The sequence below is a fragment of the Hyalella azteca genome, unplaced genomic scaffold (assembly GCF_000764305.2).
Source record: "Hyalella azteca isolate HAZT.00-mixed unplaced genomic scaffold, Hazt_2.0.2 contig9708, whole genome shotgun sequence".
In the NCBI taxonomy this organism is placed as follows: Eukaryota; Metazoa; Arthropoda; class Malacostraca; order Amphipoda; family Hyalellidae; genus Hyalella; species Hyalella azteca.
The window spans coordinates 60,022-204,200 of record NW_025939770.1 but is presented as its reverse complement, the minus strand read 5'-3'; the positions used below and the strand labels follow the sequence as shown (position 1 = coordinate 204,200).

The 144,179-nt window shown below is 35.8% G+C and overlaps 4 protein-coding genes across 5 annotated transcripts; 2 read left to right on the top strand and 2 right to left on the bottom strand.

The window, feature by feature from the left end:
- Nucleotides 1-42,801: 42,801 nt before the first annotated feature.
- Nucleotides 42,802-44,751, bottom strand: LOC108665609 (neuropeptide Y receptor type 2). Its single transcript, XM_018152385.2, has 2 exons — nt 43,185-44,751; nt 42,802-42,852 (listed from the first exon to the last, which is right to left on the bottom strand). Exons 1-2 carry the CDS (start codon nt 44,594-44,596, stop codon nt 42,843-42,845), a joined length of 1,422 nt encoding a protein of 473 aa, XP_018007874.1. The 5' UTR covers nt 44,597-44,751; the 3' UTR covers nt 42,802-42,842.
- Nucleotides 44,752-57,689: 12,938 nt separating this feature from the next.
- LOC108665603 lies at nt 57,690-65,561 on the top strand. Of its 2 annotated transcripts, none has more exons than XM_018152378.2 (4): nt 57,690-57,985; nt 58,547-58,662; nt 63,304-63,394; nt 63,847-65,561. In XM_018152378.2, exons 1-4 carry the CDS (start codon nt 57,883-57,885, stop codon nt 65,397-65,399), a joined length of 1,863 nt encoding a protein of 620 aa, XP_018007867.1. In that variant the 5' UTR covers nt 57,690-57,882; the 3' UTR covers nt 65,400-65,561. The 2 variants fall into 2 exon arrangements, with proteins under 2 accessions (XP_018007867.1, XP_047738077.1); XM_047882121.1 differs by having other exon boundaries at nt 63,304-63,409.
- Nucleotides 65,562-76,464: 10,903 nt separating this feature from the next.
- On the bottom strand, nt 76,465-104,486 carry LOC108665602 (transient receptor potential cation channel subfamily V member 5-like). The gene is made up of 21 exons (XM_018152377.2): nt 104,399-104,486; nt 102,636-102,814; nt 101,423-101,501; nt 99,748-99,930; nt 99,005-99,194; nt 96,803-96,884; nt 93,771-93,842; nt 92,477-92,627; nt 90,825-90,928; nt 89,859-89,941; nt 88,938-89,142; nt 87,527-87,805; nt 86,560-86,756; nt 85,618-85,748; nt 83,884-84,038; nt 82,648-82,799; nt 81,914-82,023; nt 81,113-81,285; nt 79,984-80,100; nt 77,242-77,367; nt 76,465-76,665 (listed from the first exon to the last, which is right to left on the bottom strand). The coding sequence occupies exons 1-21, from the start codon at nt 104,484-104,486 to the stop codon at nt 76,492-76,494; spliced, it is 3,030 nt and encodes a 1,009-aa protein (XP_018007866.1). The 3' UTR covers nt 76,465-76,491.
- A 17,336-nt stretch (nt 104,487-121,822) lies between these two features.
- LOC108665601 (neuropeptide Y receptor type 5) lies at nt 121,823-124,224 on the top strand. The gene is made up of 2 exons (XM_047882123.1): nt 121,823-122,951; nt 123,814-124,224. The coding sequence occupies exons 1-2, from the start codon at nt 121,824-121,826 to the stop codon at nt 124,189-124,191; spliced, it is 1,506 nt and encodes a 501-aa protein (XP_047738079.1). The 5' UTR covers nt 121,823; the 3' UTR covers nt 124,192-124,224.
- The last annotated feature ends 19,955 nt before the right edge of the window (nt 124,225-144,179 follow it).

Below are 144,179 nucleotides of genomic sequence, written 5' to 3'. Positions count from 1 at the left end.
GATAAACCGGCGCAGTTAATTAAGCTCTAAGAACTGTGGAGTCACATGGATGTAATAGAGCATAGCAAGCATGGCAGTTCTTAGCTCGTCGTAAATTTTACTTTATACTAACCGGATTTTTGCAAGAATACCGCGCGAGAATCGATCTAGCAGAATATTTGTATTGTTTATGTGGAAGTAGATTTTTAAAACTGCTTTCGTTGGACGATAAAATATTTCTTTGGATGCGAGAGGATTCATCAGAAGTGCAATAATCCATACAAATGTTGTTTGATTCATTTATAATTTTTTCATTTTTCAATACCACAAACGAAAAAACGAAAAGAGTAAATGAAGAAGTGTTTATTATTTTACAAATCTGAAACGTAACGAGAACTGCAACAGAAAATTATTTCTTTTCCCAACTCTTTTTCCACTTTCTTATTTTCCTAAAGCCTCGCCGGAAATTAAAAGCAGTTAATAGCTGTGCAAACGATTTGTATATTCAGACACTTGAACAATTTAAAAGTAAGATTCAGCTGGGAATGACAAATAATATCTGCGTAAATTGCTCTCGAAGTGTCCATCGATGTGTTAAGCGCCCAGTCAGCGTTCCCAGCGTTAAATAAATTTTTCTTCGCACTTTGACATCGCTTATCATATCACTAGACTCACGAGAAAAGGATGACGGTAAATTCCATCTAATATTATTCTGCATTCAATACCCATAAAATATATTCACACTCCATAAAGTTTTGTGAATAAATTTTAGTTTAAGGACTAATATCAATTATATTCTGTACTGGGTGAGATTCATGCGTTCTGATCGAAGGTTAATGCTTAGTACAAGTATAATTTTAAGCGCATTCGTGACTTACAAAATTTGGTTCTACCTCGCGGTTCTGAAGTAGGGGCGTGCCAAATGTCAATTGCATATAGATAACATCAGTTCTATCAAATCAATATAATTTTAAAAGTGTAAAGAGATTTAAAAACGTTCGTGGATACCCGATATCTAGCAAAAAGTAATATAAAAACTTGCGAGTCTGTTTTGAGGGGGTTCAAATAATATTTTCCAGTGGGAAGCATTATTTTCTCAGAGCAATATCAGCAAAATTGAATTATTTTAAAGGTAATTTTGTTATGCATTTGGAAAATATCGAATTTAATTTCTTTATGGCTTCTAAATTGCTTGATTGACAGTTTTTTATAGCTTTGAGGACCAATAATATCTGGCAAATGTTTATTCACATCATCACTGAATAATTTCCGATTAATCATCAACTTACCACAAGCTACATCAACTCAACACTTACCATTATCAACTCGGTTATCACTGCTCTCCTACGCATTGCTATTCTATCTCTCGAAATTTCATCGTAATGGCCGAATTTCTGATGAGAGAATTCATACCCGCATGTGCGCAGTTTTAAACTTTAATAACATGGGAAAGTGACACAGATCCCTCCAATTAAATAATGTATTCGACTTGAATGTCTTGAAAATTTTGTCGTACTGATAAAACAGAAGCCACTAGTCAATGACCTGATGAATACCTTATCTAATTCACAGAGCAGCCCATTAAAAGCTTCTACACATTTTTTTATCACTGCGGATATCTCATTAATCCGATCCGCTCTGATATTGCTTCATAATCCGCAATATCAAGCGGAGTAAAGCCTTTTAGATTGCTTAATGTGAGTCTATGAAATCATGTGGTTATTATTAATAGATGTTGGATGGCATTTTTAAATTAGCGTTGTAGCTCTTAATTCGCAATTGGAAAAGTTTAAGGTCATTTGAGATATTGATAGCTCGGCTATAATTACTCCAAGAGTTTGATTGGAGAATGACATGAAAAGTTTTCGCCTAATGTTTTTTTTTTCGATCAGGTAACCTCAATTTTAGTCATAATGTGGATATTTCATGCGGTTCAAGGATCCCTATAGCTGAGATAGTCCTATATTAAGAGGTTGGTAATGTTTTAGACTCGGTTTGTATCTATTCCAAAAATGCGAGATTGATTGAAAAACTCTTTTGGAAATTGTGTCCCTTTAAGAAACTAATTAACTAAGGAAATTGTGTCCTTTTCAGAAAAATTCTCGGTTGTGTTCCTTTTATAAACTCAGGGAAATAATTTGTAAATAATATCTAATATATTCCTTTCATACAGTAATGTATTCAATAGCCTTTTGAAATGCCTAAAGCTTGTTTTTCGTTGCCTATACAAACGTAGACTGATGTTATCGCTTTTCATCGAAAAACATTCACCGAGAACCACTCGCCTGAAATAAATGGCAAGATTTGGACGCAGTAGCGACGATACTCAATCTCTTGCCTCCGGCATAGGAGAGCAATGCGGCAAAGTTCGACTGTCGCATCACGTGCAACTCGATGTCGAAGCTCTCAAGAAAGTTAGCTTAAAAAGTTGCGCACTGCGCAAAATCTAGTGATTTCTTCCACGAGCGGTTAATCCTTTAAAAAAACTTAAATTCGTAAAGATGGTGTAATTGATTTCCCAGGACCGTCTGGATAAAAAATCTTGACCTAATTTTCGTGGCACTCAAGTCCCAGGGTGTGACATTACAGCCGCCATTAAGGAGTCGTCGTGCGAAATTACCTATTGCTTGAGTGCAATAAATCTTTTCTGCGGGCACTCCGCAGTTCTCCGATTGCAGTATTTTTCCTCCCATGACGCATTCCTTGAAAACTGAGACCAGGACGTCGCGTTCCGAGGCTTGAACGTCGGGTATCAACATGACCTTGTACGAGGACGTCCTAAACTTGACATCTGGACGAAGGACAGAAGGACGTGTTGTATTCGAGAGATGTGAGGAGGCACTCGTAGATAAAAAATCTTATCCGTGGATGAAGTTGCGGTAAAATAAAAACAAATTACTTGTTTTGTCAAGTAATCTCGTAAGTTATGTAAAAGCTATGCCATAAAATGTAAGTAAGGGTAAAAGTGGAAGAAAAGAGATTAACTAACTTCATGATTGTGATGCATGTAAACTTCGTTAGGACGAGTCGTTCCAAACAATGAAATGGAATGTGTTCTGAGAACATGCTGTCCCATGAAGGACAGACTCAATTACACTCTAAACATTTTCACAAAAAAATTATTTAAGTTAATAATAAATAGTAACTCAAATAATTTTGCAACAATTTACTGATTGCTTTAAGATTTAACACATTTAAACTTAAAACTAATTAATTAACACTTCCTGAGAAATTATTTCAGAGTCGTTTGTTGTGAAAATTCAGTAGCGTTCCCAATTTAGTTGCAGGAAGCCTTTGATAGCAGTCAGAATTTGGCGGGTGTTTGCCAGAGAGAAAATAACTGCAGACCTGACAGCCTGTTGACAAAGTCATCAGCACCGAGCAGAGGTTTGAGCGTCAAACGCCGAACTCGAGACTCGATCAGATTTGACCCAAATATGACGACACTCGACCTAGGCCTTAACACCAAATACCATCAAAGTGAAGCAAAGCAAGCTTTAGCTATAGAAGATGACATGCATTTTTACACTGTAAATATCCCTTACTCGCGCCCTTGAATGCAATGAGAACATTCCATTCAGAACTTTGCTCACATGATTCTTTGCGGTCATCGGTGATACCGCAATATTTTTCCAACTTCGATCAGAAGAACAATTTTATTTCAGTTCGCCTTTAATACTTTTACCTATTTGTAAAGACTTGAAATTTTTTTCCTCACTATATAGCGTGGGAAATTTTTTTGACTGATCCCGTGTACTTTGTTCATTAAATAATAAATTTTTCAGCATGATGACTGCGGTTAGGTAGTCTAAATATCTGCCACGATAGATATGTCTAACAGTTAAATATAAACTGCTTAATATCACGAGATGCGTTTTTGCTCCTTCACTAAATGCTTGATTGTTTCCACTTAAGCATTTGCAGCTTGATGAAAGCTTGGGCTAATTCGTTCTCATTTTAATCAAGCTTCAATAGAGAACTGCGCGTTAGATCTTCAGAGCAATTGCAGGATAAATGGACTTAATAAATACTTTCTTATTGGACGTTAATTCATTACAGGGCACCATCAATTTGAGCGCTCTTATTTCAAATTTAATTAGAGGAACGCTGAAGCAATGCAGCGCTACCTCATTAGTTTGTTGAGAGCAACAGGTGCAAAATATTTCCAACTGAACCTTAAATTTAACAATTCTCCCTCGGACATTTAGTGCTACAGTAATCATTACAGTAAAATAAATGCATGTTGTGAATCATGAGAGCCTAATTTGACCATTTTTTGGCCTTTGAAAATTAATCGCGGTCGACCGGTTACGAACAATGATAAAATTCCATATTTCGGCTAGACGAGCATTATTCTAAAATTAAAACGTGGGCTAGATACAAATTCCGCTAGATACAATTAAACCTTAATGATAATTATTACGTGGATACGAAGCACGGGCATTCAATCCCCGCCTCGCTTCAATTGCGCAGCGAAATTATGGCAATAATGTCAAAAATTTTCATGATAATGAGTAGGTTTTGCGTTTTTATAATTTGCTTACATATATATCATGTGATTTTTTAGGCTTTCCGTCTTTTTGTATGCATTAATACCTGCATGAATTGAACGCAAAAATAAATTCTGGCCTGTGGCTACAGTGGCTATAGAGTTCCCGCTGACCTTAAACTTCTGTTAAAAAGACACACTTTTAATATCGCTTATAGAAATTATTAGTTTCTTACGGCAGACGAGAAAAATATAACAAACACATGTAAAATGTATACATATAACGAAATTAAAATTGTCTAGCTCAATTTCAAATTACGGAACCTTGTATAGGAATCTCAGTTGCCAAGGCCAGCGGTAATTAATCAACAAACAACACTGCCTTTGTAACACGATCGCTTGCATGTGACACCTTCCTGACCTTCAGTACTTGTATTCAGCAAATTCTCTTGTATTCAGCCAAATTCATTACTCGTATTCAGCCAAATTCATTACTCGTATTCAGCCAAATTCATTACTCGTATTCAGCCAAATTCATTACTCTTATTCAGCAAATTCTCTTGTATTCAGCCAAATTCATTACTCGTATTCAGCAAATTCTCTTGTATTCATCCAAATTCTCTCCAGTCTCTCAGCAAATTCTCTTGTGCCCGTAAATTTAATTTCAATTTTGGATGAACTTCACAACAGTTACATAGAAAATTGGACTCTATCGAGCGTAAATAAACTATGAATGATGGTCAGAATGTTCCTTGAGGAGAGCTCCGTGTATAAGTCGTGGCGAAATCGCGGAATTGCCGATTCTATGGAATCGGTAATTCCGCAATTTCGGTACGACATATACATATCTGAAGAATCTGACGTTTAGGTTGTTGAAAGTAAAAGGGATAGGACGACACCCACTGTGAGATTCAGACCACATCAGAATAGTGCAAATTAACTGAATAACAGAATAAAGAAAAGGTAAAATAAATGGAGGTAAAAGGTTCTTTTAAAAATAAATGAATTAGAAAGCACTAAAAATGCCATGAATGGCGCGAGCGAGCTGAATGAAATGACGTCTGCAACATAATTACTGCAGTATACAGATAACTAATAAAATGAAAAAGATTAAAAATTAATGTATAAAGAATTGTGCTTAATTGTCTGGCGTTGTGCTTATGCTGTTGTCATAATATGGTGACGATATTTCAACGCATAATTTTTTAATTCGAGTAGAAACTCCGTTGCATGAACGGACCAATATCTAACATCGTGAACCTCATTCATTGATCTGTATGAAACTTTGAACTATTTTTGATCAAGAAATACTTAGAACCTGTTGTGTTTTTAAAATGTATTGTATTAATTCCCCTTTCACCGTTTGAAGCCAATTATAGAGTCCGAATTTAGTTTTTCCTCTCGAGTTCTTGAAGTTTCAAAGCAATGCCAGCCAATCTCGGCAGTTGGCAACCTGTCGAGAGACATCAGAACTACTCCAAACTCTAGGCATCGTTGTATCGATGATTCCGATACCTATTGTTTGAACTTGCCGACAACCATAATTATTGACATTTGTTATTCGAGGAACTGAAGTCTCAGTCCGATGAAGTTATTCTGAGCTCTGCAAAATAATCGAAGACGAAACTATACCCACAGCAGTCCACACCAGAGCCTGCCTGTTTCCAAGCACTGAATTAATTATTGTTTTTGAGTTAATTACCAAAAAAACTTGAAACATCAAGGATACATATCGGCATATTTATTTTCCAAGGTTCTATCTGTGCAGGATTTGAAATCATGCATTCGATTAGTGTTAACGATCGTGAAAAAAATTGAAAGTTTTCGTTTTAGTTGTCGACGTTTCTGCTAATCTTCAGAATATTTCTTAAAAGAAGTAGGTAGTAATTTCCAAATCAAGTAGCAATTTCTCATGAATTAATCGAAATTCATACCAATTTTTCAGTCAATTTCTACAATCTCTTTAAAATTAACAGCAACTGTTTTCCCTTAGGATGACCTTATATCTATGTTAACCCTAAAGCTCATTTTTGGAGGTTCTATATAATATTAATACCCCTCCGTGTCCCAGGAGGCGATAGATGAGATGGCGCTAACTCGCTCATTACAGCCTCTGACCACAAGGGGAGCTTGCTTTTTCGTCACCCCAATGTCTGATATTTTCTAGATAAGCTCAATCTTGCTTGGAAAAATCATTTACGCGGTTAAATTTGAGAGGGAATTTAATGGCCTGCCTAGAGGGGAAGGAAAAACATAAATATTTGGTGTGGCTTGAATAATCATGTTGAAAATAATAGAAGTGCCAAACGAGAAAAGTATTATTTTGCAGGTACTGCATTACATTCAATTAATTTTCAATCCACAATCTATCCAAATTAATTAACAATGTTAAATTGGACTAAACGTAAATATTCTGAGAGCATTGTAAATGTAAATATTTGCATTTAGACTAAAGCATTGTAGACTAAATGTAAATATCCTGATGATAAATTCAAATTTAAAAGATGAAATTTCTACATTTGAAAAACACTTTTTATTGAATCTAATTTATCTAAATTCAATATTTTATCGTGGTGAATGTGTCACCATTCTATCAGCCGCCTTAAATTAAAATTTTTAAGGTTAGCTCTCAATTTAGAGCTCAATGGAGGGAAGGTTCTTGCGCACTTTGAATAGGAAGCTCAGAAAGCATTCCATGTGCAGGAATAGTTCCATTGAAAGTGATGTATCCTGTATAAAACATCAGACACTCGAGCAACAGTTTGCTACCTTAGGTAAAAGTCTGGGAGCAGGATTATCTCGCAAGTGCTGCGCCGAGTTTCGTGTTTGATGACGCTCAGAGCTGCAAGTTTTGCACTGAATATTTGCGAGTCGTGATACGCAGATACGCAGGCCAGTGACGGCAGAAACGTGCGCTAGGAAATGACTAAAGCAAGCCAACCATAGCTCACTGAATTTTATTTCCAGGCTTTATACGCAGAAAGCGTTGTTGCCCTATTGCATCTTTAAGAGAGTGCGCTATAATTAAGAGCTTCCTTTCACTGTGATGGTTGAATAATTTGGAAACATGTATGCATAATTTTGCATTCGTTTCTCATGTTGATGTTGTAGCTGAACATGGTTAAATTGTAACATTTGTAAAGGTTTATTCCCTCTGCAGGCATTTGTAACGAAAGTCTTTTCGAAAATGTCTAGATATATACATATATAAACTATTACACAATGAATTAAAATGGCATACAAAGAATTTTCATTGCAGTTTTGGTTAAGATTTAACATTTTTGTTGATTTAATTGTAAACCCACGTTGAATTTTAATAGGCATTAGTTTAACTGAATTATATGAAAGAATTTATTGAATTGCATATATGCAACTTTTGATTAATTATGAATTTCGAGTCAGATTCAAACATCAAACAGCATTTGAATGTTTCAAAGTATAAATTTTAAATCTAATATCATCCCAAGATAGCCTGTGCAGATAGGCGTCATTACGGACTGCAGAAAATTATCAATGCTGGTCACAGTAGTGTGACCCGAGGATACAATGACAATTTTCAGGTTTATTTGGGCCGTAAAAGAGAACAGAAATGAAGCCTTCAGGAGCTGAAGAAATAAAACGGGCACCATGTTTTTTGTGGCCCCCGAGAAATGCTCCAGAGCCCGCTAACTTTTCATGAAGTTTAGACGGAGACTGAAGACAGACTACGCACGCAACTCCCTCATGACTCGTTTTTCCTAATGTCTCATTCAATCTAGCTACATTTCTCGACCAAGTATTTTGAGCTCAGCAACATCTCAATTAATTAAAAAATTTAGCACTCCAATTTACGTCGTAGCTAAACAAAATTTTGACATTGTTTGGTATAACCCTGTCACACTAAATCAAAAACTGTGTGCGAAGCATTTAAAGGTAAACCCGCGTCTCCACGCTAAGTTTTCACTCAACTTCCTTGTCCTAACTTCTTAAAATTCGTCAGGTTTATAGGGCAATTTGATTCCAAATGCAAGGACAAGGACAATTCGGTTTGTGCGACTTCAAGGTTTAAATAAAGTGTAGAGGTGAAGATGGACCGGCAACGTCGTCGCCAGCAATTTGGGCCATGAGCGCTATAGCTGCTGCGATGACTTCTGAATTGAAGCTTTGTGAGTGCTGCTTGATGTCCGTTGAAACTTGCGCCTTGCTACCGAGCTTTCGTTAACAGGCTTGTCCAGTGACACTCTCTTTATGATTATAATGAATTAATCTGAATAAATCCTTCGTAAAAAGCCTCGTTCAACTTGTCAAAAGGTGGATAAAACCAAAGCGATTCATCGTCTATTATTGTTATGAATAATGTTATTGATTGATTGATATTGTTATGAATAATGTTATTGAATAATGTTATTGATTATTGAATGATATTGATATTGAATAATGTTATTGAATGTTGTTGTTATTGATTGTTATTAACTATTGCTTAATTATCAGTATTTTAAGCTTTGTCCATGCCTACACCAACTCGCACAGCAGCGTCAATCGCAATTCAGCCTTGACTTATGCTAATGACTTGGTTTAATGCGAGAAAAGTTACAGCCTTGCGTTCACGCGTTCTTCTCTATGTAAAATCTAGCACAAAGAATAATCTCGTCAGTAAATAAGTTCTGAAACCACGATGTATTTTTCTGCTTTTTAAATTAAAATCAAATCTCTCTGTATGGTGGACTCATTTGATTGGGCGCGGATTCTATCAGTTGGCCTATTTTTTCTTTCTTTTATAATTATATGGTCATAAATCTGCCTTCAATTATGATTTTATTCATTACTTGAACGCCAAGTCTAGTATTGGTAGGCTTGGTAGCCTAATTAAAAACGATAAAAACACTCGACGCTCGACGCAGAAGGCAAAGCCAACCTCGAAGTTAACTATGAGTAATTTAAATGGGAGATTTTTATGGGTAATTTAAACGGGGCCAGGATCGAGGGGGCTGTACTCCGGGCAAGCCAAATAGCTAATGCCCTCGATCCCTTCTATTTATCTGCGCTTAAAAAATACGCAACCCGGGTACCAATTCCCCGCAAGAATTTCGGACTCTTTCTGGATACTCGAATAATGAATAAAATGAATACATAATTAGCACATCCTGCAGGTCTGGAACGTGCCAAATGCCTGGACAAATTAAATATTGAACAAAGTTTAACAATCCATCATATTATATTTATTTTTATACATGAATACTTTTAGTATGAAATTTATCATTCAGTATTAAAATGAGTTAAAAGAGAACGGTAGCCAAAATGATTCGATTTATTTCCATGCATCGGCATGGAAATAAAATCTGCCATAGGAATGGTATTGGACAAAAATATTTGATCTCTCAAACTAGGAGTAACCCTGAGCTGTCGGAAATAAGATATTTTTTAAACAAAAACCAAATTGGTTAGTACTAACCAAAAATTGCTTAGCTCTAAAAAATTTTTGTTTTAGCTGAGACTGAAATTTTAATTGGCACAGAAGGTGATGTTTTTTTTTGTCATTTTATTTGATGCAATCCTAACGAAACGAAAAGTCAGATTTTTCTGACTGAGCATCGCAATTTTAGCACGATGAAACCGTTTTAAAAAAATAACTAAACAAATTTATAAATTTACACGCTATCTCAACTAGTTTTCGAACATTTTAGTACTTTATTATTGCTAACTTACAAATGTTCTAGTATAATTGATCCAGAATCGTGAGTTAAACTGGGAAATCCGCTGTCTAAAAATTAGGAAGCATTGTAAATTAACGTCTACAATTGAGTGCCCTAGGAGATAAACTAAAATTTAATAAATCAGTATTTCATTGAAACACAGAAATTCACAATTTATTCTAATTATGACTTCAATGCCAAAAAAATTGCAGAAGTTATTAGAAACCAATAAATTTTTAATTTATTCTTAACCACTCGTATCTCAACTGGTTCGCTATAAAATGCGTCCTTGAGTTTCTAGAGATTAACATTGCCATTTGCAAAGCACATCGCGGTGAGTAACTCACTCAGATTCCGTACTTCAATCAGCAACAATTTGTTGTCCAAGGGCAGTCGCCGTCCATGATCTTCGCAGCCTGTCAACCTCTGTAATTAACTTTCATGCTTGCAGGGCCAAACTGTACGTTTGGCAACACGATGCACTGGTGTAGTATTGCTGGCATATACGTATAAAGAGGCCTTGAAAAATTAATGAGAAAGATATAATTTAACACAATTTAAATATACAATTTAGTTTTGATGGTCAAAAAAATTTATTGATTCGATCAAGTTGAATGAAAAATCAACGTATAGAATTAATGGAAATGACATAATGACCAGTAAAAAGGCACACTCGTTCCACGCTACTAATTAGATCACAATTCATTGGCGACGCTGAACCCAAAAATTATACTTCTCGTTCTCTTAAAACGCAGAGATATCGTTTTTACAATTTGTGACTGTAGCGCATCATTGAAAACTTCAGGATTATCGCTTGCAATAATCCACAGAATAATTGCGTCGGCGCTTCACTGGCGATGAATTTCTTAACTTGCTCCCATCAAGCCACCGACACTGAGCAACTGACTGCTGTCACACTGAAATTTCTGACTAATGAACTCGTGATGTAACTAACTAATGACTGCAACTAACTCCTGATGTAACTAACTAATGACTGCAACTAACTCCTGATGTAACCAACTAATGACGAATGATTGTAACTTACTCCTGATGTAACTAACTAATGACTGCAGCCAAATCCTGATGTAACTAACTAATGACCAATGACTCTGAAACTAAATCGTGCTGTAACTAACAACCAACATTCAACGCAGTAAAGAGAATTGAAATTTAATTATTCAAAACAGTTTGGACGGAAGAAATATAATTAGTTTTAACATGATTCGTGCAAATTATGAATACTTTAAAACGATTTTATGGTGCTTCTTGAGTTGTATGAAGTGTCTGGAACGGATTAGCCTTGTGAATCATGTTCTTATTAGCAAAATTTGCATTGAATTATTGAATTAGCACACTGATTTCCCTGACCTTGCTCGTAGGCAGGTAGTTGTAATATGTTCGTGTTTTTAAATACCTCTTCGTTAATCGTTTCACTAATGTGTTCGTGAATCGTTCCACAAGGGAAAGGATTAATGTACATAATCATTCAATCAAAATTTGGGTAGTTTTTAAAATGTAATTAAATACACAGATAATTATGTTATCGGTTAATGTATGGTGTTTTTTTGGATTGATTTTGCAGATACCGGGTGATTCACGGGAACTTCGAAAGCTCAATTGAAAAAGAACTAGTAAAGATATCATTACGATATAATTTGAAAAAAAGACATTATCCGAATTTTTGCATCACTTAGTTTTAAAGAAGACATCGGACAAATGATGGCCCCTATTGTCAATGCATTCAGTTGGTCGATTTTTGAAGTTCCGTTCAACTCGCTGAAGTGTATAGACGGGTATGTTGGCGATGGCTTGGCGTATGTGGTGACAAAAGGTGACAAAAGCAGCCCCGGCAACTATCGCCCTGTCAGTCTGACAAGTGTTGTTTGTAAGCTGATGGAATCTGTTGTGAGGGATAGGATTATCGATCACTTGACTGCTCACCATCTCATATCAGATTGTCAACATGGTTTTATGTGAAGTCTAGTAGCTACTTCAAACTATCGCCAGTCATGAAAAGATCCGGGCAAATAACACGATATTAGATCTTCTGTGAACAAGGCACGAAAAGGAAAAGAATCGGCGACAGGCCACATCAGGCCTACACTCCAGCGCCGACATCACTATGTTATGTTATGTTATGTAGTTTTTTCAAATGAGGTAGGGTCCTTGGACATCATTGTAAACAATTGATTTAAAATAGCCCCATGAAAAAATTATGCAGAGCCAAATCGGAGGATCGAGCCGGCCGAAGAAGGTCACTTTTCAAGGAAAAAAGGTGCACTGCAAAATGTCATCTGAGACGGATATAACTTTGCAAAACGGCCATTAGAAATGTACGCCTTGACAAAAAAAATGCACGTTGCTCACTTGTCCAATGCAAATTTGGAACTGATTAAGCGGGAAGCAAAACTTCATGACCTTACTATTCATATAAAATACTCCTAGTCCTTTTCCTACAACATTTGGCTGCTTAGCGCGAAAAATAAAACAGGAAGTTTTCGTGAATAAAACCCTGTATTATACACTTACAACTGTCATTCTAAATATGTCCAATTTGCATATTCATGGTTATTTGATCAAAAGTCTGCAAATAAAAATCTGTATCTGTAAATTGCAGCGAATTTAGGATTAACAGAGGAACAAGTCATGATGATGTCTCAGACATTTTTACAGTTATAGGTACTAAGTTCAAAATGTTTCGTGCACTCACATTCAACCGACTTAGGAAATTGCATTTCAAGAACATGCTATTAAACTTTTTGTCCCGTGTTTATGTCCTGTGAGCAAGGAGCTTATCTTATCCCGAGCTCATCCCCTAATCTCATTCCGCATGATCGCTTGTGTCTATTTCGTTGGCAATATTAATTCTACCATCTTGATGATTTTTATCATGTCAACGACTGCCACATCATAATACGGATCAAACCATGCGTTGCTGAAAGCTTGTCAGTAATAAATGCACGAGTTGTGCCTGGGTCAGCTGAGCATTAGGGTAACGTATACTCTGGAATTGATTGCAAACACGCCCTCAAAAGTGTCGATTTTTTAAATGACGTCCACTCTGGCAAAAGTGACACATTTTTCGAGTGGCACTGCAATAACCCGAGCTGCCGTCCTTGGCAGAAGCGCCGCCATCTAACCTCTTTGAAGTCACCGAGTACATCTCACTGACCGAGTACACATCATTTGGGCGGTGTAACTCAATGCAAACATTGCACGAATAACGCTGCTACACCAACTTGAATCAGAGTCGTAAGCACTGCATCACAAGCAGCATAGCCTGCGTTTCGGCTTAAATTGACTTAGACGGCAGAATACTAAATGCGACGGCCTTTGGTGCGACATGACACGCGCGATTAGTCGAGTGCTTTCATATGTATTTTGTTAGCCAGATCGTGTTACTTAGTTCTGCAGGCATGAAAGCATTGAGCGAAAATCTGTTCCTGGCTGGAGGCAGAATTAATAATAGTTATTCTGTGTGCCTGAACCATATAACTGTAAATATTAGTTCATCATAATTGTTTAAATATTTGATTTAGTTTATTTGAACGGTCGTTGGTATTTTAACTCTTTTAAAGACGATTTTTCAAATCATATTTTGACTTCGATCATGTTTCTTTATTCTCATGTACAAACTTGCCTGGCAGGCAGTGTTTATAGCAATTAATTAAATAATTCAATGGTTTTTACGCCGCAAACAGCCTTTATTCTCAAAAGATTGTTGACTCGTCCGAAAACGCTCTATATAATTATGTTAATGAGTGTTCCGCTCGTCAAGCAAAGCATTCAGCGCCAGCAGGAATGTAAAAAATCCCTGAGCTTCAACTGATGGCAAATGAACCTTGTTACTGCATTAATACGTTAAACAGAATTAAAGATATTCTTCAAAGGATTAATCCGCAAGAACTGCTTACGTGGATCCTGTGAACTGCTCACATGTATTTGCAACAGACGACTGCTATTCCAAAATACTTCGGTTATTGATGAGAAAAAAAATTAAACTAGACTGGAGAATAGTTGAAGTGATATATTGAGGGATTTTGAGACATTGGAAGGGCATTGACGGCCCTAATCTTCTGGTAAGCGCTGGCCAAGCTTCTCGTTACATCAGCTGCCCCCGCAGCTCACATACTCGGCGTGGAGTAAAGCGCCACCAGCTTGCCCCTTATTTATTCACTAAATTGTAATGAATTAAGTCTGAAATATCCACATAATTCTGTCTTAAATCACATAGATTAATAGTTGATGTTGAAATTAAGGATGTTTTCTATGGTATTTTGTACTTTAAAAAATGCTAGTGGTTCAAATATTAGTTCATTCAATCGTTGATTCACAATTTATGTTGCAACAACTGAAAATTACAATTTCATGCAATTGTGATCGATACAATATTCCTACGCATAACATAAACTATTTTAAAAAATCTTACTTGCTTGAGGTTTTCAATGGTTCGGGATTTAGGTTATTTGTATATGTTATGTTTATGTAATGTTTGTAACTATGTTTTTGGTCACGCTCAGTTATTTGGAATAAAATACGACGTATAATGGAATTACTGAATGGAAGTATTGGAACGTTTTGCTCCATAGAAGTATTGGAGCCAAACTAAAAATAGTGCATCGTGGGCGAAGCTTACTTGCCACCCAGCCGAACGATTTAAGTCAGAGACAGGTTGGAAGAGGGCGTGTCAAGTATCAATTAAGCCTAGAGCTAAGCTATAACAAGTTTAAAAGACTTACGCCGTATGTGTATTCGGCCACTGAGCGTTATCTCCTTTTTAATGCCCATTTAATAAAATAAGGCATATGAACAGCCTCTAACTAAATAGGCTTAAGTCAGTCTCCACGTGATCCAAACCGAAGAAAGAGATCGAGCAATCCCCGCATGAAAAGTGTCAAATCTTTTGACTCCAAAAGATATACTAGGAGATATTTCAAATGTATACCTTTTCGAATCATACGAGAAGTCCGGCAATTCTATATCGCCTATATATATGCATTTACAAAGGGTACGGCTAATATACAAGGCCGTTTCCCGTCACTGCTAACGGTCCGTCGCCCCCATTTAACCGTCCAGAATAGCGGCAGACGCTCTGCAATAAATTCTGTATGATCCCTTCGACACCTCACCGATAAATGGATGCCTTCGAGGCCTTGGTAATGATTGAAATTCTGTGAGGATTTGAAAGGCTGTGATTGATGCGAATGCTGCTGTAATAATATTCGCAATTTCCCTGAATTGAAATAAAAGCAGGGGAATATTGCAAGCGGTAATTCGTGCTGGGAGAATTTGAGAACGATTATTTGATGTTATTGATGTCATTGCGTCCGATTCTGTCCATACAGTCCATTCTGAACTCGACAGGACGATTGAAAGTTTATATTAATAAATATGTACTTATTTATCTGTTTAGGTATATGCTATCTCAGCACCTTAAATCAGGTGCTGTAACTATGGGAAAAACTAACCATCGAGTGATTTTTCCAATTAGCAAAACAGTCGAATCTTGGGCCAATATCTTCTCAGTCTATTTTATTGGCGTCTGTTAAATAACGGTAGTATTGGTTGCATTGTATATATTTTAGCATCCCGGCAACTAAGTTTCGTGCCACTAAAATTATTCGTGGAAATGTATATTTGCATCTTCCTTCAGGTATAATTAATGATGCAATAAATAGTAAAGATGTATTAAAGAAATACAGAGAAACTTACTCGTAAGCGACAATAGTGTATTTTAAATTTAATTGATAATCGTCTCTACGGATATTCTTACCTCACAGCTTTTAAGACTAACATTTATTCTTACGTGCAGGTAGGTTGCCTCTGGAGCAGCTCGGCGCCAATGTAAGTACAAGTAAATGCAAGAAAAATTCTTTGTTATCGCGTAAGACAAACATTATACGGAGCGTGGTGATGCGATACTTATAATTTCTATCTAATTCTGTGTTAGTTCCACGAAGTTAATCAGATGTCGAGTTTTTCTGTTCACTGTTAGAGTTTCAAAATCTTAGCTAATAATTTAAGCAATAATTTACTAATAATTATTTATGTGTTCACTTTTCATCGTATTGCATGAGAATGACGTTTTCATTCATCGATTGAACACGCGCATATTCAGTTGAAGCTCAATTTCTGCGAATATCTATACTTAATTTGAGTATCGGTTACCGTAGTCGGATATCCTCTGCTAATATTTTCACTAAGACAGCAAAAATTCTATTCACGTCTTAGCCGAACTACAGTATTTTCGGCAACTCGCTGGAGACTTTTCTGCTAATTTCATTAGGATGCTGTCTGCTGTAATTCATTTCCTGTATTCACGAAGATTTTTTTGGCTATTTCTTTGTAGCGTGCACATTGTTATGGATGCAGGCCAATTCCGCCCTAGTATTTTGAAAATTGTCATTAAATGAATGAGTATTGTTGAACTTGTGATATTTCGATTGGTGCAATTAAGTCATTTGTGGTGCTTAAAAAATTATTTATAATGCAAAATCACAATAATTATTATATAAAGGCCTCGTACTTTATTCAGATGGTTTCTTGTTGTTAATAGACGTAATACGTGGCAACTCATATTAGCAAACTTTTATTAAATCGGTGATCTTGCGATTTAGCCAAATCTCATTTGTACTAATATGGTTTGAATTTTCAAAGTATGTCTTCTTAGTTCCATAATTTTTCTTGGTGAATGTGTTCGATTACTTTAAATATCTCGAGATTTTTAAACATTACGTTATGAAGCAAGTCATAATATCACTCGTTTGCTTGAATCGCAAATTCACTAAAAACTTAATAGCAAAGAAAACTCCACAAAAATTCATAGTATCTTTAAAGAAAACGTTTCGGAGTCCAGCTCCATCGTCAGTTCGAAAATTCTAGAACACAGATAAATCATGAAGCTAAAACTTTGAAGTCACTGTCAGAAACTGGAACATCGCACTGCTCGGCGTGAACCCGCACAGCCGAATGAGGTGGGCGCGACAGTAAGTTACCAGTTCTACAACTCCTGCCCCTATGTTCAAGCAAGTCATTCTCTGGAGATCATCTCAGAATTTTTCTACCTATCAGGTACTCAAATTTTCATTAGCAATCTTTGGTGCACACACGACAGACTCTTTTCTCTCTGTTATTATTTCTTCCTGTCATTCAAAGGTACTTGACAATCAAGAATAATTTTACCGTTATTAATAAATTTAAATTAATGCAAATGAATCCTTTGCAATTTCTTGCGTCTAAAAAAATAAATTTAACAAATGCCAACAGTTTAGATTAGTATTCATTCAAATTCAGCCTTCCATATATTATTTATTTTTTATCTAATTTCAGATATAGGGGTCATAATAATCTAAAATCATTTTAAGTCTATCAAATTCATTTCAATATAAGAATCTTCAAGTATATCTGTACCGTAGCTCGTTGGTTTGAATTCATTACCTGTCAACTTTTTGTCCTTCAAACAACACGTGGCACAACGTCAACAAATCTTCTTCACTGTTTGTATCACTCAAACACACAAACTAATTTCCGGCAACAAACTTCGCTTTGTTCTTTTCTTCTGTCGAATACATGGCATAGAGCGCACTTCTTTCGTCCAGCTCGTAGCTCAGGGGCCGTCGAGTATATTTATTTTCTCTATTTGGTCGTAGATTGCCACACAGGCCACCGGAATGAACAGACTTGGAGCAAAACTTTGATTTGACATTTTACGTGCCCTGCCAACAAGGCCGGTCTAGGTATTTACACAACAACAGGAGCTTCCGTCCAGAAAACTACTGGCCACTTTGATAAAAGTAAGCAGCGGTAGCTGGGACAATCTCGGTTAGAATGTTGTAGTTCAAACGTATATGTCGGCCTATTGGAGGAAAGAGATACCTGTGCACTCATTTAAATCTTGTACAATGGACACAACACCAAGCAACTGTAACCGTTTGCTAACCTGATGTGGGAAGTAGAGAAAAATTTCCAGTCTTCTTCATTTCCGTAAGTAGTCTCTATACTCCACCAAAACTGTTCTCTCTTACGTCCTGTCGAATATCTAGCAGGATGCCCTCCAATTAGGCTGGTGACATATCCATCCATTAGGCTTTATTGAAAATCACTGGGCCAGTAAGAACCCGTCCCTGAAAATATTGGATCGCTCAGCTAACGGAAGAAAATACTGAAGCAAGCTCATGTCTTTTATTACGTTTGGGAGAGGCAGGGCTCGATATGACGATCGCTTGAATAAATTGCAATTCTTATCCTCCAGTTTAAATGCGACCATAAAAGAAGAAACTTTTCCATTCCAGACAAATGCATCGTTTTAATTTATTCATTATTTCATCCTGGGATGTGTATCTTTGCAAACAAATCCTATTCCAACACAATCCATATAAAAATTTAAGCCAGTATCTCATAGTATTTAACATTTTTATCAGTCTTTTGTTTCGCTTTACTTTCCTTGCAAACTAAAAATCAGTATATAATTAATGTGCCTATGTATGTATATACCAGCAGGGCTTTCATCTCAAAAAACGCCGTATTATATTTTTTTCGAAACTTATACAAGAAGCCGTGCCGGCAGATACAGCGCTCAAAGGGATTAATAATACGGCGAGTATGAAAGTACTATTCTCACCTGAAAGACATCTGTTGCGCGGTTTAATGAATGTCCAAGAACAATCACATGAGACTTTTCTAACTAAAACTTAATTGGTTAACGCCGGTCGATGACCCATGCTTCCTGAAGCAAGCCTGAGTATTTTCTGTTAATTTTAAGTGCTCAGAGAAAAACATGAAAATTTTCTGGTTACGCCAGCCATATTACTCGCTAATTAACGGCAGGCTAATTGAAAATATAATTCTGAAAAATTGTCTCCCTCCGTTTGATATCTTGTTATTACTAATTTTGACTGAACTTCGGAATGCAAGTAATGTTCTGTGTAATACTGCTTCAACTGGAATCTTGATATGTATTTAATTCACGGAAATAATATGCAATTAGGCATTGCTGACAGAAGAACGAAAAACACAAACCTTCACGATAAGCCAAACGAATTGTGGCCGCAGAACGAGTTTATTGGAACAAAGCCAACCGGCTATATTATGAAATGACGACCATACAACCAAATTAGCGGGATATATCTGTTTAATTGAATTGCAGACTATAGTTACCTTTACCTCTACAATGCTGATCCTCATCTATACTGCCGATCCCTTTCTTATGGAAATTTTGCAACGAATCTAATTAAGCGATCGGCTAGAGCGGCAAAATGGATTCCGTTTGCGGTGGGAATGGTTTTGAGTTTTTCCATTTCGAACATCGAGTTTTTATTCGCATGATGACAGGTTGGAATTGCAACACTTTTAAAAGAACTTAAAATCCATCGTAGACAGTTTTTGTTCGTTGATACAAAAATAGTTATGCGTCTAATATTATATTAAACGTATTAAATTTGAGTAATACGTTTTACATTTGAGTAATACTCGTATTACATTTGAGTAATACGAGGTTCAAACTATTTACGATTACCTAAAATTTCAGACATCATTCATCTGATCGAACTTAATGACACTCCGATCGATGTCATGTGATCGAACACAATTACAATCCGATCCATATGATCTAATTGAATACAATAACACCACTGGCGATGTTATTCAACGAACATAATGATAATCAGAGCCATGTGATCTAAGCATACACAATAACACCACTGGCGATATCATGTGATGGAACATAATGATAATCAGAGCCATGTGATCTAATTGAACACAATGACACACAGATCAATGTCATGTGATTGAACATAATATCCCTCCAATCGATGCTATTGGGTTTTGGCCGATAACACAACAAACGAAGTCATGTGATTCAACTGAATAACTCCCCTTACGATGACGTGTGACTAAACATAATAACACCCCTTGTCATGTCATGTTATTGTATAAAATAAAATCCTGAACTATGCCATGTGATCGATCACCTGCAGTATCAAACGAACAGAAAAGAGAAATCACAAATAGAGCAAGTTTTTCAGCTCAATTTCACCCCATCAATGAGATTAAAATTTCAGTCCCAATCATGATTAGAACATTCATGACGATAACTGATATAAAAATGCCAGAATGCATCAATCATAATGCCGCTTTAGAAAAATGAACTCTTCATAATGTCAAGTCTATTAGCCACTTTCGATGATATCGGGAACTGAGGCAGAAAATTTCAGCGTACAAGAATTTTTTCTAAATTACTTACCAGCAATGATAACCGAGCAAACATATTCAATAGGAAAACTATCAATACCGATTTAAAAACTGGGATATTCCAGGAGATGGCGGAATATGGGAGAATTTCATTGTCCACTTTATTTATTATAATGTATGCCTTCCACGAGGTATCTTGACACGTGGAAGTCAAGTCGATTGAACCCTGTACGCTTTCATTGCATTGAGCACTTACATGTCCCAGTTCTCGCAGATGTTTTAAAAATTTATAACTTCTCATTATTAGAATCCAGTCGAATTTACCTTCTATTGTTTCATGACGCTGAATACTGCGAGTAAAGTTGCCTACGGCACAAAATATTTTTAGATATAACTTAGGTTTCGTTAAAGAGTAATTAAATGTTAACGGTATTCTAATGAACAATTTATTAGCCCATCGGTCTGAACTCAAAATTCAGTTGACTAAATATTATTATATACCATTAATATAATAAAATTTGAATGGAACGGTATATATGTTCTGTTTCGAGCAGTGTGATTTCGTCCAATAACGCACGTTTCCAGGAGCAGAGAAGTTCTCATAACTCTCGCCTGGTGACAAGGAACAACGCACAGCTATATAGTCGGGACCTACAGCTCAGGCTTCTCAACGTATATAATATACAGGGAATGCCTTGGCACCGCGGCATGCCGTAGTAAAGGCACATAATGAGCTGGCATACACCTTCGTTAATTTATTTAACAGTATTATGAAGCACTCGAATTTGCACACCTATATCAAGTTGAATATTGAAATCACACAAAAATCTAGTGTAACAGGGATTGAAATTTTAGGTGAGAGATTATACCCGAACAAAAGATCTAGGATGTGTGTAAGGTATGATCGCTAAAATCTCAGGCAGGAAAGCATGCGGTTAAATTATTGGAATAAAGTTAGAGGGGAAATGCAGCTGTAAACGTCATCTATAATCAACCTATAACTCGGCAAATTCAAACCAATCTTATCTTCCCTTGTAGAGGTTAACGTCAGACGTGAACTAAGGTGTGTAAAACATCACCGTGTAAATTGGCGACCCACTCGTCAGTTAAATCTTGCCTGGCATGGGTGCAAATAAATATTATTTAAACACTGGAAAAATTATAATTACCCAATTATTATCAGTGGAAATTTTAACAATTAGTCAGCACCATTTGTAGTAATCCAATTATACATTAGCCTATTTTTCGTTTGGCTTTAGAGATTTCTGAACGTTAGGTTGGAAGCAATTCCAATTGTTAGGATTGTCAATGTTTTAAATACGGGCTGTCGAGGATTTCCGATATCACAGTGCAGTTATACATATATTGCTGTGAACTCAGTATAATTTCCATGAACTGAACCTCATGCAGGACATTGCTTAATTGAGTTGCAAGCGAGTGTCAGAGAAACACGCAGCCGGCAGTTGCAGGGATCGTCTCAGCAAGGTTTAGAAGCCTGTAGTCGCAGCAGGTGCAGAGTAAAGGTTCACTTTCGAGTCCTGCAACTTTCAACCCAAGGTTCACATTTCCTTCCATAAACGAAGGTACGGACACCTGCGCATGATACACACACGAGTGCACTAACACATAAATAAACAATTTCATGTCTTGGTGGTGTGTATTGTTACTATAAATATAAATCAGTGGTTCCCAAACTTTTTCAGGCTGGCGCCCCCTTTGGCTCCCCAGTGAATCTCTAGCGCCCCCCCCCCATCGACACATGCAGCTGTGAACCCAGGTTCACAGCTCATGTAGCGAACCAAGATCCCGATCCGTCTTGTCGCGTCCAATACGAGTGCGACGTGTGCTTTTTATTCAGTAGCCTTGTAGGACGGAGATCACCGCATTATATTAACCCTCTACCGCCTGACATGAGTAACCGGAGTAATATTGTCACAAGCATACTTCCCAAAAAGTATACGTTCTAGTGAGCGCAAAATGACTTGCACTGATGGTTGCCGCCACGTACGACAACTTTAAAATGTTTTCTGTTGCGTACAACGGTCCTACGGTTGCTACAAACAATAGTTTCCGTACAATAATATGTCCCCTGAGAATGATATACAGCGGTAGAGGGTTAAAGTTCACGGCGGTCTGCCCACACATTTCAGTATTTGTTCCTGCTGGGAGTAGTGCTGAAGCATAAATATTTTTCTATCATAAATAATTATTAAGTCCTAATTAACTCAACTTAATATATCTGGCTGTTTAGCTGCACTACTCTATAAGCTGATTTGTTATCAGAAGTGTGATATGAATTTTCTTATTCATATATTGTTGTCAAGATAATTGACAGTTTACCAATTATGACAATGCTTTTATATTTTTTTCTAAGCAGAGTAAAATAGGTGCACGATTCCTACATAATAAGCTTCGAATTTAATGGCTAGGGCACCCAGTTCATGTAAGGTTGCCAGTTTTTTTACACGGTGTCCTATTTTTTACTTATTTTGGACTGGATTTCTTGAATATTGTTGAATATTGATGTATATTAAATGTCCGCGTTAATTAGTATTTTTTAAATACGGATGGTTAATGACATGAGAATAAATTGATTTAGATTTTCATTTATTGCAAATCTAAATCAATCTTTATTTATTTCATTTATTTTCATTCATTTCACTGTAATAAAGACTGAAAAGTTCTGTTAATCGAGCAGCTGATGCCAAAAAATTCGCGGGGAGATTTGCAGGAAGTAGCATTTGATCAGAACTAATTCGTTGATTGAACCAATTTCCATAATCTGGTGCATTCCACAGGCAGACAAGGTAACAATTAGCGCACCCAATTACGCCGATTAGGGAATTCCCTGAACGTTTTGGTGGTTCTTCACAACCTCAAAATTCTAAAAAAAAATTTTTTCTCTGCTGATGTATTCATTTGATTCCTATCCGAAGCCTGCCCAAATTGGAAAGCTATTTTCATATGAGGAGAAATCTTCGATGCACGCATAAAAAAGTTTATAGTCATAAGCACAAAAAGTTAGAAACATGAAGGCCTATATCATAAAAATTTTCAAATAGTGACGTATTATTCCAAAAAATCTGAAAAATCTTGAAACTCGGTATCCCACTATTTTTTTTAGGAAGAGCGCAACTCAAAAATGCTTGTTTTTTATTCAATTCATTTAAAATGAAATGTCTAAAGCCTGCCTGTTCCAAGTTTAAACACCTACGGACTAAAGACATCGCAGGATTCTGAGACCATAAACACATCATTTAAAGCTTCTGAAGGTAAACTTTTATAAAGGTTTACTCTCGAGCGCTCTATAGAGCGCTGGAGCCCGGAAAGTTCAGGCCTGAGGTTCATCGACAAGGACAGTTTAAAATAAAGAAAATGGAGACGGATCATTAACAAGGACAGTTGAAAATCAATAAAATCAAGCTTCAAAACTAATAGCAGGGCTTTACAAGTTTAGAATTACAAGGTATTGATGGTTAATTTAAGCTTGTTGGAGTTTTAAATCAGGAAATATCTGTTCAGACTCCACTTATTTATTCAGGTATGTTTTTAGACCATAGAACTACTTGCATCAGCTTCAATCGAATTCAATCATGAACTTTATCATGATAGACTACCTGATGACCTTTAGCAGATTTCGTAATTTCTAATCGAACAGCTTTTCCGTAGCATTAATCCAGTTTAAGCGATTTTCACGCTCAACACATCGTGTTTGATTTACTTTGGCAATTCGGAAGCTATTGCTCAATTTTGATGCAATATTATTATAAACTGTTAGGTATTAGGGGCTCCAAAAGGCGAACTTTCATGCGCCACGGAGCTGTGAAGTTTGGAGCTCATAAGAACAAAGTTTAGCGGATAACTTGCGAAATTGTTTACTTGATTGTGTTGTAGTCGTGTTAAAAAATGATAATTATTCGCTGTAATATTTGGCTCCTTACAGTTTAGTCTGTTGCATACTAATCTAGATTGAACATTTCTTTTGAAACATTGAGGTTAATATTTTACTCTGTCCAACAGCAACAATCAGTACAAATTTCAATTCTATTATTAATTTTTAATCTTACAATTAATCACTTTTTCAAAGAAAAATTTCATTAGACCAAGTAAACTTTTTAATAAGCTGAATTCAACCATCAGAGTACGAAGTATAAGTTAATATTTTACTCAGAAATTTTACAAACTTCAATTCTATTATTAATTTTTAATCTCACAATTAATCACTTTTTCAAAGAAAAATTTCATTGGATCAAGTAAACTTTTTAATAAGCTGAATTCAACCATCAGAGTACGAAGTATAAATTTACGTATCTACTTCCTCATTCTTCTGCCAAAATTGTATTTTTGAGCGGCTGTTGATGTCAGTACATGAGACTGGCCAAACTTTTGAAAAAGAAAACTTGCTCCTTCGTCCCATCGTAATATTTACGCCAGCAACTTCCTGGACATGTTGGGCGAACTCGATGAAGCTACATCAAGATATTTTCGCTTTCTCAGTTCAAACTTTATTTGTCAAACTATGATTATAATATTATTAACACAGAGATGTTGTATTGTGTCCTACGGGCGAGCAACAGGATATCTTAGTTTTGAATAGATCATATTAAGCGCGAAAATTAATTAATGTTTAATAATATTCCAAAATAATAATCATAATGTAAAGGAGTGTTTGAGGAATTATTTTTTCTCGCATAAATATATATTTTTTTGCTGCTGTCATCTTGGCTTATTTCAATTGTTTATTAATATTTAATTAAATGTTTCTCTTCTTGCCAATAATCGTCTTTGTGCATTGGATTCAAGTCAATGAATGTGCTTGAACATTTAAATTGATCATTTTGAATATAATCCAGCTTTCAACGTCGAGTATGAACTGCATTTTTGATGAATATTATTTCAATTATTGTCTACTGCTCAAAAATACTGACCACTCTGAAGCTCTAATGTCAAATCCCAAATTTTTTGCGACAATTTTGCTAATAATAAATAGACTAGCTGACACTAGCTGGCTTTACGTCAGCTAGCCACGAGGATATTTTCCTCACAGTGTAGCGCCAATTAAGGCTCGACAGAACACCATATAATAATATCTTGTATCATATGATATTGATAATATTGCGAATAAGTATGTTTTGTATATTTATTGTTGTCCGCATGTTTTCTTCGCGTGTCGTCTGCACGCGTGTTCTGACTTGACGCGGAGGATTTTCACGATACATCTTTCCGACAACATGCAGATAGAAATTGTGGTCCTATTGATCATTTGGCTATGTTTTTCTTATTTAGTCTTATTAACCCTGTTCGTTATGGTTGTTCAAAATAAAGTGGTGTAATACAATTATTATAATTATTTATAACAATAATAATACAATTGGTAAAGATGTCCGGCCGTGGATGTATGATTGTCCGGATATAAGCATGATGGTCAATTATAGGCATTCCTTAGCTTCTCTAGTGCTAATTTTGTCAAATCTCTTAATGGTCATTGCTATCATCACTGAAGATGCTGACTAAGGTGAGTAGTTTAAAACGTAGAACACGCTATTTATTAAAGGGGTAGACATTTAAAAGAATGTTTTCAGCCAGCATGCATTTCTCGCTTTAAGTCATCCGTGTATCTTTAACCGGCATTCACCGGCTTTAACACGCGAGCTTCTTTTGGAGTCGCTTCTCTAGTTTTTAATTTAATAAATCTATTCTTGAATGTTAGTTTGTTTCGAGACTATTGACGAGTGTCTTGCAGTCGTATGGATAGAAAATAATTCGAATTAAAAGATTTAATTATAACTAAGTGCCCTCGTGTGTGTGAGTGCGCTAAGTAATGATTCGTCGAAATAAGAAGCAATTATGGCGCCACACATTTAATAGCAGACAAATTGCTAGTAAACAAGATCGCTTTTTCTGTCGCTATAACTTCAGTGTTTATTTAAAGTGACTAGTTTTCATGTTATAATTACCCAAATTTTTACATTTGATCAAATAAATGTTATATTGTATTCCACCCCCAACAATTTTTAATCTCAAGTTTAACGACCTGGCAGAAAAAAATTAGCCTGTAAAATATTTGATTCTTTAGTTAAGAAACTACTTTCGCTATGTAAATGGATGGAATCTTGTTTTTACCAGCGCACTCGGCAGTAAAAACACTCAAAGTTGAAATTACTTCGAGTTAAAACTGGGCCTTACATTTGATTACTCTCGTCTGAAAGTTAAGAACCCGGCTTGTTGGATTGAAATCTAAAAGCATAGGATAGTTATATTCAGAACACAGTACATTAGTTGCAGTTTTCAATTTTATTTCTCAGTTGAAAATCAGTATTGGAAATTGTTATTGGCTTCCTATATTTTATTGCGGATGGTACAATTAGTGAATACCAATACTAAATAATTACATGTGTACTGAAAAACGCATAACTCCAAGGGAATGAAAGGCAAGGAATTTGGGCCAATTCACAGCATGATATCAGGGTTGAGTTTTTTTAACCTCTTTTGATACGTTGTTTCACGTCCTATGATGCTGGAATATCTAGTGTGCTTGTCAGTTTCGTGAGAAAGTATCCATATTGCCTTGACGCGTGCAATAAGCACTTGAACACGTGTTGGAGAACATTAAGACAAATGTCGCTCGAGAAACTAACGTTTATCCACACCAAGACTACAGTAGGCGCTCTGAATAGAAGGCACTCCTGCAAATGATGGTCGTGTAGACCGATCCTAAAAACTCTCATCAAGCAAATGAAAGGAGTGAGTAATGGAGCTGAGCTTATAACGCTTCTAAGGTGCGTGCTTAAGGGGGGTTTGTGCATTATACTGGTTGACGCTCATGTTCATTTGTCACTTCGTCATTTGTATTGTGCGTTCTCACTGCAAATTTGACGATGTTGCCCGGCATGCGAGTGCGATGAGAGTCCTGCATTTTTTTAACACTACAAAGTAAACTAACTGGTTCATAGCTAAATGATGAGTTATTATCTCAGAAGTGAGTTAGCATTACATTAAATTGTTAGAAATCTTCAACTATTTTCTATCTCATTAATTTTATCAACGCCATTGCAGTATAGGCTTGTAACCCTAAACTGTTAGAATGAGTAAGTAGCTCATATGTTATTATATTGGCGTTCAGGTACGAAAATTAAACCTTGAAGTGACTGCCTTGTTCTGAAGTTACCATCAAACTTTGCGCACAGTTCCTGTGTGAATCAAACTTGATTCCTGTGTGAATCAAATTGGGCACTGACTTGGCAATTGCTCGACTCCCCGATTCTCCCTAGTGGGAATTCTTTTGTTGCTACTCGTTAGAGATGGAAAATATTCAAGATAGATACTGACAATTTAAAATAAATAAATTTGTTATTCAATAACGAATGTAGTTTGAGACTGTTATGTAATCGTCATGTTACATCCAAATCGTTTGTAAATATTATGCAAACTCTCGTCTTTTCCAAGGAAAATTCTTCACATGTTTTCTTCAAAGCTTTTCAGACTTTAGTTATTGATTTAAATTTAGATGAACACGACAGGAGCAAAAATCTTCTTCAGGCAGGTAGTCCAATGAAATAAAAGTAAGCAGGTTATGTTATGACGACTGGTTTTGTTACCTGAGGTTTATTATTATATATTTTTGCATGTTCTGTTAGAATACCTGAAAAATTATGTAAATTGTTAGTTCACAGTCTCTAAAGATTGAGTTGGGGCTCCAATGCAACACACAAACAAATACTCATCTTTAATTTTCCCCATTTTTGCATGAACTCTTAGTAAAGAAGTCCGCTGTCTTCAAGAATGAAATTCCGTAATCAATGGAATGAGTAACTTGGTATAATTTGATCATATATTGTGTGCAACTAATCAAGTGTGAGACTTGTGATACATAATATGACATACCACAAACTCGTTTATACTACCATAGGCACCATTCATTATCACTAATTAATCCCTAAATTATGATGTAAGAAAAAATATAACTCAGTACTCACTGCAGTGAGTGAAAGAGAGCGCATTTTCTCTTCGACGAAAACGTGAAGTCACGGACGGACAGACAGACGGACGGACGGACAGGCGGACATGACGAGCACAATAGTACATTTTTTCCATAAATGATAAAATGCTCTAAAAAGAACACTCTTCTATGAAACTCATCTTATTAAGACTTACTCTCAATGTTGACAAATGAAATTATTATGAAAATGATAAAAAATTATCCTGATCCTTTACAATTGCTTATGGATAATATCACAATATTATATTTCTCGAGATAAGTTTGAGTGATTGAATAATAAGTTCAGCTGCAGTCTAGTGTTTGACACGCCTGTCAACGTTGCCTATTAGAGCGAGACTGTGTTCGTTTCACGCCTGTGGCTCAAATATAAGCTAAAAATTCTGAACAACAAATCACGAGATTTAGAGAAATAATTTTCAGCATTTCGCATGTTTCATTAAATCCGAATTTTTTTCAAGAAGACCAGCTTTAATTCAACTCACCAATGTCATAAATTTTGAAAAACGCTGTGCTAGGATGTGTCCAAACTTTACCGGCGATATAATTACACTATTTTCCCTTTAGGTTTATGTATGGGAAATAATTCAATTTCTCAACTTCCTAAGATGCGCGAAGATCCGCTTAGTTCTTTTCAGTTTCCGAGCTTTTGTAGGGATGAATGCCGCCTGGAAATAATCATGCCGTGATGTGTCGTCAACAGCGCCAGGATCTCGACACGTGTCATGGGGCAGAGCTAACAAGTAACAAAGTTTCTTACCATAAATATTTGTGTCGTTAAAAGGACTTACCATGATTTTTCTATGATGTAATTCATTTTAATACGTGATAAATGATAACAGATTCAGTTTACTTATTTAAAATGGCTACCATTCTGTAGAATGTGCTTTCTTTGTAATTAATTAACAAACTAAATTGCATTATAAATCTTTACTAATTTTAAAATACGATCTCCACGCTGTCTGTCTCGCCAATTGAGTTTTCAACAAAATTTATTTTATGTTTATTTCAATCGCAAGTCATCGCTACGGACGTCTGGGTCAAACAGACGTCAAAAATACAAATAAAAAATATAAATTTACTTCAGCGGGATCCTATTTTTTACAAATATAGCAACTTTTATTTTGTATTGATTCAATCGTTTTTCAAAGCGTTAATTGCAAATAATTAGGAATTACGATTGAAAATATTTTTCAGACGGATCATTTGTCTGATCAGATTCTACGTTCCCAGCACTGAAAATTTTCTGCAAATCCATGTTTCCATCTCAGTCTGCCATGCTAATTACCACTCTCCTTCATCATTTGTACTTGTTTAATTTCATTTTTATTACCAGTTGTGTTTTTGAAACTTGATAAAAATAGCTCCAATACATCGGATGCACGTCGACAAAAAGCAATTCGGATACAAAATCATCTTAAATTAACATCAAGGTAATCCAATGTATATCTGCAAAAACATGAATTTTGAGTAGATATGCCTTAGTAAGTCAGAATCTACTTGAAGCTTACATGCAAACAAGACCCTGAAAAAATACTATGTCACATTTCTCATAGAAACTGATGAAAATTTTTAATAGCAACTTTCTTTTTTGTGTTTGGCTGACGTTCTTTTGACACTAGAGACACGAATAATTGGTATATTGGTCAGCCAGCTGAACCGAAAAAAAATATAACTCAGCACTTACTGCAGTGAGTGACAGAGAGCGCATTTTCTCGTCGACGAAAACTTGAGGTCACGGACGGAAAGACAGACGGACGGACGGACGGACAGACGGACATGGCGAGCACAATAGTGCATTTTTTCATAAATGAGAAAATGCGCTAACAATTAATTATGTATAACTTGATTATTCACGTTTTTTTCACTCCTTGTGTCACGTGTTCTATCGCCGTTCTCCACGAGCTAAAGAATGCGGAAACAGAATCTTTTGAAACAGATGTTAGCTACCGTATGTTTAAATTTACTATCCGAAAGCTTAAGTTAGAGTTTTCAAATGTATTAAAACATAATATATATAAGAGATAATGGCTTCAATACTTATCATATTCCTTCAAAAGATTTTAAATGTTTCATCAAACAGATCTTCCATGGAAATTAAATTATTTGGTAATTTTAAATTTGATCTATTCAAATGCACTCGTCTGTTATTCTCGTGTAAGCCTTTAAAGTGTTTTTTTAGGTTTCGAGATCAAAGCACTCGAAACTGTGCAGGCGTTGTCATTTTCTTACATTTTTACTCTGAACAGTAATGGAGTTCATTCCTGAGTCAATGAGTCCATAAATATTCACGTATGGCAGAGCTGCACTCCCGGTAATTACGTTACGCTCTCCCTCCTTGAAAGACAAGGCTTTACTATAAAGGCTGGACGAGATTCTCATTTTTAATTTTTAGTTTACTCAAAAAAAATCTGAACGGCCACCCATATGACTTAAGAAAGCCGTTCGATTGGTTCAGTAGGTTACGTTATATCCCGACGCCTATCCTAAATTTCTGTAAGTTCTCTCGCTGTATTAAAGATAAATATTTTGATCTATTGAAGGGGCAGATATTTAACATATGAATTATATTTTTCTAAGCAAGGGCCAACGAACGACTTGGATGATGATGTTATTGTTTTAAACTTTGCACAACTATTGTTCTACCATTAATGGGTGTTGTTTTTTATTATTGTGAACTTTACACTATAAAATTTGTCTGCATCTCGCCAGCACGAGTCACGTCGGATCACTGTTTGCAGAGACTTGTCAAGGGTCACTATTTGCAAGGAGCTCGTCAGTCTTCCTATTTACTGGAAGTTTTAGCGAAGACTCTGGCCTGTCACTTGCATTCTTCCCAACGTAACCTGAGACTAAAGTATCCGCAAGGAGAAATGTCCTCTTTTTACCCTAAGTGTGTGGGTTCATAGAGTTTCGTGTTACTAAAGAAGAGCTATCTGGGGCACTGTAATAATGGAACGATGTACTTCACAGCCTAGAGAGACCGTGCGCGTAAAAAATAATTTCCTGAAAAGATAAAATCGGGAAATGAAACGTAATATTTTGAGGAAAATATCTTAGATACGTTCAACCGCAGGAATTTTCTGAGCGAGCGCGAAGTTTCGTCGCATGGTTTACTAAATTTGGCGTCGTAAAATTTGTGTTAGTTGGACAATAACTGTTGTTAGATTACAAAACCATATAATTTATCATCTGCAAATGTTGAGATTAATAAACAGGTGTCGCTCGGTGAAGTAGAAGTTTTGAATCACATATGGTGCCTGTGTCTTGATGCTGATCGCAATCCGGCGTGTAAACCTGAAAAAATCGATGCCTCAAAAATTTATTGTTTTTCGTTTCACCCATTTTGATTTATTGAATTATATACCTAATTCTGATACGATGTTTTCCTTCTAATACTAACAATAATAATTTAAATGGCCAATTGTTGTATTTCTAGATAGAAATTGGGCTGATAACTGAATGTTTTGAAATAAAATCGTTATCTGGTAGAGGCGAAAGACTCGTATTCATATATGAAAGAAGAGGAAATACTTTATTTATATGTGAAAGATGTCTATGGAGTTGTGGCAAATATGCCGCCATGTGACAATCCGCAAATATCACTCTGAATGAAGCTCGGAGCATCCATCTGCCTGATGCGTCCCGAAACAGAACAAAAAGTCCGGCCGTTGAAAAAATATTGCGCTCCAGAAATACATGATACTGCTTCTATCCAGACTGAAATCTTTGTGAGTGTTAGAGGTTATCGACACCAAGAGAAAGATCCAAAAGCAAGCAATTTTATTGAATTAAATTGAATGCAATTGATCTCAAGAAAAATACTTCTAATATAAGTTAAAACAAATTTAGAATTTTGTTATCCTGGTTGGTTGAAAAAATTATGCATTGTGCTTTATTTCAGGGATATATTTCTCTAAATTTCAAACATGAGTATTTCAACAATTATCAATTACAAATATAAAACCTTTTATTATATAAAGACGAGAATTGTGACTCAATAAATTCAATAAATAAAGTTTGTTGTGCAACACATTTGTATCGCGTGTCGATAAATGTAAAGAAAGTTTTCATGAGCATTTATCACCCTGCTTAGTGTCACCAGCAGTCTACTGCATATTTGGTGTTATGCTGCTTAGTGTCACCAGCAGTCTGCTGCATCTCTGGTGTTATGCTGCTTAGTGTCACCAGCAGTCTGCTGCATCTCTGGTGTTATGCTGCTTAGTGTCACCAGCAGTCTGCTGCATCTCTGGTTTATGCTGCTTAGTGTCACCAGCAGTCTGCTGCAGCTCTGGTGGTGTCGTAAAAAAATAAGTAAAAAAATATGCTCGCATTTGATACGACAGCTAAGAAAAAATATTTCACTCTAATTCCGTATAAAACGTAATTAGTATAATACATCTACAAAATTTCAAAAATTTTTTTTCGCTTTAGGATTTGAGTTGTATTGAAGTTTCTCTAATTCTCTCTAATTTTCTACATGTGACACTCACAATAAGTGAGAAATTCGATTTCAATCACAAACCTGTACTTGCTCGTGAAATATAATTTAATGTATTTGGGTTTGCATAAAAATGTATAAAAATATTATGACTGGTTAAATCTCGTTTTTCCATTGATTTTTTTTTTTTGGTTTGTAATATAATTATTTTTTCGCCGTTGGTCGTTGCGTAGCAGTTTTATTTTTTCCTCCCCATACTAATATCACGGTAGGATTGACGCAGAATATTCATTGATAAGGTGACGAAGTGATTAATATCGACACATGATGGAGAGGTTGACACACACACACTCCTCGCTCAGCCGTATTGTGTGAGATGTGACCTTGAGGATCCTTCATCCTCATCTCTCATCCTCATCTCTCATCCGTATACTTCATCCTCATTCCTCATCCGTATACTTCATCCTGATCCATCATCCGTATCCTTCATCCTCATCTCTCATCCGTATACTTCATCCTCATTCCTCATCCGTATACTTCATCCTGATCCATCATCCGNTCCCTCATCCGTATCCTTCATCCTCATCCCTCATCCGTATCCTTCATCCTCATCCCTCATCCGTATCCTTCATCCTCATCCCTCATCCGTATCCCTCATCCTCGTCACTTATCCGTATCCTTCATCCTCATCCCTCACCCTCATTCTCAAATGCTTCAAGATTGGCTATTAATCAGACGGACTATGGATAAAAGGCTTCTAATTGCACCACGATTACAGTTTAGATTTAATAATGTAAAATCAGTGGAGTAATTTGTCCACTAAGTTGCCGAGGGTATATTTCCGTTAGGGACCTGTATCGTCAGGACCTGCATTTGTAAATATTATCAATAATTGTCTTCAGTTCACGAAATTAAGAATTAATTACTAGATTTTTAGAAGTGATGAGTGCATGAAATTACATTCCAATATCATCGTGCATAACCAACCTGTTGTCGAGAGCAGAATCACAAGACAAAGATTAAAAAGGTAAGGAGAAAACGCAATTTCTTTTGTCACGTAGCGTTGCAAAGTATATAGGAGAATTTATAATTTTATTTGCAAGGTGTTAAAATTATTTATCCAGCTCACAAGATAATCTGTTATATCAGATAATTGTCATTCCCGAAAGTTTTCATTTACCCGAGCATTCAAACCCTTTATAGAATTTTGTAAACCCCCTGAACTATTGATAGAAGTGGAAGTAATTCGTGCTCAAACGCAGATCGCAGCGCCATAATATTCATGAGATTCTGAGACGCTATCAATGCTAGTGCCAGGAGGTTGAAGGGCGCCTGTTCATTTATCGTGATGGTCGATAAATAAAGCAGTATTTAGACTTAACCTTGAAAGCCGGAAGCTAAATATCATTGCTCGTACATAAATTTATTTTAATTTTCTATTTTATCAGTATTAGTTCTAGAATTTTCCCTCAAAATCAATAAAGTTTATTTTATTAATTTTATATTTGAACTTGTCGCTCAAGTTTATAAGAATCTAAGGTACATAGTAGGAAGTAGGACATAGGAAGGATTATGGACGCATCAATGCCATACGACTGGCCAGTGCTGATGACGTTGCTATGACTAAAATAATAAACTATCAACTCGTTTCGAGTTACTTCTATTTGTAGATACAACCCAGATGATCATCTTTTCACTAATAACGCGAGGATTGTAAGTTTTCTCCCTCCCCCAAGACCTTTTTTTCCCCGAAAAGTTGGACAAAGAGAATGCATGAATGCATGGTTGTTTAATCTTGCTAGACTTGGTTGTTTTCAGCGATTAGCTGTTAATGGGTTTTTGACGCATCTAAATTGGATCGAAATATTCGGCTGAATATCCGTAGACTAACGAAAAGCCTCGCGATTAAACTTAAACCACTTTAGGGTGGGATTACATCCAATCAACGTCGTCTTTGAGCCACAAGGAAATTTTTCTAATTATCAATTAATCGTGATTATCAGTCTTTAGTCTTTCTTGAACAAATCTGTAAGTTTTATTATGAACTCAACGTTTGAAATGATCCCTTCCTGAAAGCAAGTGACTGGAGTTCTCCAAGAATTTAAAAAAATTTTTACGAGGAGCCAGTGACGGAAGAAGTGGCGATTTGATGGCAAAATTAATGGATTTTACAATCTCTGGATCTAATTAAATTCATAAGGTTTGATTAGGGGCCATTCGAGCAATTTTCGGCGTAGTGCCAGTTCATGTAAAATGATTTTCTCTCCTTCCGGAAGCTGTGATCTAGTGTGGCTGGTAGAGCAAACAACCTGCACTAAAGTAAAGCAAGGTCAGCAGCATTCCTTAATCACTAAAACCAAATCTCAGAAGAAATTATTCAGAATTTTACGTTTTAGAGAAAAATTTCCTGTCTTTGATGAACGAAAATCATTTATAATTGAACTTCGCAAGAGTTAATTTTGAATTTTTTTTACCTGTGCCTCAGCAAATGATGATGCTGCGTTTAAAAGACTTTATTTTCCCTCGAAGCTTGTTAAATATTTTTGTAATAAATTTTACCACTTCTAATGCAACTCTTGCCGTAACGTGAGCATTCCGTTGCCTTTTACTGACAGATTCGATGTGGAGAAATGTATACAATTTAATTATTAATATTTTACCGCTTTAAACGTTCAAACTTATATGCAATGTTGTCTGATTTCCGCCAGAAAATAATAAACTTCCATTCGGTACTAAAAAATTCATTCCGAGTTCAAAAACATCGTCGAGCGCACAAATATTTATGTTTGCTTTTTAGTAGGATCCTCGAGTCCGTTGTAAATGCATTCATTTGACATTTTTTAATATGATTGCTTTTTGCCTGTATTTTTGATTGGTGCATTTCGAGCTGTCCTTTGCATGACATAAATTGACTAGGATAATAATGATAGGAAAAATATAAAGTGCACATAATAGCCTTACTATTATTTTATACCGTTGATATGTTGTTTTCAATTTAATGTTCAGATTGTAAATATTGCATGGAAACAACAAGGTTCACAGAGGACGCGAAGGCTGCTCTTTGCAGGCTTTGCGCTCTGAGCATTACCGTTTTGCGCTCTGCATGAGCATTACTGTTTTGCGCTCTGAGCATTACCGTGTTGCGCTCTGAGCATTACCGTGTTGCGCTCTGAGCATTAATGTTTTGCGCTCCGAGCATTACCGTGTTGCGCTCTGAGCATTACTGTTTTGCGTTCTGAGCATTACCGTGTTGCGCTCTGAGCATTACTGTTTTGCGCTCTGAGCATTACCGTGTTGCGCTCTGAGCATTACTGTTTTGCGTTCTGAGCATTACTGTTTTGCGCTCTGAGCATTACTGTTTTGCGTTCTGAGCATTACCGTGTTGCGCTCTGAGCATTACTGTTTTGCGCTCTGAGCATTACCGTGTTGCGCTCTGAGCATTACTGTTTTGCGTTCTGAGCATTACTGTTTTGCGCTCTGAGCATTACCGTGTTGCCTGGTGACATTTAATTGCTTGCCGCCATAGAGATGCGCCTAAGCTTACTCATGGTCGTAAAACTTCTGCCTACAACTGCCTGAGATAATTAGCATTCATATACAGAGAATTTAATAAGCAGTTATAGTTTAGTATTGTGAAGTCTGTAATGCTCTCTCCGTACTTGCAATTCGCTAGCTTATGATATTTTTTTAGTTTAAATGGACATTGACTAGGAAGAATTTTTGTATTTTTTTTCATTCTGTATGTTTTATTATTATTTTTTGTGTACTCCCGTGTAAATAACGAACAAATATTCTCCAGAATGATTTGACCAAATATTTTTGTTTGACGTACACCTAAACTCGATGTGGTGTAAGATAATTGTACGCAAACTTCTAAGTTCTTTAGAGTGAGATAAAGACATTGTAAGACAATGCTGGTCAACAAGCCTACCTCAACGAGCCTATTTTAGTATATTGAGTTTGCATTAAATTGTGATCTTGCACCATATAAAAGCATAAAATCTCCCGTAGAAGTTTTATCATAAATCGAGAAAAACATAATTCATTTGATCTGTTCGAGGCAGCAAGAGAAAATTTTATTCAAAGTGGATTGGCTTGAAGATTATTACTTCAATGAAATGAAGGAGTTATTTCTTCACATTCTATATCAAGAGTACTGTTATACAAATAAACCAATTTCTTCAATACGGGTAAACTATTAAGTATATTCCAAACCCGACTCCTTATTAGGCACGGGTGTAGTCTTAACACCTGCAGGGCCTGGGTTAGGATAACTCAGACACCTGTATTAATGTAGTAAATCCAGTAGTAGTTGCGGATGTCGTGAGTCCAGTAGTAGTTGTGAATGGAGTGAATTCTGTCGTATTAGTGAATGTAGTGACCCGTCGTATTAGATTGCTAACAGCTTATCGTGGAGTTGCCCGGAAACCATGATCCCTCAGGTTCTGAATCACATTCTCCTGAATCCAATCCAACATATACAGTACTTGTACAAGTTAGTTTGTGTTTTTCTTTGTGTGCGGGAAGCTTGGCACTACTAATGTACGATTGCTGCTTCAGCGCATATCAAGAATAAACACCGTGTCGGGAGACTACTTGGTAAATCAATAACTAATAATAACTAAAAACCTTGGGCGTAGCTGTCAATTGAAAATTTCCTTTGTGCCTCTTTTGATTTTGGGTGACGTCTGACATAGGTTCAACCTGAATATTTAGCTTAAGACTAACCTCGCCTTTGCTATTTCACTTCACCCTGTTTTCAAAAATTTTCGCCTGTTCGTTTCCGGACAGCTCGTTGCCGGACAGAAAGTGGTTTAATTTTGTTTAAAGTTGTGACACCTCAACTGGGGACCAGGCACTGCATCAGCCACGCAGCGACATTCAGCGAAGGATGTTTTAGTACTTCAGGTGCGTCACTCTAACTTTGTAGCAGCAGAGTAAGCGGCACTGAGGTGCTTAATGCTGTTCCTTTTCACTTACAGCCCGAATACATATAAATACGCCGGTAACAATCAATGCCTCGCTAGTCTTTAAATGATACCTCGAATTTATTTCTAGGGAGATCTTTTTTCAAATAATATGAATTTTATCCCGAGTAAAACGTGTGTTAACTTATATTCACCAGCTTGGTGTATTTTCCGCTATGATGCGAAAATTTCTCAACCTTATTAAAAGGCCATTTACCACCTCGAGCACTTTCTAACTTCCGAGCATTTTTAGTGAATTGTTTAAACCACCGTTTTCAATTCTTCCGTATTTGTGGGTTGGGCAGACGCGGCACCGTTGCCTCTTCACCAGCAGTGGAGTGGAGTCGATACCGCAATTTCAGATGCAGCAAAGAGCAAACTTCAGGGTTGATGGAATCCTTGTCATCTTAAAATTTCCTCTAAATAAGAAAAACTCTAAGCCATGTTTGACTGGTATTTTTTTTAATCCTTGTCATCTTGAATTTTCCATTAAACAATAAAAACTGTAAGCCATGTTTGACTGGTATTTTTTTCAATCCTTGTCATCTTGAAATTTCCTCTAAATAAGAAAAACTCTAAGCCACGTTTGACTGGTATTTTTTTTTTGCTTTCGTATCAATAAATAACATTGTCCTCCTAAGTTTTGTTCATTATGATCTGACAGCAGACCCATCCATTTAGGATGCCATGCTGACAAATCCTTTAATACTGCTAAATCCTTTAATCGGCCGACTAATCTAACCTGGGAATTTAGTCTTAGGAGCAGAAAAATATGACATTGCATTATGGAAGTTCAAAAAGTTTAGATGAAAAATATTAGGGTAAAAAAAGATTAGTAATTAGTTTCATTAGATTAATTAGATTAGTTTAAAGTTTAGATGAAAAATTAACACCTGATTTACAAATCGCTGTACCGTACAGCGATTGATATCTCTGTACCATAAATCGCTGTACCATAAAATCGGCATATGAATTTGTTTTTCATATTTCCAGATTTTCAGTTTTTCATATTTTGATACGAAGTCAAGTTTTCAATGTCAAATGTGGCTTTGAAAAAGTGATTCCTTAATTGATATAAAGTTTTTTCTTTAGGTATTCATGCGGGATTCGTGATAACGGATTTTTGATTAGAGAAAATTTTCTATAATTCAGACCTTTCATCTCATTGGTGATATTCGTCTTGCCTATTGACGCGAGACAGTTATATAGCTAAAGCGCTAGTAAAGTTTAGGCAACTAAACCTACTAGAATTGCATGGAAATTTGGACCGCAAGCAACGCAAGGCTGGCAACGCAATAATTATTGTAATAATGTTACTCGTTTGCTTGAATCGCAAATTCGCTAAAAACTTAAAAGCAAAGAAAACACCACAAAAATTCATACTATCTTTAAAAAACGTTTCGGAATTCAGCTCCATCGTCAGTTTGAAAGTTCTAGAACACAGATAAATCAGTAATTAGTACAGTAAAATTACAAAAGAAACCTAAGTGGTAAAACCTATCTATTTACAATTTCAATCAGGCAAGAGCTAGAAGCTAAATTTATACTTGGCCTCTGTTTAAAAATATATAAAGATTCTAAAATGCGCAAATTAGGTGGTGGTGGTCGCGGGTTGTAGGTGAAAAAGAAGTCGCACGTTGACCGCTTGTAACACCTGGACTCAGCAATAGTTATTTAGTTGAAGTCTTCAGCGTGTTTCTCTTAATTTCATTTTCTTCTTTGCTGGCATGAGCTCTCCTTGTTATCAACAATTCTCTTGTTTAGGGCAAATCGCAGTTTAATCCAGTGCATTTTACCAGCTACATAGTAGATAATCGACCGGTTTGCATGAGGTATGTGGTGGTTGCTCGCATTATGTGGTGCTGAACTCTTCTGGGATAGTTTCCTCCACCAAGGAGCACACGCACAGATGTGAGAGGGACTCCCAGGGCATGCACACTTAATATCATCACCTGTCTCTCATGATCATATAGTGTACATGAAATGAGGAAGTGTTCAATTGACTCTTCAACCCCACAGTGCAGGCACATGGGAGTGTCAGCCATGCCAAATCGATGAAGATAAGAACGAACCACAACGTGGCCAAGACGAAGGCGGGTTAAAACCACTGCTGCACGACGAGAACGGCAAGCAACCCATGGGACAGGAGACATCCCGGACCGAATGGAAGCTAGATTGTGGCCCCTTCCATCAGTAGCCACTGTGGTAACCCAATTCAGTTCCCAAAAACGAAGAAATTGTGACCGAAGACCAGCAAGAGCATCTGAGCAAGGTAAAGGAAACAAGGCAGAATGGTCAAGGTGATGTCCCAGTTTGGCAACTGCATATGCGCAAATCAGAAACACCGGAAGTTGAAGCTAAAACCTTGGAGTCACTATCGGCAGAGACGAGTTCTACAACTCCTGCCTTTATGATTGTAATATGTGAAATAAAGTGATATCTAATCAGAGAAACATTTTCCATTAAATTCCAATCCCCAAGTTTACAGAAAAATCTTTTGTTTTTCTACTTTTATACGCAGTATCAAATCTACGGAATCATAGTAAAGCACAATTTTTCATTTCAGCCCAATTGTCCCATTTTGCTAACACCTCATTGCTCCATAACTAGCAGTAAAATTTCATATGAAGGTAAAACAATATAGGTATTTATTACGGATCTACTCGCGAATAACTCCAATATATTCGTATATTTGCAGCCCCAGAGTCCGAACATCACAAACAAACGTGTGTTAATTCATTCTCTGCTAATGTCGAGGTTTTATAAGTGAGGGCAAATGAGAGTCTTTTCGTTTATGGTACAGATAATATTGACGTATACACTATTTTAATCGCACAGACAATTCTACAATGACAAAGATTAATTAGTGACAACAATATATATGACACATCATTCCGTATAGTATGTACAGCCTTTTTATCACAGTGTAATATGCAGAATGTATTCATTGTAAGATGTCAACTTCATTCCGTCACGTTTACATAAAATACTGTTCGCAAACAATCGAAGTAAAGTTCAAATATTACAGTGTTTTTCTCAACTAAATTTATGCAGTTAATTCTGGTGTAAGTGTGACTGCGGGTTAAGTCAGAATTATTTTATAGTCAGAATAGAAGATAATCACCTCGCCTTGTGCTCATCGTAAAAATTTTTTCAACTGTCGGAATAAACATAAAATCTTCAAAACAATCCCAGCCAAAAGGCACGACTATGTATTTAACATCGATGGTCAATATTATACCCATTCCGAAAACTGGTTGAATGATTATCATCTATTTTGAAGTATAAAAATTCGTTTATTTCAAAAGCAAAATCATGAAGTACGGATAAATTTCATAATATTGTGATTTGGATAAAAAATTAGCTTGAAACATTAAATTAATTTTAACCATTGATTCGTTCAATATTTATAAGATAGCGCGTAACGAAATATGATTGCAAAGTTATGTGTGATAATTCCTCTAATTCGGAGCATAAAATCATTAGTTTATAGAAAGGCTGAGTTATAAATAATAAACATAATCGATGTGGCTATTGCTGCTGAATTGCTATTGACATATTTGGTCCTCCACATCGAGTCAATTTTATTATCCTCTAAACTCTGTTCTGAGTAATATATTTCTTATTGTGAGTTATCAATTCATGGATTTATAGTACGCACTATACAAAGGTGACCCAAATTCTCCTCAAGCCAATCACTGTCAGTATATTTCTCAACGAAATTATTCTACATTTCTTGAAGATTACGCTTATCGGTTGGAAAAGTACACAAGGCAGATCAAATTATAAACGATGAATTGAAATTCCAATGACAACAGATAATCAGTCAAATAATTAGTAGCTAATTAGTCAAGTAATCCGAATGTCAATGGTAAAAAAAGAGACCATCAATAAGAACCAGCGAATGTTATTACGTTACTCTTTACACGGGAAATCAAAATCACACGTTTGTGATTTTGGAATAATTATAAATTTCTGAATTTTATTCAAAATTTTTACAAAAGACCAAAGCTTCATCACTGAAACATAATGTTTTGCATCACTTTGTATATGAATAAATGTTAATGTCGTATCTGTTCTGAAAACCTGTAAACAACTTGTTAGAGCGTATCAAAAATCAACTATTATTCAGCCGCCCGCACAGTCATGATGACGCGGCCACATGTCGTATAGGCAAATGATGTCAGTTTTCCATGATGCAGTCAAAGGAGGGGCTCGTTTCCTTAACTTCAACCTAGAAAACAACCTCTTTGCCTGTCAACAAAATATCGACTTTGAGACAAAAATTGATCTGGGATGTCAGATCAACAGACGATTTTTTATTATAGTTCGCAAAATTCTTCATAAAAATGATTCATTGTTCTGCTTGGGCGCATGTGGCGAAACTCACTAGAGATGCTGAATTCAAATGAAAAATAATTTCTTTGATGAACTGATATTGCGGCTTACAGAGACAAAAAACAACATCATATGCGTGTTTTTTATGTCTCTGAACCTTCCTCTTAAAACTCAACGTGAAATATTCGAGGTACACACTGTTCCATAAAATCAGTTATTAGTAAATTCGTATAAAAACCTTCTGTACAAAAGTACATCATATGACGACGAAACTTTGTGACTTGTAGATGTGAGTTGAATGATTGCCAATAGACGAATTCAGTGATTCAGATTTAAGAAATACAAATATCTTTTTGAATTTAAAAACGTGACATAAAGGCAAGAGGGAAAATTTAAAATGAATTCAGTCATGAAGTATACGAAGGCTATCGAAAGAAAATAAAAAAATTATAACGGGAAGTATAATTCAATTAGCAGTAAGTTATCAGCGTGCCCTGTTTTATGATACAGACGCATACATATTGAACATTTATATTATATTTTCTCCATACATAATAATAAATATATGGTATTATTCATATATAAACGCTGACTATATGTTGTACACTAAATAACGCCTTCGATCTACTGTAACCTTATATACAAGATCCTTTTCGTGAGTCGGAAGCATATGTTATTTACGAATGTGATGTAACCCATCACCGCCTAAACGCTTTTCGATAAGAGATAGTACATCACATGGAGGTAGGAGACTCGGAGGTGCTTGTTGTTCTCAAGCGTCGCTGTCGATGAGAAAAAAACTGTTAGCACGTGATGAAACTATTAAATCCAGCTTACATTTATGAATAATTGAAAAATTAAAAAAAACTCTCATGAACATAGAATATTTTCAAGTAGTTATAAAATGCTTCTTCATTGAAATTATGAGTTTTCGTTATTTTCGTATTATTATGAGTCGTCATTCAAGGCTATGACAAGACCGTTTTTCATGAAACACAGTTTTATGACCGTGTTTTATTCAGAAAACCTCACCATCAATTTGAATCACTTCCAAAAATCATTAATGAAAAATATTCCATTCGAATACATTTTGAATACAGTAGGTAATTCTCACCAGCTTTTAGGCTGGAATCCTTCCAATAGCTGGTCGCTGCGAGGGATGTCTTGGGGAGTCCTGAGGGACACGTCTCTGGAAGCAATGGTGTGTGTGGAAGATTTTCTGGGCGACACTTCTTTTAGGGTCAATAAAACCATCTGTTCTGTGGGGGACGGCGTAGATCTCTTGGAATATTTCCGGCCCAGTGGACTTGTCTGGTTTACTTCTGGGGAAACTGGAGACATCGTTCTAGTCAACACTCGAGGACTGTTTTTGGCATTGAAGACGACGGTTGAATAGGTAACACTTTCGACCGCCCGGGTGGGGGAATCGCCTTGTTCTTGTTTCGTAGTATTCTCGAGTGACCAAGCTCTTCTCAGGCTTAATTTCCTGGCGATCAACGGTAAAAATTCCAGTAATTCTCGTCGTAGATTTGTGTTTAGCCATCCATAAAGAATGGGGTTAGTACAAGCCGTACTCATCGCGAGAAGGTGACATGATCCAAACACCGTGTAAAAAGTTTCGGAATCTTGGAAGCCTGAGTAATTAAAGTCGGCCATGAGATTTACGATCTGCCAGGGAAGCCAGCTCACTCCAAAAGCCACAGCGATGGCCGTCAGAAGCATCGTTGTTTTCCTATTTCTATCTATTTCCTTCTGTGCACGTCTTGAGTCATGTTGATTCACCATGTGGCGGCTCAAGTACCTCCTAATCGAACCATGGATGATGCTTAGCACAATTATCGGTATGACGTACATCATGATCATCAGAATGACGATGTATGCATACTTCACTTGAGCGGATGGCCAAGTAATCACGCATCGCTTGTAGAGAAGAATTTGGTAAAACTTCACTGGAACCACTTCGTACCACGAGAACAGAGGGAGTGACGACACAATAGATATGGTCCAGATCACCGCCAAGGACCATCCGACATACCAGTGACTCCGCTCTGTGAGGCCAACCACAATTGCGGCGTATCGGTCAGCTGCTATGGCGACTATTGTTGAGATGGACACCATAATATTAGTGCCTTGAACCACTTGCATGAGCTTGCAGATGACAGGCCCGAGGTTAAAATCTTTATTTAGTAGTTGGACCAGAGTAAACGGCATGCAATATATGCACATGCTCAAATCTGAACAAGTTAAGTTGATTATGTATAGGTTCCGTGGAGTTCTCATAGTTTTCTTTCTCCATATCACATAACCCACTAGGACGTTCCCAATGACCCCAGCCAGTATAATCAACACATAGCACACTACGAAGGCAGTTTCTGCAGCAGGAGAGATGTATCTTTCTCTTTTAGACGCGTGAATAATTGCATGGAAAGTGTCCGCCGAAAAGTTGAAGCGTGGAGTGAGGCTGCCTTCAAACGAAGGGATCGCTTCGAAATTTTCTATCACAGCGGCTCTGTCCACAACCTCCATGGCGGTGACAATAGGAAGCTGGAGTCTGGCAAGCTTTGTCCACTAGTTTGCCTGCCTTGTTCATGCAGGCTCCTTCTTTATTGGAATGTAATAGATAGTTTAGCTGTCACGGGCTTCATTTGGAAGGTGGTTTGGATAAAGAAATTCCGAAAAGAGTGAACTAAAAAAGTCGAACATTCATCCATCAAGGTAAATATATCATTAAAATTTTTGTTAGTAGATGTGTTTAAATTTATTGTAGAATCTCATTCAAGTTTTATCGACTCCTGTTGAAAAAAACATTTCCAAACTTTCTCATTCAAGTAATACTAAAAATTCGTTACAGATGTTTCATACAAAAATAGATATCAGCGTGTAAACTCACTTGTTGGAACTTTTAGCGAGAATGATTACACTTTTCCATGGAGCCCTGTTTTCTGAAACAATAACATATCATTTGTTATTCACTTAATGGCACTTGGGAAAGTTTGAATCAATTTTCCTTTAAACAATGTTCTATGGAAAAGGTCAGAGTGAAATGTATGATTATTCATATCATAATTAGGTATAACTAGAAAAGGATCCATTCTTATTATAAAATGAATTCTGTTTCAATCAACATGGAATACGTACAAACATGAGAGCCACCGGTATCGACGGTAGGTGATTAATGAGTAGCAAATATGATCCATGATTACGCATTAGATTATGACACCAACGCTTACTGCCGAAAACGAGCACGGAAATGAGGCCCCTCGAGCTCATTTCCTCCCCGAATGAAACATGCGAGTTTCTCTCGAGCATACCATCAAACTTCAAATGCATTTTGAATTCTTCCGTCAAGTCATAGAGCCTCAAATTGGACGTGAGGGGACTAATACTCTCTCATTCATCCTGCTAATGAAAGAAGGAACGAGTAATCTCTAGGCAGACTCAATCCCACGCTCAATTCCGCCCCAAAGAACCTGAAAATCTTTCGTAAGCTTCTTAACCAAAGTCCGATCTCGCTCACGTAGGTTTACCGAGAACAGATTTGGCGAATTCCTTCAGCCTTGATAGCATAACGCTCAGTCCCGGGATTATAATTGTGAATAGGAGTGCTTTTCGTCCTAATTTTTTCGCTCACTACGAATCTTGAATTTTCTCGGCTGGGAAATTTTTCTGCTCCCGCAGCCTTTTCATTAGTCAGAAAATGACCTCTTTACTGATAGTGTTAACTATCGGGCAACGTTCTTGAATTTATTGGGGTTGATGACTAAATATTTTATTAGCAAAAATGCATGATTAGACTTGCGACCACTATCTTTTTTCCTACCTAGTCCTACTAAAATAAGTGAATGATGTGCTTCTTATAGAAACGGTAAAGCAATACGCAAATTAAACTGTCTTTCTTAATGAAGTGGAATTAACATAAAATGTTTTGTCTGTATCCCAAATTTCCTCGTTATCGTGATGTCAAAACTTCATCTGTTTCATATTAGCGCGAGAAACATCATTTTGGTCATGCATAACTTAAGCAATTAATCAACCAGGTATAAGCAAAATATAGCAGAATATTATTAATCTAAATAAAATCATGGAGTCGAAGCACCTATTACCGCCAAAAATGGCGGTAAAAGAAAATGCAAGCGTTCGAGGAACTCAGCCTTCGATTATTTATTCAATAACTTCATTCTTTAGCTCGCTTGTGAATTTCTAATGACCACTTTCATATAAATCAGGCATTTAAGTTTGCACGAATGTAATCCACGAGCATAGCCGAAGCAGATTAATGATTCTAAATGATACTTTTTGTCAAATTTACCAAAAACGATCAATGAAACTTAGTCATAATTGAGCGTCCACGAAAAAATTTTCGTGGTTACCAGTGATCTCACACTTGGGATCACTTAGATCGAATAGCGTGAAATAATTTCGGCGTGAAATTCGCAGAAATGCGTAGATGCTAGACATTTCTTGGCTCCCTCCATTTTATTACATCGAAATATTAATGCGAAACATTATTTATGGTTATTGATAATTATTTATTTACAAATTGGCTTATATTATCATTAATGTATGAATTTTTAAATATTGTGACCAACAATTAATTTTCTAGGAATGTGGTTTCTAAAATATTTTTACTTGAGCATTTATCTTATGGTGGACTTAAAGTTTAGCGCATGAAAACAGAATTATTATTATAACCACATGATTTACGGCCTGGCTTCCCGAAGAGCCAAGAAAGCTTATGGCGTCACTGCAAGTGTTTGTTTTTCATCTTAGCTTTCACTGAGCCAGAAAATGTTTACAGTAAAAAATTCTCCGACGGGAAAACTCGCATAACGAACAACGTATATTCTGGGGCAGCCTCAAAACCCCGGCGCTGAGGTTGGACTTGATCGTTTTAAAGTCACAGGAACATAAGGTTATGGGTAGGTGATTATGACAGCCCGAATAATCATGCATATAAAATTTATATAATGTAATGATATTTATTTAAAAGAAGCTATTTAATTTTTTAAACCCTATGTTCCTCTTTTCACATGACTACAAGTTTGTTGCACTAACATCTTTATTTCCTACCTAATAATTGTATTTGGGCAAAAATACATTTTGAAAGGATACGTAATTCTTCCAACTATTAAATGAGTGATCATGCTGACATGCATCATTATGATTGCAAAAAGAAATATCTTAGCTTCTGAGTTGAGGTCACCGAATATTTCCCGAAGTGCCTTTAAACTTATATTGATGACCAAAATGCGTCATTTAGAATATACCCGCTCAGATCGATCAATTCTTTCAATACGGTTTGTTTACCGTCACTCGCAGATATACACCATTTGCTCTTGCTTCAATAAAGCTATATATGTATATTTAATTACTTAATGATATTATTTAGCCATTATAGCAATCATGGATCAAAGAAAATCACTGTGTTTGGTACGAGTTGGTAAAAATGATTTATTATGTATAATACCAGATGAATAGTTTATTCATAACCCAGCCTGAAATTATTCAGTGCTTGTCAGTGTGTGCCCTCTCCCCCCATATTGAGTAATTGAAACAAGTAAACCGTAAAAGCAAGTCTGTGTGCAAAATCACGTATTTATTCAGTCATGTATTTAGGATATCCTTCATGGAGCACTGACAGCTCTGGTAAAATCTATAGCCATAAGTATTAGTGGCATGATTCGATTCTTTTGAGTTTGCATATAAATTATTGGCATGTGAAATTAAAAATTTCCTTGGGAAATACAGAAAAAGTGCTTCATGCTATTGACTTGTAATTAATTAATTTTTAATAAACTTCTTGTTATCTTCCCCAAAAACTCCCATTTAAATATCATCGATATTTTACACTTCATACTGAGGTAGATCCATCAAGTAATTCCTTGAATATCATAATGACTTAAAATATCCCTTTCTCTCAATGATCTACTCAAGGCGTTTATGAAAGATGCATTCTCAGTATTAATATGTGTGCCCACGCATTCATCTCGTACTTCAGCGTCGTTTCCTTCCTTAGCTTTAAATTTTTATGGATTCCAGTAAACTGCGAACACACTCATCTCCGGCAAATGCACTATTTATCACCGATCACCACCCGCTCACCATCACGGCTTATCTCTTATGTTTGTGAGCTGTCGCTGCCAACACCGTGGTCGCCTCTTATCCAACGCACGTAATTTATGGACTTCTTTCGATATCACAAACACCGGAAATTATGTGCATTATGCCTGAGCCTGACCACACGCCGCCTGCGTCGCTCGATCAGCCATTAATAATGTATACGAATAAATTAGTGTCTGGAGCTGGGGATATTTTGGGGAAAGAATGATGATCACAACTCCAAGGACGTTGATTGATGGAAACGACTAAATGCTGGCATAACTGAGAAATGTTAAAAAATCGTTTGAATACTTTCTGTATCGATTTTTGATTGTTAGATGTAAAATTACGAGACGTATTTGTAAATATGGAATGATAAAGACATATAATTTTATTAGTCCTAATTTTAACTGTTAATATAAATCAAGGGCTATATTAATGTTTTCATGAAAATAAGATAAATTTCCACTGACACGATGGTTTTTCATATATAATTTTTTTTAAATCAATTGCACTTATTCCAGCCAGCACACTATGAGCTTGCTGTTAACTTCCAGCGACACCTCGAATGAGTTGATGTAAACACTATTATCATTTTTAAAATATCAACCAGACCAAGAAATTCTATATTAATTTTTATTTTATATCAATATCTGCAACAATTATCGGTGATATTTAAATAACTACACGAATGCAAAAAGTCAGAATATTTTACATGTTTATTATTCAAAATACTATTTTTAATCTTTCGACGAGATGTGCTTTGGAAACAAAATTTAAAAGAAAGTTAGGTGAAACAAATTTTTTACTCATATCGAATGACTTTAGGTACACCTTTCGATTATTAAATAATACATTTGGACAACGCTTTCTAGCGCTGGTTATTCTAAATGCGCAATTATGCCCCTGAGACTTCAAAAAAAATCAATTCTTACAGAATTTGTAATCAATGCTAGAGGAAAATTTCCGTTGTCTGAAAATAATTTTTTGTGCAATGAAGCAGCATTACTTCAGCTTCCCTAAAAGTTGTAAATAAAATATAGTATAAGCTCCGACAAAAATATGAAAACCGAATTAAAATTTTAAAATAATTCATAGAAATGTTGGAGATTGAAATATTAATTGAGTACTTTGATCAGATTGTTTTCCTTATTCTGGAATAATTAACTGAGATTATTTGCATAGTACTCGCCGACTGAGCAAAAATGCTTGATGCTTGGAATTTTTGGATAGGTATGTTAATAGTATTAACAGTAGTTGTACATTTATAGTAGTAGAAGTATTTAATGGTAATTATAGTGTTATATAATTCATAGCTTGCTCTTAATGTCGAAATTATAAGGTCAGTTACAATGTGGACTGTCAGTTCAGTTCATGTCTGTCTGATATTAACAAAATTTACCTCAAGGAGCGAATTGCTAATTAGAGTTCTTTGATCATTTTTTAAAGCTTGATTAATGCACAGTTGGAACAGTATTAGATTAAAATAAGGAGGACAAGTTCTCAGGAAAGATTGCACTGCCAATAGGAATGACTGGTCTAAGTAGAATAAAATTAAGAAAGCAGAAGTATCACCAAAAAATACGTTTTTTTAATTGGTCAGAATTCATTTAATCCGAATGCGTGATGACACAAAAAAATCCGTTTTTGATAAAAGGGTGAGCATTTAAATATTTTGCGAGATAAATCGTTCGTCCATCACAATTTTTTTAATCAATGGGTTTTGAGGCTTCCTCAAAATTATATTTAACCGACATGAATAACTTCTTCTAAGTATGAACAAAGCCCGAACTACAGACACATCCTAGTCACGGCAACGAGAAGTACTCCCGCCACACCCTAACCTCACGACATCCGACGACCGAATGCGCCGCGGCGGCGCTTGCTCGAGTTTTTCAAGCCACTGTGCAGCGGCCGTTCTTCTGCCATGAACAGCCCGCATCGCAAACGTATATTGTGCAAGCTAATATATATTCTAATTTTACTTTTTTTACCACACAAAAGGATTAATTAATATATGTGCCTGTATTTATGTAAACATAGATTCTGATGTTCCTTCGTGAATTTTTAAGCAATTTTCAGCTGAATGAGTGAACAAATACTCAGCGATATTTACTGAGCAAGGCTTGTGCGTCATCAGTGCGTCATCGTAAATCCCTCCGAAAAATTCTTATTCAATTTGGAACTCGGCTTTGGCGGAGTTAGAACTGAAATCTATGAGTATCTTCGAACTCACTATCCGCACAGGAAAAAATTTGACTGCGTAGCAAGTTCTACACGTTGCGTCTGGGTGAAGTCACGGCTGGCTGCTGCGGTAGCGACACCGACAAGCACACTCGTATTCTACAACGCGCCATCAGAGGTTAAAATGAATTGTAGTCGCAATAGAAATTTAATTAGAAGTAATAAAGCGTATTTTCTGTTGAGAATACTGTAGAATGATCAAGTATTGAAATTATAATTATAAATTTTCGAAATTGGGAAGCTCGCGTAGCAATTTAATTAGCAGTAATGAAGCGTAGTTTTTGTTGAGAATAGAATTATCAAAGTATTGAGATTATTATTATACATTTTCGAAATTGAGATGCTCGCAATGGTGGATTTTTAAAGAAACCGATGTTGGGTTGGAGCTTATTATTTTTCTTTTTCTTAGATTTAATTAGTTGTTCATAGATTAGTGATGGCAAGTTTACAATTTTTGAGATAAAATGCTTTCTTGAAAATTAGGAGTTTGAACTGTCATAAGAGACGCAGGATTTTGAAATTTAAACTTTAGGCTGAGTTTATTAAGAAAAATTTTTTCACAAAATCTAAATATCTGGAATTACCTCTTTTAAGCTATACTGAATACGTTTGGATATTGCGTTCGACGCTATATTACGTAAGAAATTTTCAAGATTCATTCTTAATTTGATCTTCAGAGATTCCCAACTCATGAATATTATCTGTTTTCGAGGATTCTAAAAAATTTTCCACCTACCATTTTTCTTAGGGATAAATTAAATTTTCTAACTAATCGAATTACCGGAGGAAACAATGACGGTGAGCAAAAATTTTCTTTTTCAAATGTGCGGCAGGAAAGAAGTCTCTCACGCAATAACATTAATATGAACATGTGACATTGTGGGGACTGGAATGTTTTATGAAGTCATTTAGTAATTCAATGGAAGTTATCCAACAGATGAAAATAATGATCATTTTATAAGCATGCTTTCAAAAATAATTAAGTTATCATTAGAGGTTCGTTAATTTTAAACGTGGCTCGCAATTTCTTGTGCATCAAAACACCAGCATCTAAGCGTCGTATTTTTTCAGCGCCGCAGGAGTATAATTCTTTTAAGAGTTTATTTGCTCATTTGTAGCGCTTGCAAAATATATTTATTCTCGGCATTTAAAAATGAATCAACTCGGAAATTAATTTTCAAATTAAACTTTTTTCTGCCTTGCGCTTTTCAAGCTCATTAAGGTAACAGGCTCGTTAATTTATGTCTGAGTATTTGTCAAATGATAACAAATTTAACGTATGTGAAGCCACAAAAAATTACTCAGCTACCACAAACTGCGCAGTGCATAACTGATCCACTTAATTGTTTACATTTTTCGTATGGGTTATTTTCTAATATTTGTAAATAAAAATGAGAGATTCAATATAAATCCGTGGCACTGAAACCTTCACGCTATTAATCCGCATATTTTGTTATGTATTTTACAATTATTTTCCAATTCAAGTCTGCTCTAGTGATACCAGCATGCAATTGGCGATTGGCAGGTTAAAGTACCATAATTTTACGCAGAAAGAAAACGAGAACATAGAAAAGCATTTAGCAATAGCTATTGTTGGCTAAAATAATTAGGAGTTTATTCTTAAAATAAGCCCAATGTGTAAAATTGCGAGGTTTACCAGTAGGAAGAAGATGGTTTTTTTTACCTGCCGACCTGTCCCTACTTCATGCCCAAATAAAATGACAATTATAAATGAGCTGCCAGTTTCTTAAAAGAGACAATCAATAATTATTATTCGTCTTCGATTTCTTATGATTAGACCAACGTAAATCAATGACATGTTTATCGTTGATCTCGACTCGTGTTTTCGTTCTAAACTTTCGGAATGGAGTCCAGTGTTTGTGGAAATCAAGTCGGTAATTAGATAAGAGCAGAAGCCTGGTGCTGGTATTTCAGCATTTCCAATTGTGATCTTGAATGCTAAATGATCCTTTATTTCGCATCTATCTTAAACTTGTATTTATTATTTATTTATTTATTATGAACCTGTATTTTAAATTAATTTATTTTAAACCTGTAAGTAAATTACCTTTTACTCTCTTACTGACTTTCGGAAAAACAATTAACGGCTCTTCGAAAATTCATCTCATGAATGAAACACCAATTAAACGGTTACTAGGTAAATTTTCCCTCATTTTCTACCCGTTTTTGGGTGAATTATGACTTTTTTAACTCGTCTAAACTGATACAAGATAATGGAAGCATTTTACCCTCGCAAAGCAGTGAGTGGCGATAAATAACGTTTGAATCAATCATTGTTGGTGAAAAATCGTCTTCAAAGAACTCTGTATTGACCGAGTACCTATGCATTGTTAGTAGCTATGACATAGCCAATTTCATGAGGCCAGCTAAATAGCAAGCAACCTTAGCATTTGACAAGAAAAAAATTCTGCGTATTTTTTCTTTCATTTCTTGTTACGGTAATCTTTTGGAATAATTTTTGATCGTGTTCACTCAACTTTTACATGCAGTAAATAAGAAATAAATGCTAGTAGAAATGTTTAGTGTCTCACACGATTGTGAAAGCCATGTTTCGTAATCGAAATTTTTGTTCTTTTATCACTAGAACTGAGTGATTGAAATTAATGACGATATCTTCCGTTGAATTTTTGGATTATTGAAATATTTGGAGACTACATGTCGATATCTATTAAGAAAGGGTTTCTTCATGAATTCTAGTTAATCTATTTATGGCCGATCCCCTGGGGCCTAACAATGTGCTTTTTTTATATATACTCTTCAATGATTTATACGATTCGAATGATACAGGTTTCATAAAAAAATTATTCATGAACTCTCTTTCCTCTTTTAGAGCAAATTTCTCTACAATTCTCTGTATAATCGTTTCGTTTTATATTACGATTGATCAACATGGAGCACGTGAAAGTTATCTCATGAATTTTATTTCGATCGAAAAAGCCTGGTGAAGAAGCAAGTGATGGAAGAGCAAACTTGGACCTTTGTTGAATATTATGATCGATAGAGGCCCCTATTAAAGTCATATATATTATGCATTTTTTATATAATATTGTGAAAACACAATATTATATCTTCAATACTGTACTTGACTTGATTTAGTTCTAACTCAGTAAAAGTTATTATATTGTTATCGCAAAAGCCTGTCATATTATTCAAGTCATAAGGTCGGATATCTTGAGCCACTTTACTTCAGGGCGTTGTCCGGCCCCGCGGCGAGACGTAGCTGTCAATAAGTGTGACGATGGGCTCACCAAATTAGCAGCGATCAATATCAGTTGGCTTGCTTGGCCATCGCAACCTCTTACAACCTTTACCATTTGATTGACTCTCTGCAGTGCCTGCTGAACTTTTATTGTATGACAACTTCGTCGAATCTTTGGACCGGTTTAATACGTAAACTATTCGATTCTTTAGATAAAGAAAGTAAACGTGTGATGCTTTTCAGATTTCCGTTTCAACCTCAAGTGATTTTGGCAGAAATTAAATAGAGTAGCACGAGATTTGAATTGATCTATAGCTATTCACAAAAATATGTATATTATTTAATCGATGCCTTTAAAGTTAGGTTATTTGACATCGGATGGTTCCTAGCATCGGTAAGATAGTAGTAGCGTCCATTTAAGACACGAAATAAAAATTTTTTTCTTCAAATTTGAAAATCCAGGAGCTGAGCAAGTTTTTCCTTTCCGGTACTCATAAGGATCAGAGAGACAGGGAGGCACAAACACACCTCCACTTGTCGTACGTCTGGCAAACACTGGCATTGATTATATCTGCCGGCAGTGCCGTGCCGAGCTGCACTGTTTGTAGTTAAGTTGCGATGCGTTCTGCCTTTAAGTCTATGGGAGTTTTGTGATGAACTTCATTACCAAGTGATGATAGCATTATCTTTAGTGAGAATGTAGCAGGTATTTAATTTGTGTTCGCAAGGCCCAAAGACTTAAATGGAAAACTAGTAACTCTTTAAATTAAAGGTGGTTGACACCCATGTGTGTTCTGTGTCAGGCGTTCCTTGTGCTTGTGCAGCTTTCACTTGCTTGTCGTCAAGACTAAAAGTGCTTGACAATGGCAAAGAAACTCATTGTAGTTCGTGCATTATGCATCTTATATTATGCATTCAGATTTTTCATCCCTGTCTGTGTAATAATTGGTAGGAATGATTTCGGCTGTTTATCTCAAAATGTTAAAGTTAATTCATAAGGAACTTATGTTAAATGCACATATTTCCTTCGTTCTTCCCATCATTCATTTGTAATGAATTATTGACTTATCCAAATAAATTTTCTTTAATGAAAATGAAAACTTCGTTGATTGTGAATCGTTTTTGTTCCTCATATCTTCCGAACACACATGAAAGTTTCAATTTAAATCAACCGTTACTATAATTTCACTCTGGAATTTACCTCGTAACGAAACATATAAATATTATATTATATTTATATTCTGTTTCAAAGTCACCACATGAAATGCAATAGTGAATTGACTCATTTTGTTCCAAGGTTTTATCTTGCTCTCGGTAGGCATTAGTCAAAATCGATCAAGTGTTCAGTTGCTGAGCAACAACGCTCTATATGCAGTACCAAGAAACAGATATCTCTTATTGACATAATAGACTCAAGGCTGTGATACACCTGTGCCTGAACTTCACCCCAAAATAACCAGTTTACCACTGAAATCGAAAAGAGAGCTTAAACACGGATACCTCGTCTACATAAATTAACCAAGAATCACTATTATAACTGTCAATGCTTGTCTAATGTTATATCTTCAGGAACACACTCAATATCGATAATAATGAGAACTGTACATAGATATAGAACATTGTACATAAAGATAAAGCTGGGATGAGGGCATATCCCTGATGTTCATTTTTTTAATGGAGGTACTTCGCAGTATTTTTAAATTTTTTTCAGGTCAATAATAAATATTCACGTACAATTAAGCTAATACAAGATTTATTGTTGTATCTTAGCATTTTATATGGCCGTATCTCAACGAAGCCATTGATCAGTTTCATTTCAATGCAAACTGCTTGTTCGTCTTAGCCTATACAGTATATTCGCTAATAACTGAATGTAGAATTCGCTTACCACAGAACGAATATCTTAATTAACTTGGACCAAGGGGCTTTTTCTGATCGAATCGACGGCTGACTAAATTAGTTTCGTTTAAAGAGAAGCAGGCAATTTAGGTGCAGATGAGGTTAGTGTTCGACTCAATGGTCAGTTTGACACTTTATCTGACACGGTCCAATCTCTCATTTTGAATTTTTTTATTATATTACCTGAGAAACAATTAGCTCGGTCATCAATTTTCATTACAATTTAATAATTTTTGTTGTTGTTGCGTCACCCACAGGAATCGAAAACGACGGCAAACGCCTGAGTGCTGAAAATTATATCCTACACCAGCGGAGCTATGGCGAGCTGTTATCGTATTCAAATTTCTCGATTAAATAATTACAGTGGTGGTACGAATCTTAACGATCCAGAATCCTATAACCTGACTTAATCGTGTAACCTGGGTGATGAGTATGCGAGGGCATCTTATGATTAAAGCACTACCTGAATTTCAGTTTGAGCAGTTGAATATTTAACTATAAATAAAAAAATATATACGCTAGAGAAAGTCGCAATGCATCGTCAGGATACCGAGCGTCAATCAGACGCGCATTCTATGAAATTGTGAACAATTATTAAGTCTGGCAACAAAAAAAGCGCTTGAAGCGCTCGAAAATACTGCTGGGGTCTTGTATAAAATTGCTAATATTGTATCATAAACTACGAAATATTTAAAATAGTAATCAGAATTTTCTTAAGTTGGTTCTGAAGTTTCGCTACACAGGAAGTATTCACTAACGTAAGATATTTGTGTTTCTATAATAATAACAATACCATTTCTTTTCTAACGTCAGAGAAAGGCGTGCAATTGGTTCACTATAGTTCGCTATTGAAAATAAATTATTCGCAAATAATCGTTCTATTCAGGAGCCTGTGCGTCGGAAAATATTCCTCCATACTTGCCTGAAGATAACCTTGCTTTCGACAAGAAATTGATTTCAGTGTCAAGCACCAGACTCTGCAGTCGATGTTGATCGACGGCTGCCTGCTGCGCGGCGCGTTGAAAACATATTTTATACGACGCATATTTAACGGCGCATATTTTCCAAATAATATGTTGATAATTTAATTCTAGGGATATGCTACCATAGCGCACAATAAATATGAATAAATAACATTTTCTGTTACCGAGCGAGGTGTGCTAATACCAACTGAAAAATAGATGTTGATCTTTGATACCGAAGCATAGTTGGCAGAAATTCGTTTTCATGCAGTTTTTAGCAACATTTTTAGATTGTCGTAACGTTTTTTAACGCATTTTCTCATTTATGAAAAAATGCACTATTTTGCTCGCCATGTCCGTCTGTCTGTCTGTCCGTCCGTGACTTCATGTTTTCGTCGACGAAAAAATGCGCTCCCTGTCACTCACTGCAGTGAGTTGCCGGCGTTCTATTATTTTGGCTTAGAATTCATACTGAATTATATTTTTTCTTCAATATATTCGATTTTAATGCACTTCTTGTTTGACTGCAGGAGGTATCGAGCACCTTGGCTTATAATATGACAGAAATAAGGAGGTAATCTATAGCGAGGTTATACAGAGTTGATTTAAGGCAAAACTAGCAATAATTTTGGTGTTTGTTCTAGTATATGTAATTGATCTAATGTCTTGAACCATTTATTTTATTCAAACCTATTATTGTTTCGACAGGTTTACTATAGTTCCGCGATGGGTCCGTTCCTCACAAGCTATCATTAACTCGTTTTTGCCGAAAACATTTCGATGATTGCGTAAAATAACAATAATTAAATAAAATTTAATTTTTATACTGGTCCTCTTCGACCGTAGTCAGCCATCCGCGCTTTATAAGCACAAATAGAGTTTAAGGGACGCAGCTCTAATATTTTTTCGCACAAAATTTATACTCTTGGACCAAATTTCCTGAGCGCTGCGGGTGATAAACGCGTCAGTGTGCACGTAGAGTGGTCATGCTGTTAGATAACATAGCTTAAAAGTCACACATTTGTCCTGCAATAAAAAGGGCACGATCAAATAGAAACAAAAATTTTCCCCTACAGAGACAAATCAGATATAAATTTGTTACTGACCGGAGTCCGTTTGAACATCATTTCGTCCATGAAGCAATATTCTGCGTTGAAAACTCATCTATGCGTGCCTCAACTGAGTAAATCTAATAAGTAAAGAAATATGAAAATTATATAAATTACATGAACAATTTGAAGTCAACCATGCGCAGCACGATTTCCTGCATATGTTGTGTTGCTGAGAACCTGTAATAAGTTCCTACGGAGTCCTCATCGCACACGGTAAATAAGTAGAATATTATTAATAATACTTCTGGCTCAACTTTTATTGGGGAATATAACTCGATGTTTGCTGCGGACGCGGCGTCCACTCAGCGGCCGGCGACAGCGCTGGCCGTGTGTCACCAGCACGAGTTACGGCCCCGTCCTTACGTGGTTGGCTATTCAGGTGTGTAAAATATTATTGATCTTTTTACGGATTGAATGTCTCGTGATAATAACAGCAATAATAGGAAATAATTTTACAAGGAAAATTAGTATAAATAGAATTAATTGCATATCAATAAAATACGGTGAATAAATCATTGCATTACATTTTAAATAGATACATATTAGACAATTTCTCTGGTAGTATTCTTATTGATTTTATTTAGGAATTTCATGAAGATCGCGTCTTGTATATCTTGCTTTTGTTATGCCTTAAGTTCTCTATTTTCATAAGCTTAGACTCGCAGATCAACGCACCTATTAGCATTTCTCTGTTACTTATTAACCTTCTTCTTCTCCTACAATGCTATTATCTGAAAATTTTAAACATAAAAATCTCAGAACCTTTAAGTAGCTAAATAAATGAATCTTGTATAAAAATATGTATATATCTGCAATGATTTTCTCATATAGGTATATATTTGCTGTGATATATAAATCTTGTATAAATAAAGGTATATATTTGCTGTGATATATGAATCTTGTATAAATATATGTATATATTTGGTGTGATATTGCCCAGGCTACATCCCAGGGCTGATGTTCCAGTACGGCAGGACCTTCGCCAAGGCCGCTGAGGACTGCGTCGTGACCTTCCTGAAGCAGCAGGAGGAGCGCCTTACAACCCGACATGTCGAGGTGACCGATCATTAAAATATATTTTCAATTGTCGCGTTTGTCTTTTTAAACTTTGATCCATTGAATATGGGAACTTTAATCCTAAGAATATTAAGGAGGGACGTCTCACAACCCGACATGTCGAGGTGACCGATCATTAAAATATATTTTCACTTGTCGCGTTTGTCTTTTTAAACTTTGATCCATTGAATATGGGAACTTTAATCCGAAGAATATTAAGGAGGGACGTCTCACAACCCGACATGTCGAGGTAACCGATCATTAAAATATATTTTGTATTGTCGTGTTTATCTTCATATAAACTTTGATCCATTGGATATGGGAACTTTGATCCTAAGAATATTAATTTTTAAACATTCGGAGGTATAACCGCTCTTTAATATCATTCACTTAGGCTAGTCGCTGTATGTTGAACTTAGATACTTTTTGGCCTTAGAATAAATTCCCGCGATATGCCGAGGTAATCACTCATTAAAATATCGTTCGTCTCACCGCTGTAGTTTACGAACTTTGGCCCATCTTTAACCGTAGAGTAAAAATTCCCCGGCATGCGAAGGTATCACCTCATTAACAATATCATTCACTTACCACAGTATAATAAATTTTGAACCACTCGTATTATGAGCAAAACATCAAAATAATTCTAATCTAAGCGGAAGGGTAACATCAGAAGGCGCATATTCAAAGTTGCGGATAAGTTCAAGTATCTGAACTTCATTTGTTTCTCAAATCTTACTCTAGAGGCACCCGTAGTTCAGTAACAATTCAAAATTATCCAACTTCGGCTTCCTTAACGTAACTCTTGAACTGAACTTAATTCGTACATGAATAAAATGTAAAAAGTATTAATTTTGTTTATTATTTTTTAATGGTCGCTGCCGTTTGCTATCGCTTTTATGCAATGATGCTCTTTTTGTTCCTTCTCAATTTAGTACTCAATGAGTTAAGAGCTTGAGTTTAAAGAACGATTTCCTTTAATCAACGCATTCTGAGCTGAATTTCTGTGCATTGTGCACTGAGTTTCTAATTGAATAAGAATAAATATTTTATATACACTGGAAATGCAGATTTATTGTGCGCTGAGTTTCCTATAAATTATGAAGAAAAAATTACCAGCACCTAGACTCGTCACAATAATTATCTCCTTAAGTTAATTTAGTCACTCATTCATTCACTAAACTCATTAGTTTAGCCAATCATTCATTCTCACACTTAATAGATTTTGTTGACAGAACGAGACTTTGCAGGACATAGAGAACACTTGTCTACATCACCTGTCGAATAGACAGTAAAACAATAAAACAATTGAATATTCAGCATAATACTTGACGCTGAAGTAGTGTGATGAAATTAATGTCACTCTACGCATCCTGTTAGCAACAGCAATATTCTCCCACTCCCTGTATTTTATATTTTCCCCATTCTTCTCCATTCCAAACTTTTTACTGTTCACCGGAATGCTTCCTTGTGCACGACCGTATATGCAGTTTTTGTGTGCGTTACAGTTTTTCTCTTCCATGTTGTGAGGGTTGTTATTATTGAATATGACTAACGTATTCCATAAGCTGATATCTAACAAATATTTTCTTGTATTTTTAATAAGAAACTCATGGTGCAATTTTTTACGCATCTTGATGTACTAATAATGAATCAAAAAACTCTGATCCAATTGCATGGCGTTATATAGCCTTTGATTTAATATTTAAAGACACGAAAATATTGATAGTTACAAGAGTTGTTTCGGTAAGATTGCACCAACTAATTGATCGATCGATTATATCAAATCAAACTCAGCTTCAGCGTAAATATCACTCTTCATCTGGCATCCTTTGGCTGACTATTTGTAATGTTGTGTTTACCACTCACGAGTAATTGTACATCTGAATCTGAAGTAGTTCCTAGTACTATCGGAGAAAAATTGTTCGAACACTTTCTTTATGAAGCAAACTACGGAAAGAATGCATGACGATTGAATTAACATAATCATCATCGCTGTATGAAAATGATATTAAACCTTCACATAACCTCCATCAACGGTTTTAAAATATGTCACTCCACTTTATGGGATCGATGAATCTGGGGCTACAATGTACAAATGATGAATCTGGGGGCGAATTTGTCAGACTCTTTAAGAGAAAAAGACTCTTTAGGAGAAAAATAAATGTGGGGCTACCAACTCTTTATTTTAATTTATCGTGGTATTTTGATAAGATAAATGCAAGTATCTATATATTGCTTACATCTTTGGCAAGCAAAAGTCGGATAAAAATGAAAGTTGATCAAACTTAAAGATGTGACGCTCTGCTAGTCTTCACCAGTCCCATCATAATAAATATATTTACAGCCGGAGCCTTACGCTGAAAGTTGGGACGCACTTAATACACGAGTAACCATCATTTATTCATCATCATTATTTAGAGCAGTCCTTATCATTTTGGAAAAAATAATAATCAGTTTATGGAGCATAATCAAATTGGCACCAGCATTTCCGATTTTACTAATTCATAGAAAGTAATTCGAATTATTTTACTCGCAGTTCACACGGCAAGAGCGGATGGTCGAAGCTCAAATTTCCACCTCAGATAAGGTGATATTCTCACTTAAATTGGCGCACCATCACTGTTTTATGTCTGTTCATAATAACTCGAGTAATTTATTACCGTGCTGTCCGTCACAAACACACACATGGATGAAACACGCTTGAATCATTTCTTGGAGCTCTCGTTCACGTGAACGTGGCAATTGGATCTAGTTTGCTGAATTAGAAAAATAATTTGTTTTTTAATACTCATAGTTGCATGCTCTTTCTCCACATAATAAATAAATTTATCAACGCTCAAGATTTTTGCGTAGAATAGCTTTGTATGATTGCATGAACTTTTTCATTGATGGATGTATTGGTTTTCATCAGCATCAATTAGTGTTATGTTTGAAAACTTAGGCAGACTTGGATATTTTGAAACATGGTGCAACGTCCCTGAATCATCAAGCAACTCTACTCTACATGTAGTAAACGATTTACTGCCCAATGCAGATTAATGCTTCTAAAACTCAAAAAATCTACGCGTTTTACTAGAAATATTTCAGTATCTGCGATGCAATTTTCGTGTTCAATCTAATTCTTCAAGAGATGAAACGCAGTAAGATAGCATTCGTGAATATGGGATTAATGGAATTTAAAGTAATTCTCATTTTTATCAGTTGAAGAGTGTCGATGAACTGGTTTTGTTATTTTCAATAAAATACGAATAGTTCTCACCAAAAGTTTTAATTAGCCATAATTCTTAATAAATCATATAGAAATCTTATTCTAGTTTTTCAAAAGCTTTCTAAATAAAATAGAAATTTTACATCAATAGACGATTGCGATATTTTAATCCCAAAATGAAATGTGAAAATATTCTTTGCAAAAATTTAAAACATATAAAATCGCATTCATTTTAAGTCATGTTCAGTTAAACTTTAAATAGGTAAACGATTTAAAGTGCTGTTCTCTGAATTTCTCTTATATTTTTCTTCTGATGCTTTATTTCTCTCTTCAAGCGTAAATTAACTTCATCTTCCACCCAAACTCGTTACTGAAAGTCGCAAATCGCAATGGCAAACGTTCAGAGATTGTTTTCCTTGACAGTCTAATCGTTTGAGCTTTAGTTTAAATAAGGAAATTGAATTCAATTAATGTTTATCTTAAAATATTTTATTGGTGATTGTTCTTTTCTCCGATCGAATTGATCCGTGTAATTGATTATTTTCTAATTTCCATACCGATCAGTATTTCCTATTTTTAAAATTGTTTCTTACTTTTAATTATGCTCCAATTCCCAAACTGGCGGGAGAATCGTATTTTTATATTTCAAAAGATATAAAACAATGGCGATACAAGTTTAACTTGCGAATAAATATTTATTTTATAATACATTATTTCATAAACATGCATACATGATGACTGACAAATTTCGACGCAGCGTCGAAAGCTCGAATATGAGCCAATTCTAAAACTTTCAAGTTTCACTTTAAGATCTTTTAATCTCATTGACCTGGTGCTCATGATATCGTAATTTCTTAAATAATATAGCACCACAAAAACCTATTTGATCGTTTAGCTCGTTATAAGGCGATCACAACGCAGTATGTTTATAAATAAATATACAAGTGATTTTTATTTTTGTTTACTTTTGCTTTTCACATACCATTACGAATAATTATAACTACGATCACCTGGGTTGAAATTAACTTTCATATTATCGATTGTTAGAGATCTATTTTTCGATCGTAATTTCATATAATTATTTATAATTATGGCACCAAATGTCATTTTCTACACGAAGCTCGAGTTTTGTTCATTTGAAACAACATTGATGTGCTGTTGATGGTGTAATAACACTAAATGAATCTCAATGAGATGCTGCTTACAAATATGATGCAGACATTCAACAATAGCCTGTAAACCCTTTCTTAACAATGGTATTCTAGATTTTCCTAACTTTAAACGTTTCACAAGTTCCTTAAGGTCACAACGAATTTTTCCAACCATTCATGATTAGTACAGTAAGCCAAACTGATATTGGGAAACGGAACATTTATTTTTATGGAACAGAAAATAAATGAAACAGAACATGGAATTTTATTCTCTTCGTACAGGCGGAGCGCCGATGCAAGTCACTGCCCCGCATGCGTTCTGTACGCAACGAAGAGGTCGAGAAAACACGCCACACTTTCACTTACGCGCTCGGTGAGCCGATTTATGGTAACTCTCCTTGAACTCTGCGTTCATTTTTACTGAAGTTCTTGTCATTGTAGTTTCCAATTAATATTTAATTGCATAGATCAAAAAGCAGTGTCGGCTGCCAAAGTATAGTACGCGAGGATGATGATGATGGCTGAAAATGGTAATTTAATATAATAATACATAAAATTATTTTGATCAAAAAATAATTGACGCCATGTCTAACTTCTTTACTTTATATTTTTCGTGCGAATAAGTAAATTGTGACCCTTAAAGGCAATATTCATAAAAAAATCTACATAATTATCCTATTGGTTTACTCCCTTATAACCTGGCCCTTAAATACACATAATTAAAGTTTTTGCGTATTGGATTAACTAGAAGCATACTTGCATTCATAAATTATAATTAATATTTGCTCTTTTTTAGAATTGATTTCTGTTTGATTTATCTCACAGAGGAAGACTACCCACCTCTTCCCGGCTACACTGGGCACATACCCAAAGTGTCCAGAACGTCCGTGATTGGTCGGTCCGTGGCGTCTGCCACGCGGCGAGTCAGAGAAAAGTCCACCATGGAACAAAAAGTCAAGGAGATTAACCAAGATAAATCAGTGGAGAGATACCAGGAACAGACTGCGTCGTCTAGAGCAAAACAAGTCCATCTCACCAAAACTCACCACGAGTCCGTGACCACAGTCAGAAGTGCGACGTCGAACGTAAATAAAGTGTCCAACCAGACAGTTCAGAATGAGGTAGATGGCGACACAGCCGATGATCAAGCACTCGTTGCGGATAGCGATTATCCCGAATCCGAAAAGAAAGAAATTAAAATTGAAAATGATGGTGCAAATGCACAAAACATTGAAGATAGTATCAGTTCTAATCGGGAGGAGAGGGCTTCCAAAATTTTTCGACAGGAGATTGTCAAAAAGGACGAGCAAGGCACGAGTATTTCAAGGATTATTCGCCAAGAAATTATCAGAGACAGTGATCCAGGCTCTATTGCGGAGCAGCAGGTGTTAGCAGGACAAATCAAGTGCATTGATTGCAACTTTAATTCTGATAGCGCCCAACATACAGAAACAGGATCTTGGGCCGTTGAAAGCTCCGAGACTGCAAGGACTAGAAACTTGTCTACTGAATCTTTTATAAGAACTACGTCTGCAAGATCATCGTTCCATCAGTCGATGATTATGCGTACGACTCGTCATGAAAGCCACTCTGCCGGGAAGCATAAGGAGGTTCATAAAAGTCTTTCGCCTTCTAAAGATAATAAATCGCAATCTCCTAAGAAGTCTGAACCAAAAGCAGCTGTTCAATTTTCTCCAAAGAAATCTGACTCTCGACCGGCGGCTCAAACATCGCCAAATAAGTCTGATAACAAGACATCTCCTCTGAAAATGCGGAGTCAAACGAAGCCTAAAACTCAGCCTTCACCTCCTAGAAAATCTGTTGCTGTCAAGTCAAAAACATTGCAGGCATCACAAGAAAGAACTGAATCAAAGATTCATACTTCTTCCACAACAACCAAGAGTGCACAACAGCAAAGCTCACAAATTAAATCTCAAGTTTCGTCGAAAAAAATTCAAAATTCGTCTCAAAATATTTCTGATCTCAAGACTCAAAACACAAATAAAGCTAAAAATACACCAGAAAAAACATCTGCATTGCAAAAGAACACCGAAACATCTACGAGCAGAAAATCATCTCAACAAATCCATGAAACTAAGACGCAAGTTTCATCCACAGCTCAGAATATATCTCAACAGATCACTAAAGGATTGCCCAAGGAAACAAAAAGCTCGCAAGGAGCAATGAAGGAAGAGCTTGTCAAGAAAGATGCATTGAAACCTGAATCAGTTGAAAGCCAAGCTCAAGCCGTGAGTTCATCCGAACCCAAAGCTGAGCGCACGGAGACCAAACAAAAGGACCTGAAGGAAAGCTTCGACGCAAAAATAGTGCACAAAAGTTCCGTAGTAGAAAAGGCACTGAATGAACCTGCCAATTAAGGACGACAAGGCCACGTGGTATAACGTTATCCCATTATCAGTAACACGCAAAACGCAACTATGCTTTGGTTGCGAATTTAGGAAAATAAAATATTTAAGTTTCACTTTTGAATTCACAATTCTAGATGTGCAATTACTGCACTTGTATTTCCTCATAAAGTTCTACTTTGCAATATAACCGAAATGATGTAATTAGTTGCGGAGGTCATCATGCTTGAAATGAATTGAGTCAATCTTTCAATTCTTTAATTATTCTTAAGTGTATGAAAAAAAATGAGAAATATGAATATTTTGCTCATATGAATGTATCACAGAGTGGTTCGCGCAGTTGAATTGTTTGATCGTTATTTATCACCAAGAGATCTTTAACGACGCACACACGTTCGTGTCTTGAAAGCCTAGTGGAGCTATTTTTTCACTAACGTTCACAATTTAAAGAAGATTTATATTACTGTAGGCATCGACGTTGCAAGCACTACAATAGTTTTTAACAAACTTCAAGTGAATTACATCACGGTAGAACTGGTGTATCAAAAAAATCAGTCAACCACACGTTTAATCCCTAAGATGAATCGAGTTAGTATAGCATCGCCATATTCTGCCGCTAATTTTATAACACGGAAACCTTGTTCCCACTGAGATCACTGCCATATACATCACGAAATGTTCACAGTGTTGTTGATTGCTGTTCTTAATTTCTAAGAATGTTCACGTTATGTATTGATACAGAATAAATGTAGCGATTTAGTTTGCTTAACAAAGAGGCCTTATGTGTGCTCTTTTTCCGCTAAGACCAATTTAAATAACATGTACGTTATCTGCAGTGTTCTTCGGAAACTATTCAATGATGCACAATGTGTCCATGATTATCTAAACGTAATTTGGATTGTGCTTCTCATTTTTTTAATATGATTTCTATTTAGATTTTGGTTTATTTACATAACTAATTATTGATCAGAATTTTGCAGATTTCGATGCGTTCTACGCCAGAAATCTAATGTGTTTAAGTCAATTGTTAGGCCTTCAACTGATGGATGTTCATTTCTTTAGCAAATGCATATGAAAATCAATAGCGGATTAATCTCGATCATTCGTTCTCCGAAACGGGGATAATGGAAAATTACAAGGAAAAAGTTATCTCAATATTGTAATAGCAATGAATTAATTTCTACTATGATACATGCTTATCATATTTATTACGCGAGTGCATTTATACCATTAACTCAGTCGTCAAGTTGAATGAACTAAGTCGTAAGTACTGGCAAACTCATAAATTGATCGTAAATCTATCAGAGTGCTTTAAATTATAGTAGTATTGTATATCAATTCAATAGTGAAATCGGCATTTAATACTGATGAAATCGGCATTTACTGATATAACTTTGTGCGACAATTGTGACATGAAGTGAATCGAAGGAAATCAAATCTCCAGCATTTATTCTGACTCGATCACAATCCAGAAGTTGGTAAAGTTCAAATTCAAAACATTTATCTGGCTTTCAAAATTGCCCGTATAAGGTGAAGATAGCATTTAAATCGTTTAGAGATCTGGCATTTCGTTGTGTTTTGGTATTCAGTTTTGATGATAATTCAATGTAAAAAATATAACTCAGTACTCACTGCAGTGAGTGACAGAGAGCGCATTTTCTCGTCGACGAAAACGTGGAGTCACGGACGGACAGACGGACAGACATGACGAGCACAATAGCGCCTTTTTTCCATAAATGAGAAAATGCGCTAAAAAGCGAGCTTGCTAAAATAATTTCTAAATAACCCTAAACGAAAATAATTAAGTTTCTTGGGATTTTTATGCGTTTAATTTGAAACTGAAGAATGTTCATATTACGGGAGGTTCCAAATCCATCTGACTGACACATATTTTATGTGATGAATTTGGAAGTAGGAGTGTGAAAATAGGTTCATTTCACTCCTGGGAGACGCTAAGTTAATCTGAGTGACACTTTTTGGACTGCTGGCCGTTATCACGCGTTGTTTCTACAGTCAAAATTTACTTTGAACGCAAAAAATAGATTTATTCTGCTTGGGATTGGAAACTGAATTTCCTTGCAATTTTATGGTGTGAACGACGCATTAGCTTTACACTGCTAAGTTGAAATTTTAATATTTCATACAATGAATAACTTTATCACTACTAGAGTAAAAAACTTTGGGCTACGTAAGGAAGCTACGAATTTGTCTAATATACTAAGTCATTCAGACTTTAATTTCTGTGAAAATATTGTCTTCAGCAAATTTTATTCGAAGAAATGTATATATTTTTAATATATAAATTCGTGAATACTTCTCAAAAGTTCATCACAGTGATAGACTATCAGAGAAAACAATCACGTACATGCATGTTCTGCTCTCACAGTTTGTGGTGCCATCGCAATTTTGACTCACAGGTCAAAATAGTGATTCTGGCACGCATCCGATTGATTTTTTGAGCACGAAATGGATTAATTCTAATATTTCTGATTCAGTGAGCAATTTTTGTACTCACTTTTTATACATGGATTACAAAACACATCGAACACCCATCATGTTCAGACCATTGGCTTCGCTAGAATAAAGCACTGAATTGAGATGAAAATTATATGGTCATTTGTTATCTCTTTCATCAATAAGTTATATTAAAGCATGAATACATTTTCAGATTCACGAAAAAATTTTAAGTCAGCTCCCTTATTAATATGTACGAGTACGGAAATATAACTTGGAAAGCTGTATAAGTTTCTAAAATCTGTATTTGCTTCAAATTGAGGCTGCACTGTCGAGTCGCCCGCATTCACACCATGAAATTGGACTGGCTTTCCCTGGCGAAAGTAAATACACGAAAAAATTAGCAAACCCGCATAGAAACCTAAAACGTCTTTCACATGACTAGTAGTGCGAAATGCAAAATCAATCCATATATTGTCTAACTTCATTTCATGAAACTCATAGGACGGAAATGAGATTTTTCTCTTATTCAGTAATTCGAACATGCACAGATATTATGTTTATTATTTCCCCCCAAGTAAATTAAGCGAAAAAAATGTGTCGAAAATAATTAAGAAATATTGGTTCTTTCTTTCGTTCAAAAGGAACTTTCTTCAGTCTTTATACCAACTACTTCACCTAATGATCAGCAATCCAACGGTATTTATTTGCCGTTATTTGGATATTTTAACACTATGGATATTAATGAGCATCTCCTTATTAATACTTGTCGGAAAGCGTGTCATTATTCGCCTTTTATAAGGCATTTTTCAGGCGAATCGCCGACATAAGATGTTTTGAAAGGCTTGAATTTGTCAAAGATTGTTGGTTCCCGTATGCCGGCGTCATATTGCATAGGCTTTCTGTTAGAAAACATTTATTTGCAATTTCCGTTTATTGCTACAATAAAAAGTAACAAGACATAGAACATTTTTATTTTTTCTCATCAAAGCGACTGGAAATAAAATAATATTTACGATAAACTCTCAGAATTTTACTTTCGTACTCGAATGCAATAAAAATGTTCATCTAAGAAGTATTTATTAAAACTAAATTACAGTTTATCCAGAAAATTCTTTATGGAATGTTCATCTAAGTTATTATGGCGCGCAGCCATTTCGGAGATAATTTCCTTCCGATATTATTTTCATTGATGGTTACTTTTGACTGTATGGATTAAGTGCCTGTACTAGAATAAATGCTCATGAAGAGTGGCGAGTTTTACTTTCCTATATTTATAATTTTCAGAAGGCAAGTGAAGGCAAGTGAATATCATTTCATTGCAAATGATGAAAATTATATGATATGCAATGTATTTGAATTTATTTACCTCCATCAATATGCGATTTAATATTAAAAAACAATGCTGCAATTATTTTTAACATTACGATTATTGAAGGAATTTAAAGGGCATAACTGGAAGTCAAAATAATGGGTTTACTACGCGTTATTTTGTGTGATCATAATCTCAAATTCATTTTTGAATCTGAAAAAAGTCGAGTTCGTACGCACGCTTCCATCTTGTTCTGTCCAAGGCCGCGTGAAGAAATCTCGTTGCTTTACTAGTTGAGTGCTCAATGATTATAAATTAGATAATTTCAATCAACTTGCAACAAATCTTGGAGCTTTACTAGTTGAGTGCTCAATGATTATAAATTAGATAATTTCAATCAACTTGCAAATTGGGTGTCAGAAATTTCCCTTCTTTCTTGCCTTGCTTGGCTCTACCGAACCCTCCGTCGAACGAAGGCTCACGCTCACTAATCACAGCCTTTCTGTCGTCTTCTCAAAAGGAAAATTAATTATTAGCCTTCTTAATTAGCAACTTCATGCATTTCATCAGTACTAAGCTGTAATGTTTCATCATTAGTAAACTGTAATGCTTCATCATTTGTAAGCTGTAGTGTGTCATCATTAGTAAACTGTAGTGTGTCATCATTAGTAAGCTGTTGTGTTTCATCATTAGTAAGCTGTTGTGTTTCATCATTAGTAAGCTGTAGTGTTTCATCATTAGTAAGCTGTAGTTTTTCATCATTTGTAAGCTGTAGTGTTTCATCAGTTGTAAGCTTTTGGATTTCATCATTTGTAAGCTGTAGTGTTTCATCATTTGTAAGCTGTAGTGTTTCATCATTCACCAGCTCTTTTGTACCGTCCATTTTGCAGCTAAGAATGAAAATATTGAAGCGAACATTACCAGAACGATGACCTGGTGTTAAAGCAAGACGTTTCCAAAGCCTCTTTCATGAGCAATGCAAAAATTATACCTTTTTTCGTACACTCATATAAACTGTTCTCATCGAAATCCTTCTAAAATTTGATACCTGCGAATGAGAGCTGATCTTTTGATCAGTGCACCATCTGAGAAATAGACTTTTTGAGCTTATTGAACTCATCAAGATTTTGGATATTAACAGACTAATCTGTTGACGTAATTAGAAATTCGACATTATTTATGCTGATCTTAATTTTCAGTAACTATTTTTGGATTTATATTGCCGTCTTCTTTTGATGGCTGGTGCAAAATAATTTGTTTTTCAACCCAATAAAAGGTTCTGGATCGCGACCTAATTAATGACGTAAATCCACGACATTTCTTCCGTAAAGATAAAAGTATTCCATTTGAGCAGTTTAATAATTTTACGTTTTTCAGTGTTAAGATCTTGTATTACAGAGATTTTTAATTATTTAGAATGAAGTTCTTGGTATGAAATGGAGATCAAGATTAGGAAACCGATATCCGTTGCGATAGGCGACGTTGCACTAAATAAGAAATTCCTGGAACACGTGTAAAGCAACCGCATAATTTTGAAGCCAAAACGTAGTTTCTTATGGAAATTCGAATAAATATCATTATATAGAAGCAAATAAAAAAATTGCGCAGATCCGGTATTGTACTCTAGTGTCGCACCAAAGTTAATCAATATGGCCCCGTATATATTTTAATTGCCACCATATTGCCTAAACTTTGAAATAAAAACATTTGAGAGCTTGTGTTATGTCAATAAATTTAGTGTAACTAAGTCATGTTCAACAGTCGACACTGTGCCCCTCAGGGAGTTTATCAAAACCACTTCGTATTGTTTATCAGGGGTTATTTTGAATACAGCTCGTGATTTCAATTCGGAGCTGAATCATCAATTCTCCATCGTTAATTTTAAAATGGGAATAAAATGCAATAAAAATTACAGTGAGCCAGATGGCGCCGTTTTGCTGAATTTTCTAAATTCTTATATGTGAATATATAGAGATTAGTTTCCTAACTCGTGTATGTTTTCAGCGGTGCACTTATTCACGTCATTACAATGGGGAATTTATCAAAATTTAACGGAAAAATGCAATTCTCTTTCAACGCTGTAAATTTCATATTCCAAAAACAGTGGCATTCAGGATTTCATACAAGAAAAATTTTAATTGAACATTCTTTTGCCTGCCTGAGATTTAATTTACCCTAGCATTAAATTAGCTCGCAATGAAAATTTTTTTAAACAAGTTTCGCAACGTACAAAATACGGCTCAGTGCAGCACGGTGAATAAGTATCGGGAAGATGCATTAGATACATTGGAGATACAGCCGAGTAAAAAATCTTGCAATGTAACATGTCACTTATTTGGTCTCAAAATTGCAACAATTAAGAGGGCATATAGCTGCGTACAATACGGAAACGACAGCAACAAATACCCCAAAATTCGGTGCTGGGTACAAAGAATCACGCTGAGCCCACATTTCTTCCACACCCCTGAATGTGAGATTAGCACCACAGGATAGATTGTGTGTGAGATTTGCGCCGCGGGAAAGCTTGTTTGTTGTGCGGGCTCATTTGTATGCTGATGCATCACAGTCGTATTCTCAGGGGGAACTATTCCTTTGCAAGTGAAGCAGGTGGTTATTTGTTCCATATGACAGATGAAAATTTGCACTGTGCTCTCTGATTATTTTTGTTCCAGTAGCTACATATTATTTCGTATTTTCCAGCGTTTTTAGATACTATTAAGCTGCTAGTCAAATATAACTAAGCGTCTTAAACACCGTTTCGCACTACTGCATCGGTAGCATATATGTGAAATTTTGAAATTTAGGACAATGCTAGTAGTTAATTCAAAGGAGTTGCAATTTGCTTACTGGTTATGCCAATTTTTTTGTTACGTAATTGACTTCAAACTGAATGATACGCGAAACCGAAATCTCAAAATTAGAAAGCAGGAAAATGTCAAAATATTGAAAATAATGTTCTTATTTGAATCATCAGAAATATTTTCGAAAAAAAAAATACTTTACATAAATACATAATAAATTTAAAAATTTTGCTGGAAAATTCTGATTTTATATTCTATTCTTTTGTTTTGAAGCACATGAACAAGCTTTGTTTTGCGAGGGATCATAGAAGCTTCCAATAATAACACATGATCCCATATCCTAGTTTTCAAATTAATCACCGTTAAGAATTATAAGGTAAAAGCAGTTATTCAAAAGAAGAATTAAGATTTAATTTGTTCAATAGAGTAATCTATTACACCATTGATTTACAACTCAGTAAATTAATTTGTTATGATGCTGATCATAAGTCAATTACACCATCTCGTAAAAGTCCATTGGAATACCGTACGTTGATATACATTTCAGTAAACTCATTTGATATGACGTGATATACAGCTCTGAAAAATCATTTGTTACGCTTTTGATGTTCAGCATAATGAAGTCTTTGTTGAGTTATTGATATTCATCTGCAATAAATTCATTTGTTAAGCAATCTATTTTCAGCTCCATCGCGCAATTGCTGCTATAGTTAGCCATTCCCCTATGGCGCAGCTAATAGAGATTTTGTAGCACGCCTGGATTTGAAAGGCGCATAAACGGATTTCTGTAGCTCCTTTGAAGGCCACATTTGTAATTACCGAGGTCATGACGTCTGGCTGAGAGTGACGAAGAGAACAGAAGTTGCTTTCTCTAAATTAACAAGGTGATCGTTCGTCACAAAGCCTGGCAATCGTCACTGCATGATTGTTAGGATTCGTTTAATACCCAGATGAATAACAAATAGAATAAAGTCAACCTTGAATTCTGATGCATTGAGTTTCTTTGCATTGCACGGTAGACATGAATAATATTCATGAAATTGGTGGTGTTTTTTTACTTGGTTATGCTTCCTAATACAATTAAAATATGTATTCATTCAAATTCTGCTGAGCAAATGATTGGTGAATAATTATCAGAAGTTGAACCGTTCCAAACAACATATAGTTGTTTTTTCAATACCTCGATGATGCATCTCCGTGCATCTCAGTCAAATTTCTTAATCGTCTATTTTCATTTACTCAATGGTAAGATGTAGTTAGTGTTTACCTAGTTTTACTGACAACTTACTTGCGTCGTTGTGCCCATTTATTGACATCTTAGAAGCCGTGTATAACTAATTAGTTCCAAGAGAACTCGGGATCGGCGCTAGCTTATGCACACTCAAAGATGAGCAAGCGACCACCTAACTTGAGTTTTTCTCTTTATTATTGTTGTTATTGATCTTTATTTCTCTCCGTGCGGTTATTTCATCAGCACCGGTGCTTATACGTGTCGCGCCGAATTCTTGGAATTGCCAATTCTATGGAATCGGCAGCCAGTTTGCAGAATCTGTACAATCAGCATTTCGTTGCTGATTCAAAAAATCGGACGTTAGAGTTAGTGTTAGAACATAAGAAACTGTTAGAGTTAGAAAAAGTTAGGTCAAGTTTGGTAAAGTTCCTTTGTATTTGAATATTTAAATTGAATTGAAATTGAATTTAAACTCTTTCCACGTTGAATTGTTTGTATCTCAGGCGTGTGCGCCCGCGTATTGCTTGTGGCTTACGAGATTCCAATTGCCGTTGATCGGTGCAAATTCTTTCACTCCCATTCGAATGTGGTCAATATCGCCACGGGTAATATACCATTGTAACGTTTTAGTTTTCATTCTGTCTATGATTATCGATCCTCGTTTCCAACTCATTAAAACATTAAAATAACTTTCGTGCCCTTTTTAAAATGTCAGATTTCGTATATAAGTTCCAATATTTTAATCAGCTAAATTTTAAATATAAGGCTTCAAAGTAATATTCAGAACTGTTCCGCATTTATTCAAACAAATTAAATATTGTATTGATTTCTTTTGACGTAAATAGCACACGAAGCAAACAAAAGTAGGTAAACAAAATGGAATAATGCCAATTTAAGCATGTTTTAGATTTTGCCTTACCAAAATATGTCTGCACTTTAGATCAAATTTTACTGTATTCCAGGCTTTTCGTACTAAAAAGCTTAGCGCTTGAAAACGATTTTAGGCATAACCCCTTTTTCTTTTATTCAAACATATTGAATAATATTCCAGGCAATTGGGTTGCAATTTTTTGCATCAGATAATTAAACAAGGGAATTAGTGCGAAAGGTGCCCTCATAGAGAAGTTTTAGCATAAGTATCCGTTGCTGCAATGTTAATAACGTGTCTTCATATTATCTGAATCTTGTATTTTCAACATTCAATTTGTACCTTACAAGTGCCTCAATTCCTTCATTGAATAACAATTCATCCATTTAAAGGGGAAATACACGCAGTGCGCTTGTCAGCTAATTTTAGTTTCTACTAATGTGTTTGCGTACTAATGCAGAGGTATGAGTTAATTGAAGCCACTAAAATCTGAAGCTATTTATCCGAACTAATAACATCATTTGGTTCTTAGACCAACGCTAAATTTTCTCGCCTTTGGAATTTTCTAATGGCGCTGATTATAAGTGGTGACAATTGAAACATAAAATAATATATTGTTATATTATATAACAGAATATATATAATATAATATAATATAATATAATATAACATAATACGACATGATAATTTTAATTGCAATAAATGTTCAAGGTTACATTCTATTCTATTCAGAAAAATATCACCTAAATTACCCAGATCGCTAATGGCTTCATCGGAGAAATGACTCAGGTTGGCTAAGTAAGCTCGTGATGCCCAAAAGTTTACTCGCTTCAATCAGTTCTAAACCGCTTACAATTTGTGCAATGCCTTAGATGTCGTCAGAAAAAAAGTAACTTCGAATAGATTCATAATTAATACATTGAAGAATTTTTCCAGGGTAATAGCCATCATCGCTATCACAGGCATGCCAACAGACAATTTATATTACTTTTTATGTCAAATCTGCTAGACAAAAACGATATAAAATTGCAAGAGATCATTTTATTTCGATTTTCTTTACTCTGAAATTCATAAATGATTCAAGCAAATGTTTTACAATGGTTAATATTATTTCATAGAACATAAATAGAACAGGCATTTTAAATTTTTCATCAAACCAGTTGGCATTTTTATACACGAATAAAAGGGAGAAGGCTTCATGCCAAAATTTTTTGTAACAATTCAGATACAAATCATTTCGATGCGGTTGAAAGAAATCATAAATTCCGTGGCTTTACAATCTAATTCAGTAAAATAAAATAAACTGAACATAATTCATGGCAATAAGCAACAAAACGCAGTCTTTGCTTCCAGTCTCGACGCTGACCCCTAGTCTCTACACAGGCATACCACGACATCGTGCTTCCAGTATATATTGACACTGGAAGACCACGTTATTGCTATTTCGCTTTTAAGCGAGCGGCTGACGACAACGATGTTCTTCCAGCAGAAAGTAAATTTCGATTTTTGTACTAGGAACTTGCAGGGCATGAACCTCTTTCGTCCAAAAGTACAGGGCAAAAATGCTGCGGGATACCTGCTTTATCATTTTTATGAGTATTTTCTACGAAAATTTTGTCGTAGCGTCTCGTTCAACTGAACTTCTAGGGCACGTTACAAAAAACCGCGAAAAATGATATAAACAAATAAAAATGCCTATGCTAAACAGTCAAAGGCTCTACGAGAGAGTTCCGTCTTCAAGCGTCGACGAAACACTGGCAACGAAGGAGCCAATGTTATAGAACTTTACTTCCCAGCAGCGCTCTGATCGACAGGGTCGCGGGTGCCCGGTTTTCAGCCGATGTTACAGAACTTTACTTCCCAACAGCGCCGCCGACTGGGTCGCTCGTGCCCGGTTCGGAGCCGATGTTACAGAACTTTACTTCCCAGCAGCACCGCCGACCGGATCGCGCGTGCCCAGTTCAGAGCCAATGTTACAGAACTTTACTTCCCAACAGCACCACCGACCGGATCGCGCGTGCCCGGTTCAGAGCCAATGTTACAGAACTTGACTTCCCAACAGCGCCGCCGACCGGATCGCGCGTGCCCGGTTCAGAGCCAATGTTACAGAACTTGACTTCCCAACAGCGCCGCCGACCGGATCGCGCGTGCCCGGTTCAGAGACAATGTTACAGAACTTGACTTCCCAACAGCGCCGCCGACCCAATCGTGCGTGCCCAGTTCGGAGCCAATGTTACAGACTTTTACTTCCCAACAGCGCCGCCGACCGGATCGCGGGTGCACGGTTCGCAGCCAATGTTACAGAACTTTACTTCCCAGCAGCGCCGCTGACCCAGTCGTGCGTGCCCAGTTCGGAGCCGATGTTACAGAACTCTACTTCCCAACAGCACCGCCGACCGGGTCGCTCGTGCCCGGTTCGGAGCCAATGTTACAGAACTTTACTTCCCAATAGCGCCGCTGACCGGATCACGAGTGCCCGGCTCGTTGGTCTTGGCGTTGGCGTTAGCGGCGGCGTTGGCTGCGCGCTGCTGCTTGGCCAGGCGACGCTGGACGTACTTGCGATGCACACGCTTCATGTCGAGCACGTCGCGCATCTCGTCGCGTTCCTCCTCCTGCGCGGAAGAAAAAAAAAAGAGTTTCCTAGCCAGGCTTTTGCTTTAGGCATTTAAATTGTTAATGTTAATTTTTGTTGATGTAAATGTGTGCAGAATATGCCTTCATTGCCTTTTTAGTACTGTATTCGTATATTTTTTCATAATATTTTTGACTGTCTAAATTACCTGTTATTTGAAAGAAAACTTTTATTTGACATGATGCGCTCATCATTCGGATTTCGAAGAAGTTGTTAATAATTTACAGAAATCCAAAAGCTGTACAAGGACTAGTTTTAAGGGAAGCTGGGAGTTGTATTATTTGTATGAGCTGCAATAAAATGGCATGATATTTATTAAGCGAACGATTCGATTTATAATGTAAAATTATATATAAGAAGTTCAGTATCTCAGCCGATTCCCACTTACTCAGCATATAAAATAATTTGTACTATGAGCCTAGTGTAAAATACTATTATTGCCATTCATTTATATAAGTATTTATTAGAAAATTCATCTCTTGATCTAAAATTTTCACCACTTTCAATCCAGCGATGACTTCCTGTTTTGAAGGTCAAATATAAAGTGAATACTCACGTCTTGATGCAGCCGCAGGACGAGCGCCGGCCGCCCGTCTGCCATGGGCTGGGAGTATATCTTTTGTTGCCGCAGCCGCTCTTCTGGATTGACTCCTCGCTCCACGACCAGCACGATCCTCGCCCACTGTTGGGGGCACGGTACTTAACAGTGACATTCAATAACAGTAAATAAATAACAATAACATTAGATTGGCACTAGAATAGGCCAAGTTTAGCCTGGTGCCGATTCGTGTAATGTTATTGACGTGTTTCGTGGAGGTCTAAGAACTGGCATTTCGGCCAGATTTATTCAAAACTGCCGTTGAAGCAAAATAGCTGCTGATCACCCACAAGGCTGTGGGATGGACGGCGTTTCTAGTCGAAACATTTACCTCTGCGTAGTTTATATAGTCTGTTTTACTGTATTTTCGACTGTATTTTGATTTATTGTTTCATTTAATTTTGCAGCCAAATTTCGCGGGATTCAAAAAAAGTCATGTTCTTCTGTTAGACAATGGAATATCGTCCCGCTGAATTTGTCTGCAAATTTCGCTGTGCAATTAAATAGGATGAAACCAATTTGTATTACCACCAACATGTATTCAGACGTTCTCTCCGTATACTGCACTACTTCAAATAGAAGTAGTGTTCTTCTAGCAAGTTAACTGAATTAAAAGAAAAAATGAATTGCACCTATTTCGAATTTTCTCACGTTCATGCTCTCATATTTTACTTCCGTTTACATACATAACACTTAAATGATATTTTTACAGGTATACCGCCTATGGAAACTTTAGCTTGACGCTTATGGGAACCATTCCCACCAAGCTAGAATTCAAAGCAATAAAATCTTCAGAGCGAATAAAATAACAAAAAATAATATTTTTTAATTTATAAGGTAGCGGCTACCAGATCCATCAGCACTTCTGGAACACAAGTTTGCGGATAATAATTTATTTCGTAAATTTTGGTGTATATTCTCAATAGGAAATTCTTTTGTCTGAATTTGTTTTAAATTGTTATTGAATACTCCGAAACTGACGCTAGAGCTATGCTCGGTAGTATGCTATCAAACATTGGGAATTAATTTGGAGTTTTATTTTATGTATATTTTTATTTACTGCGGGATTTGTGCTACCGGTTTCTCGGAAATTAATAGATGTTTCCGCACAAAATATATTGGTATAAAAATGCCTAGATATTTGTTTTGGTATCGCTCATAGAAATGTAATCCTTTACGTCATAGCTTGCGTCGAATGTTTCTGGCAGGCAAGTAAAAGAAAAAGTAAGATACTCCTGAAATATATGCAAACGTGAAATTTTGATATAACCCTTGAAATCTCAATTGAGATTTAAGGGTTAATGCTGAGCGCTTCTGACGTGCAATAGAGAGAAGAAGCATATACGGACCTCATCTCACTTTTTTATGGTGAAATAAAGAGCAGAAACCTCATCTCCTCTTTGATGGTGCATGGTTCAGAAGCTAGTAAACACATGAGTCAGAGCCTGACTTTAGTATCGGACGTCGTTGGGTTCACTTCGTCAAAATCGATTCCAACAATCAGCCTTGATAGCAAGGCTGTTTGAACTCGTGACTTTGACCTTGCAATAATCGTAAATTTTACTTCTAACAGTAAAATAAAACATATGCATATTTTTAAATATAAAACATATGCATATTTAAAAATGCACCGTTGAACCTAAATCCTTTGGCCTTGAAACGGCTCGTGGACATCGAACATTTATTTTCGAATTCACGGATCCATTTTAAACAAATTGTCTGCGGAAGTATAAAGTACTTGTGGAAAGCGAGCACTCGTGAAAATTTCCTGAACTTTGATTTGGTCGTATTATTTTCAGGCAATCTCATATGTACAGAATTCAATCATTTAATGTTGTGTAATAATTGGCGCCTATATATATGATCTTAATAAAAACTACCACTTATTAGCAAAAAATGCTTATAACCTATTAACATTATTTGTTGGTCAGCAATTTGCTCAAGATAAACTAAACCAGTGTGGAAAATAAGCTCCGCTTGAGCTCATTTTTAACCAAAATTTTGCGTGCGCCGATAAAGGCATGGATGCATCGATGATGCATCGCCCAGACATCCACCATATTGACCAGCCCAGCCTCATGTGTCTCTACACAAACTCTGAAGACATTTTTGCGAGGTAAGAAGCAATAAAAAATGTTCATATACCTCCTGAATGTTATTAAATATTATTTATTTTTATTGCATTTATAACAGGAATTACTATGATGCCTGCGCTAGTGACGTTAAACTTTAACGGTATCAATGAAGTTTTCTAAAACGGATTCCAAATTAATATTGAAACATTGTCTCTCTCGGAAGTTATAAGGATGCTTAGTTCTTTTTACAATTTTTAATGCTTAAATATGCCGTTATTTTAGATTTCAAACACAGTTTGAACCAGAGGACTTGGTCGCATTTCCTTTTTTGCATCACTGGACATTACCGCTGCGATAATCAAATCTGTGAACGAAAATAAATTGATAACGGAATATATCAATGATAACCATTCATTTCTTCTGGAGCTTCAACTGGAGCTTCTTCTGGAGCTTGTAGGTCTTATGACAAATATGTGGATTCTAACAGATAATAACAGATAAGATATGTGGAATCTCCAGCTTCTTCTGGAGCTTCTTCTGGAGCTTGTAGGTCTTATTACAAATATATGGATTCTAACAGATAATACAAAAAATTAATGGGAAATAATTGCTCAATTGAACTCACCTGCCTCATCCACTCGTTTTTCATCTCTGCGATGATGGTGTACGTGTTACCCATCATGGCAATGAGTAAGTTGATGAGCAGCAGCGATACGATGGCCATAAATACGATGAATAATACCTGAAGACAGTTCGTGTATTTTTGAAAATTGACGAACACATTTTAGGATTAATAAGGAAATAATGATAATTATACTTTTTCAGGCCTTTGGCGAGAGAGGCTAGAAATTTACTCGAAATTTTGCAGCTCCCTCCACCAACAGGCAGAGACGTACACCACGTCTGTCTCTATTCGCTAATTTATTTGAAATTAGCGAATCCAAATTGTGCATTCAGCCTACAAGGCGAAATACGATTAAATCACATACGTAGAATCAACTCGAGCACGTACCCCTGAAATTGCGCCTAAATCCAGCAAGCAATTAAAGTTTAATTTTTGTTTGCGCTAATGGTCAGCCAGCGGAAGCTGAAATCAAAATGGTAATTAGTTCGGGCGGAAAGCAATTGTTTACCTCAACGAAAACTGAAATCCCGAAATGCAAGTTTGTGGATCACACGCAACTGTTATTTTCGAACTATTACGTTTTCTTAGAATCATATTTTTGTTGAGGGGCTTTCGTGTAATTATTCTTTCATGCCAATCAGAAAATTTGTCGCTCCCTACTGAATACAAATTCATAAAAAGAATTCGGAAACTTTTAAGATTTCTCATAGCAAGCAGCCTAAAGTTCAGGTGAAATATAATTAATTATATGAAAATCACGTAAATCAGGAAATTTACGTATTTTTTATCCGAGTATATTATACTTACTTTGTAGTATGGTACTTTGTATTTCGTAATATGATTTAAGGAATAATCGGGCTAATAGTTAGTAATTTGTGAAGGGTATCTCAAGGTGAATCTCAGCAACACCCGAAGGAAAAACTTTATTAAACCTTTTCTATTAACCTTGAACATATATCGTGCAAAAAAAATCTGATACTATAGTTGAATAGTAATATGAGTACATTGATGGAAGCAGTTGCAAACCCCGAACTAATTAACTGAAAATCCCTGGTATTTGCACAATGAAGGCATGTGGATTACCTTGCCTGAAGTTTCTCGAATTACCTTGCCTGAAAAATCGGATTACCTTGCCTGAAGTTTCATGCGCCGTACATTCAGTGCCCTCATATACGCTGCCGAAGTTTCCGAGTGACATGATGAACATGTTCATGACGCTCTCCACGGGCGTGCTTAGAGGGTTCGTCTTGCAGTGACTCTTGGCTGCCTTCGCCATGTACGAGGTGTAGATCACATAGTAGGCTACAAGTCAAATACATTCAAATTATATGCTTAATTCAAATTCCTCTGACGCAATTTTTATTAAAATCGAATTTCGTTCGCAGAAGGTTCGCGTTGTTATATAGAAATATGAGTTTAATTATTCAGTATCAAGTGATTTCAAATTTTCTGTTTGTCTTAAATAAAGGCTTCAAAATTCAGCAAACTAGACTTTTTATTTAATTTTATACTACTGCTATATAGAGGATATCATTTTCAATAACGAATAAAATTTTGCGAGCCAAATGTTGTATTTACATTGGACATTTATTTTTACTTAAATCCGAATTAGTTGAAGATATGTCTGTCATCTGACGAGATGAGTAGCAATATCAAAGATAATTGTAAAACTTACGAACAACCAGAAAAATTTCAATGCAAAGAGTATTATTTTAATCGATAAACCGGAATTACAATACAAGGAAGATCTTGACTTATCAGGGACAAATTTATTCACCTATCTAATATGCACACATCTATAACCGAGTATTGCATTTTGACACATGTTCATGCTTTGAATAATTGACCCGGTCCACATAAATGCATATTCCCATATAAATATTTTTATAAATTATTGTTATTTTAAATTTCAGCACGTTATCCTTTTAACCTTGTGAGAATCCCATGACGAAGACAAAGTAGATGGTGACAAAGCGCAACAAGTCCCCCACCAGCATCGTGTAGATCATGGTCACGAACGGACCCACAGTCTTAAATCCTCTGAAAATTTTGCATGATTTAAAAAGTTTTTACAAAATGCTTTAAACTGCTTATACAACTAAAGTGTTTTGCCCTTCTTTTTTAAAAAATCAGACGCCTGTGAAGCTCATGAATAAATTGCGAAACGTGTGAGAAATTCATTGTGGTTCAGTCAGGGACAGTTATGTTTTTATCTCAAGATTAGTCATGTGTGAAACCATCGTATGGATGAGTCGATTAAACAGTCGATGATTTTCACGACGGAATTTAGTTAAAAATTTCAAACATTTTAAATGTTAGCTACATAATTTTCCTACATGTTATCACTTTTAGATTCATTTATCTAAATTACACTGATTATTCAACTAATAATTTTTAGAAAATAACGTCGGTGCCTTGCTTGATTACTTAGCAGTAATTAATGCTAATCAAGTAATCAAGCGTGCGAGCAAGAGCTTATCGTTGTAACAGCAAAAAAAGATAAACGAAATAACTTGTGAATTTAATTTGCATAAACTTACAGAAAAACCTACAGCATCAATCATATAAATAAATTTAACATAATATTATACACTTGGCGTATGCGGGAAAATAAAAAGTAACGTGTATTTCATTAAGCGTAAATAGACATCGAGGTTACGTTACCTGCAGAAGAATAGGAAATAGGGACCAGTGCATAGCATAGCCATGACAGCCAGACAATCTTCGATAACTCCCTGGCACATCAGGCGCATAACCACCATGAACATCACCATCACGCACGCGAACAAGAACAGCACGCGTGATGGTACCGTGCTCTGTGTTCAGGAATCGGTATTAACAGTCTGATACTTGAAATTTAATTAATTAATACAAACTTAAAGTCATTGATATTGGCATTAAAAATGCATTGGTCTGTATTCCTCGATTCCTTCGTCCATTTTAATAAGAGAAAACATTCGTCATACCTTAATATACATCAAGCATCCCTAAATCATTATAAATGTGTCACAATTGCCTAATTTAATCCTCGGTCATCACTTATCAATGATTTATCAGTCACGCAAAACTCATAGATGACGGAATGCTGACATGGCAGAAGGGAGCACCGGCATGATTCAATTAACTACTTTATAGTTAAGTGTGCCAATGAACTAATCGGGTCATTCTTTCACAAATAACGTGGTAGAAGCAGTGTAATGGTTGGATCATATGATATAATTAATTTGTTTTGATTATAATACAGTTAAGTAATATTGCGCGTATATCTTGTTCTTATCTACTCAAACTCTTAAGATATCTGATAAATTTCTCGGAATTTGGTGAAATTTTTTAATTATTCAGTCTAACCTATGTGATATCTCAAACTTAAGTGAGAATTGTTTCAAGTCAAACTTCAATCTAAAACTCTATTGAACCAATGTATGAATTACTAAGAAAAAATTAGCATGTAACTATAATAAATCATATAATGCGAAGTTGAGAAAAAGCGCGCAACGTTGGGAGCCGCTGCTCATATAACTGTGCGTGCTTTAAAATGGCCTTGAACTGAAGAGCAGGCAGCTTCTGTGGATCCAAGACATCATATCCTGCTCCTGAATGTGACCTCGGGTCTTCTTATTCACAAACGCTAAGCAGCTTAGAGCTTAATTTTGTCCTAGATACATTCAGGTGTCCTCAAGTGTTGCAGCTCATGCTTTAGTTTCGCGGGCTCAATTCGAGGATCGCAGCACCTTCAAGACATCCAGGAAAGCACATATCTCTATTTAGGATTCTAAACTGAAATTTGCTGGCTTTGAAGTTTATCTGCATGAAAACGATACAAACATGAACTTAATCGCAGCATCCTAAAATTTAAGTTGAATACAAAAATGGAATGGCAAAAGGCATGATATTTCTCACCAAGTTTTCGAAGAACATTTGCAGTCCTTGAAATCTTGCCTCTCTCGCAGCGCCAACGATGTAAGCCAGTGATCCTAGTGCTGTTAAAATTTCACAGCAAATACGAACATAATATGAGCCCTCGGTCCACGACACTCCGAGAATGTAGACCTCTCCTGCAAAAGCGATACTTTCTACAGATATCATATACATATACTGGCAGCAGAATTTAACACACTCTTAAAAAAACGTTTTGTTAACTCTCGTTCTCTGCTGATCCGGCAGAATTTCTTATGCAAGTCTTCTTTTGCAGTCCTTTCGACCCCAGTAGTACATTCCGCCATTAAACTAAGTTTTCGAATCTAAAAATATACTGCACAAGCAACATTTTGTGGACATAGCAAACAAATATCACGAATGTTACTCCCATTTTAGCTGAGGCTTAGTAAAGTTAGCTACGTACGTTTTATTAGGTTTAATTAAACTTCAGTACTTTCACTTTGAATTAAAGAGCTTCCATTTTTTTAAACTTATTTTTTATTTACCCTAATTAATTTAATTGTTATTCAATTTGGAAGAAGCTATTTGCTGCCTTGTTACGACACTGTACGCTCTAATTCAAAAAATGTCAGCATTTTATTCACAATTTGCTATCACCATGGTTTCAAAACCATTTTCAAACACTTGTAAATTATTTGTTGATTAGATTTTTAGCGATTTGCATGACTGCAAACTCCTATTTAAGAGTCGAGCGTCATTCGACTATATGGCGAACGAATCAAGTCTGCAAATTTTTCCCTTAAAAGATATCAAAATCATTGTTCGGGCAAGATAAAGGTTGGAGTCGGAAATTAGCTTGAGCTCGGTTCACTTGTTTTAAGAGAACCTCTGACATCGCCATCATGAAAACAATTATGAATGCCCATGAATGTTTCTTCCTTGCCAATCAAGACCTCTGTACCTCATAAGCTACTTATCAAGAGTTAAGTTCAGCAAACTTAATAACATTTTGAGTAGCACGTAATGAGGTCAAGTAGAGTAGCAATGAGGCAAACTTGTTAATAGTGCCTTTAAATTCGGATGACTTATGAAATTGCTCTCCTTTCACAATGCCTACACTAATTGCTGTTGCTACGAATGAACGAATTCAATCGTTTAAGTAGTTTAAGAAAACGGTGAAGAATATTTTACTCAACTCATTTAAAACGTTATATTTACGCAGTTTTGTACATTTTCATTTACCTCTCCATAAGAGGAAATAAAGAGGCGGAAAATTTACGTGTCAAATTTTACAGTTTCCGATTGCAGATGTTAACTTCTCATGCTCGTAATGATGGTTTCCGTCCGAAATGAAACTTCACTATGCAACGAATTCTTCATCATATCATACAGCATGAATATACAATTTACATTTCTAATCTAATCTAATCAACCTTCTTTGAGGTGGCAATTTTTTTTATTTATGAGGCAGTATGTATGGAGTTAAATTGCTATATTATTTTTAACATTTAGATTTAAACTAACGCTTTTCACGAATTAACGTGACTCTATTTGGGAGATAGAGGGTGATAATTTGTTGGTTAACCTGACCCCACCGACATTTTCAATCCACTTTCATTTTTATCTACGTAAGTTCAAATCTTATTGTTATTATTATCATGCGATCATCAATAATGATCGTTCCATCAAAGTCTACTTTTGTCACCAGAGAAATCGTTGCTACATCAACTATGAACACAATCATGATTATTTTACCCGTGGGCAGAGGATCAGGCTTTTGCCAGAGGTAGCAGTGGCAAGGGTCGGTCGTGGTGTTGGTGTCGTTGTCGTCTTGAGGGAAGAGGCTTTCAGCAGCCTCGGCCACCAGATTGCCTTGCTGCTTCGCTCTGTAAAATAAAATTATGTTACTATAAGCTCGCCACATGATGGATGCTGTTCATATTGTCTACTGTACAAATTTTTTACGTATTTATTATGCAGACTATTCTGGTTCAGCAGCCTCGGCCACCAGGTTGCCTTGCTGCTTCGCTCTGTAAAATAAAATAATGTTACCACAAGCTCACCACTTGATGCTGTTCATAATGTCTACTGTACAAATTTCATACGTATTTATTATGCAGACTATTCTAGAATTGTTACCTTTTCATATTTGTTAAAGACAATTCATCAAATGCATTTTCCTAGAACATTTTTGATACGACTGGGGTTCTAATTATATTATTTTGTGATTTAAGTTATTAGAAATGACTGGATGTATTAAAGGGAATATTTAAGGCAGTTGAATGAACTATGCAATAGATATGAAGCATAAAATAGAAATAGTTTTTCTATAACCAAAATTAATTTAGATAGAAGCTAGGTGCCTTCCCAGTTTATAATCTTGAACTGATTCGTTTACTTTATATCGACAACCGTCGCAATTTTGATTTCCTTTAAATGTAGGCAATAATTGGGGGGAAAATTAAAACGAGAATACAATTTATCATTGGTATAGGTTTTTGAAGGCAATGCTGCTTCTCAAAATTAAAAGTTATCTCAAAAGTTAGGAAGAGTTTTTTGAGATACTTTCTCAAAAAAGTATCTCAAAAGTTATAAGTTTTCCTGTTACTGTAAAAAAAGTCATGTAAAATGCATTGCTTATAAAGTTTCCAAAAAATAATTAAGCATATATTGAACATATCGTATATTTCCCCTAACCTCTTGACGATCTTGGTGACGAAGAAGGACGTGTTGTGGCCCTCGAGGGTGAGGTAGTGTGAGGAGTTATAGCACGCGAACGACGAGGCGGTGAGAGGACGAACATCTTTCTTCGGGTCCGGCGTCGTGACGTTTGAGTCTTCGTCAGCAGACGGGGAAAGAATGTCGTGCAATGCACTCGACACCGTCACAGACATCTGTGCATAAATTCAAATAATTTTATATGAAGTATGCAAAAATTTATTTTTATGTCGTGCAAATTCAGGTTCAAGATATAACATGTCTTGTTATTTTTGACGCGGAAACAAGTTTGCCAGTGGTATTGATTTAACTAGTCGCGGCATTTATTTTTCAAATAATAGTGTAGGCTTGCAGAATTTCTTCTCTTAAGCAAATTTTTTAAAGACCAGAGAATTGGTTTTATTTATTAGCTTCTTGTTAGTTTTTTCTATAAATCGTACTAAATTCTTCGTAGGTGTTGGAAGATTGAAAATATAGACATTTTTAATAATGAAGGACGTTTCAATATTAAATTCAAATTATTATACATGAAGAATGCAAAAATTTGTTTTTATGTCATACAAATTCAGGTTCAAGATATAACATATCTTGTTATTTTTGACTTGGAAACAATTTTGCCAGTGGAATTGATTTAACTAGTCGCGGCATTTATTGATAATAATTGATGCTAGAAAATTTTCGATTTTAGCATTAGAATTTAAGTATATCTTTCACGTGCTGAAAATTTAAACTTTTCTTATATTACTAACCAAGACGTATTTCGTTCCAATTCTCCAGCAAAGAGTCAATGATAAATCAAATTCAACATATTTTTTGCTGCAAATTTCAACATTTTATGCGATGTCTAAATATACAGTGGAGTCCAAAACTTTTGCTTAGTAGCATAAAAAATCTCGATGGCATAAATTACGTTATAAAAAACACTTTAAAATTTTTTTCTTGTTACCTCTTCTCCTTCAACGACATATCGCACGGTGACGGCATCCTCAGGCATTGCAGTGACAGAAGCCTCTGAAATGACGCTGCTCGATAAAATCTTTTCACTTGGCATCTCGATCTCAAACCGCAAAATTTCAGGCTCTGACGTTACGTGCAGATCTGATTGCTTTGACATCGGCAGGTTTGATCCCGACGTCGACAATAGGATTGGAGACTCAAAGACCGAATCTGCACCCAGCATTGAGTTTCTCGCAAACGTTTGGTCTTCACTCGGCAACGTAGTCACCTGTATTGCAAATGTTATGATGAGTACAGGAACACAATAATTTTGTTATTGAAAGAAAATTTCACAGCTATAGAATTCTCACGTCTCCGTTTATGTGTAACTTCTGCTCTGAAATTTTTTATTTAAAGGATAAAAACATCTGCAGGATGGTTCTATCACAGCTAAAAATATTCTTGTACGTATATAATAACATGAATGGTAACATGAGTGGTAATATGAATGGTAACATGAATGATAACATGCATGGTAACATGAATGGTAGCATGAATGGTAACATAAATGGTAACATGAATAAAGTAACAAGAGCTGAATTCTTTAACTATTCGAGTTGATGATCACTTAACTTACTGCCAACCCACAAACTTTACCGAGCCCTGGCGTGGCTGCAAAATTGCCAGTGGAGATTCAATTCATCGACGCGCACCAAAGCTTGGACAACAAGAAATTCCTGCTCTAGGACAAAATCTTCAGTAAATCGTTTCATGTTTTAAAATTATTTCAATTCACCGGATTAAAAAAAAACATAACAGATAGGCTCTCATATTACGTTATTTTTTCTCGTATTTGCGAAAAATTGTGAATTTTTAAACCATTTCTTTCAGAAATTTTCGTTTGATCTATTAGATTTTCTTAAGTCGTCTGGCTTTTTATCCAGCTAAAAAAATGGGTTTCGAGATTTGCCTTCGGGTCGAAGAATACCGCTACATTTTTTAGATCAAAGAAATCGTGAGATGAAGAAACCAATTAAATTCGCGGAATGTCGAACGTGAATTTCAAAGAAAGAAATCTGATAAATTTTAGTGACTTGGGCTTATCATCAGGAATCTGTTCTAGACATTTTTCATGCTGTAAACAGTGCGAAGTTTTACATGTTTGTAGCTCCGGAATGATAAATGATCCGTGTATGAATACTATTTAACCTGATTTAACGCTCAAAATATATCCATTTACGCATGTATCAATATAAGCCTAGACTTGCACGGAACAGAATTTCGGTTGATCCAGGCGAGTTGAAAAGATAGTTAAAAACTGTACAAAATTGCTGTGCAATTTAAAAACTTGTATATTAATACCAATGATCTTGTAAAGATTAAAATTCCAAAAGCACTCCCACGCCGTGAATACAGCATACGCTTGAATGTTGTAATCGCGTGTTGTCCGCCAGGAAGACGCTAACGTTGACACAGGTGATCCCTAGCGCCGGCAGCAGCAGCACTGCCGGCTTGGGCGCGGCGGCGACCCGAGACCCAATTGGTACGCAGGGCACTGGACGCAGCACGTACGCTCCCGTAGAGATCAGGAAGTACGTGAGGAAGACGAAGAATAGATTGTAGAACCTGTTTGCAGAACACGTATCGTAGAAACTGAGTTCCGGGAGTGAGGTCAATGAAGTGTATAAAGTTTATTGTAAACTATTTTATATTGTTGTATAATTCTCAGTCACCATTTTTCAACAATGGCATGCGTAAGTGTAAGTTCCTCATACCACACTTTCCTCTAATAAATACATCATATCAATGGTTAATTTAGCTTATAAAATTAAGAAAAAAGTATTTTAGCTTGGTATTAAGATGCAAAAATTTAACGTGACTTTTGAATTCTATTTTCCTAGAATAAATTCATCAATCATTAAAAGAATCACTTCATGATTTCAGGAATTTTAACTCCACTTTCTTTAGAATTTGAAAGTACATCTCGTTTCGTCGTCAAAAAAAGAAATAAAAATATTGAGAAATTGAAGGGGGTCGCGATGAAAAAATTTATGTTTAATAAATATTTTTCCTACATACTATTCCTATCGTCTCACATTAGATATTGTTTTGTTAGAATTCGTTTCTTTCTTATTGATGCAGCAACTGGTGAAATAATTTTTTGCCCGAGAGATTGGAAACGTGGGACGTTCCCAGATTTTAAATTTATTACAAATATCTTTTCAATTGAACTATTATCAGTTTAAGCGCGATGAATTTCCAATTACTATGATGAGCAAGCGGCGAACTTCAAGTTTTACCGTTATTTTTATCCTTGTTTTCCTATAACTCATCAGACTCACTTGAACTTCACGAACGTTGCCCACTTGGTCTTCAAGAGGTCCACGACGGGCCCCTCCATGAGGTCCAAATGCTCTTCTTTATTCTGTAAATAATAAACTATTTTGTTAGTTAAAAATAACTATTTGTTAGTTAAATAATTAATAAACTATTTTGACCTTCACAGTTGCTTGTGTGCGGGTATTTCACATTTAATTCCCGATATATCCACAATTAACTTTATTCTATGTAGCAACTTGACTCGACAGTTAATACTATTTAATAGCGTTTTAAATTTGTTCTTTCATATTACGATGTCAGAAAACGTAAGGACAGGCATTCCCGGAATCATTAACGACAACTTTTCATCTATAATATTCATCCCAGAGGCAATGCACTCTGAGAATTTTTAAGCACGATAATTTTCAAGGACATTTTTAAAAGCTAAGTTATGACCTCGTGCATTTACTCTCAGCTGTCCTGAAAGTTCATTGCGACTTTCAGCGAGTTGATATATTTTAGTAATTGTAAACACATGTTCGAATGTTATGAAGCGACCTCATGGGTAATGAACATCAAGCGCCCTTAAGGGGATAGCAGACATTTGCTTACAGTGTAAATTAAACTATTTATCAGTATAAAATTTCTGGCAATAAATGATTTTTTATTTGGCGAGTTTCATTTTAAAAGTTCGTGTGAATATAAATAGATTGAAATTATATTACTTTGTGCTATGTATTACATTGTTCCTTATAACACAAATTAAATATTTTGATGTTGTAATTGTGATATAACAGTGTTAAAAGCAATGAAAGCTTCATAATTATCTCATTCGAAGCTCAGGTTGGAACAGCTGTTACATTATAAAGCTCAATTCTACAAACGAGAATATTTACACACTAAATCAAAAATACAATTATTCTAATTTATCGCCATTACACCGTCGATTCAGTCGTTTGAAAGCTAATCAGAATTGACTAGGAAAATACCCCATAAGCGATGAGGTTGAGCGCGGACTTGGTCTCTGTGTCTCCAGTCTTGACGTTGATTGTGTCGAAGTATTCCAGTGGATAAGCTGCGCAAGTCACGTAGCCTGTAAACAAGAGGTAAAGATCAAATTCATGTATTATTGTTCTATCACTTAGTTTTGAAGATGACATCGGACAAATGACCACCCCCATTGTCAATGCGGTCATTTGTCGATTTTTTCAGTCTGTTTTTTGTCTGTTAGTCGATTTTTTGAAGTTTCGTTCAACTCGCTGAAGAATATTGACGGGTACTGTGGCATTGGCTTGGCGCATGTTGCTCTTCAAATGAGGAGTGTTCTTGAACAGTCATTGTAAACAATTTATTTACGCCAATCTTATAAAAAATATTACCCCAATTGCTTGTTTACACTGCCGGGAACAGGAAAGTTAGCCTCATCACTAGAAAAAACGACTGTATCGTGAGTCAAGTTCTCAAGAAGCTCTTCACACTCATTTCGGCGAGAAATAAAATAGTTTTCGCCACGGACAGTTCTTGTACCAAAGACAATTTGTGGGGATGAAATTGCAGTATTAAAATCACTTGGCTGCTTAAGTCGCAAATTTACCAGGAATTTAAAAGTAAAGAAAATAGCCAAAAAGTGCACCATTTCTTATAAGAGAAAACGTTTCGGAGTCTAGCTCCATCGTCAGTTCAAAACCTAGAACACACACACACACTCTACATGTTATCTCATTTTTATTTCTGTTATCTTCGATTTTAGTTCTAATGTCCTCAAGTTTAGGTGAATTGTTTGAATGTGAATTTTAGGTTACTAATTGTTTGTACCTGTGTTCTAGGTTTTGAACTGACGATGGAGCTGGACTCCGAAACGTTTTCTCTTATAAGAAATGGTGAACTTTTTGGCTATTTTCTTTACTTTTAAATTCCTGAAATTGCAGTTCTTTGTGGAATATTCGTGCCACACTGCTGTTCGAAATCCTCAGATTAGTAGCTTGTTTACTTGCTGAACGGCGTGGAGTACACAGAAATGCCTCTCGAACTCTCTATACGTTTTCATGTGTTGTGGCAGACCTCCAGAACCTCTTGCATTCAAACTTCCACTTGCCTTAAATGTGTTCACTCACGTAACAATTTATTTCCTATCAGGGACCCGACCCAAAGGACGAATACGAAACCGAGTACAAAATGCTCATTGAATAGTGACGATAGAACCGCCATTAAATAAGTACGCCCGTGAGCAAACGTACGCTTCTCACTCGTCCAATGCATAGTGGCAACTGACTAGGCGGGACACAAAACTTCATGACGTTGTTTTTCACATAAAATACTCTTTGCTCTTTTCCTACAACATGTGGCTGCTTAGCGAAATACAAAACAAGAAGCTTCCGTGAATTGCCCTGTATCGGATTCAAAACGATCAATTGAATTCGAGGTCGTTCCAAAGTTTCTCGCTCTAACAAAATATGGTGCAAGAGCAATTTGTTTAACTCATTCATGCTTAGCACCCTGCAGCAATCACTGATGTGAAGCCTGTCTTTACAGAAATGACTGAGGATTTGAAAAAAATTCATTGATGAGAGAAAAAGATCGGTCAATATATATCATAAATTGAGTTCTCAGGTGTAATGATTAATTAGTGAGCACCACCCACCAATCTGCCAGTATATTTCCCTCGTGATGTTCAGGATGTGGAAGAAGAGGTCCCGACGTGCGAGCACGCAGGCGAGCGTCATGGGGATGAGGTTCTGGCGGTTGGGGAGACTGATGGTCGCCCCGGCCTCGAAGCACATGTCGAACATCTCCTACACTCGCAAAAAAAAACAATTAGCGCAAACTAATTTTTATCCAATTTCAAAATTTTCACCGAAATAACGAAGATTTTCTACGCTTGTAATATCAGGGAATGGAAATCACCCCTGATAATCGTTAATCATTCATTTATAAAAAAAATTCAACCCACATTAGGTAGATTCGATAATTTAAACGGCTGTAAGATAATTTCTTATAAATAATTGTTAAAATTTTACTAGTTAATTTCCATCCAATTTGTCATCTACGTGAATTAACTCATTCGTGTTCTGTCTACGTACAATTTTATTTTTGACGAAATTAACATAAACACCATTAGAAAAATAATCTCGAGTTATAACCTTCGATATGTTTGAAGCTTCTGAAAAATTACTTTCGGAATTCATTTAAGATATTTATTCAATTGTAAATCGCCAAATCTGTCAACAATTTCTGTAACGATCAATTCCAGATTTTCTATCTATTTTTGTATATAATTTGAGTTTGATTTGGCTATTCGTTTGTATTATATTATTCATAACATTTTCAAGGAAAAACATGATTAAAATTGAGATTACTCCACCAATCTCGCTGTATTCACTGCAAGCCTAACGAGGAACTAATGCCAGCGCGATTTAATTCGAATTTAGTCTTTTCCTGACGACAATCTCGTCCCTTCAAAGACTATTTTTCGCGTTAATCTCAGTAAATTGAGCCTTTCATTAAGTCCTCAAATAAAATGTCTTTGAAACTGAATAAACCTTCTTGTATTTTCTCGAGCAATTTTAGATCCACACGATGGCGGGATCCAAATGAGAGTGAAAACAGCAATTATTTGTGTTATTTTAAAAAGACTCTCCATGTCACGCAACAAAGCGAGAGCGTGGCCAGACCAAATATACTCAATGTCAAGTCGAGCCTCATAATTTGTTCATATTTTATAAGAAAATGTTTTCATTGTCTTGTATTTTGTTCAGTGATTCAAATTCGTCCTCAGTGCTGAATTGCTCGTATGTGGTAAAACAATTCAACTAATACTAATAAGAAAAGCAATGCTAATTTTGGACACTATATGCGATCATCTTGCTATAAATCACGTTGTTTTTTTCTATCATTGTTGTTCATTGCATATAAAAATTAATCAGTATTTGGCTCACCATTTTGTCGTAAATGACCATCATATGAGTGACTGTGTTACCGTTTGTGTCCTGGTTGTCTGGGTTTGCTCCCTGTAAGTGGCAAACAAGAAAAATTTTATTCGTACGTACATGAAAGCAACGTTTCGAAGCAACATATAAAATTTCGAAATTCATAAAATATTACTGAGTCATAACCTGGGAAGTTCTTTCTATAGTTTCTGTTATAAAAATGCTTGATCAGCGGTCGATTCTCGCGATTCGTGACCATATAGAATAGATAAAGATAAATCTGGGGCTAATCTGAAGGAATTAACAGAAAATACTATGCCAGTCTGGAAAATTTTTTACGATAATGTGCTAATTAGCATATGGTGCAGTTTCTTGCAAATTTTGATCGCCTAAACAGGTTGATTTATAGTTTAAATTTTCCGTTACATCCCTCATCTATGGTTCTGCTTGTCTGTGCTTTGATCAAAATTAAATTTCGTTTGAATTACTTCATATTGAGTGTAAGGCCATGGATTTATGTACAACTGTCATGCCGTACGGCCCACGGACAGAAGATGATAATTTGAGAATTCTTGACCAAAAATCACAGCTTGGGTAATTGTTAATAAATAAATGCTGCATTGTCTTCCATCCACAATAACACAATGATAACATCATTGGGTGCTTGAGGTGGTAATTAATATGGAACTACTGAACGATCATCAGTTCAAGCCACAATCATCGAGAAACAATTTTACTCGGATGTATTTCTTTAAATCTTCTCAATATAGAAAAAATAAGGTACTTGGAAAGTCCCATTTCATTAACGTTGAATCTTTTCCTTTGATTTAGGGCGAATACATGCTTTATTTTCATAATGAAAGCCAAATATTACGCCCCCATAAACAGGTCACGACTCAAGCATATTTTTTGGCTGCTAAAATATTCAAATAGAGCCACAAAAGCTTGCCCACAAAATCCAGCGGCGCTGCAATATTCGCCGAGTGTGACTGGGGGTTTTTTGGGTCGCATTTGGTCCAGTGAATTTTTTACACCAGCAATTATCAAATTTTTCTTTGATGGGTTATTTGTAATCATCGCTTTTACTGAAAACTAGCAAGGCAGAAATATATTATTTTTGTAGAGTCGAATAATATAGTGGCGGCCTGATTTTGTATTGAGACAGACAAATATTGAAGAACATTGATCGCTGTGAAATTATGATGACTGGGTTGCAAATGATGAAAATCGGCTAATCATGAACATTGCCTTAATAGCGAGAGCATTTCAAGCAACGGACCTCCGTTGAGTTGAATGGTTTATAAATTCCATGCATTTTTAAGGCAACCTTCTGATCTATACATGAGCCATCTGCCAAGTCAAGAAACTTCGTACTTTCGAATATACTTGACCCTCCCCCAATCTCATGAAAAATCGACTTCAAAATTGGTTCTCAAATCGCATGCGCTCCTAAAATGCTCTAAATTTACATCGAACTTTTTTCTTCGAAGATTTTCCTGGTTCATGATCTTATTTTTATCTATAATTTAAACATTGTGAAAAAAATTCATAGGTTACTCGAAAATGCTCGTCGATATTGCATTATAGCATTAACAAGTTAGCAGGTAGCTTCTTGAAGGTAGCATTAACACCAAGAACTTGCATTAAGTTTTGAGAATTTTCTATGCAATTTTTGAATTCATATAAGATCATTTCATTCCAGGGATTCATTCATGTTAGGTAGTGGTGCGGTACTCATGGAAGCTTCTGCGTGAAATTCCTTCGCCCTATTTTCTCATTCCGTTTTGAATCTATTTCTAGTATAAAATCCCGTAATGTTCTTGCTATAAAAGTGCCATGTCATTAAAAAAACGTTTAGTTAATATAAGTGTTATTTTTTAATAAAAGCATTGTTTTCCGCTTGTGTGATTAACCTGCTTAAGCGTGTTTGAAACTTCAAATAGTAAACTTATTCAACAGATACATTTCTATGAGGGTACATTCAATGTGTACGCTCAATGTTCCCAATTAGATCCGAATTTTTTTTTATCTGAGGAGCGATTATGTTCATATGTACAATAAACATGCCTGGCAGAACACGTATAATGAAGGTCATTTCTAAGCAGCCTAATTCCATGACTGCCTACATACATGGTCCTGTAACTGTTGATCTGGTGTAACTTGGCTAGAGGTAACTGCCACTAGTTTTACCATCCAATACACTTATTAATATTTTGCATACTAGTCACCAAAATTTTAGAATTAATTCCGGAAATTCGTCCATCCCATTACATAGTGTTAACAAGTGCAATATAAACAAACTTTCATCAATCTTTTTGTCAAATATCTCATGAAATTTTCTGTGTCATTCGAGTAAAGAAAACTATCACTTTATTTGAGGATAAACTATAAATATTTAAGTTGACTGAAGAATACAATATTCTAAGTGGGCGAATTCAGTTGTTTTGGGTTATTATAAGATTAACCGTCTGGATAAAATAATTGAAATGTATTTTTAATCAGGCTACATTTTCCAGACTTTTCCTTTCAAGCTTACAGTTCAATTAATTAGCGTAAAAGGACATCCCTCGAGTTTTCCTCGAGATCGTGACTACTGTGAATTTTACCTCATATGTTCATATAATCTAAGCTTAAATCTTTTCTGACTGAAAAGTCTTACAACTTTATTATTGTACCGATTATAGGTACAATCTATCTATGCCAAACGAAAATGAAAAAAGATTGAAACTAGCATTTAAATAGCCACGGAGCCATCATCTTTTAAAGTTCTTTTATTGTGATCATTGTCTGTAGCCTTAATTAATTATATTGATCACAATAAATGATGAACTAAATAGAACAAAATCATGGCCATCCGCACCTCTGCTCCATAAATTTCCCTTACTGTATCTTATAAAACTGCACCCCTGCAGACAGAACAGGCTCGAGAGCGGGGTCATAAATCCGGTGAATGGATAAAATGATGGGTACATTGACAAGAATTATGGAGTACACTGGGAAAAATTATGGGGTAAACTGGTGAATGTAACTCAGTAGCTCACCCTGGCCAGTATAAGGCGGTAGCACTCCTCCTGGTCCAGGCACGCGGCGAACGAGAGAGGATATTCGCCCCAGTAAACGTACCTGAAAATATACGTCATTATACTATCTGAACCCATTTAAAATCTTCGCACCTTCTGCCTCTTGATCCTTACGGAAATTCAATATCAACGTACAAGTTCCTAGTAAATGAACAAATTAAAACTTATCGTTTCTGCCTCATCAATCGAAACTTTAGGGCTTGCATTTTACTATCCAACGTAGATTATTTTTCATGCATATGTCTCAAACGCTCAACAGAACTAGAAATTATTTTTAATAACCAAATCGCTGAACCATCTGCGTGCTATAAGTGTTAAGAGTTCCTTCGCTTCAGTGCGTCTGGAGTTCGGAGTGCTTGTGGCTAATGGGCGTCAAAATCCTCTAAACGTACGATGAATTTGGGATATTAATAATCAATATCTTACCCGTCATTCAAACCGTATCAACTGCCGTAATATATATCGTTGACCCTTTTCTTATGTCTATTTCCTGCATTTGTTTGTGCAGACAATTGCAACCTCTTCGAACCTAAAACATTTTGATGGCAATAGAGTTGGGAAAAGATGGTTGAGGTAGCGAATCTTTTCATGGAATACGATCGTGTTTGTTTGCTTAAGAGGTAAAACACGTGTTTTGCAACGTCATATTCCTGATCGAGGGCTTTCCAAAACCGATTGCATGTCCGACGCCGTTTTTAAAACGTTCGTTCAATCTGCTATAACAGTAACAGAAGAAATAAACGAATGGTTTCTTCTATAAAGCAGACGTACAATGGTCTCTTAGATTCTTATATCCACAAAACAGCTATGAAATCCGAACAGTTTTCGTAGAAAAGAAACACTATGCACCCGGAATATTATCAAAAAGTTTATAACCAAGAAGTTATTCAAATCATCATTGGACACGCATGAAATCTAAACATTAACTCTACCATACATTATCATGGTCTCCCTTAAAATCTCGGTTTAAAAAGTTACATGTTAGAAAGATTTGAAAATAGATTATTATTTTATGAAAAACGTCGTTCTCAGTCGCATCCGTTTGGATCAGCGATAATATCTTATGTTTTTCACGTCTTTCAGTGAAGTGATGTCTATCTATGTTTATCAGTGGAGTGATGTGGAGGTGTGCACGTCTATCGGTGAAGTGAAGTCTATCTATGTTTATCAGTGAAGTGATGTGGAGGTGAGCACGTCCATCAGTGAAGTGATGTAGAGGTGTACACATCTATCGGTGAAGTGATGTAGAGGTGTGCACGTCTATCGGTGAAGTGATGTAGAGGTGTACACATCTATCGGTGAAGTGATGTAGAGGTGTACACATCTATCGGTGAAGTGATGTAGAGGTGTACACGTCCATCAGTGAAGTGATGTAGAGGTGTGCACGTCCATCAGTGAAGTGATGTAGAGGTGTGCACGTCCATCAGTGAAGTGATGTAGAGGTGTGCACATCTATCGGAGGAGTGATGTAGAGGTGTGCACGTCTACCAGTGAAGTGATGTAGAGGTGTGCAGCTGTGTTTATCTATCAGTGAAGTGACTTTGCATTATGCGCGTCTATCAGCGCGATGATGCAACGATGTCAACGATTTTCATTGAGGTTATGAAGTGATGTTCACGTCTATCAGAGAATTCACTGAAAAAAATCATTTCAATGTCGAATTGTTAAATGTTCTTAAGAAGAATTAATACACGTTCTTTTATCACAGTTAGGGAACGAATAGCGAGTTTTTCTTCCGAAATACTGTACGCTATGCTCTCAGTTCCTTTTTTTCCCCTATTGCTTATCGGGATAAAAAATTCTAAATTATCTAAATCTAAATTACTTATCGTCTTTGTGAATAACTGTGTTGCTAATTGGTATTGATTTTCACTTCAGATTTTTTCAACATATTACCACCTTTTTTTATAATTATAAAACAACTGATTTTTTTTAAACTGCATGGTCTCTAAATCCATCCTGATAATTTTTATTGTCATAAAATATTGATTCTTCGGATTCTCCAGACCTCTTTTACTTCATTTTGAAAATTTATTGCTAGACTGATTTATGATCGTTGCTCAATCTACTTTTCTTGAAACCACTATATTTTTATTACCCAAGTACTTTGTAATATTAAAGCGATCAAAATTGTTCGATTGGTTCACCTCAGCATTGGCTCACCCGTAGTAGTTGCTTTTGACGGGCAAGTCGTACCACTCGTGGTTGTAGTTATCTTGCTTGTATGGTTTCTGGTCCTCGGTGCAGAAAAAATTCCCAATGCATCGCTCGTGATAATTAGCGCCGTAGTCCAGCAGCACCTTCACCATGGCTGGGTCCTCGTTCACGATGGCGATATGGAGAGCATTTTCCCCTTGAAAATGCAGTGCCTTTTTATTTCAAAGAAAGTGGACTTTGAAGTCCTGCGCTTTGAATATGGGTCAGTTATCTGATCATTTTCCTGTCAGATCCAGAATATTGGTTTTGAAATTGTGGTTTACAAATTATGTAATTTTGGTTCCACCACCGAAGTGGTAGCCATAAAAACTTAAATAAGTAAGTGATTGTAATGCAAAAGAATTTCTCCAATCATTTCTCGTCTAAAGGATTCATGATTTTACTAGAGAGGCAAGAACTAATCAAATTTCAGCAAGATTAATAACTATCTACCCTGACTGTGATACACATCAGCCAAGTAGACATCATTGGTCATGTAAGGATATGTATATCACACAATTCTCACCGTAATATTCGTCAGCCAAGTAGACATCATTGATCATGTAAGGGTATATCACGCCACTCTCACCGTAATATTCGTCAGCCAAGTAGACATCATTGATCATGTAAGGGTATATCACGCCACTCTCACCGTAATATTCGTCAGTAGACATCATTGATCATGTAAGGGTATATCACGCCACTCTCACCGTAATATTCGTCAGCCAAGTAGACATCATTGATCATGTAAGGGTATATCCTGAGGCAGCGCTTGAGCAGCTCATTGTGTATGGACGTGGCGTTGAGAACACACAAGTGCACTACCGTCTCGCCCACAGCCCCCACATGCTCCAGGTCCCAGAACTGGTATCGATATGTTTCGTTGTCCGTCACTTCAAAAATAAAGCACAATTTCATGAAAGAGAGTAGAAAAATTCGCGAAATGAATAATGTAAAATATAATGGTATTTTTGCCAGCTAGTTATTTCAAAGTTGGAACTTTAAAACTACACCAACTTCACTGAATTCAATAAATGTTTACAATTATGAGAAAGAACGTTATTCCCATTTGAAAATATTTTAACAAAATTTAGCGAATGCGCAAAGATTGCTGATATACATGCTGTTAGGCTCATTTATCTAAAATGAATAAAAATTTGATTACGGCTGAAAAATATTTATGTGCTAGACATGCATAGTTCGAATTATGCCTAACATTTATTCATACTTCGACGAGACATCACGGTATATATTAGCATCAGATATATTTCCTGATATAACAAGTGTAATTAGTGTATGCAAAATACCGGTTCAATCACCATCAGACTTGAATTTTTGTAATGTGCTAAACGCGGCAGTTTAAATTTTTACTGAACGTATAAAATCTCTACTCAATAAACTTAATATAAGCTTCCCAACTACCACGAGCACAAATTTATAATCCTGCTTATTTTGAACAAAAGGAAATAAAATCGGGAAAAAACTGCGAACTTTACCTTTTCATGTTTGATCGAAATGAACCAATTTAGGGATTTAATTATATTTATGGGCTATTTTTCACGCAGCGTTGCAGCAATCATATGGAATATTAATTACCCCCACTATGACCAAATTTTTGACTGATATCATATCGTTCATGATTTTATCTCATTCTTAATGATAATTATCAGTTTTTTTCGAATTTTTTGTGTTTATATTTATTGAAGCCTTGTACTTGATTGAGGAAGGCTTGCAGCTCAAGTAGGAAGTGGCATATATCTGGCATAATTTTCTCTAGCCTATTTTTTAATATAATATTACGACAGCCAAAAATTAACATAAATTATCTTACACAATTGTGCTGGTCAGTTATAAAAAAAAATTTCTAATGCTCAAAAATTTAGTCCTTTATCGGATTGAGTCTTGACTTTTAACCCAAAATATTTACCCCAAAAATTAAATGTGATCAATTAATTTCATTCCTAAATTTATCCAATAGTGAAATTAAATACAATAGATTAAATACACAGATCACTATCCACTGTGCTGCTTGAAACTGGTGATTATACCAAGGTTTCATATCTAAATTTACAACACTGAATATATTTCTATTAAATCAATAAATTTCATGGTCATTTTTATCGCATTGTCCCATTTATGTAAAAAATGCACTATTGTGCTCACCATGTACGTCCGTCTGTCTTTCCGTCTGTCCGTCTGTCTGTCCGCCTGTCCGTCTGTCCGTCTGTCTGTCCGTCTGTCCGTCCGTCTGTCCGTCCGTCTGTCCCTCCGTGACTTCACGTTTTCGTCGACGAGAAAATGCGCTCTCTGTCACTCACTGCAGTGAGTACTTTAGTTCTATTTCTAATTACGCCAGTGCATGGCACAACAATTAGCAACACTCACACTTGGCAGGGTCATCGACGCCAGGCTGGAACTTCCCCGCGACAGCTTCTTCCCCAGGCAGGTTTTTAGGGAACGTGATCTGGTGAGTAATTAGACCGTACAACTTTGTGGAGTGAATGGTCTCAAGTTCCTTTTAAAGTTTTCTTCAAAAAAATGAAATACAAGACGCCTGTAGGTGAAGTTTGGTGACGAATAGAACATCAATTTTAACTCCGCCCTACTTCGCTTTGAAATTAATGTATGTATATATTTATGCTCGTATGGAGCACAGCTGCGTTGCATCCTTTACCGTCTAATTAATTACTTAAGTGAGTATAGCATACTTAATGAGTTGAAAGTCTTTTCAGCTGATATTGAGATTTGTATTATCTTCAATGCGATACGCACACACGTATGAAGTTCCCGATGAACAATTATATTGATTGGTTATCTGGTACTACATTGAAAACGTTGATTTTAAATGAAATGATAAAAAGATTACATAGTTTAATATATATATCTTTATATTAATATATTAATAGTAGGTTTAATTCAATTTCGAGATATATCAGTTCGTGAAATATTATTGAGGTAGGAAATACTCGATTTTTCCAGTTCTCAATTGATTCTTTATCGAAGCTTCACCTTAAATTTTTATTTGGGTGGTGTTCTCGAACGTTTCAAAATATGCCCACAATTAAGAAATGTGAATGCCCGACACCGGAACGAACTCTTAACAATCTCGCGGTGCTATTCTTTTAACGTGCTTATATATGGGTATGGCACCAGTTTAATCTGAGTGAGTGGTGGTTTCATATTAATATCCGGTAACAATTGCACTCCATTTTTTTAAAGTGCGGATCCACCCAGTTCAGTGTTCGAAAAAATATATCGATGTTTTAATTTCTTGCTACGGCTATGAATCCTGTTGTTCTTTTTCGATTTTATTTTTTACCAAAGTTGTACACTTTTGATACCTTAAAGGCATACGAAATATTTGCCATTAGTTCTCAATATCTAACACTCATAGATCATATTTAGGAAATAAATTTAGATATCTGCATCACAAAAGTCTGTTCCCCAGATGGATACTTTGTTGATATTGATCAAATTTCCTTTCCATTCTTTATTATGTTTTGTTTCCTCAGTTTTAAATGCGAATTTTCACCCACTTTTCTCGTATTTTTGTGGCATTTTAGACGAGGTACTCAATGAATGATTTACAGTTTCTCACCTGTTTGGAGAGCGGCTTCTCGGCATTCCTGCGTGCGACGAGCGTGTGGACGTTAATACATTTTCCTTGTCCCTTGTTATACGCCATCGCCGCCACCTTAATGCGGATCGCTTCATCCAACTCCGTGTAGTCTTTGGTCTTGGTGGCTTTCTTCATCAACTCGATCAGCTCTCCACCGCCTGTTTATTACATCATATATATATAATTGAGTATTATGATAATGCTTCATAATTAAAATTTATTCCAAAAAAGTCTTTACATAATTTACGAATACAAAATTCATGTAAAAATTAGTCTGTAAGTTAATTTCTTTGCCTGTACAATTCAGGGATAATTGTCAGGTCTAAAACTCTTTTAGTTCTAAATTATTACCCCGCCTCTCGGCGGGTAAACTTCTGCATCACAGCCGACTGATTTTAATATTACTGGCATACATAAGTGTTGTATATGCACTCCGTGAACCATATTACTATATATACTATCGTCTGATTCAGATTTGTATTGCTAAGGAATAAGAGAAAATTGTAGAGAGAAAGAATACAATTATTTTTATAACATGCATGTTTCATATCGTTTCCTAAAAATTCTTTCCCCTACCAAAAAAGTGTCGATTAATATACGAATCGCAGGCGAAAAATCACAGGGGTGATCAATTTTATTATTCATTAATATGGTATATTTTGAATAATCTAAAGTGTAAGGGAAATGAGCAGAGAGAACCTTTAAACAAATCAATAACTTGCGAACACTGTTTTCCGTTTTTTTCTCTTCAAATAAGCGAATGAAAAATTTTACTGAAATTGTTTTCATTCATTTTTTGTCATTAAATAGGCCATTAGAGTTAATAAGGAGGAAATAATGCGAAGCATGAAAAATCACGACGATTGTACCGCTGTTGAATCGTCGCTGCTCAATTACACTACGCACAGATACATTCATTCAATTGTCCTGATCGATGTCACTTATGTACATTTAAGAAATTATTGATCATTTTAGCTATATTTAACATATATTTAGACATGCCTTGAACGACATGCATTATTCAACAATGTTTTTCTTATTATTCAAATAAGCGCTGGTTTTGAGAAGTTTACAGGGCTGACGTATTGTAAATTTTAATGTACATAGTTTGGCTTGCCGTTTTGTTAGCTGCGTCGCATATTCAGCCGAATGTTCTCTTCAGTCGCTTCTTAACAGTGCGCATTTGTGAACCCATCAAGGCGTCTCTGATGGCACATTACAACGCTTTCATTCTAATTGTTTTCTTTTTTTTCCGTTCAGCTTTGCGGATTTCCCGAGATACATATTTTTTCGTTACATTGAACTGGCGCTGAAATATTTGCGGTTGAGTATAACTGTATTGAATGTTAATTGCGGGGCCCTCTACCATAGTTGTTATGATGTACTTTAAAATAAAGAACATCTATAAAATTAGCTTCCTGACATTAACACAATTTTATAAAATTTATTCCTGTGCGACCACTCAGTTTAAAACGCCTAATTTCCCAATAGAACATGGCTGCATCTTAATTATTTTGATTGTGATTGCAATATAAACCTTGAAGAGATAGTGTTAGATGGGAAAAATTCTTTTATCTAACTTTGTGTTTTTATCAAAGAAACTGTTATGTGCATAAAGAATTAAACATCCTAATTTTGCATAGCTTGTATAGGTACGACTTTAGTTACTATAATTGAATTACGTAGCACATTACATATATGGTGATTTAGTTTATGTTACTCGTGTTGAGTGCAAGACTCACCATTGACGTCTACGAGGTCATAGACTGGCAGGCTGGCGCTGGCTTGTGCCTTCACGCCTTTTGACACGGTGCTCTCTGTATTACCCATTCCTTATTTTACGTTAACTTTGAAGCAATTCATGTGATGAAAATTCAATTAAAATCTTATAAGGCTTCCGAGACTACAGGTTATGCACGGAACAAAAAAGATTCAAATTGACATTAAAATCAAACTGCCTTCGGGTTTTTCTAGCACACATTCATATTGATTTTTGAATCAATATGAATTGATTCATTCATGAATATGAATAATTATACTTAAGTATCTACTGCAGCAGAATTTTTTGTAGCATCATTTGACGTTTTTATTTCCCGCATTGTTTTCATCTCAGAGATTGTGAGCATCTCAAGTTTGATATAACGTATTCCCGCGCTCGGTAATGTCTCAACGGAAGTATCTAAGTTGTGCTTCTCGGTGGTATTGCCACTCAGACGAGTGCGGTGCACAATTGGCTCGTTCTAGCACTGCGCTCGGGAGTGCAGTAACAAGTTCGTGCTTGGAATATGACCGAGAAAAACTGGGGCCATCCAAATATAACGTCTGAATCTGCCTGCGTAGGAGGTGGATCAACTCGGCATTCCGCACCGTTATTTCATGAATGTTAATGAAATTATATTCCTAATTTAGTATTTGAATTTGGAAAATTATCTTACATTTCATCTCAACAAGTCCAAGTGAGGTCGCGTTTGCTTATGCAAATTAAGTTTAGAACGCACTTTATACGAGTATTTCATTAGAGTTGTTAATTGAATTTCTCATCCTAAGGATATGCAGAAGATAACTTCAAGGTGATACGAAAAAATATTCAGAATAAATTCATGATTCTTGATGGCACTTCGTAAAGTTATTTTGATGTGTCACAACTTATGCACTCCGTCTTGTACATAGATAAATCACAGAGAACATTTTTTCGAAGTGTAGATTAGGCTATTATCGAAGTGTAGATTAGATTTCTTAGATTTAGCTTAACATAAATAGCATAAGCTAGATTATAAATAACCTAAAATTCATTTTTTAATCTCCTTTCATAATTCATGCATTTTTAAGGCGACCTGATTACAGCTAACAGTTATTTTTCAAACCCCGCCTCTATTTTCTTCATAGTACTAGTAAAAATTTATGCCATTTAGTGTATCTATTTAGTGTACCTTTGTGCCATTTAGTGTATCTATCGACCACGTTAATTTTTTTCATGTTATGCAGCGACTGAATTAAAGAGTTCCTACTTTCTCTTATGAATGGGAATCACAAACCTAGAAACAAAAAGTCTCTGGAATCAAAACTTTTTTGCAACGCCTCTTAAAATTAGTCATAAATCCAAATTTCAAGTTTGAATAAACTGATAACTTTTAAAGTTAAACTATTTTTTGTTCTAAGCATATTTGTAATTAATTATTCACTCTAAACTTTATTTTGAAGCTATGTATTTCCTCATTTATTCGTAATTTTGAGAGCTAATTATATGAAAACTTTATAATTTATACGAGAAAACAAAATGAATAGGGACCTCAACCATATGAGGCCCTTCACTTGGCCAGCAACCACATGTTGTTTAGTTTCAAATCAATTTTTATGTGAAACTCATTCCAGTGCAGAATGCTTCCAAATTATCCTATGAGCTCACAAGAGACAGTTGACGTCTCATGGACTGAGCTGAAGCGTAAATAAATTCAATTTATGATTGAAGAATTTCAGTTCAAAGTAATTCGTGTAATTTTTATATTTATTAATTGACTCGCTGCTTATTAATTCATATCATGGGATGCTCCCATATTATGATCTCTGAAAAATAACTAGATGTGATTTTGTGATGAAAATTATTAGCGCATACGAGTGTCTAAGCGATTTCCATGTCAATATTGTGTATTTATATCTTGCCAATATCACAAGCAAGACTTGGTATGTGATATCAATATCAGATGGTGTTTATAATGTTTTCATCAACATCAAAAGCTTTTTGCACATTTAAGTTTGCGGAAAAAATCCTCCAAAATATGCTTTTGCCCTCAGTTTTAATTATTTACGATAATGCAAAGCGGGCTAACTAGAAAAGTTTCGAAGTTAATCAATTCATGCTATATTTTTTACTGTGTGTGCAGTGAAGGTATAATAATAATTAACACAATAACAATGACTTAACGCAAACTTCAATGCAAGTCAAGGCGTAATTTACTCTGGTAATCCCGATAGAATGGAGGATGCGGCCAAGATCGAGTGCAATTCATAGTATTTTTTATGGTATTTTCTCATAAAATTAACTTAGATTCTAATATTTTTGTGTGCTTTGATTTTCTCGGCGCCTCAAATCAACTCAAAATGCTAGTTTCAAAACAAACTACCGGATGAGGCCTATTTTCAAAACAGATCTCATAATTAAAGTGTAAATAACCTTTTAGTTCAATCACTGTCACTATTACTTCGCACTTTAAAAAATGAGTCACATAATTCTGCTCATGGTGGAGTTATCATGATGTATGTGCATAAATGCATAAACTACTTCACACAAGTCTCCTATTATCTTTATTAAATAAACTGTCAGGACCTTGACCTGTCCTACATAAACAATTGATCTCCTTACTAAATAGTTAACAATCTATACCGCATATATAAATGATGTAAATAATAATAAAAATTCACTATTATCACTGATTATAATTCGACCAATTCACTATCTTCACTGATGAGAAAAAGATCAATTCAGTAAAAAACTTTTAAATGGACTTCACGAAGCTCAGTAAGCGGGACCAGCTTGCTCAGGACATCAGGACGCAATAATCACTCGTAGGTGGAAGCGATGCAGACGCTGCGCACTGTTGCCATGGCGACGGCACCCCACTTGTCATCTCAGAAAATTTCGTTTTACGGCGAGGTTTCGATTAAACGTTATATTTACAGCAGACTTATGTTTTATAATTATTTTTTATTCAATTTTCTATTTTATACATATGTCAATACGACTAATATTTTGTTGTGAATTTGCTATGTTGTATAAACCGTTTAGTTCCAATCTATTTTCCTACAAATTACCCAGTTTTCATTTTGGGCACTATAACTCTTTAAAGGCAACACGACATAATTTAGTAATTAAATAATTAATCATATATATATAAACCGTAGACAGATATAATATACTTATTCAATTGCTGATCTGAACACAATATGAACTATAGTACAGTAAAGTAGCATATCCCTAGACACAGTTTAATTGAATTGATTATAATCTTGTACATGAATTATGAGATCCGAAGCCCTTCAGATTCCGCCGAGTTCATTGATGATGATATATGAACAAGAAGCCTCTGATAAGTTTTGAGTTGGAAATACGGAGATGCATCAAGCCCCCTATTTGTGTATTGTGTTTGACAATCGGAGCACGTACGTGTATGAAATACCTAATAACCAAATCTTTAGTACCTAGGGTAAAGCTATGTAAGGGATTAAACCGCTCGGCAATATTTTTCAATTCCGTTTTGATTGTTATTTGTGGAATTCGAAGACATATTGTAACATAATTTGACCAGATATTTTATCATAAAGGGCGTCGAGTGATTAGGTGACGTTTTAAAGCTATGATCTTAATGACTTTTCGTAATTGCTGTCGAAAATTTACATTTACATATAAAGACCTCGTTGAATCCTTGAACAAGCATTAAATTCAGTTCGAATAGCCTATGGAGATCCTTGTGTTATCGCTAATTGTAGTGAACTAAATTTTGATAAGGCTTTTGTAACGTATGATATGAAAAATTTATTTGTGATGCTATTCTATTGATATATCTTCTTAAGTAAAGATCTAAGTATCACGCAATTTTTTATTACAATATCAGCATAGTTTCTGAACCGAAAAGTAAATGTAATACTGGTTGTATTATCCGTAGTTTTTTTGGATTTGTACTTTCCTTCTGAAGACAAATTATGTGAATAGTATAGAAAAATGCTAATAATGTCATAATATAATGTACTTCTATTCATACGAGTATTGTTGCTATATACCGTATAGCACGATATTTTGGATTATATGGAAAGATTTCATTTTGACGCATCTGCGGATTTCACCGCCTCCAGTTCATTTAGCGGAGGGCTGAGGCAAACCAATAAACGTCCCTGGAATTTCAAGAGGGAGATTTCAGTGCATGTGACGTTCCAATTCACATTAGCTTCCGTGTTCAGGTTTACTAAGCTAGATTCAAATTTTCAAATTCTATTACTAAACCCTACACCGTGGAATGACTCCAGGTTTTTAATTCATGAAAGTATGACAATTAGTTTAGTTGATTAGTACAGCATGTACATAAATACTCAACTAAATAATTAGTTGAGTTTACTCGACTAAACAATTAGTTTAGTTGAGTAATGCAGCATGGACGTTTTATTAATACGATTCAATTGAAAGTTACGTGCCCATTTTCATTCACAGAGGCGTTGATCGAAAACTTAAGAGAAGCCCAAGTTTTCAACAGTGGTATTGTTGAAAGCTTTGATATTTTACGGGATGAGGGTTTGGAAATTTAGTGGAATGAAGAAAGGTTTAAAAATTTTGTGGAATGGAGATCAAATAAGAATTTTTCAATCTAACTTTATGTCAGAAAATAGGTTAGTGTTCCGGAGTATGGGTGTGTGAATTAGCAGATCTGGTAAATAATTAGTCGATTACGGCAGTGACCCAAGTGACTAACAACTTTTTTTAATGACCGATGAACACTCTAAGGCATGAGAACACCCGTGTCGTAGTGTTTACCGTTCATTTGCTGGTTTAAGTAATAATTAACGAAAAAAATATTGTCGATAATATTATTTTGCTATTTTTCGTAGTCTCATCTATACTCTGTTCTTGATATGTAGGCCAGAGACTCTTGGCTCGGGAAAATTTCGTCTATTTTTTAAATGCACTGAAAACACTCCGGGCAACGGAAGTGTGACCACCTCCCAATTTGATTTTAATTCAATTATGTTCTTTTACCGCGGGCCGCGTCATTCAACTAACGAAGTTCCATCTACATTGAAGGTGGATGAGCGCGAAGGTGCTCAGGCTGTGCGAACTGCTCAGTTCGTTGTCGGCCTCCGCGCGATGTGCGCGCGCGCGCTGCTGGCGCCATCGGTCACTGGCGCTGATTTGTCTGTGCGCGCAGGGCACAGAAATAAATAACTCTTATGATTAAGTTATCCAAAAATTTAATGGCATCTCTGTAAAGACTAAACAGGAGCCGCTGTATTGACTAAAAATCACTCTTAAAAAATTGTAAAAACAATGCAGTGCATACAATTGTTTCGCGGTTCCTTTAAGGATTTATGGTTCGCTGAATGTGAAAGTAAAGTACTGAATCAATAAATCAGTTATTGAACAATTAAGTCACGTAAAATTTCAAATCTCCTCTTCCGACTGCTGTACGTTGACGATTCTAATCTTTTTCAGAAGTCTATTTACCTTATTTTTTTGCCAAAGGTATGACGCTTAGTAGAATTGCTTCAAAATTTATTTACGAGAGACTTTCGCGAATGGCTGCAATAGAGCAATAATTGTGTATTTCATGATAGTCATTTGCGATGCTATTCTAGGGATATATTCTCTTAATTTTAGACTAAAGCATTACGCAATTTTTTATTATATCAGCATAGTTTCTGAACTGAAAAGTAAATGTAATACTGGTTGTATTTTCCGTAGTTTTTATGATTTGAACTTGCCTTCTGAAGACACATTATGTGAATGGTGTTGAAAAGATGTTAATAATGTCAAAAGATAATGTACTACTATTTTATTCGCAATAATTTTGTATTTCCAGTACCCGAAACATTTGGTAATTTAAAAAGGTTTTCAATTGATTCCACTCTTTTATTTTTGTCAAATCAGGTAGCATTATATCTCTTCGTTAGGTTCTGATCACTTTTACATTCACACTATGCTCTGTGTTTAATACTGCATTCAGTATTCACTGCCCGCATATCAATAATATATTCACGTCATTGCAATTGTTTTGAAATTCGAAACGAAAATGTATTGGTTTTAGGTATGAAGCATCAAAGCTGAGATTTATGGCAGACATCTCTCTCGTAAGGATGACAGCACTGATGAATCTTTTCAATCGAGTTGAAGATAACAGAGCATTAAAGAAAAAAACGCCCTCTGCAAGCATAAAAATTAATACTTGTTTTTCTCACTGTTGCCCATGATATTTCATTTCAATTTATACATTTACCTCTGATGTTTTCGATCAAATGCAAAAATATGCAATTTAAGTTAATGAAGTTCAGTGAAATTAGTTTATAATTTGATGTCACACATTCAAAATATTTTAAAAACTCGTAAATCTTATAGAAATTGTGGTCATTAACTCATGGATCGCTTCCTCACCAATTAAACAGTTCACCCACGAAATAAAAAAATAGTAATTTTGCGTGACTGCAAAATGAATTTTTTCTGTTTACGCAAACGTCGTAGGAGCATGGAAGGCTCGGCTTTCATTTTCATGCGTCTTTCATCATTTTATTTTCATCGTTCGTAATGACTGGCAATCTCCCGAAGCTCTTCGCGCCTATGATTTTTACCGCGATGCATCGAAGCAATCCATCGTACCTAAATTTGAAGTTCGGTGCCGTTCATGGGTTTACTATTCGTACTTAATTTTGTATTGAACTATTTTAATCTCATTAAGTTAAACAATGGCCAGATTTTTCTGGAAATAGTCTTGTAAAATCACATTATAGACTCTGTGAAGTCGAGGCGAAGATATGGCAGCTCTTTCTCAATTTGAATTGCTATTTCATAAAAATAAAAGTTCCTGTTCAGCAGATGTGGATGCAATGCCTTAAAATAGTTCAAAAAATTGTTCTAATAAATTGAATGGTTTATGATATTCTAGGTTCACTAATATGCTATTCGAATCGTTATCGAAGACGCCACTCAAACACTGATAAGTGGGCACATGATATATATTCTCGTTTTAATTTTATCGCTTATGTCGCAGAGGGCAACTTAGTAAAAAAATTACATGTATTGGGAAAATTACTCATATATACAAAATTTTTTCCATAAATAAGCGCAAAACCTTTCAATTTTTCGGACATGAGTTTAGTGGTGGGAAAATATTCAAACTGTGGTATTTAATAAACTGAAAAACTCATGTTTGATAAATCATTTTGACTCTCTTCATTTATGATCTAGCTCCTCTGGGCTCTGCCTTCTTCCTAAAAGCGCTTTTATTTGTTTGCAAAGCCCCTTTCTCAATCGCCATCACAGATGCACAATTCAGTTCAAGCCGAAATCAAATAAGCGTTGCGTTAGAGTTATTGCTCTTCTAGAAGCAATAAATTTTCCACCTTGCATTGCTGGCCGAATCTATATTGATATTGGTACGAACTTCAACGTAATTTTCTTCGTATTCTCAATATAGTCACGAGATCGAGTGACAGCCTTAAATAGAAATTAAAATGCTTTGTAATATATATTCCAATAGCAAAAAGGGTTTCAGTCAAAGTAATTTTTTTAGGAAAGTGGTTTGTTAATTATTTCAATGAGTTTTTCTCTTTTTATTGCGGTAATGTCAACAAGGCGAAAATTTTACGAAATTCGTGTCTCTGATTAGTTCCTCCGTCAACTTAATTTAAGTATATTTTTATTATTAAATTAATTTTATAGAAAGTATTCTCGTTAAAAGTCTGATCAAAGATGTGAAAAATTAATTATTTGATTAGAAAGTCTAATGAACGATGTGTTTTTGAGGCATTGTCTTTCACATTTGCATAAAGCTAATAGCATTAAATGTATTTCTGCAACAGCAAATACGGATCAGAATAGAAAACTATAAAACTTTCTTTAATTATGGATGTTTCTTAGTAAATTGAATATGTGATGATAACCAGACCAAACATCACGCATCAAAATTTGAGCTTGGCTGGCTGCTGAGTATATAATATGGAGTTCAATTTACTCGTTCATCGTTTCCTTTGGCCTAACATTCAGGAATGCCATAATGATCGTTTGATTTTATACAGTGGTATTAACGAGAGAACGCGATTAATTTTTTTTTGGCAATTCTAGAAAGTTTTTGGATGGGAACAAGTTGCATCAGTTATACCAAAGTAACATAATGATTGTTTCCACATTTATTTTATCATGAATCACATATATATTTTACATTTATGCGCATGTGGCTAAAATATTTCATCTCCAGAAACCAAAAAGTTATAGAAATTTTTTTCCTAGAGCATTTTGAATTCAGACTTGGCAAACCAACGTGCAGACTTGTTACGGCTTCGTCTTATGACGTGAGCATATATGATTTTATTTAAGTTCTGTGATTTGTTTGAAAGTTAAACTTTGTCATTCTTCGGTGCAGTTTGAGTGGAACAATAGGGAACGTGCTCAGAATTTAAATTATTTAAATTCCATCCTTTTAAGCAACTCCAACGCGAGCTGAAAATTCTCCTGGAACCCGTCGGGTGCAAAAATGAATATTTTATTAGAAATCATGCTGAGTTTCACAATACTGACTTTTTCTAGCAGCTTACTCGACCCTTTTCTAGAGGGCTGGAGTAATCGGAAGCTCTATTTTAATGAGCCTACTCAGTTCAATTGCTGAGGAGACTTTTCTCGGATATTCTGACCTGCACTCGATTAATTGTAATTTTACTACCTCCTTCTGCTTTTAGCTTCTCAAACTAAATTTTACTTCAATTTCAAGTAAAACTATTTTTACCAAATGACAAAAATACATCATATATATTCATAACTATTGCACTCACTAATTATGTATTTATATATTAACACTATAACTAGCAATTTTTTATTTATCTCTCACTGGACCAATAAAGGAACGTATGACACGTTTCCGGACTCTTAGATATTTATTAATGGCCAGTGACTTGGCCCTGAGAACGAGCCCAGTAATTTTTGTTTTTTTTTTTTAATGCGGAACATATTCAGCTGCATTATATCCTTCCCGGATGTTAGTTGCAATGCTTAGTCTCATTTCTGCCCATAAATGTAAAATCTTTATGCTTGAATGTTGTCTTTAAAACAGCGATTTCAAGTTTGCCTAGCCCTAGTGCTTCTCTGTTCCCTTCCTATTTCCATTTCGAGCTGTTAATTTTTTTTTGTTTACGTTGCTGAGCGTTTTTGCTACAAATTTTTCCATGACTAAGCTCCAAACAGACCCTGAGTTACGGTTCCCACCCTTAGTTATGGTACAACGGTTCGTGGCCGCCTGGGTAATGCACCGTAGGACTTTGAATTTCTTACTAATTATAATTCACATTTTCCTTTAGTATTTTACATACGTGAAGGCCTCTTCTGCATTAGTGCCGTAGAGCAGCAGTGGCAACTGCATTAGTGCCAATATCCTAGTCAAGAACAAAAGTTTTCATCGCATCCTATGAAAAATGTTAACAAAATTCATATCCAACTTTGGACCTTCTAATGCTCCCTACAGAGCGTTTATCCCCGATAAGTTTTAGCCACGATACACTATAAATTATGAGTGGATGGAGTTTGGAAACAAGTCAAAAGTATTCATTATTATATACTCGATTATCTTTAAACCTAATATCTTTGAATATGGAAGCTCGCGCCACAAATGAATAATTTTTGTAGGTTAATTGCTCTCACAAAGTCGGGTGTTGCGACGCACAGCGATATATCAGTAAATTACAGGTAATATTGCTTAAAATATGCCAAGTCATTTCAAAATTTCATGAGAAAGATTTGCTGGCTTAGACGTTGGGCAGTGCCCGCGAACTCCCATTAGCGAAGGAGAAATGTTCTGAAACCAAAAGTTAGCTAAGCCGTGCAGCGTGCAATTCAACGAGTTGGAGTTGAAATCTTCGCGACTCAAACTTAACAAACTTGAGTTGCGAGCAGAATGCGACCAAAGTGGGGCTGAATTTAGGTACCGATAATGCTAATAAACTGATAAACTTTACAGCGAAACTTACCTCGCATCATTAAAGCGGAAACAAATTTTAAGTTTGAAGATTAAGTGGATGCTATTCTCCTTTTAGATTAAGTTCCCAATCTTTGCGATCCAATCCTTGTCATTGTAATTTGTTGTTGTATTATAAAACCTGTATATTTCAATTTATATACATTATGAACGAATTATTGTTTGTTTCTTCTAATTTTACACGTTTGATACGTGTACTAAATTAAAAAAAATTCCGTAGTGTGAGATGAGATTTGGGCCTCTTCAATGCTGCAATGTTATTACAAAGTTCCTAATTTAAATGATTATTCTTATTAAAAATCTGTTCCCTACATAAGATAATTTCAATGTGCACACAACTAATCAACAGTTAAAATCGAAAGTAAAATAGCATAATGGTGTATACAATAGTGAAAATCAAGCAGATACGAGTCTAAGAAGACAATTATTGAAAATATAAATATCTATTCTACCCTTTCACTTCTGATTTTGGCTGATTCTATGTGGTTTTTACGTTTTTTGACCCGCTTTTGATCGTGTAGAAAAATGCAAGTTCGATCTTTTATCGTCTGATTCCTATCTAGTATCCAATCAAGGCTTGCCACTACTGACATATTTTCCAAGTGCGAGAATTTTGTACGGTTTAACATAGTAGCTGCGCACTTCAGGCGTCATTTGTTTGCCCAGAGTCCCGCTGGTAACGACCGAGGTGGGAAGCATTCGCTCCGGTAATTCTTTTACTGCTCATTGTTTCGGGTGGATATCGAAGCACGTCTCGTGATTTCTATTTTTTTTCTTTTTTTCTTTTTTTTTTGCACATAGGACCTAGCATTTCACTAAGCTACAGCTACTTGCTATCACGTTGCACACTATTTGGTGTCCTTGTGTGAATTTCTGCCGGATTATCGGCCTTAATTCGAGTGGCGGGTAAGGAAGTTGGCGTAATGCACCGTGGGCATTACGATATTATCTTCATTTGTTGACTCTTGTTTGCCACCTATGAGTTTTGTTTTAATTTTGGCAATTAGTGTACCTTTCCTCCTATTAAATTTTACTGGATAAATAACGTCGTACATCCTTCTGATGGTGTCGCTTTGTAGAGGTTCTTGATTTTAGTTGAATGTTTAACCCATTTATTTGCGATAGATTATTCCAGGTGAACGTGGGCATGTAATTTCACTTCTACCTCTTTATATGATTCGTATGAACCATATATAACCGGCTGCTAGTAGTCGCTGAAGCGAAGGACTTCAGTGGGGAAAATAACTCGTGTGCCAAGAAGATACTAAATACCCATCGGTGACGGAAGGACTTAGGGTTGTATAAGAAATAATCTTCTCATTTTAGGTGTATTCGGGAGCTCCCGAATGTTGAGAATCGTCGCCTAGAACTGCTGAGCCTCTACGGTCTACTTGAACTGCGCGAATTGAAAAGTGTGAACTTCATCTGATGACAGCCGTCGGGGTTGGTGAAAGAGTTCTGATTTTTAGCAGCTAAAAGGACGGTGGAAAAACTTCAAGTATCACAGAAATCTCAAATTTTGCATAGGTCTCGTGCTAGAATTTTAGTCAAGTTCAACTCTATTTATAGTCCGTGTTGTATTGGTTCAATGTTATATTTTTATGAATATGTTCTTGGCGTTTCCCAATAAAACTCTATGGCCTGGTTTCCACAACATTAATAAGTAATCAGTTGCTTTGCTTTCTCATTATCTCCGTTGGGGTAGCCTGTATATGCTGGAAGCCGTCCTTCAACATCATATAATGAATTTCTATAGTTTTCAATTCAATGACAAATATTCAGCCCCTGTCTTATCCCAAACAATGATATATGCATGAACTTGATAATAATAAAAAGTACTATTATTCAAATATTAAAGCTAACTTAAAAATTAAACTTTTAACTATTGTTTGAATCAAGGGACGCAGACACCCACCGTGCGACGTAAATTCCTTTAACGCTCTCGTTACCGAAGCCGCTGTCAAATAAGACTACGAACTTACCACGCTCTTAATTCAGAAATGGTGTCATAAGAGGGACTAAAGGTCTACTTTTATTATCCAATATCGGTGGACTTTGAGAACCAAAAACTGCCAGCTTTGTAGCTTCAAGAATTGAGTTTTTTTCCTTATACATGTATGATGAACATAGTTATTTGTGTGCATTTATAGTGATGGAGAAGAACAATTATTTTTTCATACTCTCATATTCTCATTTCATACTCTCATATATATCTCAAATGTGATTTTTTGATACTCGTATTCACACTTTCATATTACTTAAAATAAGAATCTGCCAGGTTACGAAAATTGACGGCAAAAATGTAAAATCTGTTAATTAAACGAAGCATGGCCTCTGTAACGAGTCACAGACGAAATTGCTTGCCTTCTCGATTAATTTATTGTTGACGATGATATGTTCTGTTATCATTTAGAGTTATTAATATTATTATATAATTTATCATTATTATATTATTACTATTATTGTTATTATTATTAACTATTTTTATTTTATTATATTATATCTTCATTGTAAGTAAATTTGAAAATATTCGTACTACAAAGTTATTGAATTGATCAAAACATTTTTACTCCAGAAATTAATTTCAATCAATCAATTATGGCGCACTTTCCCAAATTCGAAGATAATAAGATTTTATGTGAGTCGGCATGTATTTTATCGATACTGTTTCCTGTTTGTATATTATACAACTCATACTTTATATGTATACATGCAATTTAATTCAGCAAAATTTCGCACTCCTGAAAGTCCGACTTTTGATACACTGCTACAAATAGTGTGCTCCGAGCTTACCGTTCGTCCGTCATAAAATATCACGCATTTATCCCTGTGTACTGAAATAGATTCCTACAAAGTAAGCCGTGTGTTCTAATTTAACACGCACTGTAATTTAACGCTCACTTTAATTTAACACTCAGTTTAATTTAACACGCATATGATGGCACTGGGCTATATAAATGATTCAATCCTCTTCATCTGCCCATTTGCGTCATAATCCAAGTAATTCACAGAATTTGTCGATATAATACTAGCGTCCGCTATGATTCGGCCTCAAATATATGCAGGTAAATAAAGCGTGCTCCGTGCCGTTGCGCTGACTTGTACTTCAAAATGTACTCACAATTTACGCATGAATAATTCAAGTAATCAAAATGGACTTTTACTGCTCTGAATTTTCTACCCTATGCGTTCATTAATTCTGTTCAATTAAATTTAAGGCTCCTGCAACTGGTGATTCGCAGGCTGAAGCCGTCATAACGATCACTTAAGCCAAGAGAGGCTGCGAGCGGGAGAGAAATTTGAGTTATTCATGATTGTCATTAGTGATATTCATAGATTTTTCTGCTACAAAAAATATGCTTCCTGGGAACACTTGAAGCTTAAAGAAAAGCATCGCCTTCATACATGTTGATTTTCCTTACTCTGCATTTTTTCTGTCCGCTAACTTCAAAGACTTTTGTTTTATAATCTAGACATAAAATGTTCATCTTTAAGATACGCATATAGGTACATTAAATTTGACAAACGTGATGTTTTTTTCTCCCAAGGAATTGGTTGTGCATATTAATTATTGTGCATATTAATCGACAAAGACATTGCCAGGCTTTTCTTTCTTTCTTCCAATCATCCAACAACTCGTGACCGAAATTTCACATGGAGTAGCGATATCAGTGAAAATTTAATGCCCGTAATGATTTCGTTTGACTTACAATCATTCACCCCAGTTTTTTCATAAAATAACTATGCAAAATGCCTTGTGTTCTAAATTCAACTTTGCTCATCACAAAACAGAATGTTGTTATTTTTCGTTCTCGTTAAGTTATCTCAAATGTCTCATTAGCAAGCATTTTTACTCTGCATGTGAACACTTGTTCCAGAGTCTGGCATCATGAAACTCTTACTAACTGACGTTTCATTCTCTCAAAAGTGAAGAAGTTAAATGCCACGAGAATTGATTTTCTGTCTGTGTTGAGGCATTTTTCTTGGCCTTACGTAAACTGCTTACGTAAGGCGTCGATCAGAAAACGAATACTCGCCACAGTGTGCAGGGTAGCTGGTAGCCTCCATCAATAACAGGCGATGTTGCGTCCAGCGACAACTTGTGCTGCTCGTCTTTGTTTTTCATCAGCCACTGCACATTTTTTTGCCCTCGCGCTGGCGTATTTTAAAAAATGCTTTGCGTTTCTGGCCGCAGGTAAAGTCAAGTTTAGCGCTAGTTGCAAAAAAAAATCTTACTGGGCCGAAAATTCAAATTCAAATTAATCAAAACTAGACTCAATCAACACAATCATACTTGAATTTTTTTTAAGTTTTGACATTTCCTAATCACGATTCTTTGCAGAATTTTTAAATTTCCCGAAATTTTTAGTGAGTAAATCGTAACGAATTCGGACAAATTAACTATATTGGTTTTCTGCAACTCTTATTCGTACATTTTTGCAAAAAATTTTCTCAGAAATGTAAAAACTTCAATTCTATTAACTAGCAACAATCCAAATTTTATTAAATTACTACCATCGCAAATTTCTCCCACATACTTTTTCTACTTTGCTTTGATATTAATAATTTCAAATAATAATTTTCTGATAATAATTTCATCAGAAAATTTTCCCATCTTCGAAGAAGTGATTTTTTTTCATACAATGAAACATAATCAGTTTACTCTTTCGACCATATATAGTTATTTTGCCCGTTGTAACAAAACACACTTTTATTGCATCTAAAAAATGATATATTTTAGAGCAATCAACGCCGTTGAAAAATTAATATTTGAAGGGAAGTCTGTGTTGAGATACACTGTAAACGCTCGACATTATTCACTATCTTTGCTACACTTCATTCGTAATTATGACGCATGAGCAGCCGTTACGGATCGCAACTTCAGTAATACAGCAACACAATGGGAATTTTCATTTCTGAGAAATTTGTAGAAATATAATTTGAAAACAATTGGCCATCACAATTCAACACTCGATTTCGCTATCAAATCTGAAGAAATAATTGTATATAATTTTTATTTGGAAGTTAATAACTTTATACGCAATTATTCAAGCCTTTTCATTTAATATCTATTAACACTTTCGATTTTCAATTAGCTTGGTTCTTTGCTTATGTTTTTCTTCCCGTTGCGTCCGACTGTGGACCAATAAATTAGTTAATGGCTGACTGTTCACCACAAAAGAACAAAAAAGCGTCGATAGCAGTGAAGCGAAGTCATGATTTACGTTCGAGGGTCTCGGAAATATTCTCTACGTAAAAATTATTACAAAAATAGACTCCGCTCGATTGCTCCACTAAATGAGAGCCTTTGTATTCCGATGATACTTTCTGAGTTTGCCCGACCTCGACCATGGTTTTCATTTCAACTGATTGACTTCCAATGTACCATAGGAGATATCAATTGGCTTGCGGGTTCAGTCAGGCGCATGTATCAATTTTCAAACTAAAGATATTCTAGACCTGGCAGTTATTTTTAGCTTATTTTCTCATTTATGGAAAAAGGCGCTATTGTGCTCTTCATGTCCGACTGTCTGTCCGTCAGTGACTTTTTCGTCGACGAGAAAATGCGCTCTCTGTCACTCACTGCAGTGAGTACTGACCTAATTTTTTAATGATTCCAGTAAGTGGCATAATGTATTTGTATTACCTAATGGCAACTATAATAGGTAGCAGCAAGCTATCATCACCTTTACAATAATAAATGCTATACATGCGCTAAACATTTATCGCTGAAAAATTAATATTTACCAAAAAATGAGTGATTTTTTAACTAAAAAGTTTGTACTTTCGAAATAATCTATGCAAGCACTGTTCAGCAGTTCTGAGTTTATAGGCTTCTCTAAAGTTTGGAATACATTTGTAGGAGAATTCAGTAGACCTCAATTATTTTTTACACGAAAGCAATTCTTTACGGAATCTAATTTTACGAATTATTTTATTTCCTTAAAGACGCTCCTTTTCTAGTAATTGGAACGCTTCTAAATAATTCATTATTAAAGCCAATGAAAAATAGTATAAAGAAATTAATTCGTGAAGGATGCGAATTGAGTTATCTTTTGGCCCAGCCAACTGGCTTTAAAAAAATTACTTTAGACTAATGACCGAAAATTAATTTAAAAATTGTTGGCTCGATAGACTGCATTTAATTTAATCTTGATTGGCTCGCGATGGGCGGTAATGAAGCCACTGAGAAAAACTTCAGAGGGACTACGATGAAATTCATTCGTTCATATTAATTATGACACAAAAATGAAAAACAGTTAGTGGAATTTCTGATCTGTAAACTTCTAATTTTGATCGATGATGATGATATCTGTCTTCATGTAGACAAAATTTAACAAAATATATCGAAATTTATAAATCGGTCCCTTTAACTATCGGCTTCTCAAAATTTTACAATCATTTCTGAAAGAAACTAAAATAAGCATCGGTTGATTGAAAATATATTCTCATTTAAAAATCTGATTTTAATAAATTATTTTAACTAAGTTTTATTCATTTTAACTCTTCTGTATCAGGGCCATAGAGCATCAGAGGTGTTTAATAATAAATAGATTAATAATAAAATAAATAATAATATAAAATAAATAAACAATAATAATGATTAAAAATAGATTAAAGGCGCGTACTAGACAAGTGATAACCGTGATACTTTTACATGTACAACAATGTTTGCTGAGCTCAGCCCTACAAAGAACCTGAAGCTCTTTAATGGTTCTCGATTTACCTCTCTTTCTTTGTGCCCAGAAACTATTACGCATTTATGGTTGCGCCTTCACCATCCTAGCCATAAACTTTCGGGGCCTGGAGGCGAGGCAGTCTGGTTTAGACATAATTTCGTTAAGGAAATTCACTTCCACACGTAATTTCAAACTCATGCGTCTGCCGGGCCATTTTTGTAAAAAAATTCTCTCGCCAAAATTTTTTTCGTTAGCTTATGTTGGAATAGAATGTAAATTTATACTTTATTGTCACATCTACATAGGCACTGTAAAATAGTCGTTCATTTCTAAAAAGGGAAATGCGTACCGCAGGATTGTAAATTTAATGTTTCCTATCTTTCTTGTTCGTCTCAGACTGTTTTAGCCTAAAATTTATTAGAGTTCTTATTGGTTGTTATTTGTTTCTTGCTATACTCTGGTGTTTAGCAGAATACATATATAGCGCAGATTTGCAGCCAAGTTCACAAAAAAAATTTTACCTTTACTTTCTGAGACTGAAATCAATTTAGGTATTACTCTGCTTTTCTCTCATTACCCTTCTATTTCAGGACATCCAAAGACTCTTTAATAATATCAGCATGTTTCTCTGACACGAAAAATCCTGAAGAAGTTTATCAAGTGGCAAGTGCTGTGATGCCAAAATTACTTGCTTAATTCCATCTGTAATCATTAATATCAGCGTAAGGACATACACAAATAACTTGCATTTTTCAGCTATAGATGCAAAGATGGATGAAATGATGACTCCATTGATACCTTATCACAGTGCACGCAACGACACCTACTCAACTTCCGCGAATCAATACACAGCCATAAATTTGGACCATGAGACCGGTAATGGCGCGGAGTTCTTGCCAACTTCCATCCCCAACAACTCTGTCGAGTTTCATCATTTCAACTTCCCATTGTCCGAAGTTTACAACATTGTCAAAGAAAACAACAAGGAATCCTACTTAGGCCCGACCGCAAAGGTGATAATAATGGTTGCCTACATCACTCTCATCGTGCTCGGGACAGCAGGCAATATTTTGGTGGGACTTGTGATTGCTCGGAAGCACGAAATGAGGACTTCAGGTAACCTGTACGTCATCAATCTCACCATCTCTGACATAACGCTTTGTCTCATCTGCATGCCCTTTACTCTAGCAAGCCTTATGAAGAAAAACTGGGAGCTCGGCAGCTTCATATGCAAACTGGTGCCCGTTTTGCAGTGCACCAACATTCTGGTCAGCACTGCCACCATCGCTGCCATTGCCGCCGACCGTTACATGACCATAGTCAGAATTGGGAGTCGACCGCGACCACAATGCTACAACCAAGCGTCCGTGCTAGGCATTTGGATCGTGTCACTAATATTTCCACTGCCTCTGTTCAGTTCTTATTACTTAGAGACAGTGAAAGTCAAAGATTTCTTATTGTATGACAGATGCGTTGAGCTGTGGTCGTCGCGATCTGTGCAACTGGCTTGGTTGATCACGTTATTTTTGATACAGTACATCATCCCAATCCTAGTGCTGGTTTCTGTCCACATCAACATAAAGAACTTTCTCAATAAACACCAAATGCACAATCTTAGTGCCGCTAGAAAGACGCAGGAGCTAGACAGAAATCGACGCACTACTATCCTACTTACTACCATTGCCTGCACCTTTGCAGTCAGTTGGTTGCCCTGGCATGTAGTCAACCTGCTAGCCGACTTCAACTACTTCCACAGCCCCGAGTATTTCTACGCGATTTTTGGGGCGTGCCACATCCTGGCCATGAGCACAGCCTGCAGTAACCCCGTACTTTACGGCTGGCTCAACACCAACCTCAAGAAAGAGATACTCTGCTTCCTCGCCACGCTCTTCAAGACGGTCAGTTTCAAGGCATATGAGTTATTAAAAGCAGAAATCTCACTAAAGAAAAATTAAATTAGCTTTCAAAGCTTCACAAGTTCAAGTGTGCCCTCTTAACCCTCTACCGCCATATGTCACTCTCCAGGAATATAAATTTCAAATTAAATTATACGTAAACTATTGAGTGTAACAACCCGAGGAAGTTTATATGAAACAGAAACATTTTAAAGTTGTCGCACGTGGCGGCAACCATCAGTGCAAGTCGTTTTGCGCTCACTAGAACGTATCCTTTTTGAGAAGAAGGCTTGTGAGAATATTGCTTCGGTTCTTGTGTCAGGCGGTAGATGGTTAAATTAGAATTCTATGTAAAGATACTTAGCAAAAGGATCGAACTCATATATTTTAGGGAGAATCTCCTCGTGCGTCAAATTCATAACCAGTAAATAGTACGTGTCAGTGCTCTAATAATCTCTTAATAGCTTCATGTTAAGTCAAGTTTTTTTAAACTTATCTGAGTCTCATAGTAAATATTAATTTTCACAAGCAAGTTTTTCAGTAAACTTGTCACATATTTAGAGTTTTAAAGCTGTTTGCGTGTATTTTTTATATTTATTTTAGCCAGCAGTGCAAGCAAAACGCTTGACAGAACCAAGGTGAGTAACGTTCTGTTTGTTGATGCAAACATCTTACGTGTCATTAAGAGTTATATACAGACGAAAATTGGACAAAAATTGGTAGGTTTCTGTTATAAAGTCATCAACATGTTAATTAGGATTATATAAACATTTATTTATAATTAAATGATTATGTGCAAAACTATCAATGAAGTTTCACACATAAACAAATTTACCAAAACTTGTACATTTCTCTGCATTTCCAGAGAGGCGCGAGCTCGCACAGCCAAAGGAACATGTCGCTAAACACAACTCGTCTCTCAAGCTATCCATCGCCTTGCGTGTCGTCGGTGCCAAAACGGCATCGTCAGAGCGCTCCTTCAGAATCTCAAAACGATGGACCAATTTTTAGCCTGGACAATGTGACGCTTTCACCTAAATGTTCTCCCGAGCAATCTCCGATGTCTGATGTTATTGTTAAAGAGCAAAAGACAAATGTCTCTTCAAAGGCCGTAAAGTTGAAGGCATTGTCTCATGTGGACGACAATAACTCAAAGAGTGTGACAAAATCGCCTAGATTTGATTCCTTGTGTAGCCAACTGGAAGCCAAAAAGAACATGCTAGACTCGGAGCTTATAATATAAGTGCAAGATCTCGCACTGGAAACCGACTTGAACAAAATCAATGAGTTGCTGACTTAGATCGATATGTGAAAGAGACAAATAATATATTTTTCGAATAGTCTTACCATTGAATGTGTGCGTCAAATAGAGCAAGAAATTTTGCATTTACACCCTTTTTATATCGTCTGCGTTAACTTGTGATTTGGTATCAATTCAAATTAACTGTGTTAGGGTTTTATAGAACAGATTTTAATTCGTCAAGTATTTTTATATTCGACAAGTCATTTTAGGTTTAGAGAAATCTGTTTGTTACGTTCACGGGTTAGGAATAGCAGGCTTGTCATTGTTGTGCGGAACCGTGAAGGAGGTGGGTGTCGTGTGTGATCAGGGTAGCTAAGGATCTGTAAAATCTTAATCTGTAAACTATGGTGGAAATATATTCTGTGTTTGTCTAAAATTAGGATATTCAATTTTGTATTTATGTATTTATTTGTATTTATTCATGAGTCCATTAGGTTGCACTGGTTGACATGTTATTGATGTATTTTCAGGGAAGCCTCGAGACTTGAGAATTACACCTTGTAACTAAGAACTCTCGTATGACTTGAGCCCTGGGAGAAGGGGACAAAGGGGGTTGAAGGACGACACGAGCCATAAATGAGCAAGTGTTTGGGCCTAGCTGGCATAAGGATTGAGCCCACAACAACTGGACAACCTTTTTTACTAGAATTCTAATAGACCGATAATTAATTTAAGAAAAAACTATAAATTATGAATGAAAATAACCATGCTGTAGAAAAAATCGTGTTTTTGAATAGCAAAGTAACGTTTTTTGGGAAAATCTGCTGTCATTATATTCTTAGACTGTTTTGATGAATAAACTTTACGAGTTCACTGGACATTTTTAATAAAATACGCTAAAGTACATAGTCACAAAGTATAATTTGAAAACTTTCATCATTTTTTACGGGTATTCGACAAATGATCATCCGTAATTTAAACGAGAAATTGAACTAAATAAATCAAATGAGATTTGAAAAATTTTCTTCAATGTCATAGGCGATGAAACGTTAGTAATCAGAAATAGCCACTGGAAAATTACAGCTAAAGGTTTCTATATAGAGTTGTGCACATTAGATGTATATAGTTATAAATAGTTATAATTAAGTTAAATTTAGCAGGTAATTACCAACTAAGTTAAAACGAAACAGTTTCCTGGTCTCCCGAAACTCTCTCGCTAAGCCAGACTTTTGTGAGTCTATACTTCAGAAACTATTGCGCAAAGATGGAGGAGTCTAAAAAGTTATGTATTAAAATTTTGCCCGTTATGCAGTTCTCAGCTCAGAAAACATATGTTAACCTATTTTTTTGTAGAAACAATGAGTTTTTTACTGTTGTTAACGTAACAGTAAAGTCTGGAAATTAGTTACAATTTAATTTATAATATTTGCTTAATAATAGGAAAATATAAAGAATATTTCTGAGTTTACCAATAACGATACTTCAGTTCGTTTGAACTAATCAGTGATTATTTCAACCTCGTGAGGTATTTCTTGTGCCGCTGATTTTAATCTCGCGGCTGTAATATCGTTTCTCATCTCTCGTGGAGGTATATCACCTAAATTACACAACATATCAAATATATTGTCAGTGTTTCTCTGTTTCCCAAATTCTTATCTAGCAGATTTTCTATCTTTGTTCATTATAACTTCAGCACACAACTACATAACATTACTAACATGAGACAAAAATACTAAATGTTCCACGCAGCCTTAACAACCATCATTTACGTAGCTTGGGAAAAGTTTTATGCCTTGGTTACCTTCATTATAAGTAAGAATGTTCGCTGATATTAACGTTCAATATAGAGTTAATAAATATTACGCTCTTGCACATAATATATACTGTCGGTTGCAAGTGACAAGAGGTTATAAAGCTGTAATGTCATGCTATCTGTATTTTTTTGATTGGATGAATTCGTTTTTCCAAAATATCTCGAAACTCATTAGTTGCCCAATTAATGCTCTCAAAGGGAATTTTCTACATTCAGTTTACAAAAAGTGTACAAAATTATAAAGCCTGTAGAAATGTTTATAGACATTATTCACTCTATTATTTATGCATATCAAATGTAATTAAAAAACACCTGAATACTTGTTTAACGAACCATGTATATATAAAAATTTGAACTTCCTTGTAACTAAAATATCATCCGATGATAGAGCTGGTATCTGAAACTTTTTTATTCAAATTGAAAAAAAACACCAATTACGATAGGATTTATAGAGGTCAAATTATCTTTTCTCATCTCCGATCATATTTCATCAATCTACCTACAAATTAGGCACCGAAGTGCATTGTGAAAATACATCGATTAGTAGCGTCTATATTATTCTTGAAATACGAGTTCAGTAATTGCAATCTGCTGAAGGTCTTTAGAGTATGCTTTTCCTCTTATACAAGCTGAAAGATTATCAATAATAAATATTAATGTCTTGATGTTCACAATGCACAAAAATTTAAAGTGCATTGTCTTTAAATTTGCGTTCCGTAACCTACTTGCATGTGTTCGAAATTATTAACGGCGAACTACGAGAAAGGATTAAGCGTGTAACTCTGATCTCTGAACATTTGTTTCATGTGTTGCGGCCCATCAAGAGTTTATTACTAGTCTTAGGTTTTACTTGCTGTAAGTTCGCTTTTACTGTGTGCTTGACGCTCCTGTAATATTGGCTCGTAAACCTGCTGTGGCAAATTATGTTTTTTCGTTCATTGGCAGAGTTGTCTAATTTGGGAACCTTTAACAAACGTTTATTGTTTTTGCAGATGTTTAGGTCGTTCTAAGAAACATATTTTTCTCGAGTTGTGAATTTTATTTTGAAATTTACAGTAATATTGTATTTTTCTCCTTGACCCTAACTTTTGGAGTTTGACATTTCTGAAGAATTTTCGGTATTATGTCCCTAACATTATTTATATTCGACACCTGTTTTTCTTCGGATGTCGAATCATGTAAGTTGTTCGTGACATGACGGTTATGCTTGCTGAATTAAAGGTCAAAAATTTTCAGTGTTTTTCTTTTTCAGAACTACGGATTTCGTGTCAAAATAATATTTCCAGACGTTCATTCGTGAACATTGATTTCCTTAATTATCACCACTTCTCAAATTTAAATCAAAGTTAATTAGAAGTAAATTTTATCTAATAAACTTTTAAACTTTTCTGATTTTTCTAGACGATATTTCACCAGTCTTCTATAAACACGAGTTGAACGTAATATCCAGTTTATTTACACGCTTCTAATAATCAATTTTAAATCAACTTTCCTTCAAGGGAAAGGGAATTCGCGATTGTTGACAACATTTTAAATTAGAACGTCGAACCAAGGTGAATTTTATCATACATTTTTATTTTTTATTTATAATCTTTTTAAGTTATTGTTTAACTTCAATAAAAAACCATAAGTGCCACAAAATAAATGACAACTCCTGATCGGCATTTGCGTCTAAGACTTATTTAATTTACCGAAATATAGTTACTTCATCGAATTTTTCAGCGTCCATCTGAGCAACATAAATCCTTAAAAGAAAATAAAATTGAAAAAATACTTTGTGAATGAGACTGAAACTCTCTCGCCTAAATAAATACGGGGTTGTTATTTGTGCTTAACTCTTTTTTATCGAAAAATTACCAGTGTATGGAAATCCACACTTGTAAATCTGGTATGGATTTAAATAGGTAAATCCTCTTAAATGAACTGTTTTAAAGTGCACATGGGACGTAACATGCTTTTACATTTGGGAAAAGTAGTTCTATGTCGCTATCCTCTTAAAAAATAGCTGTCATATTTTTTGGAGATGTGTAAAAAACTTAGGGAGTTTATTTTGGCACTGAAATTGACGCATTTGTTATCAAATTTTGGTGCTTCTATTTTTTAAGGGAAAGCGCTTTTAATGGGGAAAGATTAAAATGACCAGTTTTTGGAAATTATTTACTCGAGATATTTAATTTAGAGTAACTAGATAAAAATTGCATTCATTTTAGAACATTGTAACGGGCTGAAAGTCTACCATGTAGTTACTTTCTTTGAGGGGTATTTAATACCTACTACCAGTATTATTTGGCGAGTTACGGCTGGCAGCAAATATTTTTCGTTTCGCATTTTACTCTTCATTGATATGTTTTGATAATCCTCTATTTTAAAATATAAATATTTTTGTGACTTTGAAATGAAAAAAAAAACGAAAAATAAGCCAGAATTAGATACATTTTGAGCCCTTGAGCCCTGTCGTTAACTTTCTTCAGACACTCGTCTTTACAAATACAATGCCGGAAATGGCTATACGACCACCCTGTTCTCTCCAAATATTTTTTCTTGCACAAAAAATTATGGGATTCTAATTATATGAGGTTAAAATACGTTTAAAAACGGTTCCAACGCAATGCGAAAAAAAAATAATTTTCTCAAAATGTATGAGAAGAAATTATGAAAATTAGAAAAACCTAGGTGGAAATGGTTATAAGACCAGGATGGGTTTTTCTCCATTTTGGTATCTTTCTGTAATATTTTCACTTTAAAAAGTACAGCAATTTAATGAATATCTTGATTTCCGTCATTTAGGGCCTTCCTGGTGTACTTCTGGTGTAGTTCAGTGTCCTCACTTATATTTTTTCGAAGCAAAAAATATACCAAATGGGACAAGACTCACTGAGGCCGAGATGGCGCATATTTTCGGCTTTGTGAAATGCAGTGGAAGCCAACGGGACATCGCAATGGGAATAAAACGCTCAAAACCCATTGCACAATCATTTTTTGCTAATCCGGACGGCCACGGGTGAAAAAATCGCACTAGACCAAAACCAAAATTAACCAACAGGGATCTTAGGAGACTGTTTTCTGAGGCTTCCTAAACTTGCGCTACCTCTACTTCTATAAAATTGGCCACTGGAGTTGATGTGACAGCAGGACGCATCCGTTAGACATTGCATGACTCGAAGAAATTCAAATACATGACTAGGAAAAATGCCCCTGCATGTGCTCCAACAAAAGCATATTATCAACCGACAAAAATTTGCTGAAAAATATTTGCTTATTGGTAAAGGGATGGCACAGGATTATCTTCAGTGATGTAAAAAGTGCAATCTTTATGTTCCAGATAGATGGCAATGCTATTGGCACCACGGGACCGTGAGCCTGAATTTTTTTCCAAGCGGCAATCTTGTGGTGGTTCGGTCATGCTTTGGAGGGCGTTTAGCCGAAAGGGAAAATTAACTCTAGCTATTTTACATGGGAGACAATATTCCGTGGCTACAAGCACACGCTGTTTTACCAACTTCTCCCTTTTGCCGATGAGAAACATGAGGGATCATATGTTTTCCAACAAGACAATGCTTCGATTCACACCTCAAAATCAGCAAACATGTGGTTCTTAGAGCAGAATATTACTCTGTTTGCCGTGGCCGGCGCTTAGTCCTGACCTCAACCCCATTGAAAACTTATGGGGCATCATGGCGAGAGATGTTTACCAAAATGAGCGCCAGTTTCAATCTGTGAGTGAACTGAGCACGGCTATTCTTCGTTCTTTGTATTAAATTTCTCAAAAGTCACTGGATTATATGGTAAATAGCGTGGGGAGAAGATGCGTTGAGGTAATTTTGGCGAAAAGAGGTGAGATTACCTATTAAAATGAGTGTATGTGATCCACAAACGGAAAAACATATCTTGGTCTTATAACCATTTTCACCTAGGTTTTTCTAATTTTAATAATTTCTTCTCCTATATTTTGAGAACATTTTTTTTTTCGCATAGCGTTGGAACCGTTTTTAAACGTAGTTTAACCTCGTGTAATTAAAATCTCATATTTTTCTGTGCAAGAAAAAATATTTGCCGAAAACTGGGTGGTCGTATAGCCATTTTCGGCACTATATCACCTAATCACACCTTCCCTGTAACACCTAGAACCGCAGCTGTTTTCCACAACAGCCAAAAAAGCACAAAATTCATTCCCTGACCATCTTCTTGCACCTGCCAATATAGGAGATAAATCCACCGAGAATGGCGCTGTCAGCCCACCTTGTCGTTCGCAATCTGTAGTCTTGCCACTGAGAATCGTGACGTCCAGTAGCGCTGGCTTGATGTTTCATTTAATTAATTGAGTAAACGTGACCGTCCCTGAGGGTGCGAGGGTGGTTCTTTGGCTCGAATACCCGTCTTGTTTTACTTTGGATGCCCGTCTAGTTTGACCTCAATAGCGAGTAACACGAGTAATTCCACGCGTTTTATTTGTGGACAATGGATTTTCTTTATTTTATATTCTGTTCGTGCTTTATTATGAACTAAAAAGCAAAAAATTCAACTTAGGTTGCAATCGTTAACAACGTTTTTCATTTAGCCTGCAAGAAGGCTTCTTTTAATTGAAATCATCTTTTTTGCCATTGATAGAAGTTAGTGGGTGTGATTTGCACCGAACTGATCTGTCTTTACTCGCGTCAATGTCAAGAACGTCGACCTTGCCCTCATCAGGCCTGTTATGTCTCGGATACACATGGTTTCCAAAAGAAATTTTATTGTAATATTTCGACATTTCCTAAAAGCACTATTATATGCAAGTGAATTGAAGGTTTTGCCACATTTTAAATTTAGCTTTGAGAACGATAAGTGTTAACATTATCATTTTAATTATAATTAGATGAGTTAACTCGAGCACTATGGTCGTTTTGCAGAGAAATATAAACCTTGATTAGTATCTCGCAGAATTCTAGGTTATAAATGCAAAATAGATATTACAATTATGAATGCTTATGTGATCCATATCGACTTACGTAAGCCTAATTTGTGCGAGAAAAATTTTTTTAGCAGTAATGAAATGGCGATATGCGTTTGAACGAGCGTCACTTCAAGTCTAACGATAGGCACTTATGAAAATGGTTGAACTATTATTATTATTCTTATTCTACGAAGCAGTTATCGTGGCGTATGGTTCAAACGAACTTTGAGGGCACGTTACAAATAAAGTTAATAGCAAGCGAAAAATAAATAGACACGAGAAAGGATGAGAACGGTAAAGAATAACTTAGCACTTGATTGTTAGACTCTACGAAATAGTCCCGTCTTTAGGGGTCGATGAAACGCCTGCAACGAAGGAGCCGATGTTACGGAAGCGGGCAGACTGTTCCAGGTTCTGGTGGCGGCGACAGGGAACGTTAGATAGACGTGTAGATGCAACTACGAGATCCACTGTTGATGACGCACGCAATCGTCTTCTATACGGCAGATCCAACACGCACTGCAGTCATTCCGTGAGATGAGGCGCCTGACCATGAAGGCATCGGAACATCAGAACAGCAACCTTAAAATGCGTGCGCAGCTGCATGCGCAGCCACTGGAGATCGCGAAATATTGGCATAACGTGGTCGAATTTCCGCTTTTGCGCACACGTCGCACAGCAGCGTTCATTACGGATTGCACTTTATTTAGTGTTGTTGTCAGAAGTCCATAGAGTGTGGCATTATCATAATCTAATCTGGTCAGAACGAGTGCAACCACAAGGGCCTCGAGGACCGGCCTCGAAAGACAGCGGCTGAAGCAACGTATTCGCCGCAGAGCGCCAAAACAAGCGGTGGTGACTTTAGCAATGTGATTGTTCATAGAAAGTTCCGAGTCCAGAAGAATGCCCATGTTGCGAACCGAAGACGCAAGCATGACGAACTCGTTCCCCATGCGAGCAGATGCGGGCGCTGAGCAGTCGCAAACCAAATAAAGTCGGTTTTTTATGTATTTAGCTGGAGCCGGATGGAGCGCATCAAGTCTGAGACGGCGTCCGTGCAAACAGACATCCAGTTCTGCAACGCTGCAGCATCAACTGGTGCTCAGCAACCGTAAATTTGGGAGTCGTCGGCGATCATATGCGGATTCAAACTATGTGCATCAATTATGCGCACAGTATATAACAGGAAGAGGATCGGGTCGAGGTCTCATCCCTGTGGTACGCTGCAAGTGACCAACGATAGCGTAGAAGAAAAGTTCCCGTGTCGAACTCATTGGAATCTATTGCTAAGATAGGACTCGAACCACCGCAACACTGTGCCGCGCAGGTCGAATGATACGTCTAAGCGATGCAATGAAGTGGTGTTGTCGACTGTGTCAAACGCGGCCGACCGGCCAACAGGTCGAGCAAAGCCAGTGCCGCAATGTCGCCGCGATTACTGCTCCCATAATGTCTGGGAGTACGCAGTTGAACGGACATTGCGCCAATGTCGCCGACGGAGCATCGGCTGATGACGCTCGCACAGCAGAAATTTTGTTTTCAAATACCGCATGGTATTCCTCCACGCTTACGTCACCCGAAGCATCTATTGAACTAATATACTTATGAATTCCTTTGATACCGCGCATCTGGGAGCCAATCTTGCCATGTGTTAAAATAAATTGGTCGTTCTCATGCGATCAACTTTGAATTTACGAGTTCCTTGTAGCTTATACGATCGAATTGAAAACCTTTAAAACAAAGCTACTACCGGTGCTTAGTTAGGAAAAACACCTATTGCATTTTAGTGACAGATTTGAAACCAACATGGAGGCTTCAGAGAACGAACCACATTGAATAAAGTGATTAAGCGCGACCGTAAATTTATCAGCCCATGGTCATTCGCTTTTGGACGCATCAAATGAGCCATAGTCATGACTTTGGAAAACTCACAATTTTTAGGAGTCATTTGTAAGGAAACTCTACATTTCCGAAAAATAGAATAACAATAATGATAATGATAAGAAAAATAATATTAATATTAAATAGCATATTATTATTATTGCAAGAAGTGCATTCTTAGCTGAATTTTTTCGCACTTAGCAATTGTTTGTTCAACATTAATGCGAAATCATATTGAATATTCGTGAAAAGTAAATGTGATTCAACGAGCGCATCTGTATCATAAAAGTTTATTATTATATAATTCGTTCTTGTTGTTGACATTTAATCATAAGAGCGACCAGCAATACATCTCAGAAATATATTCGAGGCGTAGGCTTGTTTATTTTTCAAATGCATATGAAACTTCCTTGAGATATTCTCCGCACACATCCCATGTATTGTGTAAGGATATTCATGTTGGTGGCGAAATTCGGGTCTCGTCTTTTTTCAGCACATTTGGTCTCGAGATAACTCCAGTGATATTGTGTTGCATCTCACGTTTTCCGCCAAAACCCTTACCTCACTGAACAGCTTTGTTTGAAAAACTTTCATTTGTTTTCTAAAATCTGGACCATCTTTGTACACAAATGCGACCCTTGCCTCGAGAGAGAGCCTTAGAAGGGAAATGCTCGATGATTTTGCATGTGATTTTTAAGTAAGGTTCAAGGCAGAATTTTTCTTGAGTTGTTCAATTAATTATATCGATTTATGTGCTATGAGCAACGTTAGTGTAATTCGGCTTTAGAGGTAAAATATTTGAAAATACTCTATCATGTTTGAAAAAATTAAATTTGAGATGTGCTGTGAGCTAAGTGCCGGAAGATGCATTCTAATCCTACTGAACAACTCTCATCACAGTAAAAAAAACATTCTCAATCCCATTCAAAGTACATCAGCTCCAAAGTTTTTCTTGTTATTCCGCATCAGAGCAAAACTGATTTCTATTTGCATGAGGCAATGATACGGGCATGCAGGCGCTCTGTATAAATATACAAATGTTGCTGAAGTAAATTTGCTTTTACACTCAGTTGGCTGCAACAAGCCCCGTCCTTTGACGTGCCGAGTCGGATTTGCATGTCGCGTCGTGTTCCTGTTCATCGAGAGTCTCCTGCCTCTCAGACACGTGAGAGAAGGTTTTAGCTTTTCTTTGAGTTCAGCCGAAAGAGTCAAATGTTATTTGGAGTGCAAACAGCAGCACTGACTTTGAACACTGACACCCTAATTGAATCCCAGCCATTTGGTCTTTTTCGTCTTCAGCATCTTGCAGTTGAAATATGTTGGCAGATGAAAGTGTTATGTTGTTCATGTTTTATATCACAAGATTTAGTGAGATATACGTAGAGAGTGAGAGATATACGTACTTTGCAGTTTTTATATTTTGAAGAAGTTAATGTAACGGTCCTGAAATCATGGATGACATGCACTATAATTTCTATAAAATAAGAGCCTTACGCCATGTCTCTTTCTGACCCAGCGCAGAGGCTCGCTGAACTCAAGAAGACAAATAGCCTTGAGACCGCCAGGAACAATTAGCATCAGTGTGGTGACCACACGAAACTTTGAAGACGAGAAATTAAAATTAACATGGATAGAATACTGAAGAACATATTAGGAAATTACCTAAATTTTTTGACAAAATTGTTTTTGCTGAACCTGTTCGTTCTTTTTCAATGAACAGGTATGCACAAGCAGAATTGGAAGACCTACCATCAATTTCAATCCTCAAAATCAATCAACTTAGAAACAAAATGCGCCCGCTGCGATCGAATATACTGTAGATTTATCGAAACAAGTTAAACGTACTCCTTTTATTTTGACGAATAATGTAGAACTATAGCCTTGGACACACTTTTGAGATTTCGTGTAGAATATATCAAGCGACTAAAGAGAAAATCAGTAAACTCCAGCAAAATAAGTTCCACAACTCGTGCATCTTATAAATTTACATACATAAATAACGCAATGGCTAGGAATAGCAGTAAATCTCTGTCCTTGCGAAGAAAACGTTGAAGCATTTCCTTGTCTTACTAGCTGATGAGAAAAGTTGTCATTTGCACTCTCTGTTAGCTAAGAAAATATTGTTCCCCGCGCTTTTTTTCAGTCGACAATTCGAAAAGGCCGAGTGTTTGTGTTTACTAGACAGTGTTGTGTGTATGGATTTCAACCGGTCTGTCAGTTCTCTTCTCAGTTTCCTGAGATACAAAAATGAAGATAGGCTGAATTAACTTTAATGGAGAAAGTGTTCTTCAGTGTCAGTGGCTAAAAGCAGGATACCGGACACCAAGATGACGAAGTGCCGGATGTTTATAACTTAGACGATGTGCAATCCTTGAATGCCTTGAGAATAAGCGCAATGAGTGGCACAATTCTTTCAAAAGATTAAATGAATTTATTTTTCAAAGTGTATTTTTCTTCCTTTAAATATTTTACCGACAGAAAAGTGAAGTTAACACGTATTTTCAGGTTCCCACCAAATTTCTCATAATAATCTGAACTTTAGAATGGAATATACAAAATAATTGTATAATTTTATGCTATTGCATCCTATATGCTTCGTTTTCGCATCATATATCCCTACCAGTATACAATGGACACAGGAAGAGAATGTTGATTATTTTTAACTTCCGTTATAAGCACCACGCCATATTAACGGTGAGAGGAATGAGGTGTTCTTTAATTTATGCACCTTAGAGTGAGATCGAAGTTCTGAGCACGTCATTCAAACTAAATTACTCAAGTTAGAACTAAGAATATTTTATCCGACTTTCACAAGCAGAAGCAAACTTTTATTCTTTTCTTCCATGACGAGTTTAGAATTTACGATCTAATGGAAAAGTTACAATTTTCTGCTTTCTCGCTCGATCATATATGCGCCGCTCGATGCAACTATCGTTAATTTATACTTATTAGCTTCATATTAACTCTTTCGCAAACCCTCGAACTTTCAGGGAAGTGGGGCAGAATTTGTCGTCTCCTGAGTCAACAGCTGAGGTATGTAATTTCGTATAACATGTGAATCTTTTGTTTTGGATGAAGGTAAATAGAAGCAGTAGCCAGTTTCAAAATAATAATCCAAAAATAACTCATTAATTTCATTACTCTGACAGAATATATTTGTTTTGATAACAAATATTGTTTAAGAATTTACTATGTTCTTTGCACACAGTTGAAGGGGCTTAATATCTCTCTGTTTTTCTCATAGCTGAAAGCGAAATCCGGTAGTCATTTTCAGTCTTATGAAAGGCCAATTTACTTAAATGATCCATCAAGCGCCCTTGTTTACTCGTGTATTATACTCTTTTGATATCATGTCATCAATTTAAAATTTCTGATTATTTTTTCAATCTTGCAGGTTCCTGATAAAGATCAGTCAGGCACAAAAGACTCTATTTTGCAGCGCTTAGAGGCCATTTGGACGTCTATCCTTCACAGTCTTGCTCAGTCGCTGCAGGCTACATGGTTACACCATTACGCCTTATTTATAGCTTGATGCTTCGGCGATTTTTTTTCCTAGTGTTACCGCAAAAGTCTTGGAAAAACTTGCATTAAAACAAGGCATCTGTGTTCACGAGCGCGAATAGGTTGCGTAGTAATTCCCGTCCTTATCTTTAGAAGCAAACTGAGATAAAAAAATACGCTTTAAATAATTCGGCACCGAGGAACTTCCCATAATAACAATGTTTTAATAAATTTCTTATAAATTTCACTATTAACTACACTGGTGAAAATTTAGGGAGTGTTGCTGCCTTCAAATTTTACTTTTTAGTGCATAACAGTAACACAAGAATAATCTTCGTTAATATCCATTATATTTTCGGTTAACTTCAAGCATTTATTTTTAATGAAATAAAACGGTATAAATTTATTCAGTTTTCTCTCGTCGTTCAATGAAACATGTTACATGGTTTTCACTATTCCTTAACGCATGCGAATATGTATCTAACATGAATTATTACAATAGTTATGTTAAATATAAGCTAACAGGTTATTAGTCTCAACCGTTTACCAACGAAAATCAACTTTTCCATTCCCAACGAAGAAAGCCACAACTTCAAAAATATGAAATAATTGCATTCATATGAACGTGCGCGAAAAAACTTATGATTTTGAATGTTTTAAAGATATTTTGCAGCTTATTGCAGATGGTTTGATCATCAACATATCGCACGTAAATAAAAATGTAGATTTAGAAATTTCTGTTTCATCAAAAACGTTACAATAAATTTGTGTATGGAAATATTCTTTATATTTCATTGTCTGAAAAATCCAAGTTCATGAGTCTCTTTCATCAATTAAATCATTGTTGTACTTTAAATTACATTGAAATGTAATGATGAGCGAAATTCCTTCTTCACCGACGAGCATTTGATGAGCAGAAAATCTATCGATGCTGTTTTTCTTGAGTTCCAGGGATTTATGCGAAGAAGCTTCCAATTTTTCATTTCTTCCTAACCAGCGGAGAGTTATGGGCTGCACATGAATGAATGTTTACTCCCTAGACCCAAACTGAGATAAAATGACCGTGTAAAACCCTGATGATATAAGAATGAAGGCTGGATGATACGTATTAGCACAAAAACCTGATGACATAAGACGGAGGCCTGATGATATAAGCTCGAAGGCCCGATGATATATGCTCGAAGAAGGCCTGATGATATGAGCTTCAAAGCCTGATGATATAAAGTCGAATTCAACAAGGATTGGTAATATTTTCAGCTGAAAAATAACAAGGAGCGTATGGCAATTTTCATATATTTCTGTGCTAGAGAGCATTCTCATTTTTCTTTAGGTTCAAATTTGTTCCAAATTTAAGCTTCGCTTCTGCTACTTATACTTCCTATAGAACTGATCTCATTTGGATTGAAATACTAGAACTGACAGAATACTTATCTCTTTCGTTCACGAACAAAAGAATATGTTACTCATTAGCAAACAATTTTTTGCGATTTCTTGCTCTTTTATTCTATTGGCAGCAGACAAATAAGGAAATTATCGCAAATATTAAAAAGAATTATTACCTATTTATATTGTATCTAAAGAGCGCTTCGTTTCCGCACACGGTGCGATTTTAATTATCTCAGGCGACTGTCTTAAATGGTTAATTAATTCCTTTAATGACAGTAGCCAGTTCCTTTAACTGAGCCTGAAACGGAGCGCAATCATTCGCTCTTAATAAGTTCGGATTAGCTTGATTATTCTCAATCCATCCCAACTCCATTCTCTGTCACGTATCAGGGATCTGACGCTGGGACCTGATTAGGACCATTTAAATAGATATTAAAATTGCTTTATCTATCTGTACGTTCCAGCCGCATGATTGCCCTCATCAGCATCGGGCTAAAGTGGTCTTCACATCGTGATGCTGAATTACGTAGACCAGTTTATTTCTTATAACAACTCATATTGTCGTAATTCGCTGTCAAATACTACTTGTGGCAATGAAGAAATATAGGACAATATGAGAGTAAATTTATTCAGGCCTTTGGTCTCGCAAAAATAAATGCTTGAACCGAACCCCAATTTATGATATCATTCTTCATATAGTTCATTTTCAATCAAATCATATTATATATTTTATAATAGATGTGTTGCTCACCTCACCATTGATACCACGAACAATATTATCGCACTATTGTCTGATTGCAACAATTAATCAGATCTGTCACAATGTCAGGTCCTCAATTTTTCAGAAAATCAAGAGCACACAAGCCTGGTCAAATTTTTCTTCCTAATCTTATTTGACAATTCAAAAAACAGTATCGCATCCTTAACCAAAGCTTACCCGAAACTACAATCACATAAATCAATTTCCTATGCTGTAAAATTAATGCAATTCGTTTGTAATTATTCAATCGTTAACCAATGCTTTTTTTATGTAGTTACGCTAAAAAAACTATTCCATAGTTTATTCGGAATTTTCTGTAAATTTGTATTGTATTCACAAGCAAAAATTCGTTTTTCGTCTCTTTCCAATGTTGCATAACTTGTCTGGAATAAACCGTTATATATGTAGTAATTGTTTGCCCACATCGTTCACGTATTTACAAATGAAGACCAAAATACGTTATTTTTCCCTGTCGGAAATGTTCTTCCCTCAAACACCGAACCTTTCGCTTTTCACAAGCCGATTTGCACAAATATTGTTTCGAAATTCAAAATGGTTTCCACAAGTCTTTTTGTTGATTTTGATGTTCAACCGACAATACAGTAAAAGGCAATAAATGTGTTAATAGGTAAACACATGTGAATCAAAATTATTGTTGTGTTCAATGGCTCAGGTTTTTGTTCTTGCTTCTTTTACTTCGCATCTTTATCAAGACATTCTTATTTCTTCATTAATATTTCGACTTAAATTGTTAGTATTCTTGGTTGGCTCTTCTGGAAACTTTCCATATAATTTAGAAAATAATTCAGATAAATTCCAAAACTATATTTTTGGAGGAATTAAATTGCATTAAGAATTTGCATTTTCAGATATTCATTGAAAATCTTCGATTTCCGCTATAGCTTTACAGGCTATTTGGAATGAATAAATATTTCCTTTCTAGCGCATTTTCTCATTTATGGAAAAAGACGCTATTGTGCTTGTCATGTTCGTTTGTCTGTCCGTCCGTCTGTCTGTCCGTCCGTCTGTCCGTCTGTCCGTGACTTCACGTTTTGGTCGACAAGAAAATGCGCTCTCTATAGAATAGAAGTGTCGGCGTTGAAGAAATAGGCCCATGGCCTGTTGCCGATTCTTGAACTTTTCGTGACTTGATTCACAAGGGACCCGGTCTTTGGAACCCGATCTTTCCATAACTGACGATTACTTGTCTTCCAGCTCCGCTGACTGACCGTGTGCGGTCGGTGCTGTCTTGACATCGTGAAAGTGGTTGACCCTCGTCTCCATGCTTTTCCGTCTGAGTCTCTCCTGCCATTTCTTGCGAAAATTTTCTCTCTCTAAAGGGGTAGCATCCTTCTTAACAAAGACTGAATTAAACTGAATTAACTGCAGTGAATTAAACTGAATTTAAACTGCAGTGAGCACTGAGTTATATTTTTTCATATGCTCTGTTTTCTAGTAGTTTTCTATATTTGCACGCCTCATTTTTAAAATATATTTTATGCAATATGTTTTTTGTTCGATATATTTTTCATATTTTCAGCTACGTCTCCCACCTTGCACTCGGCGCAGCTAGCGTGTGGCTGAATGTATATCAGCTTTATAACTGTAAGACACCCCAAGGTCTCAGGAATGCAAATGTTCCTATTACAATCTTCAATTCCATTTTCCGCCAAATCAAGCCAGATTATAGTTGCCTCTTATATTTACGGTAGCAAATGCCGGCGTTCTATTATTTTGGCATATAATTCAGCTACCTTGGGAAATCATGCTTGTGGCACCACCTAATGACACAGTTAGTCACCGCAGAGCCTCCCATGAACTTACCCTAAAAAATATGTTACTTTGTAGTGGCGCAAAAGAAGAACGTTATCGAAAACAAATTAATCTCGTCTATTAGTCGCAGGCAGGAGAGAGTGTTCTCTGCACAATATTTTAGGGCTGTAGATATTTGGACCTGGAAGAGATTTTGGGATGATGAATGGGAGTCTCGACCTTTCAGTAAAAAAGAAAAGATGGAGCATATAACAGGGTCGCGCATTCATTGATAAACTGGTATTCACTGACACAAGACAATTTCATGCTATGCTTCACTTCGTTTAAGAAAAAAGATTATTCGAAGAAACTTTTTGTTTACGGTAAAACAAAATATACTCCTTGCATTTCAGTTGGGGTCATGAAAATGGCAGCAAAGTGAAGCAGTATTTGACAGACAAAAACCTGTCAAGAAATTTATTGTCTACTTCGAGGTTTACAAATCGTGAGACTATTTCGTGGTTTCACTAGAGGATAACTATATAGTTATAGACTTTATTATGGACAATAAGTTATTGATTGTATTTTCTTGCAGGATCAAGTTCCTCCCGCAGTCTTGGGAGACCCAGAAAAATACTCTGTCAATATTCCTTTATTCTGCCTGTAAGCACTTTTTCACACAGATTATTGATGCCGTTGTTGACGATTACGAATTCTGCCAAATTTAGTCTCGTAAGTTTGACGTACAAATTTCTTATATAGAGTTGAATTAATTTATTTAATAGTTGTAGAGCTGTTAGTCTACCGGTGCCTAAATAGGCTAAAACAACTCGCGGTATTGAATAAGACTTAACACCCTAAGTTCTATTTATGTGTGTGTCATAAAATAACGAGTGACTTCGAAGTGTCATGTTTTGAAAATATATACCTCTCATGATCACTCAATTCTGACGCTAAAATTACATGTTATTTCAAATGTTTCAGTGAGGCATTCTTCAATGTCTGGTGAAATATTCCACTCATGTGACATCTGAATCCATTATAAACCAATAAGTGTTTATACTTTAACTTGGCGTCTTAATGGTCCATACTTGGGTACGTGAGCCTGATTATCCGAGCTGATGCCCACTCCTGTTGCGAGGAGTGCCCAAGGCTGAGCTCCTGCTTGAGTTGATGGATGGGTAATGCGAATCCCATATATTGGGTGGCGCTTCGGGCTTCTGCGATGCTTTTGCACATCATTCGTCACTCGGATGGGCGGAATTCGGGCCCGTATTTCTGAGGGCACACGAGACTGATCACCCTCCAGCTGCCTCTGACGGGTCACTGGGATGTTGTTAATGATGATGGGTCTGTAAGAATTTTGTCTTTGGTTCAATCACTATACGCGCAGTGCTTGCTTTTATCAAGAAACAGCCCTTGCAGAATCTAGCGGGTAGAGAGAGAGAGAGAGTCCGATCAAGCGAAAGCAAGACGTGAGAAATAGGGTAAGAGATAAACATCAAGATAATTGTTATATAATACTTATGGATACGAAAGAATGCGAACGAATTTTTGCAAAATACAAATGACATTATGCGGATATAATTATTATATTAATGATGATGAATGATATTATACGAGTGATCTTAAAAAAATTGTAATACGAATAAATTTTAATAAAAGCCAATTACTAAATGCGATACCAAACGGCAGGCTCTTACCTGGCAATAGTTCTGCCTCTTAACATCTCAGTCTGCTTTATAAGTACGCATGAGAAGCATAACCTCCTTGCAATGTAAATGTATCTAAATTTAATTATTCGAAAATTCTAATTATTTTCATTCATTTTCATTTCAGAAATTTCCTACCACTTAGAAAATGTGAACGATAAATCATACTTGACGGTTAGACAATCACGGATGGCTTTACTGTGGGTGCACTTAACGATTTCACATTAAATAACAGTTTTTGACTTTATTTACATTCAATACTCCAAAGCAAGAAACAGTCGGTTCAGCATTAATGAAAGATCCTATTCTAATGTGCAATTAAGTATCGTATGACAGTATGAGCATAATTAGAGATCGAATTTTGATCATAATTAGAGATCATAATTAGAGATCAAACGATTAGCTCGATTTAAGAGATCGTAGTCTGCCTTGTAACCATTGAGTTTAATAAGAAGCCCATCATGAGTTGGATGCCTTATATTTTGGGCGGCTGCAATAAGTCTAATGGTACATTATTGCCTCGATTTACAATAGAATTGGTCACTCGGAATATTAATCATTGATAACTTGCTTCATCTGCCTGATGAAGTAATTAGTCATTGTCAAATTACACTCAACACTAGCTCCGAAATATCCTACGAAGTTTCCATAAAGAAAATATTTTCAACTGAACTTGAGATTTCACTGGTTTATTTCGCCTTTGCTACATACTTTTTGTCATGTATTTATCTTTTTATATATTTATATGTATATGGTTGGGATATTATTTTATAATAATTTGTTGTGGCATATTTCTCTTCCTGTTGCTGGGCATTTTACGCGTCTTGTATTGTGCACAAATTTTTAAATCACATAATTATGTTTCAATAGGCTAATCCAATGTGTGGTACAATTGTTTCCATTAACTAACATATTGAACTTTGAGACAGGCTTTATGAACAAATTTTCCTGATATTGTGCAATACCAAACGCCTATCGACCGATTTTAGATTCATTCCATTTTATCAAATTTTTATAAATGCGTAATTCAGTGTTACCAGAGGGAATCACAACACCGTCGATTAAAATTATCATATTACTCATGATAATTTTAACTTTTAGTCATTTAATGATGACTTATATGATGTTGTTTACGCGCTGATATCCATTTGATGCTGCAAAGATCGAAAGCAATTTAGATCGATCATCGAAAGTAATCGATGCACTTTTAGATCGGGTAGGTGTTAAAAGTAAATTTAATTTAATTTAGAGTGCAATTGTTTAGTTTATTATTGAAAAATAACCTTATCCCTAAATTTTAGGGGTAAATAAATCTGCTACAGTTAAATTAAACTGTTATGTAACGCTCCAGGTATACATTACTGTTTTATTTAACGCATTATTACCAAAACAAACTATAAATTTCGACTTACGTCAATTTCTGTTATAAGCTGAATTACGTGTAAGAGATATTTAAGTAATTTGCTTGGTTTTCATACCATATGACTTAAATTATGCTCTCAGTTTTCAGGGGTGGTTGATATTTTTGCAATTTGAATCTTCATATATAAGGCTCACTTTGAATTCAAGTGATTGTCTATTTTTAACGTCCTACATTCAGCCCTAACAAAATTTACAGGAGTGCGCTACCTTGCATAGGGCCGAAAGGACTCGGGGAGCACGTAAATCAGCGGCTCTATGTCTGCTTCTGCTAAACGTTCGAAAAGCCTCTGGGCCTCGAAAAGCCTCTCGGCTCGTCCAGCCCTTGCTATACTCTCAGGCGACTGTAAAGTCGGAAAGGAGATTCATACCAGAAACTCATTTTCTGGTCAGAAGCCCAGAAACTCATTTCGATCTGTTGGCCAAGCAGACCCAGAATAACTTTGTGTCGAGTAAAGGGACTATTCGGGTTAGCCTTGGTGGCCCCGACTTTTGTTAGGAACATGGCATATTCCAAGCACCTTGATATATTTGTTCTTAGCTTCAATATACTTAACTCAATATTTACTACTTTATTATAGTTTCTATATATTTAACTTAAATTTTCAGGTGAAATATATCAAAGCATTCACCAGATCACAACCATTGCAGTCTAGTAGCAATAACGGTAGCGACCAGAGGTCTTGAATAACACGATTGCCACTCCTACTGACCTACGCATAACTCATGTATTTGTGAATCCTTGGATTTGTAATAGACACACAATATGTATACGCGGTAGTTATAGTAGTCTTGAGTAATGTTAATTCTGATAACAGAATGGAAGTGACT

Excerpts from the sequence above, each read along its gene's own strand:
- LOC108665603 (XM_047882121.1), top strand. The coding sequence starts at position 57,883 with ATGTTTGCTGCGGACGCGGCGTCCACTCAGCGGCCGGCGACAGCGCTG. Across the intron at positions 57,986-58,546 it reads TTACGTGGTTGGCTATTCAG|GCTACATCCCAGGGCTGATG; the intron begins GTGTGTAAAATA and ends GATATTGCCCAG. Across the intron at positions 58,663-63,303 it reads TTACAACCCGACATGTCGAG|GCGGAGCGCCGATGCAAGTC; the intron begins GTGACCGATCAT and ends CTCTTCGTACAG.
- LOC108665602 (XM_018152377.2), bottom strand. The coding sequence starts at position 104,486 with ATGGGTAATACAGAGAGCACCGTGTCAAAAGGCGTGAAGGCACAAGCC. Across the intron at positions 84,039-85,617 it reads GCCTGATCCTCTGCCCACGG|GAGAGGTCTACATTCTCGGA; the intron begins GTAAAATAATCA and ends TCGCTTTTGCAG. Across the intron at positions 77,368-79,983 it reads AAAACGAGTGGATGAGGCAG|TGGGCGAGGATCGTGCTGGT; the intron begins GTGAGTTCAATT and ends TGCCCCCAACAG.
- LOC108665601 (XM_047882123.1), top strand. The coding sequence starts at position 121,824 with ATGGATGAAATGATGACTCCATTGATACCTTATCACAGTGCACGCAAC. Across the intron at positions 122,952-123,813 it reads TCGCCACGCTCTTCAAGACG|AGAGGCGCGAGCTCGCACAG; the intron begins GTCAGTTTCAAG and ends CTGCATTTCCAG.
- LOC108665609 (XM_018152385.2), bottom strand. The coding sequence starts at position 44,596 with ATGGAGGTTGTGGACAGAGCCGCTGTGATAGAAAATTTCGAAGCGATC.